Consider the following 143,675-nt stretch of genomic DNA (forward strand, 5'->3'; position numbering starts at 1 on the left):
CACCCTGCATGAAACCTCTGAGAAGTAGTGACATACACAGAAGAGAAAACGAACAGGAGGCCCCGGAGCTGAGAGACTTCCCCTGAGACAGCCTAAGCAGTGGAGATCTGGGTTAGCTCTGTAATTGTTTCAGGCCTGGACACCATCAAAACAGTTTGGATGGTCCTGTAGCAAGGCAATCAGAGTGTAGGGCGATTAGTAGTCTCAGGCAGGTTCTTGGAAAGCCACCCACTGATCCCAGTCCAACTCAGTTCTTTCTCCTGTGTCTTGGCGTCCTCTTCCTGCCACACACCCTGGACCTCCCCCCCCCCCCAGTGCCCACTGATCACAGAGGTGCTGGCTCTGCAGGGATTGTCACTTCCCTAAGGCACCTCCCACCTAGATTCCCTCCAGCTTTCTCCTTTTCCCCCTGAGCTCTGAATCTGCTATCTGATTCTCAGCACAGACTGAAGTAATTTCCCAAAACCAGAGAAATGAAACTGAAACTAAGTCTGAGCCGACTGAGAAATGCAACGGGGAGGGGGGAAGAGGGAGCCTGGGAGCTAGTAAGAGGGATGAGGCCAGCAAAACAAAGCGGAGCACAGGATGACATCATCACGACTGAATCTGCTCTTCCCATCACCATGCATTCTAGAGCCAGAGAAACATTGTACACCATGCTTGATCCCAGCTACAAGAGTCACCAGCATTGACGAGGTGCTAGCCACGGACCCTGCCCTCAGCCACAGAAACAGGTCAGACCCTGTGACAAGACTGCTCCTTAGAGAACGCACAGGGAGCACGGTGTTAGACCTGCCAGTTCCCAGCGCAGGCAGCTTGGGGAAAGGGCTGCAGTAAGCAAATCCCTGTGTTCTGAGGAGAGGCACTCACTTCCCTAAGATGGGGGATGTTCTCTGCAGTGCAGGGCTCTGCTTTGAAAGGTGCAATAGGGCCCAGGGTCTGCCCCTTCTTCTCCAAGAAAGCCAGCACCTGTCACCCTCACCAGTCTGGCAGGAGCAGTCTGCTCAGCCCTCAACTGCTGTCACAAGTTGCCCAGAAAGGCTGGCAGGGTTCCTGGGTGACTCCCGGGATGGTTTGTCTCTGTCCCTTTCTGGTGCTGCAGGGATTACCCCATGAAAAGGAAGGCTAGTCTAGGCTCTATTCGGCTAAGAGGAGGTCACACTGTTGGAGTGGAAGGTGCTGCACAGAGCCGGGCTGGTCCTGAGGGGAAGCACGCAGCCATGTGAGCTGGTGTCCATACAAATGGTCTTGGTGGGTTGCACCCAAAATATGCAATTTCCAGAACGTAGGACCCAGCCAAGCCATTCCCCTCCCACTCTGCGATGAGTTTCGTTTCTGATCTCAGTTTTTGAGGGGCGGGGGTGGGCAGCACGCTCAGGCGATTTCACTAAGTTTCAGTTCTCCCTGGGGAAGTAGGAGGAGCCAGCACTATTTAAAAGATTGGAGTCGGCAACTGAACTCTCTTGCTGAGCAGTGTCAGCGGAGTGGTAAGTACAGCACAGGATTCTGTGCAGAGCTAGCGGATACCTCTGGGTTCCTTGAAGATTCTGGAGGGCACTGTAGGACATTGCTCAGTGCCATTAAAATTAGAGGGTGAGTGGCAGCTCAGGTAGTTACTGGGCTAGACACAGCGGGTCCACCCCGCTACTGATTTCAGAGGCAGTCTGAAACAACCTCACAAATCCTATTATCTCTGCTAAAAGGCAGCTGGAGAGGGTGGGATCCTGGGGTCTCTGGAATCTCCGGAGTCTGGGGCTAAAGCATAGATGAAAGGTTTCAGATCCCCTGCAGCATGGGCCAGGAGCCCCTGGGAAAGCAGATGGTAGTCTCTTGTTAAGGGTGGGAGGAAACAGGTGACTCAGGGACAGGCTTTGAAGTACAGGTGGGACCGCTCTGGGGACCCTACTGGAAGGGTTGACAGGGCTGTACATTCCCAGGGTCTTTCCAGTGCTTAGACAGGAAGCCCTACATCTGCTCAAAGTGCAGGGTGTCCCACAACCTTCCATTTCAAAGGCTCAACAGCAGGGGGACATGGAGGGCAGGAACTGGGAGATAAAAAGACTCCTGAGTCTCTCTATGGCCACTTTAACACCCAGACAGGCCTGGGAAGGCTCCCACTCTTACCATCTCAGTTTTCCTGGACAGGCAGGGTGGTTAGGGGTTCTGAATCCTATTCCATGCTGCTCCTGTTTACAACCAGGCTGAGGATGCTTTCCCAAGAGGATAAAAACTCAGGGGAGCCCCACCATTGAGATCTCTGTCCATAATAAATGGTAAATAGCACATTAGGGCCATTGGCAAATACCCCTGCCTCCTATAGAGTTGAGGTGTGGCCAATCAACCCAAGGACAGCACAAACCGGCACAGGCCTGCCTGGGGAGGGATGCTTAGAGCCCACCACACCTGGTTACTTGTGTGTGTCTGATGTTGAACTTCAGATGAGGCAGGAGCCTGCATAAGATGTGGTAGGGCTGCCCTGATGGTCTCTGTGCAATGGGATCTGCAGTGTGACAGAGTTAGGAGACAGGAGGCAAGGGTATCCTGTAGCTCCCCTGCAAAGTAGGGCTGCTCTACTGCTGGGAGTAGCTTGTGCTTGACTAGAGCAAGATCTAGATGGCCAGATGCACTCACCTCAGGTTGGCAGTGCAGGGGGCTGCCCAGGACATTGAAGGAACAGAGGGGGGTGTGATGCTTGAGGTTGCTGTGCTCCTGAGATCAACCAAGTCTCAAAGGTGATTCAGAAGAATTGCATATGCTTGTGATTTGCAGACAACACATAGGACTTAGGTTCTAGAAAAGGACCAGATGCCTAAGTCTTGTTTTGAGTGGTCACTAGGAATCTTTGATCATGGGCACAAGGCCCATGATATCACTTGATTGTGCAGTGAAATTGACCAAAACAAGCATGAACCAATAGATGAGGCACAAACAGAGGGTAAAAGGGTATTTATCCTGGTGCCTGGGACCCCTTGTAATATATTAGGTCTTCCCAAAGCAGCAGGAGGAGAGCTGTATCTGAAGAATTTCCTAGATTAACAGTCTCTATGAGCGCCTTTAGAATTACTCTTCTTTCATGATTCCCTCCCAAGTCAGAAATAAACACCTGCCTTTCCAAAAGGAGAGGTGATGGGTGATGCTGTCAGGAAGCGCAGACCCCTGGGGCTGGTAAGAAAGGAATGGAGGTTGTAATATTGTTATCTCTGTTGTGAATCTTAGCCAAGGTCTGAAAAATTGTTTTCCAAACCTTTCTAACTTAAAATCCTCATTTTCCACAGTATTCCCAAGAAGAAGAAATCAAAGATGGTTCTTAGCACAGAAGAATCTGGAAACCCTGCTTCAGTCACCTTACCCAGTGACAAATTGCCCAATGGAGAGACTGACCTTGAAGAGAAAAACCAGGTATGACAGGTGTCTATCTGAAGGCTGATGCTTTATGTCACACCCCCTGGAGGTGGTGGCTTCCTTGACCTTCCTGGGGCACGATGCCAATGTGGGTCTGCTGTTCACTTTGCTTGGGCTGAGGTAAAACCAATGACCCTCTCTTGTCCTTCACAGGATGCCATCTTGGTCTGGGAAAAGGGGTATCGTTAGGAGTGGGCAGTGCTATGCTATACCCTGCCTACACCATGACTTAATCTCCAGCTACGATGTTAATGACTCACTGAGACACTACCTCCCTGGAGAAGCCACTTGGTATTTGTTTTCATTGAATTGGGATCCAGTTTTGCTGGAGTTTTGCTCCCTTAGCATGGTCCCAGCCTGACCAGTCAGCTTTCTGGCCTTGGGAGGGTCTTCCTCCCTTCAGCAGTGGGATTGACAGCAGGACTGTTGAGAGTAGTCACTGTAGCTGATGCTGGCACTCAAAACTGCATCCTCATTCCCCAGGCTATAACCCTCAGTGTAAGGGCAGAAGGAACTCACACCCAATGCATCAGTCAGCTTTTTGTTTCTGTGACCAAGTTTTCAAAAGAATCAATTTATAAAGAAGAAAGGTTATTTCGCTCATAGTTTCAGAAATCACATCCCATGCCCACTAGGTGCCATTGTTCTAGGCCTGCAAGGCATAGCACGAAGGAACAAAACTGATGTCTGACGAAGGCATAAATCATGAAGAATCCCACACCAGTTTGGAATTATGATTAATAGGGTGGTATTTATTTAAAGGGGAAAAAAACTTACAGATCACCGTCCCAGACAACAGCTCTCTGTGCAATCAAGAAGGAGTCTAGTTGCCGGAAGCGGAGCATGAAGCAAAGAGAGAGCTTTTTTAAAGAGAGAGACCACACCCAGTGGGCTGGTATCTCAGCAGCTATTGGCTGGAGTAGCGGAAGGTCCTCCCGCAACAGATGTCTAATGACTAGGGGGGAAAAAGAGGTAGAGGAAGGGCTCCAAGTTCATTTCAAGGTCATGCTGGCAGTAACCTATACCCTCCCAGTAGTCCCCAACTCTTCCAACCTCACCACATTCCAAGAACAGCTGGGACCTCACCTTCAGGAGGTCTTTGGAGCATGTTTCCGATCTAAATTCATATACACTCACACTTGTTTTGGGAGTAGCTGGGTTTTTCTGTCCAGGTGAGAGGCTATCTATGGTCTCTCAGCACAGCTTCTAGGCAGAGAGGGACTGAGTTTCTGATTTGGGTGCTTTCAGACCCACAGTAGTAGTACAGCCTCCTCTACACACTCAGGTATGATAAATAAGAGACCTAGAGCTGGAGCCATCTGCTTTAACAGGCACAGGTGTGCTCTGTTGGAGGAACAAGTGAGACTCTTGCACCTCCTCAGAGTACAGTTGATGTTAGCAACAAAGCCCCAGAGGATCTGCTGCTGGAGTGCCCGGAGCAAGGCCTCGGGTAGGGTGTTGTTGCTACAATCCTCTCCCTGGGGGAGAAAGTAATGAGTCCCTCTTTCTAAGATCCCAAGGACAAACCAAGGTGCAATTTCATCAGCAGTCACCAGGGAACCAATGAGTTTATCAGACTTCCTTGCTCAGCAATAGGAAAGGGGGTCACAGCAGGAATGCATAAAGCTTTCCTTAAAGCAACCATACTAGAAGATCTGCATCCAGCAGGGACAATGGCTCCCCCAGAGCTGTGTAGATGTCCCCTCCCCTCATTATTCCCCATCTATTTCCTTTAGAACTCCCATAGGCCTAAAGCCAGGTGCACTTAGAACAGAATTACACACAACTGGAAAAGTATCTGGATATTCATGGAAGATCCCATGACCCTCTCCACCTTCCTCCTGTGAGGGAAGATCAACAGTCTACAAAGCTGTAGGCAGGAGTTTCTCTTCCACAAGCTGCTCCCAAGTAACCAGAGGCTTAATAGTAATTATAAATGCCAGGCCAATAGCTCAGGCTTATTACTTGCTAACTTTTAAATTAACCCATATTTCTTATCTATGCTTTGCCATGTGACTTTATACCTTTTTTCAGTACAGCATGCCCACCTTGTTTCTCGCTGCATCTGCTCAAGACTCTTCTGACTTCATCTATCTTTTTTAAAATTTATTTATGCATAAGAGTGCTCTGTCTGCATGTTCCTCTTCTTGCCAGAGGAGGGCATTGTGAGCCACCATGTGGTTGCTGGGAGTTGAACTCAGGTCCTCTGGTAGAGCAGTCACTGCTCTCAATTGTTGAGCTGCTGGGAGATAGTTATCTTGTATACTATAAAGATTTGCCACTCATATTAGTTTAATAACTTGCTAATTGGTCAGTAGCCAGGCAGGAAGTATAGAAGGGTCAACAAGATTAATAATTCTGGGAAGAGGAAAGACAGAGAGTCAGCCACCAGCCAGACAAAAAGGAAGCAAAATGAGAATGCTGCACTGAGAAAAGGTACCAAGACATGTGGTTAAACATAGATAAAAATTATGGGTTAATTTAAGTTGTAAGAGCTAGTTAATAATAAACCTGAGCTAATAGGTCAAATAGTTTATAATTAATATAAGCCTCTGTGTTTCTTTGGGACTGAATGGCTGTGGGGCCGGGCAGGAGAGAAACTTCTGTCTATACTGGATCCAGCCTTCTGACTCCATCCTTCTTTATCCCAACATCCTGAATAATTTGGTTGTCCTGTCTATACTTTCTGCCTGGCTACTGGCCAGTTTGCTTTTTATTAAACCAATTTGAATGGTGAATCTTTTTTTATTTTTTGGTTTTTTAAGACATGGTTTCCCTGTAGTTTTTAGAGCCTGACCTGGAACTAGCTCTTGTAGACCAGGCTGGCCTCAAACTCACAGAGATCTGCCTGCCTCTGCCTCCCATATAAAGGCATGCACCAACACCGCCTGGCCTGAATGACAGATCATTAAAGTATATAAAAAGATTATTCCACAGCACAAAGCTGAAAGGAAATGACCATATGTCTGTGTAGAAAGCTTCAGCACAGGCAATGGCACAAGTATCAGCTTGGGGAGAGACAGGCAAATGATATTGAAAAGCAAGGCTGTGATTGCCAAGAGCTTGGGGCAGAGGCACTTGCTGGAGGGGGGAGTGATGGGAGAGAGGTGATGTGAGGATGAGGTGTCCTGGTCCAGAAATGGTTATTTCCTTCACAGGGTTGGAGGGTGGGAAACCTGTGCCTTAGCTTATTTCTTTCTATTTTATTAAATATTATAAATGGATCTTACAAGGGCACAAAAACAGAATGTTGTCAAGACTCAGACTCACTCCTGGGCACCATAGGCATAGTGAGGTCTCAGACCCAGCAGCTGTCCCGGGTGTGCTCAGTGGAGTCAGACCACATCTGGCTAGGGAGTCCATGTCAGTGTGGTCTGTGTTAGGCTGAAACCCTAATAATTCTTTGTCAAATATATACTTAGCAAACATTTGTTTCTTGGATAACACTTTTTTTCCCTTTTTTGAAGACCTAGTCTTTAGCTCTCATGACTTTATAATTTTTACCTAAATTATGCCTTTTGGGTCATTTCTAACAAGCCAGGACCTAACTCACATTTGGAGATTTTTGTAGTTATTGTTTTTAAGAATGTCTGTATTTTATGTCTTTTCTATTTAGGTCTATGATGGATCAAGAATTCATTTTTATGGTGTGAGATAGTGATTTAGGTCTTTTAACTTAAATGTAGACAGTAAAATATTCCAACATGGCATGGTGAAAAGCCAGTCCTTTCCCAGACATTGCCTTTGTATCTTATCAGTATCAGTACCATGTGGTGATCTTCAGAGCTGTATGTTCTGTTCCATTAATGTCCTGTCCCATTCTGTGAAGTACACACCCTATCAGTTCCAACCTTATCGCCATCTCGGGACAAGAGGCTTCCATTCTCGCACTTTGTAGTTCTGTTTTAGAGCCATTTCACCTGTTGGGGCAGAATTTAAGCCATTTATATTTAATATGGTGCTGTTAGATGAGAACACCTGTTGCTGTTCATTTTTATGTGTGAAGCCATTTGTTCTTACTCCCCCCTTTCCTTATAGTCTTCCATGTTTAAGATTAAACATCTATATTTTAGGAGTGCTTATCAATCTTCTGCTGACTTCTACTAACACGATGTGAATGTCTGTAGTTCTTGCCTTTAATAAACTCAGGACGTCTATCTATGAGGGACAGAATACTAACTTCCTGGGTGGTATAAGAACCTTTTCTCTGCTCTTTGCCCCCATCCAATCTGCTATGGTCTTCCTTATCCATTAATCAGAAACCTCACAATCCATTACCACTGTTTGTGCTTAAGTATCACTTAAGGATGCTGAAGTCATAAGAGATCTGTGCCAGGCTGATTCATATGAATTTAGGATTCCTCCCCTGTCCCTTTCCCTCAGCACACAGGATGCCTTTTACAATTTCTGCAGTGTGGATCTGCTGGGGATAAGTTTGTTCAGATTTCATATCTGGAAAGTCCATATTTTGACATAATTTTCCATGTTTCTATTTGTAACAATCATCTCCTGGTTTTTATGAGAACAGCACAAGAGACTTTCAGAGTAGGACACAGGCTATCTGACTCCTAAACTGTCATATTTCAACCAGGGTGAACTTAACTCTCCAAGTCTTAGTTTTCCCCCTAAATTATAGGATCTAGTGACAACAGAGCATTTGAGCAATCGCTTTACTCTAGGGATGGGAAAGATATTTGCAGAGTGCTCAATGATCTATCCAACACTTACCAGTAAGCCAGACTCTCATCTTCTTCCTAACAGACTTGTAATTTAATTAACACTTCTTAAAAACAACAAACAAACCTCCCTGGCTTCTTGCAGCTTTTAAGGGAAAGGCCACATGGCCAACCAAATATATACGAATTCCCAGCCATCTGATGTTCCTGCCAGTTCTCCATGGTGATATAGCCTCACTCTTCCCTCATTTCAAAAAGATATTTTTCTGGGTATAGAACTCTAAGTTCATGGTGTTTTTGTCATCAATATAAACACTTTTCAAAATGGAGCTGCAACCCAGTCGTCAAGATGTTTTGGCAAATTCCACCCCACTATCTTCACGCATCCGTTCTTTCTGATAAGAAACTGTCAAGCTTGTGTCTGTTCCTCTGTATGTAAGGTATAATTTTTTGATCACTTTTAAACCTTCTGTTTATAACTAGTTTTTAATCATTTGATTCAAACATACCTTGTTGTAGGCTTTTGGGTATCATGTACCTGAAATTTGTTGACCTTCTTTAATATTTGGATGATGGTTGTCATTTTTTCAAAGGTTTATTTATTGATTATGTATATAGTGTTCTATGCCTCCAGGCCAGAAGAGGGCACCAGATCTTATCACAGATGATTGTGAGCCACCATGTGGTTGCTGGGAGTTGAACTCAGGACCTCTGGAAGACCAGCCAAGCAGCCAGTGCTCTTAACCTCTGAGCCATCTCTCCAGCTCGTTATGGTTGTCATTAAGGAGGCAGGCCCTGGCACTCAGTAGGTAGTAAGGGGAGGTGGTCCAGAGTGACAACTGAAAGCTGCTCACACATCACAGTGAAAACCAAGACTGTGGTTGAAAGAGAGACTAAAGGTTAAAAGGGTGGAGTCTAAAGACTGAGGAAGATGAGTGGGAGAGCTTGGAGTTAGCTATGAGATATGTCAAACAGGTAGGAAAAGAAGTAGGGATCTGGTCCAGTGACACAGGCCAGCAGGCTCACAGGAAGCCCTCGAGGATGTGTGTGTGTGTGTGTGTGTGTGTGTGTGTGTGTGTGTGTAGGCCATGACTGACCTTCTGATATTCTGACTTCTGATGAGGCCAACTGTAACAGTAAATTGTACATAAGAATGTCTTCTAACAAGAAGATTGCCTGTGTGAGAGAGGCAGAGAAACCATTAGCTAGGGGCTTGTCAGTATCAAAGTTGGAGTCAGAATGGATAGAATGGGGCTTCATTACTCCTAACTGTGTTGGCAGAGCATAGCCAGTGCATGATCATATCCCCGGTTGGGCCAGAAGATAGAGTGTGTGACCTGCCCTTGGCTCAACCCATAACAATGTAGAGAACTAACATTCAGGATCCACAGAGATTACTTCTGCCTTGGTCCTGTTTTTGCCCTAATCCTATAAAAACAGTAAACAAGGGAAAATGGATGGTTTCACTTCCTCCGTGGAAACCCATGTCACTCCTCTTCTCTGGCGACAGTGAACCTGGGGTAACATTTCAGGTCCAGCTCTGATAAAGAGGAGTAAGTGGCACTTTAGGTTCTTAGGACATGCACAACAACACGGATCCTGTCATTTTCATCATCGATACACAAGAATCAACTTTTTATTTCCTCAAATGTATTTTGCCCGTTTCTTACTCTTAGGAACTCTAACAGCATATGCACCATTCTTGAACCCAGCAGCCTTGGCTAGAGCACTCCTGTGGAGCACAACCTCACTCTTGCTTCGCCCTCATCTAGGACTCTGTGAACAACCTCTGCACGCAGTATGAGGAGAAGGTGCGGCCCTGCATTGACCTCATCGACTCCCTGCGGGCCCTGGGCGTGGAGCAGGACCTGGCCCTGCCTGCCATAGCAGTCATTGGGGACCAGAGCTCAGGGAAAAGCTCTGTGCTGGAAGCACTGTCAGGAGTGGCCCTCCCCAGAGGCAGCGGTGAGAGCTCCGTGCTTATTGCCTTGCTAGACTGTGGGACCTGGGGCTCAAAAGATAGAAGCAGATCCCCTCCCAGTTTGGGCACACAGCAGAACGAAGGTCAAAGTGGTCTTCCTCCTTGGCTTGAGGGCAGCCTTTCTTCTGTACAGTCTAGCAGTTTCTTCCTCCTCTCATAAGGGTACCAGTTTTAGGGTTTGGGCTTTTCCCATGCAGCTTCCCAAGCACTTCATGAGCCTAAGTTACCTCCTTTTTGGCTCTGTATCCAACAATCACTGCAGGTGTTGGGGCTGGGCACGTGGGGGCAGGTGCCCAAACAGGGGTGGGGGTGGGAGCAGCTTTCAGTCCATTGCTCCATTGTACATTTTGTGAGTCACTTGAAACCTGCAGTTTGCAGAAGCCATGACTAAGTGGGTCAGGTTCCTAGACCCTTCCTTTGAGGTGACACATACCCTTTGGAGAAGAGATTGGTGTCTAGGTTAGTGTTGCTGCTTAAACTCCATGACCGAGGTGGTCATCAAGTGCTCAGGGAGAGGTCAGAGCAGACGTGGTCCAGGGACCCAGTTGAAAAGTCATGGAAAAGGCAGGAGTTGGAAAGAGACCATAACAGGGGGTAGGATGAAATAGCCTGAGGAGCACAGTGAACAAGATGTGGAAGAGGGGGCTAGTGAGAGATGTCTTGTTGTAGTTGGAGGCACGGGCTGCGTCCCCGGCACCCGGCCGCCCCCACGGCTAGCTTTACCCAAAATAATTACATGGAAACTGTATTCTTTTAAACACCGCTTGGCCCATTTCTTTCTAGCCTCTTCTAGGCTAGCTCTTGCACCTGGACTAGCCCATTTCTAATAATCTGCTGTAGCCCACGAGGTGCGCTTACCAGGGAGATTCTAGCCTACGTCTGTCTGGAGTGGGAGAATCATGGCGACTCCTTGACTCAGCTTCTTTCTCCCAGCTTTTTGTTCTGTTTACTCCACCCACCTAAGGGTGGGCCTATCAAATGGGCCTAGCAGTTTCTTTATTGCTTAATCAATGAAATCAACAGATTGATATATGACACTCCCACATCAATGTCTGGTACCCTAAAGGTTCCACCAAGGTCCCCACAGAGCTGAGGGTGCCATACTAGGAGGAGAGCACTGGGCTCACAGGGACCGCATCTCCTAGGTATCGTCACCAGGTGCCCACTGGTGCTGAAACTGAGGAAGTTGGAACCAGGAGAGGAGTGGAGAGGCAAGGTCATCTATGACGACATCGAAGTGGAGCTCTCCGATCCCTCCCAGGTGGAAGAGGCCATCAACAAAGGTTGGTGTCCCATTGTCCCGTATCCTCTGACTTCCTGTCAACCCTGCCTGGAGTCGGAGGAGAAGTGTAGAGTCATTCTGTCAGGACCCTGTTCCAGCACACACACAAAAAAAATGAGACCCCTTCCAACCTGCTGTCACCCAGGACCCCCGGACAGAAGAGACTCTGTATTCCTTCTCAGTGGCTTTGGCACAATACCTCCCAGGATGCCTTTCAGGGGGACATACTTTCTCTCCTGGATTCAGAGGGCTTTTGTCTATGGTGACCTTTGCCTATGATCCTGGGAGGAACATTATTATGGCAGGGACAGGTGTTGACAGAGAGAAGCAGAGTGCCACAGGAAAGAGCCAGAAATGAGACATATGGACCTGTCCCCCAGTGACCTACTTGCTCTAGCGGGGTTCCACCTTACAAAGTGTCTAGAAGCTTAAATTATGACCAGTTGGGGACCAATCCAACTTTTCAATACAGGAACCTGTGGTCATGCATAGCCAAGACATGCTTTCCCAGAATTCCCTGGAAGAAGATCCCCTCCATCTATCTAGTCTAGATTCCCTCAGTCTATTCTCCCTATCCCACCCCACAAAGCTTAACCAGGCTTCCTTTTCCCTCCTCTACAGGCCAGAACTTTATTGCTGGGGTAGGGCTGGGAATCAGTGATAAACTCATTAGCCTGGATGTCAGCTCCCCAAATGTCCCAGACCTGACCCTGATTGACCTGCCTGGGATCACCAGGGTGGCTGTAGGCAACCAGCCTGCAGACATCGGACGGCAGGTGAGACTCTAGACTCCACTCTGACCCACACTGGGCTGCAAGGGGCACTGGAGTGTGTCCAGGGCTATGTCTAGGAGGGACCTTGTGGAGGCGGGAGTGAGACTGAATGGCCAGGATTCACTAAAGAGGGGTGCAGTCCATGGAAGCCAGAGCCTGAAGCAAGTGGATGGCCACAACCATCTCACTCTCGGTCCGTCTTCATAACTAGGAGTCACCATCTCATTTCTTACAGATCAAGAGACTCATCAAGACGTACATCCAGAAACAGGAGACCATCAACCTGGTGGTGGTCCCCAGTAATGTGGACATCGCCACCACAGAGGCACTGAGCATGGCTCAGGAGGTGGACCCTGACGGGGACAGGACCATAGGTGAGGAGAGTGGAGATAACAGTGGTGTGTGGGTGCCAGTGGGGATACATCCCCTGAATCCAGATGGACCAAACTCAGCACAGCCAGGATCCCACTGAGGTGGGAGGAAGTGAGCCCTTCATCTTGTCTCCCTGGTAGGAAAGGCATGAGGAGTCAGAGGTGGGCAAGCGTGGGGAGGAAATCATATTTGCTGAGACTCACTGGTTGAGGATCCATGGTAAGGTCCACACAGAGTGAAAGGATGAATAGCTGTTGTCTCTCTGCGTGGTTGCCATGGAGAGGTGCTAGGAAGGAGTCCGCAGCTCTGAGGGTTTTCTCTGATTTCACAAGGCTAACTGCACTTGGCTCTGTGGATGGACTTCCACCTTGCATGGGTTCTGTCTGTCTCAGCCAAAGATGGGATCCTGGTGGCTAGTGAGAGCTACACTTCCTGCTATCTTGGGGCAGGGTGTGTCCTCTGATTCCAGGGTCTGTCTTGCAGGGATCTTGACCAAGCCCGATCTGGTTGACAGAGGTACTGAAGACAAAGTTGTTGATGTGGTACGGAACCTGGTGTACCACCTGAAGAAGGGCTACATGGTGGTCAAGTGCAGGGGTCAGCAGGACATCCAGGATCAGCTGAGCCTGACTGAGGCCCTTGAGAAGGAGCAAGCCTTTTTCAAGGAGCACCCTCACTTCAGGTGCCTTTGCCATACTGTCCCATGCAATGAAAATTACTGGCCAATAAAATTCCTGACATGAAGGGTATATGTGCAACATCCCGAGGATGATTGCACCTTCAAAACCACTGTAAAACTCTCCTGAAAGAAAGCACAATGCACAAAGTAGTCCTTAAAGAGTAGTAAGTAGTAAAAGAGAAGAGGGGGCTTGCCAAAATACCACAATCAAGAGGTGCAGGAACTAAAGTTACAAGTAGAAAAGAGCAGAGGAAAAGTTGGAGACCCAGAACCCCACTGTGCCTTTGACATGTCATAAAAGCAGCTCTGAGCCATGCTTGGTGCCCCTTTGCCATCTTGTCATAGACAATTGCTCAGAACCTGCAGAACACCAGGCCACGCTCTTGCTTGACACACTACTGCAAATCAAAGGTCAGATAACAATAGACATAAATGATAACATCTGAGCTCCCAAAGACACCTGCTGATGGTGGCTTAAATCGCACCAAGACCTTTAGAACTCCCTACTGCAGGAGCATTCTCCTGGGCTGTCCTAATCTTAGTGAGAACTTTTTAATTTGTTTCCATTTAGTATGATATTGTCTATAGGATTTTTGTATATATTGTCATGTATACTGTCATTAGGTTGAGGCAAGTTCCCTCCATCCCTATCTTCTTCACGGTTTTTGTGATGAAGAGATATTGGATTTTGTCAAAGGCTTCTTCTGTGTCTAATGAGATGATGGTATGATTTGTCTTTGTGTACACTGTGGTGATAGATGATAATATGAGTTGAATTACGTATGTTGAACCATCCTTGCATCTTTAGAATGAAACCAAACTTGGTAGTGATGGATGATATTGTTTGTATGCATATAAATTTGGGTGTGCCAGTATTTTATTGAAAACTTTTGCATATTTCTTCACCTGAGAGATTGGTCTATAATTTTTTTGTTTGTTTGTATTGTCTTTATCTGGATTTGGTATCAAGGTAATACTGGCTTCATAGAGAAGAGTTTGGAAGCTGTCCTTCATTTTCTCTTTCAAGAAAAATTTGGACAGTGCTGGTGTGAATTTCCTGAAAGTCTGGTAGAATTTTGCAGTGAATCTATCTGGTCCTGGGCTTGTTTCAGTTGAGCGAACTTTTATTACTGTTTCAATATCATTCCTGGTCATGGATCTGTCTAAACTGTTTATTTCATATTGGTTTAATTTCATCCTTGTCTTTTAGGCTTCTCAGTTTTATGAATTAGAGATTTTTAAAGTATGTCCTTGTGAGTGTCTGCCCTCCACTTGGATCTATCGCATCTATTGGATCTCTCTCTCTCTCTCTCTCTCTCTCTCTCTCTCTCTCTCTTTCTTAATTTGGCCAAGGATTTGTCAATCTTCTTTTTCTTTTAGAAGATCCAACTTCTCGTTTTTTGATTCTTTGTAGTTTTTTCAATTCAATTTTTTTTATTGTCCAATCAATGGGGGTATTGTTTGCTCTTGATTTTCTGAGGCTTTCAAGTGCATCATTAAGTTATTAATTTATGATATTTCGAAATTTTTGATGTACTTGTGCTATAGACATTTTTCTTAGGACTGCTTTCACTGTGTCCTGTAGATTTATATATGTTATGTTTTCATTTCCCTTCAATTCTTAAATTTTTTTCTTTTTTCCTTTTCTTTGTCCCCCCCCCCCGTGTGTGTGTGTGTGTGTGTGTGTGTGTGTGTGTGTGTGTTTGCTTTTTGAGACAGGAATTCTCTGTGTAACCCTGGCTGTTCTGAATCTCTGTAGACCAGGCTGACCTCAAATTCAGAGACCCAGCTTATCTCTGTCTCCCAAGTGCTGGGATTAAAGGCATGTGCTGCTGCCACCCAGCAAATTTTAGAAATTTTTTAATTTCCATATTTCTTCCTAATAACAATCAACATTCAGTAGGGTGTTGTTTAGTGCCCTGCTTCTATTTTTTGTTGCTGTTGATATACTGTTTAATTCTGTTATGGTCAGATAGAGTGCAGGATGTGATTTAAATTGTCCTGTGTTTGTTGAGATTTGACTTGTGTTCTAATAGCTGATATGTTTTGGAGAAAGCTTAAGGGACTTCTGAAAATAATGTGTATATGTGTGTTCTTTAGTGTTTGGGTAGAATGTTCTACAGATGTCTGTTAGATACACTTGATTTCTTTTTTTCTTTTCCTTTTTGTCTGTCAGACTGTTTCTTGTTTGGTTGAGATAAAGTCTCTTTACTAATCTCTGGCTGTCCTGGAACTCACTATGTAAAACAAGCTGTCCTCAAATTCACAGAGATCTGCCTTCTTCTGTGTGGGATTAAAGATGTGAATCACCAAGCCTAATTCCATTTGGTTTTTGGTATCACTTAACTGCCATGTTTCTCTGCTTAGATCTTGTCCAGATGTCCTATCTGTTGACATGAGTTGGGTACTGAAATCACCCACAATCGGTGTTATTAGTCAATCTGTGGTTTTAGATCTAATAGCATTTTAAAACGAAAGTTGTGGCCCTGTATTAAATGCCTGTATGTTTAAGACTGCAGTATCCTCTTGATAGATTGTTCCTGTGGTCAGTGTAAAGGATCCCTGTAGTGAATCATTCACCCTGATATCTGACTTTAGGTTTTTATTATTAAGACCAATTAGAATTCAAGCTATATATCCCTCCTTATCTCTTTTGACCAGTTTTATGTTGAAGTCTACTTTATCAGGAATTAGAATATCTAACCTACTTGTATTCTAGATTCATTTACTTTTCCACCCTTACCCTGAGGTCATGTCCATCATTGAGAGTAATCTGTATTTTCTGGAGGCAGCAAAAAGATGGATTCTATTTTCAGATCCAACCTGCTAGTCTGTCTTTATTGAGGAACTGAGACTTCATATTCAGAATTATTATTGACAGATATATGCTAATTCTTGTCACTTGTTTTTGTTTTGTTTGTTTTTACTTTGTATTTTGGGACAGGGCCTCACTAGGTAGGTCTGGTTGTCCTAGACTTTACTCTGTAGACTAGGCTGGCCTCAAACCCACATGAGATTCCTGCACCACTACTTAGGGTTTGTCATTTCTTTTGTGGTCTTCTTTGACCTCTTTTGATTCCCTGTGATTACTTGGCTATGTTTACTTTTCTCTTCAGAGCCCTGTATTTCTTCCAGGATCTTCTGTAAAGTGGAATTAGCAGTCACAAAATCCCTAAATCTGTTTTTATCATAGAATTTTTTTATTTCTCCATCAATTTTAATAGAGAGCTTTGCTGGGTATAACAGTCTGGGTCAACAGTTATGATCTTTCAGAACTTGGAATACATCTTTCCAGGCCCTTCTTGTTTTAAAAGTTTCTATTGTGTGCACGCCTTTAATTCCAGCACTCAGGAGGAAAGGTAGGTGGATCTCTGAGCTGGAAGTCAGCCTAATCTACACAGTGAGTTCCAGGACATCCAGGGCTATGTAGAGAGACCCTGGCTCAAAGCAAAACAAAATTTCCATTGTTTCTATTCTACCACAGTTTGTTTAAATAAACTGACTGGTGTAGAAACTGGAGCCCCAATAAGAGTTAGCAGTCACTCACAGGCAGGAAGAGTTCTAAATCCCTGATGACTTGTAACCTAAGGCATAACAGTGTGCTGTCTGAATACAGATTTTGGCCGCCTTGGAATAATGTAGCTTCATGCCTTTAAATGCTTTCTTGAACCAGAGTGTGTCTCCCCACTTCAATTGTTCATCACACATATGCAAATACATGTCAGTGACTTTGTAAAAAGACCTGGATCTATATGTATTCTTGTGTATTATGTATGTATGTGTGTCCCCCTATGTACAGCCTATATGGAAGGATGTGTTTACTTGTATGTATTATACATGTGTGTGTTTTTACTAACATATAATGTATGGAAGGTTGTGTTGTATAGTTGTATATGAAACACAAAAGATGTGTGCATGTGTGTTCAAATGTATCACACATGGAATGGGATGTTGTGCTATGATAACATAGCTGTGGTTGTGTACATATGCTTTATGGAGAACAGATTTTACTCTGATTATTAATGTGCTGAGGGGGATTACTGCAGCCCATTGTGGAACTATCCTAACTGGTTCCCCTGTATCACTATACATAACCATCTCTGGGTGCTTCATGAGTACCAATCACAAGGTTCATTGATAGTTCCCAAACTGGCCCTGGCCTCCCCACAGCAGACTGCAGACTTGTGTTTTGGCCAAGTTTAATGGGACCCTCTCTCCTATTCCCTCAGTGTTCTTCTGGAGGATGGAAAGGCCACAGTGCCCCGTCTGGCAGAGAGACTGACCACGGAGCTCATCGCACACATCTGTGTAAGCCAGGGAGGCTGTGTCTTCATCAAGCTAAGCTGGGACTGGGATGGTTCTGGGCACCCAAGCTGGTCAAGATCTCTTTGCACAGACATGCTGTGTTTGGGAGTCAGTCACTCCAGCATCTGAAGGCTTTGTGCTGGCTCCTGCTGCTGTCACCCTTAGGTCCTGGGTGGCACAGCTGTGAGACCCTCATTCTGGAATTGATCTCGAGAGTTTGAGTTCAAATGGCCTCTTCAGATAGAAGCCACGTTCACTTTCTCTGACCTGGTGGAGTCTGCATCTCAAACCCCTTAGTTCTCAACTGGGGTGTTGAGAATACTCAGCACATGTGGATTTAGTGTCCATACCTGCTTGAGGACTGCTGTGGAACGAACCCAGCAGTGATCTTCTTCCCCTGGGCTCTTCCTGAGATCAAGGTCTTCCTGCGGCCCCCAGGATGCAGGTGGAGATCAGGGCATCTGCAGGGCACCATGATCTTGAGTGACCTTCTCTGGTCCTCCTTGATGCAGACAGAGACAGGCCTGCTCTTGCTGACTTCTGTGCCTTGAGCTGCCTGGGGACAACAAAGCTATAGAAACCTTCCTTGGAAACAAGAATCCTTGGCAGCTTTTGACTTGTTGAATTAGGAGTCTTGTATTATTCTAACTTCCCCTGTTTCAGAAGTTTCTATAAGGGCTTTGTTGCATTTCCCTCAAGAGAGTTCATGTCCCTGATACAGAAGGAGGTGACCCTGGGTGGCTCTTTTAGGAAGCAACCATATGCAGTGGACAGGTTTGTGTACCAGATGGAGTTGTGGGCAAACCTGTGTGGGAAGGGATGCTTCTCAAGGGCTGCTCTGCACCAGGGAAACTGTATCCAGACTTCAGAACGTTACCCATGTGTCCCAGTGACTACACTGAGCAGGTTTGGGGCCTCCTTTGTGTAACATGGAGGGCCTGCTTGTTGGGGTTTCTGTCCTGCCCAGTTCCCTCAGCCGTTTAGCCCCAAAGAAATCACACAGAAAGTCTGCATTATTCATGAACTGATTGGCACATTAGCTCAGGCTTCTTATTAACTTTTTTTTAAGATTTATTTATTTATTTATTATGTATACAACATTCTGCCTCAATGTATGCCCGCATGCCAGAGGAGGACACCAGATCTCATTACAGATGGTTGTGAGCCACCATGTGGTTGCTGGGAATTGAACTCAGGACCTCTGGAGCCCATTATTCTAGTATATATAAGCCACATGGCTCAGTACCCTTTTCAGCAGGGCAGGTCCATCTTCCTTCTTCTATGTCTGGGCAGGACTGCAGGAAGAGCTTCCTTCTTCCCAGAACTCCTGTTCTTATTGCCCCACCTCTACTTCCTGTCTGGTTGTCCCGCCTATACTTCCTGCCTGGCCAATCAGCATTTATTTAAAACATGATTGACAGAATACAGAATTGTCCCGCACCACCTTTGCATCCCAGTCTATAGGTCTATCTCCCGTTTATCTCCTTCCATTTCAGAAATCTCTGCCTTTGTTAGAAAATCAAATAAAGAAGTGTTACCAGGCTGCAAGCGAGGAGCTGCAGAAGTACGGTGCAGACATACCAGAAGACGACGAAGGGAAAACTTTCTTCCTGATCGATGTGAGCATTACCCATAGTTCCAGGCGTGAGGACGGCATCACTGTCTACACAGCCACTGCTCTCTGGGGCTCTTCAGATCTCAAGCCTCCAAGGCTGATGGAGCTGCATCCTGTCCATTTAGTGTTAAAAAGGAGTCGGGGCAGAGACTATGGTTGAGTGCAGGGCGGGGCTTGCGGGGGCATTTTCATTTCATGCACACTGACAGAAGAATTCCCCCCAAGGCTCCCAAAGGAGGAGGGGGAATGAAGGTATTTCCTGCTGCCAAAGTCCCTTCTCCATACTGTTCTGCTGGGTCCATGTGGAGGAGGTGGCTCATCCACCTTCAGGGCACATATATTCTTTTACTACCTTGACTCCATGCTTGAAGGATTTCTGCTAATAATGATGTTTTCCTTCTTGACAGAAAATCAATGCTTTTAACCAGGACATCACTGCCATAGTACAAGGGGAGGAGAATGTGGGGGAGGGGGAATGTCGCCTGTTCAACAAGATCCGAGGGGAGTTCTTCTTGTGGAGTAAGGAGATCGAAAAACATTTCCAAAGCGGTAAGTATCTTGTTCGATCTGGGTTGCCATCCTTAACAATCTTATACTCCACTGTCATAGACAATAGGAAACCATCACTCACAGTTCTGGGTGCTAGGAAGTCCAAGGTCAAGGAACCAGAAGATGAAGGGACTGGTGAGGTCTCCATCTCTGCTCCCAAGGGCACCATCTAGCCTGGTCCTCATGTGTGGAGGATAAGAGCCAGTTTTCTCTGGCCTCTGTTCTAAGGACACACATCCCTCTGTAAGGATGGAGCTACCATGTCCTAGTAACTTCTTAAAGGCCCACCTCTCAGTTGCCAGTCCACTAGGAATGAAGTTCAACTTATGAACTTTGGTAATACATCAGATAGGGAACTAACAACAAACCAAAGTACAGGTACTAGCAAAGTCCAACTTGGTGAACCAATGAATTTTATTGGATTTACTTACAGGAATGTGGGTCTGGGGTTACTTACAGGCATAGAAACGAGTCAAAGACAACTGTAATCTCAAAGCCCACTCCAGCATGGGTGATGGCTCATGAACTCCGGAGCACACTGCACAGCCCCCAGCCAGTTTAACAGGTTGGAGAGGTAGTTCCGGGTAGTTCAATTGGTCTGAGCCTCTGCCAGGCAACTTGACTGGTCTCTGCTTCTTCCAGGCAGTTCAGTTTATCTGAGAGTGAGTCTCAGCAGTTCTTACCGTTTACATACTCTTGGAGTGGGGAATCTAGTGAATCTAGTCAGTTTCGGGGACTTTCTCAAGTCACTGAGTTGTTGACTGAGTTGTTGAGTTAAAGGAGCTTCCCAGGAGGATGTACTCACCTCCCTTAGGAACATCTCTTCTTTCACCTCCTTTCTAACATCCTATGCCTTCAGGAGCATCCCTCCAAAATGGAAAGTTTTTTTTCATTGTATTATTTTATTATTATTATTATTAATTAATTAATTTATTTATTTTTATAAAAGTTTATTACAATGTACAACAGCCTCCAGGATAACACTTCATTTTAACTATAGGTGGCAATGATGTTATAGTAGGGGATCCAGATGTTTAACAGGCTCTAGGATAACACTTCATTCTAGCTGTAGATGGCAAAGATGTTATGGCAGGGAATCCAGATGTTTAAATAGGAATGGAAGTGGGTCGCCATCATCTCAGATATGAGGAACAGCTTACTTTTTGCCAGATTTCTTAATTCCACCTGTGGCCAGGGGTCCCTTCCTCGTGGCCTTGGCTTTTAGCTCCTCGAGTTTCCTCTGCTCCTCTTTTTGTTTCTGCTTGAAAGCCTTATCTTCCTTGTCCATTTCCTTGGCCTGCTTTTTGGGCTGTTTCAGGGGCTTCTTTTTGCCACCTTCCCGGCCTGACATGGCGCCTCCAGACACCCCCTTCTCCAGACCCAAAATGGAAAGTTTTAATCTTGGAGGAAACTGTTTCCTGTCCAGGATCTTAAGCCTGGGAGTGTCTTGATACGTGTCATTATGGCCATGAGAAGGGAATACAAGCACATGCAGCACCAGAATGCTCCATAAATCTGTTCTTTGATCACTTATCTCTTCCGAGAAAGCTGCCATGGCTGAGGGGAATTCCAAGACTTCCTTGAAGGGGTTTGATGAAAACATAGGATTAGTTTGAACCCACCAGAGGTTCTGACAAACATCTTTACTTGGCTGAGTGACAAGTGTACAAAGTGGAGTGTTCTATCTCCCACAGGCTACATGTAGAATCTTTTAGTCCCTAGTGGAGGGCATGCCAGGTGGTCAGGTTGGGTGGCAATGTGCCTTTGTAGAGAGCCATGTGAGACACGTATTTAAAGGCTGTGACTCCCCCATGTCCCCACTGTGCTCCCCATGTCTGCCCTACTCACACCACTAAGTCCAGACAATTGAGACTGAACACTATAGACCCTGCTGTGTGTCCTCACTCCAGGGAAGAGTTACTGTCCCATTCCTGAACTTCAGAAGTACCTGCCACTATATCTGATAGAGGAAGGCCTGGAGATCAGAATATGAAGCAACTTTACAACTCCAAGGTACAAGAGCAGGATCCAATTAGAAAAGATGTTTTTCCAAAAAGAAGATATACAAATGACTAGTAAAACACCAGTGGCCATCAGAAATGCAAATGAAGACACAAGGCTAATTCCTGTCCCAGCCCCCAGGGTGATTAGAATTAGAAAGGCAGACACTGGCAGGTGCTGGAGAAGAGGCTGGGAAGAGGAAGCCCTGGTATACTGATGGGGAATGGGTTACAGCAGTGAGCCCTCATAGAGGCAAACACAGGATACCTACTTCCACTCCCAGGGAGAGTTGGAAAGATGTCTCTTTCCTCTACTATGAGGAAATAGTCAAACAAATATACAAGTCTCTTACCCTGAACCTGGCTTGACCCTGTGTTTTCACAAGTCCTTCACTCTGGGTATTTATGTAACCTTGTCAGTCCTTTAAGGACACAAGACACAGTGGATTAGAGACCACCCTCAGAGACTCCTTTCCACTTAGTAATTTCTTTTAAAACCCTCATCTGCACATAGTCCCATCCTGAGGTGCTGGGTGGTTGGGACCACAGCACAGGATTCTGAAGGAAACAATTCAGCTCTTAGCGTCATCAATGAATGGAGTATTTTAATTCACAGAAAGGCACAGAAGGAGCTGGAATACAAGGTGCAAGGCTGACAAGCCTTGATGACAGGATATGCCTGTGGCATGCGATTCCATTTCAGAAACACCTGGAATACATACTTGGTGTAGGTAGAAGGTAGAGCAGAGGCTGCAAGGTTGGATAAAGGGCAGAACGGAAGGCACCTCATTCTGGTGAGAGGAACAGTTCCTGGCGGTGACAGACACTTTCCAGAATCAAGGATTAAACTCTTGGAGCTCGGTTCACAATTCTGAATATATTTAAGGTCTTGTTTATGAGATAAGTTTTCTTTTAATTAAAAATATTCTTTGGAGAGCTAGAGTGATGGATCAGTGGTTAAGAGCACTGGCTGTTCTTCCAGTTGATCTAGGTTTGAAACCTAGTACCCACATGGTGACTCATAACCATTTGTAAATTCAATCCCAGGTGATCTCTCTGACTTCTGGAGGCACTGTATGCACATTGTGCAGAGACATATTTGCAGGCAAAATGCCTATACACATAAAGTGATAAAATAAAAAATAAAAAGATTAAAAACAGCTAGTTCGCCACAGGGGAAGCTGGGACTGTCTGCGTCTGCTGCCTGTTTCCAGTAGTGGGGAGAGGGACTAAGTGTTTTGTCTCATGAACAGGGAGATCGGGTCACACTGGGACCATCCAGGTTCCTACTTGCCCTGTAATCTCTTGCTGAGAGGCACCCCTCCTCCCACTCAGCTCTTAATGCTGTCTGGGGGTCATAGGGCTTGTGAGCTATGTGCTCTGTCTCTTCTTTGCTCAAATCCAGCTGGATTCATAAACCCACGCACCCAAGGTATCTTTGATGCCATGTCTTCCTCTGGTTTCCATCTGTTGGATTCTGCCATGGTCTCTGGCACTGAACTTGCCTTTTGCGTCAAGATTGTATTCTTCCTTATAACCCCAAATATCTTTCCATTTGCAGATATTTATTTGCTTCGTTATATCTCAGTCAACCCAATAAGATCAGAATGGGCTTGTTTAGGAAAATATTTGCAAGTCCTCTTAGAATCTAACAGTCACCTCCTACTGTAGGTTATGATGTTTTATATAATGAAGTCTGGAAATTTGAAAAGCAGTATCGAGGCCGAGAGCTGCCAGGCTTTGTGAACTACAAAACGTTTGAGAACATCATAAGAAGCCAAATCAGAGTCCTGGAAGAGCCGGCTGTGGACATGCTGCACAAGGTCACCGGTGAGCGCTACCCGGGGTCACTGTTCTAGGACAGGGGACAACCAGGGCTGTCCTCCAGAGCTGGTTCTAGGTGGGCGGGAGGGTTTTCTGTGGTCATCAAAAATTCAGTCCATTCTGATCCTGTCTGTGGGTACAGGGGTTTGCTGTCAGAGGGCAGAGTCACCTAACCTTTTGGGCCCTTAACTCAATCCTGTAAAGAGCACAGCCAGAGTCCTTCGCACAAAGGGATGACCATGCTTAGCCTGCAGCTATATTTATATTAAAGAGAGTTCTCTAGAAGCCTGGGTGTACCTCCCTCTTCATTGGTCAGGAAGGAAAGAAAGGAGGGAGGGAGCAGGAGAGCCCCTGCATCCTTCAACCCTGTCCTGGTTGGTTTTACATCTACACAGAGTGAATACATCTTAACCACTTACTATGTTAAACTGTTTTTTCTCTCTTCAATCAGAAATGGTACGAGTGGCCTTTTCGAAAGTTTCTGAAAAAAATTTTGATGAGTTTTTTAACCTCCACAGAACTACCAAGGTAAAACCAAGTGTGTGTTGTTTTTAAAGCATAATGAATATGACATTAGGGAACAGGTGTTTAGGGTTGAGACTGTGTCTCCTTTACTGTGCTTGTATGGAAAAGGCTTAAGCTCCTCCTTGCATGTTGTTGATGAGGCTACTGGTGCTATCTGGCTAAAGTAGGGGCAGGGAGAGGAGGGAGAAGAGAATGAGGAACAGAGCTGAAGGCGGAAATCCACAGATGAGGCTCTGTCAGGGAGCCTCAGGGCCCATGCAAAGGAAGCTCCTCCTGACACTGAGTGAAAGGTATCAGATGTGGGGTTCAGGGGTGATGTTGAGACGGATTGTGGGAAGTAAGACATTTATTAGAAGAGTTGTTCGTTGTGGACAGACAGACACACACACAGACAGTATACTTGTGGCTCTGAGGAAAGTCAGGCCCCAGGTCCAGAGACACTCTGACAGGTGTTTGAAGAGGATTCAAGCCCATAGAACAGACGAGATCCCTTTTTGTAAGTCTCTGAGGAAAGGGGAAGGTTTTACAACCCTACAGTCAGGCTCTCCGATACCCCAACAGGCAGAAGGGAAAGGGTGGGTAAATGTGGCCCTGGTAATCACCAGATACCCATCAGTAGCCTTTTGATGCCCTTTGATGTGTATGATGTGTCTTAGAAAACTTACTTCCCAAGATGAGAAATCCAGGCGTCTGGTAGCCTGTTGGCTTGGTAGGATAGCTGTGTGTGAGGGTGAAAGGGAAGGGCTGCTGGATTCTTAGGGACACAGCAGTCTTGGCTGGTTTCTAATAGTGATTCTAACAGCGAGGACCATAAGTGTGAAATTGTGTCTGTTTAGAGGGATGCAGCAACAAAGAGAAAAATGCCTCTACCTTCATAGGGTATGGTGAAGAAACTCAGCCCCTGCCCAGACACACAGGTCCTGTGCAGGGGGCCACTGGCATTGCCATTCTCCAGCCTGGGCCACAGCTGGGTTGTTCCATGGGCCTGTGTCCCCATTGTGGGAGGATGAGGCTTCCCTGGAAGGTATGGTAAAGGAGAGGTACAACTGGAGACACACCCAGCACTGAACTTTGCATAGATTGCCCCTGCAATGGTCAAGTCAGGAGCCACTCTAGGATAAGGCTGCCCTGAACTCCTAGGACATGGCACCCATAGGAGGTGACTGACCTAAACTGAGTCCTTCTTACATTTGCACACTTTCTGGTAGAAGTCACCTTCTTATTGTAGATGTTAAAGTGGCTAAAACAGCAAGGAGAGCGGCTGGGTCAGGGCTGAGAATCTATACAGATCCCTAGCCCTTCCTAAGTGTATTCCTTCTACCCTTACTGTGACCAAATAACTGGTAAGAACAACTTAGTAAGGATTTATTTAGGCTCATGGTTTGAGGGGATACAGTCCATTGTGGCCGAGAAGGCAGAGCAGTACGGATGTGAGACAGCTGGTCACGTTGCTCTGTTTGGAAAATGAGTGCTGGTGTTCAGAAGCTCTAACTGTATATAGAACAGCATTGCCCACTTTAGACTGGGTCTTCCACCACAGTTAAACATCTCTGGAAACACCTTTTCAGACATGCTCAGAGACAAGCCACTTGAGTGATTCTAAATCTAGTCAAGAGTCTAGAGAGATGATTCAGCGGTTAAGAATGCTTACTGCTCTCGTAGAGGACATGAGTTCAGTTCCCACATCAGGTGGCTCCAACTATTTGTAACCTCAGTTCCAGGGGATCCAGAACTTTCTTCCGGCTTCTGCATTATGGTAACACAAAGGAATGCAACAAATACATAAAATAAATAAACAAATCTTTAAAAATAAATCCACTCGAGTTGATGCTGAAGGTTGACCTTTAAGGGGCTACTCACACCTAGGCTTCCTCTGGTTTCCACCGTCAGTTTGGAGGACCCTACATAGATGAGATGACCAAGGGGTACAGGGACTACTCCCCGGTAATGGCTGTTCTTGTTTCTGCTGGGTGACCAGATACTTGTGGACCTGTTGGGTATCCTATGTTCTTACTCCATGGCAAGCCTTTCTTGATGATGTTGGCCTACATTTCTCTTTCCTTGCAGTCCAAACTCGAAGACATCAGATTAGATCAAGAAAAGGAAGCGGAGAAGATGATCCGACTTCACTTTCAGATGGAGCAGATCATCTACTGCCAGGACCAAGTCTACAGGGGAGCTTTGCAGAAGGTCAGAGAGAAGGAAACCGAGGAGGAGAAGAATAAGACAAAGTCAAGTGGCTCCATTTCCTCTCAAGCTTTGCAGAACTCATCAATGGCTGAGATCTTTCAGCATCTGAATGCCTACCGCCAGGTAAGCGTGTGAACACCTTGGAATGGGGTTTCAGGGTATTCATTCCCTTTGTTTCTTTGGGATTCCTGTTGTTGTTGTTCTTTTTGTTTGTTTTTCGAGACATGTTCTCTCTTGTATCCCTGACTATCTTGGAACTCACCCTGTAGACTAGGCTGGCCTCAAACTCACAAAGCTAGGACTAAAGTTGTATGCCACCACTGCTGGCTGTTCCCTTTGTTTCTGTGTGTCTCTCTGTGCAGGATACGAATCTGCAAAAGGGCTTCAGGACAATGTCATCCTTAAGTTCTGTGTGAGCCTTTGGGTTATATATAATTCATCCAGATGAACAGGTAGTTTAGAGCCACAGACATTTGCCTTTTATGGTCCATGTGTCGCTGACTGTGTGACTTAGAATATCAGCTTTATTCTTGGTTTTAGCATCCCAAGCACCTGTGGTAGAGCGGAGAGCCCTTAGCACAGTGTTGGGATGCCATGTACTCATCCAGTGGAAGCCAGGTTCTGGTATCTGTCTGGTGGGGCATACATCATGTAACCCAGGTATAGCTGGTCCTGCTCAGTCAAAGCCATGGGGACTTGGAAGCTACCACACAAGGGGAGGAATGGTGACTTTCTAATGTACAGACTTCTGCCACTGACTGCCAGAAGGCCAGACTTGTCTTCTGGCCAACCACAAGACGCCTAGGTCTTATGGCCATGCACCTGTAGATGTCAGGCTTGCTCTCTGTCTCTGGGACTCTGACAACTCCAGGGATCTTAACAAGTGGAATAGTAGAGTTTTTATCCTGCCTTCCTCAGTTGTTTCTCAGAGCATACTGACCTCAATGTCCATACATACCATAGCATGAATCAGGGCTTTTTGTCTGCAGACATCATCCTTTCCTATTAGCCAAGGCCCCATTCCCACCCAAGGCACCAACATCTGGATATCCGGGGTCTCTATGCCTTTTATGTCCCCCCACCTCTGAACCTCACTCCTTGCCACTGATGTTTGGAGACAGGCCACACCCGGGCTATCTGTGGTTAGAGAACACATAGCTTATGTCCTGCCTTCGGTTGTGCCCAAGCTGTGTCTAGGTGCTCATCACTTGTCAGGAATCTTCTTACTTGTGACACAGCTGCTTAACTATTCCCAGGGCGCTGTGGACATGGTGTACTTGTATCCTGGTTGGCCCATTAGATCAGGCTTCTTATTAACTGTTAGAACTTATATTAGCCCATAATTCTTGTCTATATTAGCCATGTGGCTTGGTACCTTTTTTGGCGAGGCAGTCACATCTTGCTTGCTCTGTGTCTGGCTTCCTCTCTTTCTGGTGTTGACTGCAGAATGAATCTTTTTCCTCTTTCCAGAATTCTCATTGCCCTGCCTCTACTTCCTGCCTGGCTACTGGCCAATCAGCATTTATTTAAAATACAAGTGACAGGGTACAGACCATTGTCCCACAGCAAGCAATGTTCTCAGTAGAGGGGCCAGCCATTTGGAATGGAGTTGGGTGTGTTCTGTGGATTATGCTCCAGTACATAGTACTCTTATCCATTGAAAGTCCATTTGATTGATGGTCAGGGAAACTGGTGGGATCCAGAGTCTAACAGGTACCTTGGACCTGCTCTGCTAAGACACTGAGAGGGCTGAGGCCTTTATCTGTCATGATCTCACTACTCAGAGATATATGGTGTCAGGTTCCTTTTGCCCCTTCCTCAAGCCTTCTGTGTCCCTCTCTTCCAGGAAGCTCACAACCGCATCTCCAGCCACATTCCTTTGATCATCCAGTATTTCATCCTGAAAATGTTTGCTGAGCAGCTGCAGAAAGGCATGCTCCAGCTCCTGCAGGACAAGGATTCCTGTAGCTGGCTCCTGAAGGAACGCAATGACACCAGCGAGAAGAGGAAGTTCCTGAAGGAGCGGCTATCAAGGCTGTCCCAGGCTCGCCGCCGGCTAGCCAAATTCCCTGGTTAAGCTGGCTCTGTCCTTCCCCGCATCTCCTGGACAGTACTTAGTGACAGAAGGGTTCCTGCCTTTCCTGGTAGCTATACCACCACCCTTTAGCCTCTGACCTGGTATTGGTGTTAGCAATCAGGAGCAAAGGGGAGCTTTCTGCTCACTCTAAGATGAGGAAGGAGAAGAGGCTCTCAAAACACAGGAAGTAGATGTGTAGACAATGCCACTTTTCTGTTATGACAATGACTTCACCCTCAGAACCTTTCCCACCTTAGCCTCTACTTTCTCAGCACCTGTTTCTGTCCACCCTACTAGTTTAATACACAAATGAGCCATGGTCTTGGGAACTGCCTACTGTATTCCTAATGAACCACTTTTGACTCTTCTCTGACTCACTTTGAATTGGGGGAAGGGTTGCACAGGACTGCCAGGGATAGAGGGCAAGTGGTAAAAATAAGGACCACTAAAGCCAACTTCCCTTGGGAATTGGGGACCAAGGAGGGTTTACTTCCTAGGAACCACAGCAAACGGAGACAAGCTTGGAAAGACAGACAGTTGAACACACGAATTCTTTGTGCACATGGGTACTGGCCCGCAGGGAATGCAAAGCAGTCGCAATGTGAGAAGAGGCTGTGAGAAGTTCTGCATGCCCAGCTCTGGTAGAGAAACCACCTAGGGTAGGACCAAGTCAGCTGAGGGGACAATACCCTCCCTATAGGAGAGCTGCAGAGTCCTTCCAGACTGGGAGGTGAGTGGATACAAGCCGCACCCTCAGGCCGACTCCCCTCGAACTCAGCTCCAGATCCACAGAGCACGACGTGCCTTGAAGGTTAGGAAGCCTTGGGTGCAGGTCACAGCACTGGCTGGGGACAGATGCCCAATAGAGGTTTTAACAACAGTTCCACTAAAGGAACACTAAAACATCAGGAATGCTGGGCCCAGAAAGAAGACACACCTGGCAGTCAGGGGAGGGGCAAGAAGCTGAGGGACATTCTCTAGGAAACATGAGTAAGGACATGGGGGAGCAGAGTCCTTTTTATAGACTTCCAGAAATACTGACTGTCTCTAGCACTGTCTGTTCCCCAGGGGAGGGGGTGCTTTCAGACCAGCTGTATAACCACCCTGTCCCCTCCCAAACAGAGCCCATCCTATATGTCTTCTGACCCTTGAACTCTATCAACAGTGACTTCGGAAGGTTCTAGAATATGCTTACAAGAGGAATGCTAGGAAGAAAATGACCACTGTCCATGTCCAATTGTAAGGACCGGGCCAGATGACACCAGTAGGTTCCTCAGGACTGACTGACTACTTGCCATTCCTATGGTCACTGGAAATCCCAGAGGTATGAAGTACTTGAGCCTCCTATCACAGAAGATTCTGGAGAAATATGGTAGACAGGGAGTTTAAACATCTCTGACTCAAGTGTGTATCCCTCCAGTTGACACAGAATTGACCTCTTGCTTCCGAAAGCAGCCCAGTGCCTGGCTGAGGAATTCTTCATGCCCGGATCCCTCTTCTGTATAACCCCAACCCCAACCTAGCTCCATCTTCCGGGGACATTAGGTTCTGATGGGTCAGAAACACTCAGAGGCATCCAAGTATCAGATGGACCTTGCCTGGCTGCACTGGGTGAAGGGGCAGACAAGAGTCTATGCTACAAAGAAGGGAGTTTATGGGGAGGTAGCCTGCTGGGCTAGGAGGATGTTCTTTTGGGGCCATAATGAACAAGGGTCTGGGGTCTATCCTTGTGATAAGAACCCAGAATGAGAACTCTAGGACACCTCTATGAGATTCCAGGACTGGGAGAGGCCAGGCTCAGGCCAAAGCTTGTCAGTGCCCCCAGGATGACAGCCATGCCCCAGCTATTGTCACAGGTTGTGTACTACCTGCGTGACAGGTATCAATGACGCTGGAACTTGCAGTTGATCTCTCCTGGACCCTCTAGGAAGGGTGAATGTTAAAGACTGGGGCCGTGGTGACCATTACAAAGTGAGGAGGTTTAGTGTAGCGAGGGGAGATAAAAACAGAATGCAGTCGAATGCTTCAATTTTTCAGAATACTAGGGATGGCACGCTGCAGGAGCTCAACCATGCTGTATGATGGGAGTCCACATGAACCTTGTTTCAAAGGCCTTGTGGACACAATGTTCTCAATAAGGGGAGCCTTCTGCTTTCTATAAATCCTCTGCAAGTGGAGCGGTACTTGCCACCATCCAACCAACACACACACACTCCCAACCAAGGGGGGAAGCTGGGGTGTGTGTGTCTGTGTGTGTCCCAGAAACAGGTGACAAGGAGCCTGAGAGGGACACAGCAGGGGTGCTGGCTTACCAAGTCCTTTATTCTCCTCCCAGGGAATCTACCTTTGTATTCAGGTCAGGCAGTGTTCCAGCTTTTACCTCAGGTACCGCCACTGCAGGCTGATGCTTTTGGGAGGAATTAGCAGCTCCCTAAGGGGATACCTAAGGCTTCTTTCCAGGCACAAAAATTAAAGCCCTTGTCAAACACTGCACCCAAGTGAACTGGGCCACATCACACCATATAGACACCCCTCTGTACTGTGATTGGACAGAGTTACACCAGGCAGGTATGTCTCTGGAATCACAGTCTTGGCCTGAATGGAAAATAGCTTTGAAATCAGGGACCCAGGGACATGAGCTCGGGGTAGGAATGTCACCCCCAAACTCAGCCAACCAGTGATCATTTCATCATTTCGAGGCTGGGTTTAGCTTCCTTGCCCAGCTGTGAGAAGCTGCCAATGTTTATTTTCACTCTAATGAAAGACTGGGTTTACATTCAGAAAATTAATAGTGTTTTACTACACCGGCACAAGTGCTTCCCTCTTCTCATTGTTTTTGCCGTAACCTTTCAGGTGAAGTCGGCGTCATTCACAAATGAAACCAAACTATGAAATTTTCCAACCCAAACAAATCAAACATCCCAGCTTCTTTACCCAGGGTAACACATTAAACCAGCATCCTTCCTTACTGTCCCCAATGTCTGACTTGTGAATTTCTCCTGTTAAAGATTAGTAGCAACCTCAAGGCAGAAATCTGCAGCTCCGAATGGGCATCCCCAGCAGAGGCCAGCAGCTGGCACTTTGCTTGCTGTTCAGCACACACTGGGCAAATCCTTCTCACAGCTATTTAGTTCCCTAAGTTGGACTTTTGTGTGTTTGCATTTTCATCGTAATTTTGCTGCCACACAGCCCTGAACACAGGGTTGCATATCTGTGATATATCTTCAGTCCAACAAGACATCTGATGGAAGCATGTTTGGGGAGGTTTGTGCAGGCTGAGCTATGAGGCTGATGTGAGTTCAATGGTGAGGAACCTACAGTTTATGTTAAGTATGGTGTTTAGGGCTAGAGATACAACTCGGTTGGTAGAGTGCTTGCCCAACATCCAGGAAGCTCTGGGTTCCATCCCCAGTACCATATGAAACGCTGTGTGGTGATGCATGCCTGTGATTTTAGCTCTCTGGAGGTAGAGGAAAGAAGAAGGTCTAAGTTATCCTCAGCTATGTCGAGTTTGAGGCTATCCTGCGATAAGACCCTGGTAGAGGTTAGACAAGAACGGGGAAGAGGAAAGAAATGGTGTCAAGGGAGAAACACATATGTGCTAAGAACTCCAAGCAAAGTAGCTTTTAGCTCTTATGTGGGAGACCACATACATCCATCATTCTCCTGCCATGGCCCCACTTCCGGGCAGAGGAGTGAACACTGTGCGAGGCAGCATCTCTGACACCATGAACCATCTGGGGTTTGGGGAAGAAGCCACAGGGTACAGATGCTGGACTCAGACTGAGTCAGGTTGCCTGAGGATGTGGGGAGCCTGGAGCTGTGTCTCCAGAGCTAAGGGTCTCCATACGACAGCTGACACAAATCAGATTTACCATGTGCCTGCTCTGCTCCTTTCTAGGACCAAGGGGCTGTGAGGGAGGGTTGAGAAGGAACTGAGGAGGAGAGGTGGCAATGGTGGCTCTTGGAGTCTGGCTTTGGGGGTGCTGTGCTGGTAAAGATCTTACAGGAGTCACTGGAAGACATTCCAAGAGTCCAAACACAGGATCCAACCAGGGCCGGGCTGATGTTCCGACAAGATCTCTCTCCAATCCAGCAGCAGCTCTGACATCCTTCCCAAACTATTGCAGCCTGGCCCTGCCCCTGGGGCACAACCACAGATCCAAAAAATAATGGAAAAAATTATAAACTTTATTTATATATTTCACAGTGGAAACTCAGAACAGACATAAAGCAGGAAACAATCAACCAAGAGCACAGAGAGGGAGAGCTGAGGAGGGGACATGTTCTCACACTTCAAGGTGCTTACACATTTAGTATGGCATTGCATCCAGAAAGTCCCTGGGTATTGCTCCAAGAGGAACCATCATGGAGTAGATGGCCCTCCCTTGGATAGGAGTCCCTTCACAGAAAAGATGGAGTCCCAGTTGTGACCCATCCACTGCCTTCTGGATAACTGGGCAGAGGAAAGGAGGCAGAGCCTCTCCAGAGGTAAGACACTAATACTTCATACTTGATAATTCTGGGATGGTCTTCCTGGTGAAAACCCAGGAACAGAAGAGAACACAGGACAATGACTTCCTTTTTTTCATCTTTGTCCCACACTAAGGACTTCCAGTTCCACCCCCATTCTACAGAACAACCTCACCATCTGGAAGAGGTCTGAGGCACAATCACACAGTTCAAATGGAGGTTAACTCTAGCCATCTATCTGGGCTAGTGTTCCAGGAGCAGCGAGGTAGTAAGAGGAGAGACATGACCCAGAAGCAAGGTGAGTGGAATCATGTGTCCCTGACTTTGATGGACCTCATCCTCCGGATGTCTAGGTGAACTATACGGGCTCCATCAGGTACTGATGAAACATCAGGCTGAGAAAACAGTGGTGGAGAGCCGAGAACCAGACTGAACTACACCATCCGGGGCTCACCCAAGGGGAACATGGTGACATTAGCTTCTTGCTCTGAAGGCTGTCGGCCTGGCAAAGGCTACGTCACCCTTGGAAGTGGCTGTCATGTCAACATGCAGGAGTGCAAGCCCTTTGCTCCAAGCTGTGTTCACTCTGGCTGCTAATGAAATCATTATAGTACGACCAGCCCAAACTGCACAGCAGAGCCAGGCCACAGGCTACAGGTAGTTCTCTTTTAAGGTGTCTGTCCCAGGGCCCAAGGCCCTGTCTGGCCTCCCTACTCTTTCTCGGGCCATCAGGCTACTCAGAGATCACAATCCTTGCTCATCCAAAAGAGGTCTGAGAATAAACCAAAAAGGAGGCCTAGCATGACGGTGCCACCCTCCTTGGCATCTGGCCCTTTGTGCCCAAGCCCGGCAGGATCCCTTCTGGTTAGGAGCCACAGAAGTGACCTGGGGTGGGGCACTAGAGCCCGCACAGGACCAGGGAGCATAGTCAGACAAGTCACTGTTTAATAAAGTGAAAGGCCCTTTGAATCATCTCAAAAGGTACATTGTACACAGGAATTAAAAATCAGCCCCTGGGTTTTCTTGCGGAAGGGTGTCGAAGACAAAAGAAGTCAGGGACAAACGCCACGTGGGTGGATTAGCTGTTCACCTGTGCAGACAGGAAGAAGAGATGAGGTTACTCGCCTAACACAGACAAAGCTGCCTTTATCCCCGTGGTGATGTGAGAAACCCAGAGTCTGAGCACAGGCCTCACAGACTTCTGCAGGTCGAGCTCAGGTCACAGGGGGCAGGAAGTGCATGGGTCTCTGCCCAGAAGCCTTGCTTGGCTCAGGACACACTCTACCAAGAGATGTCACATGTGGGGTCCGCCATTCTTACCTGTGCTGTCTCCTCCCACTCAGCACTGGCCTTCCTCAGTCATGCCGAGTGGCCTTCGGGCTTAAGAATACCTGCTGGTCAGCTCCCTACACTCTCCCCTCTCTCTAGCCTTCTCTTTGTGCCTCCCAACCACAGTCTGGCTTCTCTGTTTCCACTTCTGCCTCTGCCAGGAGAGGGTTTCTCGTGGAACGATGTGACACCCTGAGCCCAGGTTTCACTTGCATTGACATGGTCAGGCCGCATGACGATACCCCAGTCTTGGTCCCTCTTTATCAGGCAGATACTAGGAGATGTTCTCTTTCTCTAGAAACCCCTTCTATGAGTTTGTGTCTAAGGAGACCATCATTCTGATCCCTGGGATCGAAGGGCCTGGGGCTCTAACCGTGTGTGAATGAGCCAGGAGGACCGACTCACAGGAACCCCTTGGCTTCTTCCATGCTGTGCCAATTCCCCTGGTCCCACGTTGGGGACTTGAGATCTCTAGCCACCCATCTCCCTCCAAACATGAAGGCTGCCCTAAAGCTCCCCAAGAGACCCCTCTGAGGAAGAGTGCCATTCTGACTATGCCCTCACCCAGCTATGTGAGTGGATGAGGGCTGGATGGGTGTCTGGTTCTGCTGACCGTTCACTAGAATGGGAGCCAAGAAGGTCCTGTGAGTCCAGCTCTGCCATCAGCAATAGCAGGGAGGAAAGGGAGGTTGATATGCCCCCCACACACACACAATCACCACCACCACTACCCCCAGCCACTGCCAGAGGTAAGCAGGCACCATAGTCTGAGGGATCTAGAGGGAGTGGGAAACCAGAGGGATTGGAGGAGGGGAGCTCTGGAACAGAGGGGTGAAAGGTGATCCAGGAGCAAGCAGTTCAGGATATGAAAGTGTCTGCTTCCTGCCATGGTGCATGCTTCCCAGACCTGTGACTTGAGCTCAAGGAGATAGACACCCCAGGAATCAGGATGTTACCTTCATTTGCTGGTAGATCCAGTCTGTAAATACTGTCACATTCCCGTACACTCCAGGTCTTAACTCCTTGGCACAGCCAGAGCCCCAGCTCGTGTCCCCAATCAGCCACCAGATGCCATTCTTCAAAGTAACCAGCGGCCCTCCACTGTCTCCCTGGGGAACACAGCAAGTTACTGAGAAGAGAAAGGCACACGACAGCACCCTGGCCACCACACACCACGCAGAGAGGACAGAGTCTCTGGATATGAAAGGGGGCGTGGGTCTGTCTCCTCGGCATGAGGCAATGGTCATAGAGACATAATCCAAAGGACGAAGTTGGTCCAGGCCAGCTAGCTGTTACCAAGTGCATGGCAGAACAAACTTTAACTACACCAACACTTGTGCAAACAAAAGTATCTCTTGAGACCATAGTATGCTAAGCACTGGCTTCTGCCAGAGGCATAAACTCTGCTAGTGACCCTCTTTCCCCACAGCTCTCCCAACTGGCCCTGTGCCCCAGGGAGGTACCTCTTACCCCTTAAGGGCCCCATGTCTCACAGGGTTCAATGGGAACTACACACTCCAGGGTCGAAAAAAGAACTCAAAATTACCTGGCAAGAGTCCACAGTGCCATTCAGGAAGCCGGCACAGAACATGGCTGGTGTGATAAGGTTGTTGTATATGTATTTATTGTTACATATGGAGGACTCGATCAGGAATACCTTGGCAGCATTCAGCACATCTGAGGTCTTCCCTAACAACAGAGGTGTCAGCCAGCATGTCTTGTGGACATCTTCCTCAAGAAACCCACGTTCTATGTAGACAATCTCATCCCTCTCTTCCGTCCTCCCTCCCTCCCTCTAATGGTTAACATTGATTGACAGGATCTAGAATCACCCAGGAGACAAACCTCTGAGCCTGTCTATGAGGGAGTTTCTAGAGCAGCCACATCAAGTAGGGAAAATGCCCCAAAGATGGGTGGCACCATTGTATGGGCTGAATAAAAAGGAGAACGTGGGCTAAGCCTCAGCATTCATCTCTCCCTTTCTGCATCTTGACTACATATACGTGACCCAACACCTTGAGTTCCCTCACTATGGACTGCATCTCCAAACTGTGGACAATATACCCTTCTTCCCTTTGGTTACTTTCGTCGAGTATTTTGTCACAGGAATGAGAAAGTCCTCCCTCAGTCCAGCCCAATGCCAAGCCTTTCCCTATGTGCTAAGTAGGGTTAATCTGATGTCTTCTGTTAATCAAACAGGGAAAAAGTCACATAACTTGGGTAGATTGCCCAAAGCCATTAGCCACTGAATAACAGAACTGAAATTCAAATGAACAGGTCCAGATGTGGAAATCAGCATCCTATCCTGGGTGGCCCAAAGCCTCACCTTTCTCATAGGTGGCCCCCCACCCTGAAATCCAGCACTCCTGGGCTGGATCCAGCATCATGCCTGGGTTCGGTAGACACACTGGCTTCACTACATCTGTTTAAAGAAGAATAGTGGGTGAGTTATCCAGGTCTAAGGGCCTCTGTGAGAGTCTCCCCTGACTGTCCTATGTCGTGCCCCTACACGAAACCTTGTTCCCATCCTGGCAGGCCTGCTTTCTGACAGTTCCTATGGTCATTTGCTATTACATCTAGAATTAAGTGCTGACTCTGTTTCTAAAACACAGCACACAGGCTCTGAGTGACAGAGGAGGAAAGGACTGGCGACGGCCATTGCTCAGAAGCTGATGGCTTTGCCCCAAAGTCACACCATCTCTCTAGAATCTGCTATTTTGTGTGTGAGTTGGTCCCCCAGCTTGAATACACCTCAGAAGAGAAGTCTGTCATTACCTGTAGATTCTAGAAACTCCCATGCTCTTGCATAGACTAGAAAAGGGGTAATAAGTTAAGGAAGAGACTGGGGATGTAGCCCAGTTAGCAGAGTGCTTGCCTAGTGTACACAAAGCCCTGGGGTCCATTCCCAGCACCTCGTAAAACCAGGCATGGTGGCACATGCATGTAATCCCTGCACTCAGGCGGGGAAGCAAGAGGACCAGAAACTCAAAGCTGTACATGGCTATTTAGAAGGACCAGCTTAAGCTACATGAGAAACTGCCCCCCCCCACTGTATACATTGTTAAAATCTCAAAGAATGAATCTAAAAGTATATGTTTAAAAAATGAAGTAGACCCTAGCAATGGTGACACATGCCTTTAATCTCAGCATTTGGAAGGCAGAAGCAGATGGATCTCTGTGAGTTCGAGACCAGCTTTATCTACAAAGTGAGTTCCAGGACAGCCAGGGCTACATAGAGAAAGCCTGTCTCGAGAAACCAAAAATGAATGATTGATTGAATGAATAAATAAATAAGGAAATAGTTTACAGACTATTTTTAATGAACAAACTTATCAAAGTTCTTTTTAAAATACATTAGTTCCATTTCTGTGATTCTTAAGTTTTTACAAAATATTGGTGAGAAAACACTTTAAAAAAAAAAAACTAAGGGTCTACATTTCAATTTTAAAGTATCCTGTTTTCAGAACATATTTGTTTTAAAAAGAAAAAAAACCAGTTTTCTTGGGAGAGATGGCTCAGTAGTTAGGAGCACTGGCTGCTCTTTCAGAAGAGCCATGTTTGATTTCCAGCACTCACAGGGAGGCTCACAACTGTCCCAGGGAATGTGACACCCACCCTCTTCTGGCCTCTGTGGGCCCCAGGCACACAAGTGGTGCACAGACATACACGCAGGCCAGACACCCATCACATAAGAGTTTAAAAAATAATTTAAACATTTTTAAAAGCAGATCTTCACAAATTATCAGCCAGATAATGGCCTCAGCAAGAGAGGATGCTGTCCCATAGGGACAGTAAGCAGTGTTTGAAGCTGGCTCTGACCCAAACAACTAGAGGGTGTTGCTGCCCTCTAGTGGAATGAGCCTCACATACCATTAAAAGTCAGAGGCGTCTGCAGTTTCATAAGAGCGATGTCGTTATTCTTGGTCTTGGAGTCGTAATTTGGATGGGAAATCACTTTTGCTACCTGGTGTCTTTTTTCGTAGTACATGTTATTCTGATTCAAAATCCCCGCGAACGCTGTCCAGTACCTCGGTTTGTTGAGGGGTCTAGGAGACAGGGGAACAGCATACGGAACTCAGGACCACAGATATGAGGGGCTCCCTCTACATCTTTAAAACACATGAGCTGAGGTCTGGAGTGAGATGAGTACCCCAAGCCACCGAGTACAACGGTGTGGCAGGGTGCTCCCCACTTTCCTCCCACCTCCTACAGCTCCCTGCTGCTGAACAGGTCTCTGAGGATTCTGTTACTTCTCCCGTCCTCTGCACCCGACCGCAGTAGGGCCGACACCGTTCTGTAAGAGTTAAAATCACATTTCTGACAAGACTGTCTCACGAATCTCTATATGCCAGAGCATTTACTGACACACTGCGGGTGCTTACTACATGTCTACTGATGGACATACTTGGAGTCTGATACCAGTCACACTCTTCCTTGCATCTGGGATTTTCTTTGGGATTTTAGAAGAGCTTGAACTACCAGAGGGACCTCAGAGTCTGGGATTTAAGAGGAAGAGATGGCTGTTCCCTAACTGTGAGCATCCCTATCCTAGGCTGGGATGCAGCAGCAGACAGGAGAGACCACATGCGCGTTTGTCTAATGAGTGGATGAGACTGTACACCTGCAGGGCATATGTTCCCCACCCAGCAGCACTCACCCCATTATACACACATAGCAGCTGCCATACAGCTTGCTGTGGGTCCCCTGGTGGCAGAGCCACACTCCAAACCCAGGAGTCTTGGCCATGTGACTCCACCCTGCCATCATAGAATATAAACATACTCTTCCACACAGTGAGCGGCTGTCACAATCCAGTCAGGGGTGATGATGGAGCCTCCACAGACATGGGTGTCTTGGACTTGCAGGCTGACCTGCCAGGGCCAGTCTCCTGGTGAGGCATTCGATCCACCCACAATCCTGCTCTGGCGACTCACTGAGCGGACCCCACACTCTGAGGGTGACAAGCAGATGCTAGGTGTTAGTCAACAGGAGACACCAGGAGCAGCGTACAGCCAATCATATGTACTCAACTCAGCTGCCTTTCTTTGGCTTCCCCAGGCAACGGGGCTGATGGAAGGTTGCTGTCTCTGCCTCTCTTTCCCTGTTTTTAGGAGTCTTAATAAGCAAGTGGGGTGCAAAGGATCCAAGGGGCCACTCGTTTCCTGGTTGGAGCACAGGCTAATCCTTATAGGTACCCAGTCCCACCAGATCTCTGATAGGCATGATTGGGAAGGTCCTGGGTAACAGGCTCCTCGGGGAGATTGATACAGTCAGGGTCCTCCCAGGACTTCTGGGTAGATGAGGCCAGGAGTCAGTGAGGAGATGAGTGAGGGCTTCAGCCTGTGCTAAAAAGGGGAGATGAGAGGAGGTGAGGTCATGTGAGGGGCTGCATGAGGAGATAAGAAAAGGTTAATGGGGTGAATGAAGGCTGAGCACCTCTCAAGAAGTAAGAAACAGGTTATCTGCTGACCAGTTGACTGAGAGAGGAAATCTACTCCAGAGTTAGCAGCCCATGCTGGCCTGAAGCAGGGGTGGAGGGTGAGGGGGCAAGGGACAACCCTAGAACTTCACAGGTGTGGGGTAAGTTCTCAACAGAGAGAAATCAAGGTAATATGAGAAGTGGATATTGGAGACTACCTGATGTCCTGGAAGGGCCCCATGCCAGTGGCTGCTATGGGGTGCTAGCTGAGCAGACCTGGTATATCTCAGCACAGTGTGGGGCAGGGCTTCTGGACGTACCCTCTAAGTGCCACCTGAACCTCGTTGTGAGTTAGTGGGAGCACCTGTGAGGCTCCTGATGTACAACACCAACCGGGGACCTTATGGAGACTCAGAGCTTCTTTGCTGAAAGGTGAGCTTCAACAGGCCTAGGCTAACTATCCATAGTTACCCAGTGAGGGGTTCATGGGTAGTTGACACACACGGGGAGGGGGTGGGGGGCTAATTAGCTTCCATACGAGCTATCGAGGAAAGGTAGAGTCAGGCTTTCTCCTTAGGAACCACAGAAGCTGTGTGCCCCAGGGCAAGAATAATTGATACTGCTCTGGCTTTGCCCTAGGCCAGGTTACTGCTGCAAAGGCTCCAGGATCACAAACAGCTCATCCTTGCGCTTCATGGAGAAGGAGCCACCAGGGCTCCCCACTCATGGTAGCACCTAAAAACAAGGCCCGCCAGAGTCCAGTCATCACCTCTTCTCACAGACACCACAACGCAGCAAAATTCCAAAACAGAGATCAGAGTGTAAGCAAGAGGGCTCCAGGGACATCTAGAGACTTCCCTCACCATATCCTAAGACCCAGGAACATTTTCCCGAAGCCAAAGACTGGCTCCTACTCAGAAGCATAGAGAAGTGCCCTTGGGAAGTTACTTACGTATACATTGCAAGGAAACCACCATGCGGGATGAACAGGAATCACTGGAAAGAAAGGACTCTGGTTACCACACCCAGGAATGAGACACTGAGGTCTTCTAGTGTTGCCTCCTGTCCACCATTAATGACCCTACTTCTGTGACGAGACCTACATGGGGATAGTGGCAAAGAATGGATACAATCAGAGTACCATGATCAGATCCCAGCTATTCACTTTTGGACATGATGCTAACCCTCCCTCTGCCTTTTCCCAACAGGTAGAATAAGATTACAATTCAAAGACAGGCATGGTGGTGCACACCTTTAATCCCAGCATTTGGGAGGCAGAGGAAGACAGATCTCTGTGTTCAAGGGTCAGCCTGGTCGACAGAATGAGTTCTAGGACAGTCAAGGTTACACAGAAAAATCATGTCTCCAAAAACAGCAACAACTAACAACAGCAACAACAATTCAAGTTTGTCCCTGGTCTGCAATGTGCCAAAATCTTAAAACACAATATAAGTGGAAATTTTATACCTAACCATATGCAGAGGGTCACAGCCCCAAACCATAGACATGCTAAGGCCCAGCAAGAAGATGGCTCAGCAGTTGAGGGTACTTGCCTCCAAGTCTGCCACTCTGAGTTCAATCCCTGGAATCCACATGGAGAGGACCGATTCCTCTGACCTCCACATGTGTGTCATAGCAGTACCCCTACATAAATAGGCTAGATAAATTTAAATAAAGGAACACATGAAATGAATCAACTCTGTTCTTACATTTGAGTCCTAACCCCAAAATGTCCCACATAGGAGTATTTTAAAGATCTGAATGAACTCTGAAATTCTTCCTGCCCACATTTCAGTGCAAGAATGACCTATGAAACCGCTAGGACAGTGGCTTGGGGGTGAGGGCGCAGTTGCATCAGCTTTCACTTCTGCCCTTGTATAATTTAAAATCATCCTCTAGCCTGGGTATCACGACGAAACATTTAAAATTTCAGTGCCCAAGAGTCTGAGGCAGGAAGATCACCAATCCAAAGCTAGCCTTGGCTACATAGCATGACGCTGCTACCAACGAATGAGCAGGCACCAACTAATGTCATCAGAGAGTGGTCTGGAAACTTCCAACTTCCCTGGACGGCTTTACATGCAAACCACAGATGACAACAAAATCAACACTTTGCCAGTGACTAAAACAAAACAAATTTTAAAAAGCAGCGCTCAGTTGGAAGCCAAACTTCCCATGCTGTGTATGAGAAAGAAAGAATCAGTGCATTCTTCCTAGACACTGTCCCTGGCGCACCGAACAGCACACAGTCCTGATGTCCTGATGCCATCAACTGCCAGCTGTGGTTCTGAGGAGACATTGACTTCCCAAACATGATGTCCATTAGGGCCACTTCGACAGATAGAGTCTCTCATGTATAAGCCCGCTCCACTGTCACCCAAGCACACACTGAATGGGAACCTTTCCAAACCCCCAAATAAAGAGCTGCCATCACCTGTCCTGGCTAACATGTGCTCCCACCAGGGTACCAGGTGGAGAGCCTCAAGAAGGGAACATTGGAAAGAGGGCATTTCTGCATCCAATGACTTCATTGAAGCCTCGACTCTGAACACACACCACGGGCACTTTGTACACACACACAGTCAGGCCATATGCACCAATGAATGCCCCTGCAAATGCCTCTCTGCAGGTTCTAGGCTTGTGTGTGTAAGGAGCTGTAGAATGTTACTGCAATGCCCCATTTCTGTGTATAAAATAATCAAGTTTAATTACAGAATGCAGAACTCTTGGTATTTTCCTACCATTACTCCTGTGTATGTAAATTCGCATTTTTTAGGTTATATTGTGCTATACAAACAAACTTATTCATCTCATTAGTATGCAAATTTGTTTTAAGCTGTAGTAAGTAGAAAAATCATATATATTCATAACTAGTGCTTAAAGACAGATTTATTTATGATTTGTTATCAGTAAACATGTGATTTGTGTATCTATCTTATAGTCCTATGCTGTGGGACTTGTGTACCTTGTCTCTTGTATTTTAAATAAATGCTGATTAGCCAATAGCCAGGTGGGAAGTAGAGGTGGGGGTAGCAAGAATTCAGGGAAGAGGAAATAGTCAGTCTGCAGATGTCACTCAGAGGAAGCAAGGTGTGACAGCCTCGCTGAAAAAGGTACCAAACTACATGGCTAACACAGACAAGAATTATGGGCTAATATAAGTTATAAGAATTAATAGGAAGCCTGAGCTACTAGGCTAATCAGTTTATAATTAATGTAGACCTCTGTGTGATTTCTTTGGGACTAAAAGGCTGTGGGACCAGGTGGGACAGAAATCTCGGTCAAGAAATGGTGTGCCAACGTGGGCTGACCAAACCCACTTAAAAGCCTGAAAGAGCTTGGGAAGTTACTCTAGATAGAAAAGAATAAAGTACAGCTTCTTGATGATAGCAGCACTTTTTCAGGTGAGCTCTGCTTGCTAGAGGCAAGCGCTCTCATTTAAGAGAGGCTTCTGGATACAGCTTTTAGCTTCAAAACCTTGCAGCTCTTTTAAGAGGTCCTGCCATGAAACACTTAAATGGTGCTGATGAAAAGTTGACTGCATAGTTGGTGGTGGTGTCAGGGACCTTTAAATGCCATAGAGTTGTGGCAATAAACATGGCTCTGACCAGTACCTCTGCCATGAGGCTAGACTTTCAGAAAAAAACTAAGAAATAGTCTAGATCCAGCCATCAAAACCATTGTTTCATCCTAGCCATATCGATTAGCAAAAAAAGACTCATGTGGTCAGAAAAAGAGAAATACAGTAAAGATAGTTTCAGATTTAAAAAAAAGCCTCTAAACAGTTTACAGTGTCTTTAAAAATATATGCAAAAAAGAAAAAGGATAAAGTCCTTAAAACAAGAAAGAAAGAGAGTATTTGGGTATGGTGGCACACACTTTTAATCCCTTGGGAATCAGAGGCAGATGGATCTCTGTGAGTTCAAGGTGTGGTGGTACACACCTTTAATCCCAACACTTGGGAGGCAGAGGCAGATGGATCTCTGTGAGTTCAAGGTGTGGTGGTGCACACCTTTAATCCCAACACTTGGGAGGCAGAGGCAGATGGATCTCTGTGAGTTCAAGGTGTGGTGGTACACACCTTTAATCCCAACACTTGGGAGGTGGAGGCAGATGGATCTCTGTGAGTTCAAGGTGTGGTGGTACACACCTTTAATCCCAACACTTGGGAGGCAGAGGCAGGTGGATCTCTGTGAGTGAAAGGACAGCTTGGTCTACTGAGTGAATTCCAGGACAGCCAAAGGTACACAGAGAAACCTTGTCTCAAAAAGCCAAAAATTAAAAATAAAAGAAATAGAAGTTAAAATAAAGCCATGTAAAGATGAAAAATATACAGAGAGTCTGGATACTGTATGTTATTGTGTTATCTTTAAATTGTTTGATGGCTGAGGAAGGAACAAAAGCTGCCACAAGACATTTGACTATAAATGCTGCTGGATTAAGCCAAGATATATATTTTGAAAATACTTTTACTTTAAAATATAAGTCAAAAGGTATGTTACTGTGGAGAAGAGGTTTTGCCTTTGTTTCCACAGGAAATGAGGGACTGTGGGTTCATTCTGCATTAAGAAAAATCAGGTTTGACCAAGGAAGACCCCCATAAGAAATCTCTAATAGGAACAGATGGCCCAGATGTCTGAGTTCTGCATCCAGAACAGTTCAAAAACTGCTGCCTGAGATGATCAAGCCTTACAGGATACTCCAGTTAGGACTTGATCATAATTTTAAATTTTCTTTAGGTCCCCATAAGGTTATCAGCACCCCCAATCAGCAGGAAGTAGACTGGAAAGCTATACCCACATTCCCAAAAAATGGATTATAAATGTTTGCCTTTGTTTAGAATGTTGTTTACAAGTTGTTATGAAAAATGATCAGTAGAAAAGCTAGACAAAGAAGATTAGATTCAGAGTTCATGTTTTTTAAAAACATGGAGGGGCTGTGGGACTTGTGTACCCTGTCACTTGTATTTTAAATAAACACTGATTGGTCAGTAACCAGGCAGGAAGTATAGGTGGGGCAACGAAAATTTGGGGAAGAGGAAACAGTCAGTCTGTAGTCATCACCCAGACACAGAGGAAGCAAGATGTGACTGCCTCGCTGAAAAAGGTACCAAGCCAGGTGGCTAACACAGACAAGAATTATGGGGTGATATAAGTTATAAAGTTAATAAGAAGTCTGAGCTACTAGGCCAATCAGTTTATAATTAATGTAGACCTCTGTGTGATTTCTTTGGGACTAAAAGGCTATGGGACCTGGTGGAACAGAAATCTTGGTCAATGGTTCTATATACCTGGGTCACATAAAATTTTCTCAGGTGTAAAGGAGTCACAATTTAAGGAACCCAATACTAGACAATACCCTTCCTGCCAGCCACCTCTGGAAGTGTGAAGGCCCTCACCTAGGATGGTGAGCTGAGTTTACCCCTTCCCTGCTGTGGTCCCTTCTGCAACAGCAGCCTATACCTCCTCTCTCCTCCCTTCCGCACTTGCCAGCTAGGCAAAATCCTAGGCCGGAGTCCTTCCAGAAGACAAAGAGCCATTCAATTCACATAAAACCCCTGCCGCCTATGGTAAGCCCTGCTGTCTAGATAGTAGACCTTATCAGACACTGCTCTCCAGCCTGGTCAGCCCTTCTACATTCTCAGGGACAGCCAGCCTAAGGCAGGACATCCTGACTGGTAGTCGCCAGGAAGGCAAGCAACTCAGTAGAGGTAGAGTGAGTGATTAGTTCTCCAGCCCTGACATGTAGTTCCTGACAGCTGGCCCTAGAAGCACCTGAGCCACCTAGAGATGAGCAATGAGACCCTGGGAAGTCTCTGCACAACATCAAAAGCACCTGGAGAAGAGCAATGACCCTGTAAACATATACACAAATGACGGCAGTCTGCGTCCCCCTCCAAACTCCCAGCAGCTCAGCCATCAGCCCTATGATCTGTGGCTTGGGTACAACAAATGTTTATTGAACTAGAAACTTGCACCAGGGCCCAGAGCATCACCCCATGTCATCCTCTCACTGCCAGCCATGCGCTGAAGTCAAGGGCCAGAAAATCTCTTGCACTCCTAGTGCCCAAAGTACCATACAGTTTTACTTTCTGAGCTGATGCCAGAAATAAGTCCCAGAGTCTATGTTCTGGGTACTGAGAGAGCAGAGACTTGATTGAGGCAACTGTGATGTGAAATTGTCTTTGGATGGAGGAGTCTCTGTGACAGAATCCTGGCGGCCTCATAAGGAGAAGGAGAGAGGCCATACAGAGCTTACTTAGTGTTGCTGCCACGGTGAGATGTGACCCTGGGACCCTGCTAGAGTTGTGTCATGCTGTAAGCAACTTGAATCTCTAAAAGCATGAGTCAACAAAAACAAAAATAAAACCCTTTTCTCTACAAAGGGACAAAAAGCTAACTAGCATAAACCCTAGCACAGTAGACATACTTCCTCACCCAGTAAACAAATAAACAGCCAAAAAAGTCTGGCAGACAGTAGAGATCAAAACCAAAATGGCAAAATGGTATGTAAGTCCCAGATAGTTGCTAGAATGAAGCCAAGGTTGCTGTGCAGGTCCTGTCTCTAACTCTACCAGTGTGAAGCTTATCCACCACCACCACCCAGAATACAGTCTAGAGAAATCGACTGAGGAAGGCAGCATCTATGGGATCTCCTCATCCTTCTCAAATTCTGCAAATCAAAGGAGCCCTCCGTACCTGTAGTAGAGCTTTTTATAAAGGTCGATGTTGCCCGCGCTTATGTTCAGCTTCATAAAGCTTCTTGTCCCGACAATGTCTTGTATTCCTTCACTATGATAAAAATTGTCCCTGGAGATGACAGAAAATCTTACTGAAAATGATGTTTTAAGCATATGAGCTCACAGAGTATGCCCCACATCACAAAGCCAACCTGGGATCAATGCCTTTCTAAGGGGTTGATTTAAGTCTCTCCAGAGCAGGTTGTTACAGCAGATCTGGTCCCCTCAATATCCGCCTGACATGTGCTCATCGGCTCTTTTCTACCGTGAGGTGAAACAGTACAAGGCCTTCACCAGAAGCCGACACATGATCTTTGATTTCCTCCGGAATAGTGGGCTAAAATAAATCCCCATTCCTTACAAAGTACCCAGCCTCAAGTGTTTTGTTATAGCAGGAGAAGCTGGGCAATGCTGGAGCCCCTGGCCGGGAAGGGATGGTGGGAATTATTCCTTCTCAACCCTGGTTGCTGCACATAGAAATGAATTCTTTCTTCTTTGGTTATTTGAGACAGGGTTTCTCAGTGTAGCCCTTGCTGTCCTAGAACTCACTCTTATAGACCAGGCTGGCCTCAGTCTCAGAGATCTAACTGTCTCTCCCTCCTGAGTGCTGGGATTAAAGTTGTACAACCATTACCAGTTGGCAGAAAAGAATTCTTAAGTGTGGTTCTGCTCAGGTCTCTTCCACACCCAGAGCCTTCAGTGGCTCCTGCCTATAGTGAACAGAGCAAAGACTCAGCTCATCTGAAAAGTTCCAGGGACAGAAAATGACCATTGCCTTTGTCTAACGTCCCTCGTCCTGGTACCCCAGCACTGCATGGGCATTCCCAGTAGCCAGGAAAGATTGCAGGACAGGTGGCAGTGAGCCTAGGCTGAGGTTGCCCTTGGTTGTAGGATCAGCTTTTGGAGGGTAACGAGTGTCTACAGCATCCAGTGCCCGGCACATACAGAGTTGGAGAAATGGTCTGCCTGCTGCCAGTGCCGTCGTGATGGAAGGCACCATACTTACTTGTAGCCCATTTCTTTACAGGCTGCTCTCCCGTAGCTCTCATTCCAGTCATCCTGGCACACGGGATACCAGGCTTTCCTCTGAGATGAGTAAACCTGGAGGGTGAAGTTTGGTCCATAGAGGCGAACTGCTCAGGGAGAAAGAGAGCTCATAAGTTCTTGACTCTCAATCCACATCTTCCAGACGCTGTCCAGCCCCACACCGTCCAGCCCCACACCGTCCATGCACACGCTCCCAGCTTCTCCCTAAGGCCATGGTTGTGCACACAGGACCGTGAACCCCTGTTTCCCTGATAGAAATCATTTTAAAAGAATTCTGAATGGAAATGGCCCACAGCCCATTAGTGACCATCTTTGGATGTCATAACCAAGCAACATGGTGGAAAGTCATTCAGTTGTCAGTGGGAATGAAGCCCTGACAGAGGCCACAAGGAATGAAGCTCTGACAGAAGCCACACACAAAGGGGTCTTAGAGGCATGACACAAAGTGAAAGGAAGTCACAGCAGCCAACAGATCGGACAACTCCAAGCATATGAGGAGTCCAGACTAGAAAACCCAAGGCCTGGAGAGATGACTCGGCCACTAAGAGCACATACTACTCTTGTAGAGAACCCAAGTTCAGCACCCGTGTTGGTCAGCTCAGAACAGCCTGTAACTGTAGTTCCAGGAGATCTAACGTCCTTATTCCTGCCTTCTGTGACATTACACTTATGTGGTATACACACATTGCTACACACTAGGCAATAGGATATCACTCATTACCCAGGAGAAACCACAAAGCCATGAAAATCCCAACTACATAGTGCAGAAAGAATGAAGCCAATCTGAAAAGTATGCAACTTCCAGAACACACACTCCAGAACATTCTGGAAAAACTAAGCTATGGAGGTAGTCAAAGGCCTGAGGCTGAGAGGAGACACCGCAGGCAGAGGAATGTGCAGGGCACAGGATGCTTAGGGCAGGCCATCTGGATGTAGATACACAGTCACTGCTGAGTCTTTGTCAAACCCATAAGGTCACACCAGGGAAAAATAAAATTCAACACAAATTCGTGGCTCTGGCTCTCAGGGAAGAGGTCCAGTGATCGGTGTGTTAGTGCCCAGGTGATTGCTGGAGGCAGAGTGGCCTTTCTCTGCAGGTCTACGAGTGCATTCAAAATTAAAGTGCATTCAAAATTAAAGCTCAGACTATATGCTTCTACAGTTAGTGATGGAACTGCCCGCATGGTGGCTGTCTTCCTTCCCGTCTGTTCTCCAACACTGATAAGGAGCAAGAGGGAGGCAACGTCATAGAAACAGGTCCCAGGAAGATATTTTTAAGTGTTAGTATTTTGTTCCTAAGTCTTTCAGAGCTATAAATAATAAGTGAATGTATATGTTTGTGTTGTCCATCATGAAACATCGCCACTAACAATTGTGTGTGCTCACCTCCCTCCTTCTTACTAGGTCCTTTCTCTCGTCTGTGGTGAGAACACTTAGGATTAGCTGCCAGTGACCCTCAAGCACTTACCACAGGGCTGTTGACCGCAGTCATATCACAGTTCTTCAGGGTTTTTTTTCCTGACAGTTTTGAGAAAGACTCAAAGAAATCAAACAGGAATTGGTGGGTTCTGATACTTGGGCAAGTGCATGCTCGTATATGCCCTACTCTTGGGAATGCTCCATGCATATTCTTATACATGTGACATTTAAAAGCATGAAAGTAAGTCATTCCCATCTATACAGGGCACATATCATGCCAGGTCATTTGCCCCTTCCATATGAAAACTCTGCAAACTGTACAAACCCAAATCTTGAACACAGAAATGTCTTCCCAGCAGCTCAGATCCTAAGAAGGTATTCTACCTCTCCACTCACAACCTAAGCATTGCATCCTGGGTACAAGATGGGATTGACCACCAGGAAGTTACTGGTCATAGCAGCATGTCAACACAGGTGGGCTGCTCAGCCATGAGCCCTGTGGACAAGGGAGTTGTGCTCAGACTCCCATGAAAAATGAAATGACATCTTTGCAAAGAATTCTCAAAGCGGCCATCCAAGAAGGTATGGTAAACAGGTGGAAACACTGCAGTTTGTGTGTGTGTGTGTGTGTGTGTGTGTGTGTGGTGGGGATTGTTCATATATGCGTGATGAATACATAGCGCACACCAACCTTGTATCTTCAACATCCTGCTTGCTTGAACTGCCATCCTGACTGAGTCCTTTCTGACTTTGTCACCTCCCCATCACTCTGTGTGTTTCAGGGCCAGGAACACAATTCTGAGTGTAGGGATGCTAAGACATATCAGTGGGCTGAACAGAACCCTGCTTGGCTGTCCCCCAGCTGCTGCTATATGGTGGACGTAGCAAGCCCAGTGTTTCCTCACCAAACTCACCACACCGGTTCTCATCTTCCTCATTGGGGCAGTGTGAGATCCCGTCGCACCAGAGAGAAGAGCTGATGCAGGTACCCGAAGTCCCACACTCCATCTCAGATGTAGAGCACTTGCTATCCTCTGGAACTAAAGGAAGAAAGGGTGGGAGACTCATCGGGCTGAGCATCCAAGAAACTGTAGAGCCCATAAAAAGCTTGCCATCCACCCTCAAGCCCAGTGAATAGAAGAAACTGCCTCCTCATAAGAAAGGGATATATCATTGCCACCTACACACACATGGAGCTAGGACTGGGCACTCTTCTGCAGAGCCAATGGGAAGGGTGCTTGGGTAAGGGGAGCCCTCACGCTTCCTCCTCTTCGTCATCTCGTGGGCTTCAGTGGTCCACTAGGTGCACATGAGTCTGCATCACTCCAGGCCACTTAAAAAGGCTTCAGTTACAAGATGTGGCATAGGAAGGGGACTGGCAGCCAAGGATACCACAGTTGTGCAGTGGTATACAAGGGTCAGGCTATGGCTATGCCTCCTTAAACATGCCCCAGCAGGGTACAGCATGGTTGGTACTTGGATGGGAGAACTAGTTTAGGATTTCTAGGATTTCCCAAGCCACAGGGTAGTGAAAGCAAAGCACAGATTCATGGGTACATAGAGGAAAGGGCTGCCTTGTCCAGAAGGAAAAAACCTAATTGGGAGGCATCAGGTGACTCCTTCAGCCTGGGGAGCAGGGTTACAGTCATAACCATGCTCACAGTGGCAGCACCCAGCCCAAAACTTACAGAACCTCCAAAGCAAAACAACAGCTACAGCAGCACCCACAAGGACAGTGCCCAGGGCAAGGGCAACACACAGCGACTTCTTGGTTTCTGCAGAAGAAAGAGATGCTCAGGTCAGTGCTGTGAGAAGACGTCCTTCCACCATGCATCAAGTGTTGATGCTCCTCAGTATCCCACAGAGTTACCATGGAGTCATTCAACTTGAAAAATAACACAAGTCAAACTGGGCATAAATGCACGTCTGTCTATAATCCCAGTAGTTGGGGAGGTGAGCAGGAGAGGTGAGGGAATTTAATACCAGCCTAAAATACATGTGTTCCTATCCCAAAATACTAAAAAAGAGGAGGAGAAGCAGGAGGGGAAAGAGATTAGAAGTCCAAGTCCAAAATACACTTGCTACACATAACCAACAGTCCATCTTAACGTGGGCACATTTAAACTTGCTTAGAATCCTTACATTTCCTATAGCTGGGGAAATCACCCAGATAGATGTCTGTTCATATAATAAGGTGCTGGATTTTGCATGCACCCCATAGAATACCACACGGAAACTAAAAAGTGGAATGATTTTATGAGTACACTTCCACACCATCATGAAGTCAAAAGTCCTAGTTAAGCTACTGTACGTGGGGCCATTTAGATACATTAGGAAAGAATAAAAACTAATTCATTCATTTGTTTTTTCCTCTTTTTGCTGCTAAAGATAAAACTCAGGGTTTCAGTTATGCTACACAAGTGCTCTACCACTGAGATATTCCACACACATTTCTTTCTTTTTTTTTTTTGGTTTTTGTTTTGTTTTGTTTGCATTTTAGAGACAGGGTTTTACTGTAGCTTTGGAGCCTGTCCTGGAACTAGCTCTTGTAGACCAGGTTGACCTCAAACTCATAGATATCCACTTGCCTCTGCCTCCCAAGTGCTGGGATTAAAGGCATGTGCCACCACCGCCTGGCTTCTTGATGCTTCTGTAGTGCAAAACACATGCTTGGGGAAATGGAAACTGAACCTACAGTTTGAAATGAAGTCCAGCAAAGCCAAGCTCTTAAAATACCACAGGACACCACAGGAAGGGTCTGAAAATAGGCCAATGTGCACACACAAAACAACTCGAAGAAGAGAGTTGCCTCATTTTAGCAACTGCAAGTTTGAGTCACATAATGTTGTCCCCCCAGAGTATCCTGGGTCTGCCAGGGGGTGCTCTAGGCAGAACGCCTATCCTTTGTTGTGGAACTCCTTCAGTCACTCAGTCAATCGCCTTTAAGATACCAGCACACTGTGGGCATGCTCTCATGTACTATAAATGCAGATGAAAAGCATGCGTGGGCCTCTTGGCTGCTGGATTCAGTTCCAGTTCCCAGTGCATGGAGAGAACTGCAGATTGCTACTCTGTGAGTTTATCCCCAGATAAACAAACCTTTGTTATACTCCATTCCAGGCTATTGTGGAACTTATTCGTATGCCAACAAATTGGCGCCTGTGTGGTCTGAATCCACGCCACTGCCAGGCCCCTGCCCAGGCCCCCATGGCCCTCTTCCACCCCACACAGCTGGACTACCCCTCTGGCACACAGCTGTGCAAGTTTTGGCAGGGCTGGCCCACAGCAGCTTAGCAATTTCACACCAGCCTGGATTATGTATATTATTGTGTTTTCTGTGAATTTTTTTTTGACTATGAAGGAGCTAAGTACAGAGAGATATATTATTGTGCAGGCTGCTAAGCTAAACCAACATATATATCTTAAAGGTGCCTTGACTTCAAAATATGGGTCTAAAGATATGCTGCTTTGGAAAAGAGATTCTTCTTTTGTTTCCACAGAGGATGAGAAACTGTGGATTCATTCCAGCCTAATGTGGTTTGATGCACCAGGACCATCTGAAAGGTCTCTGTAAACAGTTTCCAAAAATTACTTCACCCAACAAAAAAAGCAAGAAGCAGTTTGGAGAGAACTATGCTTAAATTCCCTAAATTATTATTTATAAATGTTTGTTTACATTTAAAGGGGGATATGTTATAGAGATTTTCACTGGTATGGATCTTGCTCTATTGATACAAATTTTAGGTCAATTTTGTTATATGTATGTTTCTGCTCTTGATTAAGGTATTTTGTTTGTGAAGTTAATTAAAATGTAATGTATAATTAAGAAATATAGGTTAATAGATAATCATTTATAATAGTCAAGCTTGTAGTCATGTTAGTTAAGTTTTCTAGATATATAGAAATATATTTCAGTTAGGTATTCTTCAAATCTTTCAGAGACCTTCAGAATATAGCATTTAAAATGTTTTCAGAAGTTAGGACTTTTCGTGGCAATGAGACACATCTGCTCCTGGCAGCACCAATCTGCTTTGGGAGGGTAATGGGCACCAAAGAGGATCCTTATGGCATTGGTTAGCCATTTGGGCACGAGACTGTTCTTGCCTGAACTGCTTGATGCTGTGCTGTATGAACTGGACAGGCAGGACCCACAGAGAAATGACTGCTGAACTTGCCTAGGGGTGGAACGATCCTTTGGGGTTCCTGCTTCATGAAAGAGTCTGATAGACATTCTGTAGGACACAGAAAAATATGGCTGACAAACTGCCAATATAGGCAGAACTGTCTTTGAAATTTCCTGCTTCATGGAAGATTCTGCTGGATACTATGGGCCTGTAGGCTGAAGATGGATGCTCCAGTGTTACAGAGGAAATTTGGGTGACTGTCCTGACACTGAGATCTTTGTCAGTTCTGGAGTTTGGGAACTTACTTACAATGTACTTCCTGTTAACTTAGGTAGTATTGTATCCTTTTGGGGTCTTTGATGGAGTTGAAGAATGGATAGCTGTGGCTTTCCTTGGTTGTGATAAAGGGTAAAGCAGATATAAATGTTGTAACTGTAGTTCTTGCTTGATAACTGTTTTCTTATATGTAATTTTGCTATGTTGGGTTAGGGCCTTTTTTTTATTTAGACATCAAAGGTAGTTGATGTGGGATTCCTCTCTGTATGCTGTGGATACCATTTGTTAATAAAGAAGCTGTCTTGGGCCTGGTGGAGCAGAATAGAGGTAGGCAAGGAAAACTAAACTGAATGCTGGGAGAAAGAAGGTGAAGTGAGGGGGAAGCCATGTAGCCCCACCAGATGCCAGATGAAAACTTGCAGGTAAGGCACAGTCATGTGGCGATATACAGATTAATAGAAAGGGGTTAAATTAAGATGTAAGAGCTAGCCAATAAGAAGCAAGAGCTAATAGACCAAGTACTGATTTAATTAATACAGTTTCTATGTGGTTATTTTGGGGTTAAGCAGCCAGGAACAAACAACTGACTTCCTACAACAGAACATGTACTAATGTTTGGGGAGCGATTAATAATAACTATCTCAAAAGTGATAGAGTTTACCTTATAAAGAGAGCTAATTGGATTCTTCCCAGCATTATAAGTGACACACCAATAATTGGAACCCCTACATTCTCCACTGATGCAAATAAATCAGGAAAGGCAGGTTACAAATCAGAAGATTTAAATAAGGTGGAACAAAGCCCTTATAATTTTGTCCAAAGGACAGAGTTTTATGCTATTTTTATGGTACTTAGGGATTTTAAAGAACCTCTCAAAATAGTTACTGATTCATAATATGCAGAAAGAGTTGTTTTGCATATTAAAACTGCTGAGTTCATACCAGATGATACAGAAATGACTTAATTATTTATTCAGGTTCAAGATATAAGCAGGGCCCACATCCGAACCCATACGGGTCTGTTAGGTCCTCTAGTACAAGATAATGGAGAAGTTGATTGATTATTGATTGGAAATGTGCTGAAGGCCTCAAAATTTTATTAAAAAGCACCATTTCAATAGCAAAGGTTTAAAAGGGACTTTTTTTTTATTACATGACAAGCTAAGGAGATTATAAGTAGATGTCCCACTTGTTCTTTCTATAAACAAACACAACTACCTGCAGAGAGTAACCCAAAAGGTAATCAAAGAAATGAAATCTGGCAGATGCATGTGTTACAATTTGTAGAATTTGGAAAATTAAAATGTATACAACACACCATTGATTCAGGTTTTCAAAGGGCTACTGCTTTGAGTTTGGAAAAGACTGACTCAGTAATCACACATTTATTAGAAGTTATGGCCATCATGAGTATTCTTGCACAAATAAAGAAAGACATGCAATGGTTCAGAGTATGGCTCTAAGAAAATGAAACAGGTTTTTTTTGCTTATTATAATATAAAGCATATTACTGGTGTACCACACAATCTTACAGGTCAGGCAGTTACAGAAAGATCAAATCAAACTATAAAAAATATGTTAAACAAACAGAAAGGGATGAAACATACCCCCAGGAATAGATTGCATAATGCTTTATTAACCTTGAGTTTTTTTAACACTAATGAGAAAGGAACAACAGCACCAGAGAAACATTGGATAATAGAAAAAACACTTCTGAATTAAATCAGCTGGTGTATTTCAAAATTAATAAAGATTCAGCTTAAAAAAGAGAAACCTCTTGAGAAAGAGATGACAGCTCATCCACAGAGGTGACAATCATACAGGTAGTAAGGAATCCTCATAAGGGTTGGGTCAGGGTTCTGTTATTGTCTTTTCAGGAAAATACCCATCTTCAAAAAGCCAAGAGATACTGGATGCCTAAAGAAGAAAAGATAGCTATCCAGAAAGAATCACCAACCAAAGAGAAATCTGACTTATGACGCCAATTTCACTACCTAAACATACATATCCCCGTGCTTCTCAGAATATAGTCATGACTCACTTAAAAATCAACGCTGGCTTTGAAATTGGACAGTGGCTATTCTTCTCTAAATCCAAGCATGTTGTTAAAAGAAAATGTCAGAATTTCTGCCTCATATCAGTAGCCACCTGGTATGGGGCAGAAGGAAGATAAGATTTAGGGACTACTATTATCAAAACTCTGCTTTCAAAAATTTTTAATTCTCCCCATACCAGGTGAGACATATTTTTGTCTCTATGGCACCTTTGTTAAATATATGTCTATATGAATAATGTTTAAGTTCTCCACAATGAACAATGACTTTTCCTTCAGTAATCTTTGAAGTTTCCAGAAAGAAGATTGGGCCCCACAACAACAATGATGTCATCATGCTGATAGCACCATCTTAAGATCAGTTTTGGGTTACAAACTGCTCAAGAAGATTTCAACTTGGCTAGCAGAGATGGTGCACCTTCTTACAAAATGTTCTGGCCAGAACTTCAAATAAGAACTTCAGAAAACCCCTACCGACTTCTCAGAGACTATTTGCAATTATACCAGACAATCTTGAAAGTTAACCATCATTTTTAGTTTTTACAGGATCCCATAGAAATAACATCATTTTTATAACAACTGGAAGTAATTCTAAAAAACAATGTCCCTTTTCCCAACAAAGTTTGTCCTCAGGATTAGGGACATCTATTAGGGGTTGGTTATAAGTGGTGCAGGGTTGGCGATGGAAATGAAGTGAGCTCAAGGATCTCATTTGATAAAGAAAAAAAAGGAGGGATTGGATGGGATAGTATAATAGGTAGATTAGATTATTACATGAGAGCTAGAATTTATAGACAATTTACACTATTTACATTGGCATAGATTCCTGTATTGATACAAATTCAAATTATATTTCTTATATTAATATGCTCCTATTTCTGTTTACAATATTTGTGCACCTATGCAAAGTTATTTTGTCATATTGTATGTATGCATGCTTCTACCTCTGCTTAAGTTATTTTGTATATTGAAGCAATTTTAAGGTATATTTATCATATTGCACTACACATTTCTACCCCTGATCAAGATACTTATACATTGTTTAAAATTGGAGGTCATTGTACTCATTTGCTGCACAGTTGTTTAAATATTGTTTAATATTTTTAATATGAAGTCTTAGTCTTTAAGTTATATTGGTATTAAGAATTATAGGTCAATAGTCATCCATGTTTGTCATACTTATAGTTAGACTAATCAGGTTCTTTAGATACATAGAGATGTATTCCACATAGATAGGTAATCTTGAACCACTTTAGAGAACTGTAGAATATAGCATTTAATAACTTAGGGTTCTGTTGATGTGAGACACGATTGGTCCTGGCAGCACCGATCTATTCCAGAGAGAATGTTGGGTACTGAAGACACTCCACTTGGAGCTTGTTTTCCTTTGACAAAACTGGCCTTTGGGCAAAGAACTGGCCCCGCTTTGACCAGTGACAAAATGCACTGTGTCCAGACTGGATAAACAGGATAATAAGCAAAAAGACTGCCAAACCTTGCCAAGACAGGGTAAGAAAGTTTTGAAAATTTGATTTCCAGATCCTACATAGTAGAAGGAGAGAGTTTCATCCAACAGGCTTCTCTGACCTCTGCATACTCTGTGGAACCTCACCCACCAAAAATAAATAAATGTTCAAAACAAACAAGCAACAACAAAACCCCAAACAAGGAACTGGAGAGATGGCTTAGTAGCTTAATAGCACTTGTTGAAGACCTGAGTTCAGTTCCCAGGTAATACTCGGTGACTCACAACTATCTTTAGCTCCAGTTCCAAGGGATCCAGTGCCCTCTTCTGGCTTCTGCGGGCCCTGCATGCACATGGTGCACATACGTTGGTGTAGGCACTCATAAAATAAGAGTAAACATTCAGCTAAGAATAAAATAATTAGGAGAACTATTTTCTAATAGTTCACTGATTTCTCCAGCCATAGCAAACAGGGATAGCACTCTAGACAGAGTTTTGAACCAAAAATAACATCAAGTTTCAGAAGAAAGAACCAGATGTCAGGGAAGGGACCCTGACTTATCTGACAGTGAGGGACACATCACTCCCAACAACTCCCTTTCCAGGTGAAGTCCAAGTCTCAGGGGTCCCTAGAGGTTTCTTTGAAAGAAAGGAAGAGAAACGGGGCAAGGGAAATATCACTGAAACAGACACTCCCAGGCTAGAGAGTGCCTTCAAGCTTGTGAATCCCAGTTACAGGCGGTGTATTTCCAGAAGTCAGCAGAGCAGGTCACCTTGAGTTCTGGAGTCAAAAGACCCAAGCTGACCTGCTTAGGACCAGAAGGCTTGCTTTTATCTGGTTACTGCATCCTGTTAATGGCATAAAAGCTTTCAAAGAGTTCCCGGGGACTGGTCGTCATCCCTATCCACAGGGATTGTGCTCCTATGGTAAAGTGGGCAACCTGTACTCCCAGCAACCTCACAGTATAGGCTCAGGTCTGAAAGCTTCACCAGGCGGCGATTTTATCAAAACCCAGTGAGAGGTGACTATGCCTTCAGGCGCCAGGGTGGAGCCACCCAGAAACCCACAGGAGAAATTCTTGATGGCTCACCTGACAAATTACCAAGCACACTTTCCTCTTTGGGCAACTTATCTGCATGCCATTGTACCTGAGACAAAATAACTTGCTTAAAGCTGGCCCTGTGTCTCAGAGGTAAACACTTGCCTAGCATGTTCAGGAGCCTAGCTCAACTCAGCCAGGGAAAAAAACAAACACTAAATCAGTAACTTGGCTCGTGAGTAAGGGAGATTAAATCAGGTGTCCTTCAGTTCTGGTTGGGGCATGTGCAGAGTCACCCTCTGGCTGGTTTGCTCAGGACCGTGTCTGTAGCAACAAGCCCCCATTTCACCTCTGGGCAGGCATGTGTCACCAGCTGCGGTCAGCACAGCACAGATTTGCACAGTTCAGTCTTGGGCCACTGTTCATTTACATCCATCCCTACCAGCACAGCCTGTTGACTCAACCCTGTGGTATCACTGCATCACAGGACTGTTGACTTTGAATTCTTCAAAGGCTCTTGCAGACGCATACACTGCTGCTCAAATGGGAACGCTCCATGACAGTTGCTAGAGCAACTGATAAACCCGAAGTAGAATGTCCTTACACTCGGGACTTTTGATTTAATGCTTCCAACTTAATGTGCTGTTCCAGAGCTCAAGATCATTCTGGCAAAAAAATGTAGACTTTTTATGTCTTATATGTGAACAACATGTTTTTTTTTCTTTTTGGTGTATGTGTGTGTGTGCACATGCCCTCAGAGGCTGGAAGATGGCATTGGATCCCCTCCAGCTGGAGTTGTAGAACTTGGGTGCTTTGTGAGAACAGCTAGTGCTCTTTACTGATGAGCCATTACTCCAGCCCCAGTAATGTAATTTAAAAAACAATGTCAAGGGGAGTTTAAAAGATAATAAAATAAAGTTACTAAATTACTTTCCAGTCCATGGGACATGGGCATCAATCTGTACTTTTGGCAAGCCAATAGTAGGAATCAAGACACCAATCTGAAAGCCTGACCATCAGATTTCATCCAAGCACAGTCAGAGGTTTTACAATGCAGGTTTATAGTGGAAAATCACACCCTAGGGTGTATCCTGCCTATATATGGGCAACTGGCAGGAAACTAACATATTTTTCCCATGTCTGTCACTTCCTGATTACTCCCTTGGAATGTAGACGTATTCAGTGAGGTGCACTGGGACCCTTTTGCCTTCTGAGCTGGCCGCTGATAGCAGGGCAGTCTTTTTTGGGGGTGCAACCTTATATAGGCCTTTTGGCTTCTGACAACTAACAGGTTCCTCACCCTGGCTTTCTTCCAGCCACCATGATGTGTGAATGGCCATGCATTCTGCACCTCGGTCCAATTGACCCTGGCTGGGCTAGAACGAAAGGAGTTTGTAGAGACAGGGAAGAGGGCACGAGAATAGAGGTGGAGCAGAGCAAAGGACAGAGCCACACAGAGGGTCAAGTAGTGGAGGAGAAGTAGGCAGGGGACAGCAGGAGAGCCAGAAAGTTCTAAATAGGACAGACAGATCCCGGAGGCCTAAGGCCTATCACCTGATGGCTGATGAAGTGATGGGTGGCCCACAGAATTCTCTTCCCTATCAAACTTGAAGTAAACATGACATATACAGATTGGTGCTCATTTCATAAAACAGAAACTATCTGTTAAGAACTTGTGCAGAGCTGGAGAGATCCCATCAGTTAGGAACACCTACTGCTCTTCCAGAGGACCCAAGTTCAGTTCCCAACACTCATGTTGAATGGTTTACAACCACCCGCAGTACCCATGACTCCAGCTCCAGATTAACACCTTCTGGCCTCCATAGGCACCTGCACACATGTAGCATACACGCTCTCACACACATAAATGAAAACTAAATCTAAAAAAATAACTTATCCGTAGAGCCACTTCTATCTATCCTCTACACCACATAGACACTGAATTAAAACATGGGGGGGGGACACAGGGGTAAAGAATCTGGAGAGAGAATAACCTGAGAACAAAGGCCAAGGACAGGGTAAAGACATTCAGCTTTCATACTCAACCTTCAGCACTGTTCTGGGATTACAGGGGGGTTGAGGACCTGATACATCCATTCCTGTGCTCTTTCCAACGTGTCTCCCATTGGGAATGGGAGAGCAGTCATGCCACAGCTGCCTGGCTCCCATAGAAAGGATACAGGCAGACCCTGGAAGGAGAGAAACCCCTTGTGGGGGAGACCCTTTTGCTGGGGGCAAGCACTGGCAGACGTGAGAGTGGTAACATGTCTCTGGCTAGCCGCAGGAGCTATCTTAACCTTGAACCCTCTGTCTTCTGGGCACACCAATAACACGTAAGACTCCTAACCTCGAGTGCTTACTATTGATTCAAGACAACACACCCAAAAGCACAGAGGCAAGAATAATAAACCATGTACCAAAAGACCAGCTGAGCTAGGCAAGCACACGGTGGTGCTATAGCAAAGGCCCAGGGGAGAGTAAGGTCTCTCCCTGCCTAAGAAGTGGTGAGGCCAGTGCCACGGCCCTGACCAGCTACAGAGTAGAAGGCAGACAGCTCTGGCTGCCAGCGCAGAGTTAGTGACAACATATGGGGGAATAAGAGATCCCAAGAGAAGGCAGACCCAGAAACAACGCCGAAGAGTCTTACTTGAGTTTGAGGTGCACGGTGTCCCTGAGGACCTGCGCTGTGTATTCATGACAGGTGTTGAGACCTGTGTTGTAACCCTCGGGGCATACTGGGGCACGGGAGATGGGTAGTACTGGACTGGATACAGGTTGTGGCCGTTGGGAGCCACAGGTGGCCTCGGTGGGTAGAAATATTCAGACTGATACCCATGGTTCTCATAGTAAGGTCCAATTCCTGGAGGTGACCCCTAAAGGATGGAAAAAGAGATCCAGCAGTTACATCTCTCATGCACCGTAAAGTCTGGGAAGTTAGCAGCATGACAGGGAGAGAGCCAGCATATTCACCAACTATGGTATTGCAACTACTTGCTTAGAATGACTAGACTCTGTATCTGAATTAACGAGAATCCTTAACAGTATGTGTTTCTGATTCACTTGTTTCTATTATTTGTTCTTTGAAATAAAGAAACAGTGACTGATAATTGAGATTCCATAGGAAAAAAAATCAAAGACAAAAATGAATACAAGTTTAGAGTCAACAGTCACTAAGCTAGAATCCCATTGCTCTGGTTCCTCCTCCAGGTTACCCCCCCCCCCCCCCCGAGCACTGAGATGTGAAATCACAAGCCAGGCTGAATCAGAACAGATCATGTCTGAGAACTCACTTGCTGAAGAGACCACATTCAGCTCCTGTCTACAACCTTAGGTGTCGTAAGTGCACACTTTTCAGCTGAGCTGAGAATCCGCTAGAATGAACCCAAGATGCAGGCTCCTCCGGCTGTTCCTACCAGGGCCCCTTCTTCCATGCAGCTGGAGTTGGCAAACATTTACCCACCTACCCTCACCAGGGTGTTGTTAGCTCAGCGTAAGTAACCCTATCTAGTATGGGCATCTTGGTGCAGAGGGTTCAGGTGCCCTTTCAGGGGAATTTGGGGGCCCAACTGTGTGCTGTGTAGATGTGAAAAAAGCAGGCTCCTCTGTTGGGGTGTCAATCCTTTTACTTAGTCCGTTTCGCATGACCCTCCCCAGGCTGCACTCCCATGCCTGGCAGTCACTCAGAACTCGGTAGCTCGGCATTCTTATTTCCACAATTCTTTCAGTGGCTGGACCTCTTCTGGAGATCCCACTTCATCCATGTCTAATGGTTCTTACCTAAGACCTCTCCAGCCCCCTTTCTGCTCAGGCTCTCTCACGGACCTCAGGAATAACGAGGCACCATCCTCTGGAAGCAGATATCCTCAGTAGGGGTCACTAAGTGTTCAGATTTTTTTTAAAGCTAATTTATGCATTGTGTGTGTTGCACATGTGTGTAAACAGGGATCAGAGGACAACCTGTGAGGGTCAGTTGTCTCCTTCCACCCTGTGAGTTCCAAATATTGAATGCAGGTCACCTCTTACCTTATAGAGCTGTCTTTCTGGCCTAAAGGTTGAGAATTTTAAGCATGGCAACATGAATACTCCAAGGTTAATAATCTGCGATTAGTAACTCAGCCTTCTCTTTCGAGAGTCCAAAGATTGTGACTTGAAGCTAGAGAGGTGGGACAGTGAAAGCCATCTCTCATCTAAACAGAACACTCCAGATTCAGAAATCAGGTGAGTGTCTGGCCCAGATCCAAATGGCCTCAGAGTATGCTCCCCTCCTAGGAGGAAAGGCCAAGATGTGCCAAACACTTTGTCTGGATGGAGCTCTTAAAATTGTAAAGAGATCTAGTGGGCTGGAGAGATGGCTCAGTGGTTAAGAGCATTGCCTGCTCTTCCAAAGGTCCTGAGTCCAACTCCCAGCAACCACATGGTGGCTCACAACCATCTATAATGAGGTCTGGTGCCCTCTTCTGGCCTGCAGGCATACAAGAAAACAGAATAATGTATACACAATAAATAAATAAATAATTTTAAAAAGGGATCTTGTAAAAACAAACAAACAAACAACCTTAAGTATCAGAGACCCACTAAAATGGAACACTGGCATGTGTCCTAGGTTTCTAGAACCTTGAAAATTATTCTTATTAGCCAGTAATATCTATAAATGTGGGATTTCTAAGGTGGACTGGTCAGGCTTGAGGATGACAAAAACAATGGCTTTTATTGCTCTAGGGAACACGCCCAACTAGCTCAGTCGGTAGAGCTGAAGACTCTTATAGCTCTAGGGAATGGGCTCCCTCAAGAATGGACAACCCAACGCCTTATGCAGGTGTGGCTGTTCCCCAGTCATTGAGAGGCACACACCCGTAGGGCTGTCATACACCCTCCTCCCTAACCTGATGCTCTCTGCCCCATCCCTCCTCTCCTGTAGGCACACCTATTGCCTTGAAGAAGGAAGGGAACACACACAGAGTATACCAACCCTGTTTCTGCCCAGCATGGCTTTTCAGACACTCAGTGCCGTATCGGGCTCCATCCTTGCCCTCACTCTTTCCCACATAACTGTGGCATTTTGAACAAGAATGCCCCTATAGGGTCATATATTTGTATGCTTAGTCGCTAGGAGTGGAACTATTTGAAAAGAATACAAGAATTAGGAGGTGTGGCCTTGGTGTATCACTGGGGATGGGCTTTCGGGTTTCAAACGCCCATGTTGCCTGTAGATCAGGATACAGAACTCTCAGCTACTGCTGCAGAAACTACCTACATGCCACCGTACTCCCTACAAAGCTGATAGTGGACTAAACCTCTGAAACTGTAAGCAAGCTCCCAATTAAACACTTCCTCTTGTAAGAATTGCCTTAGTCACAGTGTCTCCTCACAGTGATGGAACAGTGACTAATTCAGAGACGTTGAACAAAGGGCCACCTGCTCACAGCTGTGGAAGAGGAACAAAGGAATATGGAAATGGCCAGCAATGTAAGAATCAACAACCACTTACTGATGTCAAAGCCATCCTGGCTCTGTCAGCAGCATGAGGAGGTGAGTCTGGCTTCTTCCAGGTGCCCTGGTGGAAAGCACACACGGTAATATTTCAGTACAGTTTCGCTTTGGAGGACCCTAGGTGAAGGTGACATTGCCCTAGAGCAAGCTGCAGCTCTCCCTGGCCTTGAGCCTTCACTCCACCTCCACCTTCACAGGTCTCCTCATCCCTGGGGTGTTTATGCCATGGGACACAGAGAAACTCATGAGTGGGACTGGGAGACAAGTTGAACTACTGCGACCAAGAGAGCCTGGCCTTGAAGAAGTGGGGACAGGCAGATGGCCCTGTCTACACAGGAGCACCCATGGCTGAACCTGGAATTCCAAGTCCTTCCACACTTACATGGTTCTCAGCAGGGAAACAATAATGGCTCCTCCCAGTTACATTCACCAAAAGGAAGATTCATGAGAGAAAAACACAAGACCATCCAAGAGAAACATCAAAATCCCCACCCTATAGAGGGCAACGGCAGGCCTAGAAGGCAAAGACCTGGGGCTGCCTTCTCCCTGTGCCCCTTCCTGGAGGCATCCTTGGCCAGGTAACTGAACGAGCCTGACTCTGCAAAGTGGGTACCATGGCTGACACATTGATAAGATGGAGTTCCCAGCAAATGTCCATGGAAGGGGGCCTTCAGAGAGCGGGACAGCAGAGGAATGGCTGGCAGGACCAGAAACACCCTTTCTAGAGGAACTCCATGGGTGTGTTCCTCAAGGCACCTGCCGTGGAACTGGTGGCCTGCAACTGAACACCAGAGACAGTTGCCTTGAACTCTTCTACATGAGCCTCACAGGGTTGCCTAAGCTTTAGTAAGTAATGTGCTTTCAAGACAACTTTAAGATACCATCTTACACCCGTCAGAATGGCTAAAATAAAAAACACCTTTGCTGGAGAGGTTGTGGAGAAAGGAGTACACTCATCCATTGCTGGTGGGAATGCAAACTTGTGCAACCACTTTGGAAAGCAGTGTGGTGGTTTCTCAGGAAATTCGGGATCAACCTACCCCTGGACCCAGCAATACCACTCTTGGGAATATACCCAAGAGATGCCCTATCATACAACAAAAGTATATGCTCAACTATGTTCATAGCAGCATTGTTTGTAATAGCCAGAACCTGGAAACAACCTAGGTGCCCTTCAATGGAAGAATTGATGAAGAAAGTATGGAATGTATACATATTAGAGTACTATTCAGCAGTAAAAAACAAGGACTTCTTGAATTTTGCATACAAATGGATGGAAATAGAAAACACTATCCTGAGTGAGGTAAGCCAGACCCAAAAAGAGGAACATGGGATGTACTCACTTATATTTGGTTTCTAGCCATAAATAAAGGACATTGAGCCTATAATTAGTGATCCTAGAGAAGCTAAATAAGAAGGAGAACCCAAAGAATAACATATAGGCATCCTCCTGAATATTAACCTTCATCAGGCAAGGAAAGGAGACCGAGACAGAAACCCACATTGGAGCACCGGACAGAAATCTCAAGGTCCAAATCAGGAGCAGGAGAGAGAGCATGAGCAAGGCACTCAGGACCGCGAGGGGTGCACCCACACACTGAGACAACGGGAATGTTCTATTGGGAACTCACCAAGGCCAGCTGGCCTGGGTCTGAAAAAGCCTGGGATAAAACCAGACTCGCTGAACATAGCGGACAATGAGGACTACTGAGAACTCAAGAACAATGGCAATGGGTTTTTGATCCTACTGCATGTACTGGCTTTGTGGGATCCTAGGCAGTTTGGATGCTCACCTTACTAGACCTGGATGGAGGAGGGTGGTCCTTGGACTTCCCACAGGGCAGGGAACCCTGATTGCTCTTTGGGCTGACGAGGGAGGGTGACTTGATTGGGGGAGGGGGAGGGAAATGGGAAGCGGTGGCGGGGAAGAGACAGAAATCTTTAATAAATAAATAAATTAACTAATTAAAAAAAAGTTCCTTATAGCAATGTGAAATAACACCCCAGCTAGTGTGCTATTTCAGAAGGGCGTGAACCTTTGGACATAGGCTAGGCATGGGCTTGCGGTCTACAGGCCAGCTCTATTCCCTGCCTCTGCTTCTGGCTAGAGCTCCTGCTTCCTGATCTACCAGAAGACAGCGAGCAGCTTCAAGCTCCCACTGATGCAGACAGGAGGTGGTCCTAGGCCATTTCCTGAACAATGATCCACAATAAGTCCTTCCTGTAAGCTGTTTTGTCAGCTACCCATCACAAGGAAGAAACGGTGAATGATATACAAATCCACCCCCCCCCAACCTGTTTACTATCCCAAGCCCTAACATGCCGACCTAATTACTTTGACCGACTCGATGATGTGTGGTTATGAAAAGAAGTCCCTGGGTCATTTCCTAGGCAGTCGTGTGTGAAAAGTCAATATTAAGCAGAGATGCCATCAGCAACAAGTCCATTTCTAAAGCAAGCCATCCTCTGAACCTTTGCACACTCCCTCAATAAAATCTAGTTTAATGAAACCTTGATAAATCTGTTTACTGAGAATCCCAATTTTCAATAGTCCTCTATCATCCTCAAAGGATACCTGGTGAGCCTGACTTGCCTTCAGCAGAAACCCTGTCAAAGTCAGGCTAACCAGATTTCTCTCACCCGTACTGTCTCTTACCAACTTCTCCTCCACAGACACTGCTCCATGCTGTAGGTTCCCATTCTCCCTTGCTGAGTTGAGAATCAAAGTCTCTTCCCCACCACAAAGTTCCCTGCCTGCTCACTCCACCTGCTGAGATGTTCCTGACTCCATTGGTGCTCACCTTGCCTTAATGGAGGTTGTTGAATTACTGTTTTTCATTGCTATCCTCCCTATGAGGGCTTTGCTTCACTCCTCCCGTCTGGACTTGAAATGATCCAAGACTACTCTAAGAAACCATCATGGTGGGGGGAAAGGGAGTTTACTCATCCACAGGATGATGGGCTGGGAGGAGTTCAGAAGCCAGGAGAAGAACCAGGCACTAAAAGTGCTTGCTAAGCAAGCATGAGAACCTGAGTTTGGACCCCAGAATCCTCATAAAAGTCTAGGCATGCAGGTGCCCACCTGTAATCAGTCCTAGTGCCAGGGAGGAAGAGTCAGGAGGATCCGTAGGACATAAAGACATTATTTCCTATCCCTGTGAGTTCCAGGCTCAGTAAAATACCCTATCTCAAACACTGAAATGGAAAGAGATGGAGGAAGACACCCAGCATCCACTCTGGATCTCCACGTATGTACTCATGTGTATGCACACCTATACACACTCAAGAACACACACACATGCATACATTACACTACACACCTACAAGCCTGACTGTTAAATACACAGAAAGTAGTAGGCAGCACTACATAGCTAGATGCCACAAAACTGGGGGCCAGACTTTAGGTGGGACTAGAATCCCAACCTAGATTCAGTCTCTCACTAGCCGTGACCTGGGAAAGTCTGACACCTCAATTCTCTTTCAAGATATAAAAGAGATTATACTGATCTCGGGAGCTTGAGTAAATTAGCAATAACACCATTGGCGCTGGTACACAGTGTCACCGTAGTCTTAGTTAAATAAAAACTAATTTTATCAACAACCTGCAATGAAGAAAGATGATAATGGCTTGGAACACTGAATCAGTCACAGTAAAAATCCACCGGGTCACTCATTTCTTCACTTGTAGATCAAGCAAATAGAAGAATCAGGTCATGTTGAGAGATTCTAGGTTTTTCTAATGTTAAAGTCAACAAGTTTCTGGGTTTGAGGAAGGAAAATGAGTAACATACCGGCTAGAGGGGTCACCATTTAAAATGTGTGGGAAACACCTACGCCTGTTAAAATGGTACAGTTGTCACCCACTGGTGTGCCTTTTCTCCACCCACTTTGTAAAACAGACTCCAAGCTTGGACATCTACCTAGTGCACCCTGGTTTCCTCCCACAGGCATGACTAGCCAGGCCACCCTCCCAGGGTCCTTCCAGAAGAGCCCAGCTGTACCAGCTCTCATTCCTCTGAGTTCCTGCTAGCTTGTTGGTCTGTCACACCAATTATGGGTTTGGTTGAAGTTTCAGGAAATGAAAATCCAATCCGCTGGCAGTTTTCCAAGCTTGGGAGCCCTCTGAAAGGAGCAATGAGTCGGTGCTTGAAATTCACGCAAGGAGGAAGCCAGGAGCCCAGCCATGGATTGTCAAGGGAAAACCACCAGAGACAGAAGAGAGCAGAGATAACTATTCTGTCCAGAGAGTCAGTGACCCACCAAACACAGAAGCCAGAAATATGAAGAAGGCCTAGTTCAGCTACTATGAACTTTGGAAGAGGAGAGGGTGGCCTGAACCTTGCGAAAACGATGAAAGGAGCCATGCTCACTCTAAGTGGGATCCACGACGGTGTGTTAAAAAGAGCAAGGGAATCACGTTCAATCCTGATCATCTTCTAAACAGGGATTTCTACAAACCCGTGTGTCTGACGCCTATGCAGCGACTTCTGAAAGGAGCAAGACATAACCTGACAAGAGATCTACCCTTCATTCAAAGGACCCTGATGCTTGCCTTTGACCCAGGAAAGCCAGCCATAAGGAAGACCTTTGGGAAACTGTCCTTTAAGGGGCAGGAAAACAAATGAGGACGAGGTTCCTAAGGGTCCCTGGATGGCAGCCTTGTCCACTCCATCTCATTGAAGCAGCACCATGGAACTAAAACAAAACCAAACAAAAAACCACTTTCCCAAACAAGAAATTTTCAGTCCTTTCCTCTTCAAGTGAGGACAAACTCATTGATGCTAATTTGCATTCAGGAATGTGGGATGGGGGCTGGAGAGATGGCTCAGAGGATAAGAGCATTGCCTGCTCTTCCAAAGGTCCTGAGTTCAATTCCCAGCAACCACATGGTGGCTCACAACCATTTGTAATGGGGTCTGGTGTCCTCTTCTGGCCTGCAGGCACACACAGAGACAGAATATTGTATACATAATAAATAAATAAATTAATTAATTAATTAATTAAAAAAAAGAATGTGGGATGGCCCATATAACTGAAGCCCACTGATGTCATCACCCACCACTGCATGCTGGTTCCTTCATGAGCTCCCCTCCCCCGAGTGCCAGGTACAGTTCCAGCTGCCAGAGGTGGAAGGGGACCCCCAGAATCTGTGCCTTTTTTTCCACCTCTGTTACCACACTGCTACCATCATCAGACACTGTGCAGTCAATAAACACACTGAAGAAAACCATGACACAAATAAAATCTTCATAGGGACACAGTGCACTGTTAGGCAAAAGCTAGGCAATCATAGAATAAGGTGGAGGTTAGAGACATTCCGCAGAAACACGTATTGAACATAGGGATACTGCCCTAGCAGGGGAGAAGCTGTCTACAGAGAGACACTTGTGCTATCAGACTACCGTAATAGGGGATCTGGAAGAATTAAGACTTCCTCAGGAGCCCTAAAGTAGAGAAGGAAAAGGCTGAAGCCTGGTGCCAACCAGAAGAACTTCCTGCCCAGAAGGAGATTTCACACAGTTCTGAGACGGTGCGGGAGAGACTGGAGCTGATCGAACTTCAGTGGATGAGATATGTAGGACCGGACCATACCTTGAGTAGGACTGCTTAGATGTGCACACATCTTACCCTCTATTTAAACATAGATCTCATGTAAGGACCTCCAAAGTGGAACTGGGGTCACAGGACCCCTTTATCTGTTCCTTCTCCCAATGTGACCAAATAATAAATCTACTTTCTCTGCTCTGCACCTATGACTTGTTTTCTTATCTGGTGTATTGGAGATGGGTGGCTGGGCCAGGTTTGTTGGGAGTGCCAGCTCTGGTAACCAGAGTGAGAGAAAGAGAGAAAGAAAAACAAAATGCCTCAAAAGCGGCAGGCCCACACCATCTGAGTCTGCTTTTCTATGAATGCTTCCTTGTCCCAAGAATATTACAAACTTTTCAGGGTGGGAATTAAGACACATATTTGCTCACACACACACATGCACACAGAAACATACACACACAGACACATGTATACAAACACATGCACACATAAACAGACACACATACACATATGCACAGATACACAAATGCACATGTGCATAGGCACACACAGAGAGACCACAGATACAAATAGACACACACACATACAAACAATTTTTGGTTTTTTTAAGTTTTTTGGTTTTGTTTTATGTTCCAGAGGCTACATGAGTAAGATAAAATTGAACAGCCAGGGATGGGAAGCCCACACCAGGACATTTCCAGCTTCACAAGCTGGGCACGGTGGGTGACCCCACAGACTGCAGGTACACAGAGCTGAGCATACGTCTAACACTGAGACAGAAAGGCGCCAGGTCACGGCAAGGGAACTCCTCAACACACATCCAGGTCCCTGACCTTGCCCAGGCCACTCTGTTTAATGAGGATATTGAGTAACAACTCTCTCATAAAGATGGAGTGAAAGTGTGCTCTCCAGCTCTGCGCTCAGTAGAACAGAAAACAGGCTTTGCCTTCCAGTGTTTATGGCGCTGCTATATGGTGAAGAGACCTGGTTCAGGCCATGCAAACTCAGAGGCTGCCCTCAGGATTAAGGAACTGAAGCAGCCGGAAGTCAGGCTTTTACTGCGCCCAGGTAAACCAAGTTTCCCACAATTTAAAAGTTCATCTGAGGTTGGGAGCTACTAGGAAAGTGTGAAGTCCTCAAAGCACAAAGCCTGGACTGGAAGGTCAGATTCCCAGGGCACTCTGGAATAAAAATGACTAAGAGTTAGCTACAAGGTCACTACCGATTCATTAGAATGTATTGTTGACAGTGGACTTGAACGCTTTTCAGAGTTCTGTTCAGAAGAACCTCCAAATCTGTGGTCCCTAGAAATCATCTCTGTCCTGGAGCTCAGATCATTCAGATCCAAAATGAGCTCAGAGCCACCTGCCTGATGACTCTTGGAAAGAGAGGGCCATAAATTAAAGGGAAATTGACTCTCTGTGTTGTACCTTGGGCAAACAAGCAATAACAAAGCCAGATTTGTTTCATCCGCCAATTCAGCTCGTTAGAGAATACGACTGTGTTACCATCTCACGCCTTGGGCACAGCATCGAGACCGAGGCTTCTGTCTACCCACTGCCGTTGTGTGAATTTCTACAACCACAAGCTTCTGCTGACCTTCACACAGTAGGTGCTTTGTTACCATTCCCTGCCCCTTGAGCCCAAGCCCCCATGCTTGATGGCTCACCTGTGCACACAAGCAAGACAGGCAGACTTCCTCTCTTCACCCACTGCCTACACTACTTAAGTCTCTCGGCCACCTGACCTCTTCAACGTCCATCCTGCACACAATATAGGTCACCGACAATATACATGCCCTCCAGTATCCCACATGAATTCTCCTCCCAAGATGTCCCTATGTGTTCCTGTTTCTTTCTCCTGATGATCACCTGCTGGGAAAACCAATCCTTGGGTACAGCTATACTCCTTTCCAGAATCCCAGATCTACTCCGGGGTCATCCGGGGCCACTGTGATCAGATGAGACTCTAAGGACCATGTTCCTCCCACCCATCCAAGAACCCACAGGCAGGTTTTAGATCGTAGTTGCTCTGGTATGAGGTACGCATGAACCACCCTACTTCATGACCAGGTCCACTACACTTGTGGCCTCACGTAAAGGCTCCCCAAGCTGGCCTTTGCAGGTCTCAGCTCTTGGGATCATGATGCTCCTGAACTCGTCCTGGGACAGCTTGGGGTGGAGAGCTAGAAAGTATTCTAGAAATTGTGGAGAAACCTGCACAAGCAAGGTTTAGCGATTTCAGCCTTAAGGACAGTTAGGGGAACAATTGGGTGAGCAACGGTGGATGGAAAAGCTTCCCCACATGCTCTGTGGGAGTTCTTTTGCCCACCCCCAGATGCCTCCTTTGCCTTGCTTCCCAGCAGGGCCAGTTTCAGGAACCCAAACTGACCAGCTAATTGACTGCCTAGTGGCCCTTCCTTGCCTCCTTACTGCTCAGGGTTGGGCTGACCGGGAGTTCTCAGACACAGAACTTTCTGCAGAGCTTACAAAAAACTCTTGGTTCCCACTTTCAGGGCTTGATGAGTACTCAGAACCAGAGCGATACCTCATGCTAAGGAACCTTCCCCTCACTCCTCATCTTCCTAAGCTCCTCAATGCTTAAATGCAAAGAGTGAAGTAGTCAACTAGATTCTTGATTTCTATTTCATGGTAGCTCCTGGGCTCACGGTGAGCTCATTGCTGGGAGCGACCCTCTCAGACTACAAAAAAGTTGGTACTGGAATACCATAGTTCATATACCCAGGCTTCATCACCTGCAGAATAACCACACATGTGTCTGTCACTCATGACCCTATATTCCAGGATTCAGTCTTCTGGCCCATTAAGTAATACCCAGGCCCTGGTCACGGTGGGGCTGCAGAAAGAGATGAGGCTTTGGGGTTAGGAAGCATGGCAGCCTGGCTCCAGACATCTGAGGTACCAAGATTTTCTAGACTTCATCTTAGTTTTCATCTCCACTTCTTTTGACTTGCCGCCACACTGTGACCTCAGGACTAAGGGGAGGAAAAAAGAATTGAAACTCTTTGCAGGTACATGGTCAACAAAGCCCCTTGTACACACCTTTGCCTGAGAGTACAATGCTTACAGGATTGACTACTGAGGTCGGCAGCCTTTGTTCTGCTTCCCTGATTCTGCCCTTTAGATTCCGTAGGGGCACCAGACGAGCTACCTAGCCTTTGCATCAGACTTCGGCTGAGGTGAGGCAAATGGGTTATAAAGAACTCGTTAGGTGTCCACACCACGGTGTGCAGCTATTGTACCAGTGTGATCAAACTTTTTTCTCCAGTGATAACAGTGCCACTGGCAAACAAATTCTCTACACTTGACTCCTAGATCTTTCAGCTGGAAAACCCACAAAGGTGTGTGTGTGTGTATGTGTGTGTGTGTGTGTGTGTATGTGTGTGTGTGTGTGTGTGTGTGTGTGTGTGTGTGGTGTGTTCCTGTGCACATGCACATTTAGGATCAAACCTGGAAATGAGCTGAGAACATAGACCAGACATGCCTGAAAAGACCAGACTGAGATGAGTCCCAGCTTTCTGTAAGCAGTCCCCAGCTCTTGAGAACACTCCTCAATTCTTGCCCTTGGTCTCCTGTCTTGATGACACTCCAATTTTTTTTTCCTCTTTCTTCCTTCATTCTCTCTTTAGACAGGGTCTTACTGGGTATCACTTGATGGCCTTGACCTCACAGAGTGCCAGATATGCCTGCCTCTACTTCTCAAGTTGTGGAATTAAAGATAAGTCTCACCACACCTGGCTTTTGAGTTTTCATTCTTACGTCATACGAAGGTCAGTGGAAGAAGTCCCCCAAGCACCTCTTCAGTAGAAGCACGGGAAAGGTGAGGAATAGGTCACCTTGCTTACCTGGAGGTCCTTCACCACCCACTACTGCAGTAGCTTAGCAGCCTAGGACATTTTATCCTGTGTCCCCAGTAAAACTGCCCAACCCCCAGCTTTCCTGCTAGGAAGGAAACTTGTTAACCTCACTTGCAGAACCTCTCCCCTCCTCCTGAGTCAGGTAAACAACCCGCACCTCACTTTGGATTTTCAGAGCACCTTGTTAGGTGCCCTTTGGAACTTTCCACAATGCCTGGCTCTTGCCGGATAGAAGCTGAAGGAGCCAGCACTGGATGGCTTGTCTTAGCTACAGGACTTAAGTATTTGCATGCAAGATCTTCAAACCCAACCCTTGTAGGGTCCCCTGCTTTCCAAGTCCACCTAGGGCTACCATGCTTGCTTTCTCCTAAACTAGCTGCCAGAGGCCTATGCGCTCGGGACAGAACTAAGGGATATCGGAAAGGGCCTGGGCTCTCAGCAAGCAAAAGCACAGCCATAAGGCACACACACCCTCTGAGGCATGGACACACAAACTTTCAGGCAGTGGGACAGTTCATTTTTTCAGCTGGGCTATCGGGTCCTCCCACACACACAGCGTCCACTGCCTAGCTGTTCCTTTGGGTCACTCTGCCATCATCCCAAGTCCCACCCGATAAAAGGTACACGTGCTCGGGTGGTCAGCCTTCTCCTGAATGGGAAGCTCGCCCCTGGCAGCCGGGCCGGCTTCTCCAGTGCCAGCCCGGCTTCTCCAGTGCCAGCCCTTTCCAGCACTCTAGTGAGTGCTCAGGGCCAAGGCGGCCTGGTCCGCAACATCGACCCGGCACCGGACCGCTGGAGTACTCCCTTCCCCCAGCTGGCGGGCGGTTCGCGTCTTGACAGGGTCCCAAGGGCCGCGCAGCGCCGCCTGTATCGGTCTTCTGCATCTCAACCAGTTTCCAGTTTCTCTCCACCTCGGTAGGGACCAAGGAGCGGAAGGAGTTCAGGTAACCAGCCGGACCGCAGAGATTTTCCCGAAACAAAGAGAACTGCGGACGAATCTCTGCATCTACCTCCTAGGAAGGGACTGGTGATAGGAGCCAGGAGCCTGCTCCACCGAAGGACCCCACCCTCAGAGACCCTCTTCTCCAATACATAAGCTAGGGGCCGGCAGGACCATAAACCAAGCCGCGAATCTACGGAGCCGACCTGGGGTCTCGGTCACGGGATCTGGGTCTCCAGGTCTCCTCCCAGTCCCCAGAACGTGCGCCCGGTCCGCTCAGTCCCAGACCGTCGCACCTGTCGCGCCCTGGCCTCGCCTAACTGTACCCCAGATGCCCCAGCCGGGCACCGTCGGGTGGACCCGAATCACCCCCATTTCACCTCCCAGGCAGGGACCCAGTGTGGAGACCACGAGCTTGTCCCGCCTGCTGCTCACCTGCTGCGCTTCCCGCCCCTCTCCGCCTGGGCCCAAGCTCTGGATTTCCTCGTCCGTCCCAAGTCCCCCGACCTCCCCCAGCTCTTGCTTAAATCTCAGGAGGCGGCGTCCTAGATTTAGGCAACACCCCTAAACGCAGGTGCCGGGTCACCTCGGCCAGGAGGTGGGGACGACCGGGAGCGCCTGTCCCGGGCAAGGAGGAGGAGTTTCCCCGAGGGAAGCCCAGGGCGCGCTCCTCCCCCACATGGCGGGACCAAAAGAGACCAAAGGCATTTCCCTGGCAGCGACCCGCCTCCGTAGCTGCATACCCTCGAGGGCCAGGCCCATGGGACCGTCAGGGTACCGGCGCGACACTGTCCTTAGACTACCGTGTGAATTAACGGGGAAGACCTTAAGGGAGCGCTAACCCGGCCCCCTGGAAGCCCGGGAGCTGCTGGTTCACAGTCCCAGCAGGCTCTCTTCTGCGGACACCAAGGAGGCCTCTGTGCCAGGACCCAGTTGGCAACATCACCTCTAAAGCGTAGGTGGCTCAGCTCCCAGGCTAAAGACCCTCCCTAGTGTGCCCAGACTTTCCTACGGAAGAAAATACCTTGGATTTTCCTCACCTACCCCACCCACCAAACCCCCAGCACCCAAAGTCCCCTGGGAAGCTTCCAGAGGCAATGGGACGTTGCTTGTACCGAGGGTGGGGCAGAAATGAGGCAAGGAATGCGCTCTCTGAAGTCTCTAAGACCCTGTCTTCCACCACTTCAGGTGACCAGCAGTCTCCTAAGCTGCTCTCCCTCTGAGACGAGCCAGAGCTGTTGATTTTGTAGAACTGAAGAAGACACTGGAGAAGCCCAGAATAACTGCCCCTTTTGTAGGGGGGCAGTTCACAACCACAAAAACCGTCCTCTTTGTAAAGGTGTCTTGTCTGTGCCGGAAAGAGAGCTGCTCTATGACACGTTTATCCACCCGATCTTTCTCTCCAGGCTTTTCCCCCTAGCACATTCCCGTTTACCCCCACAGACCCATAGCTTGCCTCCACAACCCACACAGGCAGCAAACCCTATTTCTCTGTAGAACCTGGTGGAGAATATAAGGTTAAGCCCTGGACAATCTCACAGTCTCAGACTGATTTTTACACTTTGAGACAAGGTCTCACTGTGTAGCCCTGGCTGTCCTGGAACTTGCTATATAAGCCAGGTGGGCCAGCCTCTGCCTCCCACGCGCTGAGATAAAAGGTGTGCAAAGTTAGAAGGGCGCTGGAGGTTGAGAACTTGTTTACAGGATTCCTCTCCATGTTCACATGAATTAAAATGATTTTTCTCCTGCTAATCTGTTGTGCCCATTTAAAGACTAGACCCCTTCTCAAAAAAAAAAAAAGGTGATATGAGCACTTTCCCACTTTGGTAACAGGCACTCATGAAGGATTGCTGTCCTAAAACTCTGGTTACACCTACACTGCACACAATTCATCACACCTTGCTTTCACTCAAAACACAGGCAGAATGTTAGAACCATGCCCACTGTGGTTGTCAGGCCCTGTGAGCCCTTCCTGCTTCCCTGGTACTTTGTCCCCTCCCCCTCCTCCGTTGTCCTTTCTGGAAAGGTGCTTAGCAGCGTGTTCCTAGGGGTGTATATGTCTGGAAGAGATCAGCCCTACACCTGGTGAACTTGAGGCAGGATAGATAGAGAGGAAAGAGAAGGGAAAGAAGCCCCTTCTTCCAAGGTGTGATGGATCGATCTCTCCAGCCTGTCAAGAATTCCAGCACCCTTGGCATCTGCCAGAGTACAGTCGATGTGCCTTTTACAGGAAGGCATTTCAAATAAGAATGTGAAAAGAGCAATAGATCATGCTTGGAGTCTGAACGTGTGCTGCCTTATTCCTTTCCCAGATGCAACCCTCACAAACATGACAATAGACTTTTGTTTTCTTGTTAAAAACATCTTGACTTCTGTGCAATCTTCTGACCTTATCTCATTTGACCCTTTGAGTGGAACTCCAGAAGTCACTAAAATTGTCTGTATGACTGTTGTAAAAATTCTTAAGCCTGTCACTCTCTGAGAAGCCACACCCATTCTCGAGTGCTTTATTGCGCCTTCCTTCTGTGTGCTCTTCTCTTGTGCCTCAGGTAGAGTCTCACATAACCCAGGCTGACCTGGAACTTTTTTGTTGTTGTTTTGTTTTTTCGAGACACGGTTTCTCTGTGCTGCCGGTTGTCTTGGAACTCTTTCTGTAGACCAGGTTGGCCTCAAACTCAGAGGTAAGTCTACTCCTGCCTCCCAAATTCTCGGATTAAATGAACGTGCTACCACACCTGGTTTGTGACCTTGAGTTTATGATCCTCCTGCCTCAACCTCCTTACTGCTGGGATTACAGGTCTGCATCTCCACCTTGCACTACATCTGCAGCCCGCAGCCCTAAGGAAGTCTCTTCACTCAAAACACAAAACAGAACAACTTTATGGCTCATCCTGAAAGTCTTTTCAGTAGCAAAGTCAAGACTGCTGGCTTCAACTGAGTGACTGAGTAGAAGTCCCTGAAAAGAACTCCTCTGGGAGGCTGGAAAATGGCTGAGCACTTGCTGCCAAGACTGAGACCTGGAGCTTGATTCCTAGAAGCCATGTGATGGGAGGGGAAAACTGAGTTCTTACAGTTGTCCTCTGACCTCCACATGCACACTAAAACACACAAATAAATAAAAATAATAAAATCAATCACTATAGGCGGCAGCATGGAGCTGCATCACACTGTTAATAACAAACTGAATGAAGCAGATAGCCCTCCTCAGTGCCATCAAGTCTGGAGGGGATTACCCCAGATGTGTCACTGCTGTCCACTCCAGAGAACTCATTCTCCTGAACATAGGTCAAGTCTTTGGTGACGACTCACTTCCATTTTGATAGTGTGTTGAGGGCTTCCAGCCTTGACTCCTAATCCCACCTATATGCAGCTAGTTGGTGTGGGACAATGGTCTGTATTCTGTCAATTATATTTTAAATAAACACTGATTAGCCAGTAGCCAGGCAGGAAGTATAGGTGGGATAACCAGGCAGGAAGTAGAGGCAGGATGATGAGAACAGGAGAATTCTGGGAAGAAGAAAGCTTATTCTGCAGTTCTGACCCAGCCACAGAAGAAGCAAGATGTGACTCTCCTGCTGAATAAGATACCAAGCAATGTGGCTAACTCAGACAGGAATAATGGGCTAATATAAGTTATAAGAGTTAATAAGAAGCCTGAGCTAATGGGCCAATCAGTTTATAACTAATGTAGACCTCTGTGTGATTTCTTTGGGAATTAACAATTGCAGGAACCGAGCAGGACAGAAAACCTTAGTCAACAGCTAGTATGTACACTTAGCTCTCACCCAACACCCATTTCCTCCTTGATATCACTAGCCATGGGTCTTCAGGGAAACAGAAGAAGGGGAGAATATTGAAGAGGCTTATTACCAAGAATTGGTTCATGATTTTGAAGGTGAGATGTCCTATGGTCTGCAAGCTAGAGTGATGGTAAGCTTGTGTTGTAGCTCAAAGACCTGGGACCAGAGAACAGATGGTGCAGAGCCCAGTCTGCAACTGAAGGTGAGAAATCAGGCACACTCAGAGGTGGAGAATAATCCCATCCAGCTGAAGCCTCCTCCACCACTGGTTCTTCTACTCAGAACATGGACAAACTAGATGACCATGGGATTAAATCTGCTCTTCTTCATTCAGTTTTAACACGAACCTCTCCCCTGCTTGGACATCTTGCAGCCTTGCCAACTCACTGGGTGGAGGTTAGGCATCACAAGTCTGCCAACACCAATGACACAACCAAGTTGGTCTCCCTCAACCATATCAACTCCCTGAATAAAGACCACGTGAGGTTATAACTATACAGAACCTGAAAAAAAAGCTGACCTGTACACAACTGAAAAGGTGCTGACTCTTTTCCCAGAGGACATAGAGTTTTCTATGATATCTCTGCTCCTATGACCCTCCCCACAGTTTACATACTGTGGTGTTAATGCAGTGCTTACAAATACAATGATATGAAGTCAGTTCATCGTGTATGTGTGCCACATGGGTGTATATGCAGGTAGAGGCTAGAGGAAAGAAAACCTTAAGGATTCTTCCTCAAACACCATCTAACTTTTATTATTTTTTTTTATTTTGAGATAGGGCCTCTTGCTGATCTGGAACTCTAGTAGGCTAGGGGGCCGGTCAGCAAGTCCCAGGGATCCTTCTGCTTCCCCCAGTATGGGGATTGCAAGTATATACCACCATGCCTGTTGTTTGTTTGTTTGTTTTACATAGCTCTGGGAACCAAACTTAACTCTTTATGCTTGAAAACAAGTTCTTAACCACATCAGCCATCTCCATAGTCTGAAAGTCAGTACGTCTTATCTTATGTATATACAGGATTAAATAAGGAATGAAATGGATAGATGATAGATAGATAGATAGATAGATAGATAGATAGATAGATAGATAGATAGATAGATATGATACATTGATAGACAGACAGACAGGCAGATAGATAGATAGATACACATACACATGGAGATAGATTTACACAAAAGAAGTATTCAAAACAAAATAAGGAATGCATATTCATAATAACTACAATGCCCCTTTCCATACAGGCTAAGTGAACTTAACTGGTATTTTTAACTATCTTCTTTCATTACCTATTCTGTGTTCCCTATGCCTTCTTCAAGCACCTGAGTTAGCTATGATGGGTTACCTGGTGGGGTAACAGGCTCCTTCATTCCAGAAGGGTCTGGGCTGTTGGGAGTGTTCCTGAATTGGGTTGCTAAAATTTCCATTTCCCTTAATTACAAGCATGATAAAATGAAGAGAAACCCTAAGGAATGGCCAGCATTCCAGAAAAGAGTCCTTCCCTTCATGGTGCCACAATAGTATCCACTCACCAGGATTGCAACTCTCTTCTTAGCTTGTCTCCCCAAGGTGGCCAGGTGACCCTCTTCACTTCTAGTTGAATGGAAATTCTGTCTCCCAGTAGGAGCATCTGCCCTGTGGAATAAAGTCCCCTGGGCTAGCATAGCATAAAGTGGAAGGATCAGGAAGCAGGGATATTTGGAGTGGCTCGCTGGATGTAACAGTGGCTGGTGGAATAAAGTCCCCTGGGCTAGCATAGCATCAAGTGGAAGGATCAGGAAGCAGGGATATTTTGAGTGGCTCCCTGGATATAACAGTGGCTGGTGCTATTCCTGATTCCACCCCCTTGATTCCTGGACCAGTGAGTCCTGCTTGTGAAAGAAGTAGCGCTGTGTACTAGATCCTGATTCAGAACACCCACAGCCTCCTGAAGAGTCCTGCCACAGCTCTACAGGACATTTCCCCCTGGCTGGAGCTGTAACTACATCTTCAAAAGGCCAGCCTACCGCTCTGCCCTGCCAGCTGCCTTGGGATGGCAGGAATGAGGCACAGTGAGTGAATTTCATGAGCCTGGGCCCATGACTTCACTTCTTTGACTCTGAAGTGAGTTCTTCGTAGCTGCAGCACTGTGTGGAATGCTATGAGGGTGGCCAAGACACCCTGTTAGTTCCAAGACAGCAATTCCAGCAGAAGTGCTGCATACATGGAAGGCAATCTATAGCTAAATTGTCTGTTCTGGTATAACAAAGCACTGGCCCTTTCAGGATGGAAGTGGTCCAGTTAACTTAAACTGGTGCCAGGGCACTGGCTGACCATCTTGGGGGATAATGTCATGACAGTGAATCAGTTCTGCCTTTGTCATTGAGTCCAGGCATAAATTTAATCTCTGCCACCATGGCTCTATTGCTCATGAATTTATCAAGTGGCTGGGGGAAGTAGCTGGTTGGTGTCTACAGGATAGACCATCTTAATCTTGGTTATGAAAATCTTCCTCTCCTGAGATCATTTTTAGTGAGCATTCCATGTATTATTGGGTTTTTTTTAGCACTTTATAGCATTTAGTCACAGACCTGTTACCAAAATTTCCTTGTCACTCATCTTTCAGTTATAAGCCTTACCATTAATCAAAATATCGATTGCAGGTCATGAATTAGTATGCAATCAGATCTGGCCATCTCTTCATCCTTCTCCTTTTCCTCGTGTGTCTCATGTATGGCAAGCAAACATGTGTATGCACGCTTACAGATGTATGGGTGCACATAAGTGTGCAGTGAATATTACATGTACACGCATGCATGTAGGGACTCAGTGGTTTTCTACTGCTGTGATAAAACACCTTGACCTCTGGGAGGCAAGGGTTCATTTCAGCTAACAGTTTATAGTTCATCATCCAGAGAAGTCAAGGCAGGAACTCAGTGCATGAACCTGGAGGCAGGGGCTGATGCAAAGCATGTGAAGGAATGCTATTGGCTTGTTCCCCACAGAATTCAGTCTGCTTTCTTACACAATCTAGGATCTCCATCCCACGATGGGCTGGGCCTTCCCACTTCAATCACTAATTAAGAAAAAGTCTCATAGACTTGCCTGCAGACCAGTCTTATGAAAGTGTTTCAATTGCGGCTCCCTCTTCGTGAATAACTCTAGCTTTTGTCAAGCTGACAAAATAACTAACCAGCACTGAACAGATACCCCTCTTACAAAGGATCCAATTTCCAGCACCCATGTCAGGGGGCTCACAATCATCTGTAAGTCCAGTTCCAGGGACTTTAACATTACCCTCATCTGGCCTCCATGGACACGGCACTCATGTGCACAAGCCTATACACAAACACCCATGTATATATATAAAATTAAAAACAAAAATCTTAATAAGTATATTTGGCCTAACATTGCTAAGATGGAAGTTTGCACTTTGGTTTTGATATTAAGCAGCTCCTAGAATCCCACAGTGCTCGTGGTTATGCAAGAGAGTTTAGACCTGGGAAATGGCAGAAGCCTTTCCTAGACATAATGGTTCCAGGAGAATATTTTGCATGTACTAAGGAAAATCTGCAGGTAACTTCTTGAATGGTAAGGATGGGTAAGGTCCCAAATATATACAATATTTTTCAGAAAAAATGAAGATTTGTACAAACCTTTACACTCTAGATGTTCCAAAAAGAGAAGGAGTTTTAATATTAAAATGTGCTATTCTGTGGTTAAAGTCAGACATAAGTCCGTTGCAAGACGTAAAAGGAAACTGAGCCTTCACTTCCAGCTCAGTGTGTTTACTGTAAAAATAATTACTTTTTATTGAACATGCACTCTGCCAGTTAGCACACTGAAGTTTACACTAGCTCATGGTGAGATAGGTGTATTGACTTCCTTATTCCCCATCAAGGACGTTGGGGGTTAGAGAAGGCACAGAACTTGACATGTACCAGATGGAGACAAGACCACAACTGAGGCCACAAGGTAGGAGCTGGGATCCTGGCTCCAGGACTCGAGAAAGGTTCCTTGTTGATATGCTTGGTCTGTTTCTAGGGACCGTAAGTCTTCCAGATCCCTTCTGATAGAGAGTCCAACAGGAAACAAGCATGGGGAAAGGATGTTTACGAGGGCATAGAAAGCAATGGTGACAACGGGAGAGAAAGCTCAGGCCACACTCCCTGTCCTCCAGATTCCTCCTTGATCTCAGCTCCTCATGGTTCAATCCTCTCACTAGGGAAGGGCTCTCTTAGGCTGGCTGTAGGGGTGACTAAGAACAACTTTTCCCAATACAGATTCAAGGTTGAGGAGAAATAAGTTCACTGCAATGAAGCTCTACTGGGCAAGGGGAGACAATATAATATATTAAGGCCATCATCCCTGCAAAATCCTAGTGAACATTTGGTCCCAACTCTGCTCTCAAGCCATTTCTTTGTCTAGTGCTCGGAGCGGGGAGGGTTCTCTGGTACTTTCTTCCGTGCATGATACCTTCTTCCTGCTGCCTGGCAAGGGTCTGGGACTGACCTTCAAGTGGGGGGGTGCAGGCTTTCCTGGTTAGGTGATGCTGATGTGGCAAGGAAGGCTTCTTGGATCCCTGACTGGCTCACTGAAGGCTGGATTACTAGAGCCAGAGTTCTGATCAGACAAGTTCCTTGTGCAGGGAGGATGTGGGGTAAGGGCTGGGGCCTGGCTGGTCCTTTCCAGCTGGTGTTGTGGTACTGAGGCTGAACCTGTTGCAGACACTCTTAGAGGGGCAGTACCTCCCTCAAAGACCTCCTACCCAGCCAGACAAAAGTAGACCCGTGGGCCACCCTTGGCTTTTCACCTGTCTGTGGCAGGTTCTTCTCATACTCTTTCTTCTATTCAGCTGCCTTCTTGAACTAACAGGCTTCTCTCTCTGTCACCCTATGTCCCTTGTGTCAGGTATTTAATTGAGAGTGAGAGAGCCCATTTCTCCCTTGTGTACAGGCTCTCTTTGTGTGCTGGTCAGTTTTTGGTCATGATCCAGAGCCAGAATAATGGTTCTTGCAATATATCTTCACAACCCCTGAGCCCAGAGACACTCCTCTTTATCTATAACCATGTAGGTTCTCAGCATGACTCCTTCCTTCTTTCTCTTCTATCCTCCCAACAAAACCACCATTACTTCCAGAAAACCCCACCCACTCAAGTCTACCTTTTCCAGGATCTCCAACCATTTCTGGGAGCTATAGCCAATGTTCCATTTATCAAAGCCAAGACTCCAACTAAAACATTTCCACAGGCAGACTAGGGTGACCACACAACCTCTGAGAATAGTGAAAACTTGGAACCAAAAGTGGAATTTCTAATACACTTACTGAAACCAGATTTTCCACAGCAGCACCTAGTAGTCAGGTAGGGTCAGGACATAGTACACCAAACGCTTATCATCATCTTTCATCATGCATCAAGGGGATCTGTCATAGGCTGGGAGTTCCTGTGCTGGGTAGAAGAGAAGAAGGGAGCCCATGAGGCTTCTTCCATAGTATAGGAAGCATCTGGGCAGAAGAGGCCCCATAGAGCAGTAGAGAGGTGGTGCCCGGCTTGGTGTCTCAGTGGGCAGGCTTGAGCAAATCCACACAAGGACCTCTATCCCCAACCCCTGCTTCCATGATGCAAAAAGTGAGGAGGATATTACCAGGAGGATGCTTGCGATAGGAGACCGTATGGCAAGCTCTACTTCAGGCTCAGCTGACTCTGGAGCAGCTGCAGTTTGCTGCAGCAGGAATTTCTCCACTTCCTCCAGTATTCCACCCTCATGCTTCCGCTGCACTGAACTGTCATGGCTAATGCCTGGGCAGACATGGAATGTATCGGTCGATAAGTCACACAGTTCACCTGAACTGAACACTTCCAGTTTGTTCTGCTTTTGGCCATGCATCCTGTTGAGCACAATTTAAATGTAAGTGTGAGCACATGTGGATACGTGTGTGAGAGAGAGGGAGAGAGAAGGTTGGGTATACATGTGAGTAAATATGTATACATATATGTAGATTTGCCTTGGTTTTTATTCAAAACAAGTTTTATGTATTTTAGCCAGATTAAAAAAAATCATTGTTGTTGCTGGGCAGTGGTGGTGCACACCTTTAATCCCAGCCCTCAGGAGGCAGAGGCAGGCGGATCTCTGTGAGTTTGATACCAGCCTGGTGTTTAGAGTGAGTTCCAGGACAGCCAGGGACTATACAGTGAGACCCTGTCTCAAAAAAAAAATGTTATTTGGACTAGAGAGATGGTACTGACTCCTCTTCCAGGTGGCCTGGGTTCAATTCCCAGCTCACAACTGTCTCTAAGTCCAGTCACAGGAAATCTGACACCCTGACATCTATGCAGGCAAAAGACCAATACATATAAAATAAAAAATAAATGATTTTTTAAATTGTTTTTATTGAGCTATACATTTTTCTCTGCTCACCTCCCTTCCTTCCCTTCCCCTTCTACCCTCTTCTGTGACCCTCATACTCCCAATTTACTTAGGAGATCTTGTCTTTTTCTCCTTCCTATGTAGATCCATATATATCTCTTTTGGGTCCTCTTTACTGTCTAAGTTCTCTGAAGTTATGGACTGACTGTAGATTGGTTTTTGTTTGTTTTATGTCTGAAAGCCACTTATGAGTGAATACATATTATACTTGTCTTTCTGAGTCTGGGTTATCTCATTCAATATGGTTTTTTCCTAGATCTATCCATTTGCCTGCAAATTTTATAATGTCATTATATATATATATATATATATATATATATATATTGCTGTATATATATATACTCCATTGGGTAAATATATCATGTTTTCTTCATTCATTCTTTGGTCGAGGGGCATCTAGGTTGTTTCCAGGTTCTGGCTATGACAATATAATGCTGCTATAAACATAGTTGAACACATGTCCTTGTGATATGATTGAGCATCCTTTGGGTATATACCCAACAGTGGTATTACTGGGTCTTGAAGTAGATAGATTCCTAATTTTCTGAGAAATCTCCATTCTGATTCTCGAAGTAACTGCACAAGTTTGCACTCTCACCAGCAATGGAGGAGCATTCCCCTTACCCCACATCCTCTCCAGCATAAGCTGTCATCAGTGTTTTTGATCTTGGCCAGTCTTACAGATGTAAGGTGGAATCTCAGAGTTGTTTGGAATTGAATGTCTCTGATGGATAAGGATGTTGAGCATCTCTGTGAAGTCAGTTTTCTTCTTCCACATCTGTGTGAGTTTTGGGATCAAACTCAGATTCATCTGGTGAGCCATCTGTCACCTCTTCTCCCTTTTGAATCAGGGTTTCATGTAGCCCAGGCTGGTCTCAGGCTTACTGTCTAGCTGGGGATAACTTTGAACTCCCGATCCTCTTGCCTTCACCTCTCAAGTGCTGGGATTGCATCTGGGTGCCATTGCATTTGGCTTATGTGATAGGGGGGATGAAACCAAGACTTCAGGCATTCTAGGCAAACAGTCTACCAATGATCCACGTGCCCATTCCCCCAGTTTATGTTCTTAAAACAACAAAGGTGATAGATGCTGGCATGGCTGTGGTCCAGAGGAGGCCTAAAGCTAAATATAGTATCAGAGTAGCCCAGGGTCTTGGTCAGCCATACCCACTGAATCTCCTTTAGTGAAGTTAAACTGCACCAGGTGAGCAGGGGACCATGTTGCTCAGGTGTGGATGGAGAGGTCAGGATAGCTCCTCTTTGTATAGAGATGGCCCAGCAAATGAAGGCCTGACAGGCACCCTCAAGGTAACCCCTTGTCTCCACATGACTCCGTTGGGAGCTGTTGGGACTCCACATCTTTTGACATTCTTTCTAACCCCCAGAGAAAGTGCTGGCCAGGAGTAAGTTTGCCAGTAGATGACCAGCTTGTTCTACTCGGAACCTGGGAAGAAGGGCAGCTGGCGTGGATAGTAGGTAATGGGAGTGGAGGTGGAGACGGGACAATGAGTCCTGACTTTTTCCAGGACCAGGGGCATCTGGGAGAGTATAAAGGAGGCTGTGAGGTGTGAGATTCCCTCCCCTTCCTGGACATCCTTCTGTCCTTCCACCCACTCAGGAATTCAAGCCGGTCTGCTCTGTTTATTCAGCTATCCAGCTTCTCGGCTCCCTACCTGCCCCTGGAGGCACTTTTTGTCCAGTGGTTACCAAGACCCTGGCGGCAGTGCTGGTTTTTCCAGTTGGACAGGGAACGCCCTGCAGAGCCAACAAACCCTGTGCCTGGGGGAGAGAGAATGGTCCCCAGACACATCCTGGCTGTCTCTGGACTGTCAGGCTGCATTCCTCAGTGGCAGTGTGTGTACACCCCAGGACACCGGGATTCCTTTCCAACAAAATGAGTGACTGCTGCAAACTGAGCCTTGGCAATGGCCTAGCCAGGCAGAGTAGGGGTTTGGTGGTGGTACCTGACCTTCTCAGGGCTCTGTTCCAAAAGGCACAGGGAACTGTGGTGGTGATAAGAACGGTTTTTTTGCAGAGGGAAGAAAGCCCTAAAGCAACTACAAAGCAAAGGACACAATCCCAACAGGACAGGGACAGGGAGGGGGAGGAGGAACACCTGGTTTCTTAAGCATTGTCTCCTTTAAGCTCTTTCCTTGTGTCAACAGAGGTCAGGCCCACTGACCATCCACCCCATCCTGGCTGGGCAGCTAGCATAACAAAATATATCAAAATTAATAAAACAACTATAATGATTTTCTCAACTTATGCTATTGGTAGCTTGCTAGCTGGTTTGTTTGTTTGGTACATATTGTTGCCCTGAATTTTCAATTCTTCCTGCCCCGTCTCTCAAGGACTAGGAGTAACTCTGGGCCAGTACCACCACACACTGCTTAAATTGCATTTATCTCAGAAATGCAAAAGTCTAATTTATCATTTTAAAATTACCTAACAATATAAACAATCCTTAGAAGTGTCATCTATCAATACTTCTAGCAAATGCTGTGCTGTGATTCTAGGCAATTGAATGATTAAAAAAAAAGATAAGAAAAGAGAGATTCAGAGAGGGAAGAAAAGAGAGGGAGAGGGGAGGGACAGAGGAAAGGAAGAAGGAAGAAGCAGAGAGAGGGAGGGAAAGGAGAATAGGAAGGAATATTAGAGAGAGAAAGAAAAATGGACAAGATTCTAGAAAACTGTCCTTACATGCAATTGATATGACTGTCCTCTGGTAAAAAAAAATCTGAAGGTAAAAATTACTAATTATATCAATATAATTTAGCATAGTTTTAGACACATCAGTGGCAGACTTATACACAAGTCATCTTAACCCAAAAAAGAACCTTTGCAATGGCAATGATCTGGTTGATTCTCCAAATCTAACAAAAAAAAAACATAAGAAAACTGTCAAATATAGATCTCACAATAACCAAGTAAAACCACACTGTGCCAATAAATCAGAAGACTGTTGAGGATACCATAAAGCCAATTCCGTTCTTCCCAACCTCGTCTACAAACAGAACATCACTCTGAGTAAAACTCCTGAGAGGTTTCTAAGAGTTACTCCAAACTGATCCCAAAATTCACACAAAGGACTGAAGCTCAGCACCATTAAAGAGGAGGAGCAAAGGAAGAGAACTCATTTCTGAGACACCAAAGTTTTCACAAAAAAAAGGTGAAACACATCTGTGCAGAGTGGTTTTCATAGAACAAGGACAAGGGGACAGAGTTGGAATTCAAAGGACCAACCCACATGTGGGTGGAATTTGCCTGTGCTGCGGGTGATACGTCAAGGTTGGAGAAAGGGGCCACTGTAAAGGGCACTAGCCCGGGATCAGAGAGGCCTCGCTGACCAGTGACAAAGGAAACTAGATTGCCTGTGCCCAGCTTCAGGTCATTTCTGCTCTGGAGTGGTAGGACGCTAAGTGAGAGGGATGGGAAGGCTCAGTCCAGAAAGAGAAGCCACCCTAGCTTAGCTCAGGGGCCTTTGCTCTTGCTGCAGCAGAGGGGCAAGCAATGTGACTGTTTCTGAGAAGCAGTGATACCAGGCCTGGCTTCATCCTGCCTAAGCCACAAGGCATTGCTCAGTCCTGTTGAAATCACAATGCTGGTGGCTCCTGGGAAGGACGCAGAGCATATAATGGAGAGAGGTAATTTCCCATCCTTTAAGTAAAATTAATCATTTTCAGGATGAGTGCAGACTGGCCTTCCACTTTTCTAACATGGTGACGGCACAGAAGCGATACATGTTCAGCAGAAAGCATTCTTGGAGTTTCCAGTTTGGTGCTTTACCTACCTAGTAGGACTTGCCTTCAAAGTTGCCCATCTTCACAGGCGCTATATCTTGGAGCTACAGCTTCATCCCTGACATTTAAATATTCCTATCACTCACTTTATCACGCAGAGAAAAAAAAATGTGGTGTCTTTTGAATAGTGACATAGTCAAGTGATGTCTTCCGTACCTGACAGAGCTCTCAGCTCGATTCTTCACCATTGGCAGAGCCAGTCTCTGTGTGCAGTCATCCACCTGGCTTCCTCTCCCTCTCAGCTTGTGTGTTTACCTCATGGTCCACACGAATTTTATCTGAATATAATATGCAGATGCTTCTCCCTCCAAATAAACGCATCATCTGGTGAAAAACAGAAGGCAGAAAGCTCACTGAGCCCCTGTGGCCTCTGTACATTCTTGCTCAGTGACCTGGAGCTTTTGCCATTTCCCAACACCACCACAGGTCCCTCCCCTTTTCTGTTTAATAAAAAAGCAAGGTTTTAGCTTTAACATAGTAAAATTACATATAACAAACAGTTATCAATAAAAATAGTTATTTCATTGTTTTTATTGGGCTATACATTTTTCTCTGATCCCCTCACTTTCTCTTCTCTCCCCCTCTACCCTCCTCTTGACCCCCATGCTCCCAATTTACTCAGATCTTGTCTTTTTCTTCTTCCTATGTAGATCTATATATGTCTCTGATGGAGGAAGGTCATTGGTTAAATAATAAAGAAACTGCTTGGCCCTCATAGGTTAGAACATAGGTGGGTGGAGTAAACAGAACAGAATGATGGGAGGAAGAGGAAGTGAGCTCAGATGCCATGCTCCCCTCTCCTGGGCAGACGCGATGAAGCTCTGACCCAGGATGGGCATTGGCTAGAATCTTCCCGGTAAGCACACCTTGGGGTGCTACACACATTATTAGAAATGGGCTAGTCCAGGTGTGAGAGTTAGCCGAGAAGAGGCTAGATATAATGGGCCAAGCAGTGTTTAAAAGAATACGGTTTGTGTGTTGTTATTTCGGGGCATAAGCTAACCAGGCAACCATGAGCTGGGGCGGCAGGAACACAGCCCGCAGCTCCTTCAACATGTCTCTCTTAGGGTCCTCTTTGTTGTCCAGGTTCTCTGGAGTTGTTAACTGTAGCTGGTTTTTCTTAGCTTTATGTTTAAAATTCATTTATGAGTGAGTACATATTATATTTGTCTTTCTGGGTATGGGTTACCTTACTCAATGTGTTTTTTTCTAGATCTGTTCATTTGCCTGAAAATTTCAAGATATCATTATTTTTTTACCACTGAGTAGTACTCCATTGGGTAAATGGATCACATTTTCTTCATTCATTCATTCATTCATTCATTCATTCTTTAGTTGAGGGGCATCTAGAATGTTTCTACTTTCTGGCTATTAAGAATAATGTTGCTATGAACATAGTTGAGCACATATCCTTGTGGTATGATTGAGCATTCTTTGGGTATATTTTTTGCTTGTCTTGAAGTAGACTGTTTTCTAATTATCTGAGAAACTGCTGTACTGATTTCCAAAGTTTGAACTCCCATCAGTAATGTAGACGTGTTCGCCTTACCCCACATACTTTCCAGTATGAGTTGTCATCAGTATTTTGATCTTGGCCATTCTGACAGGTATGAGATGGAATCTTAGAGTTGTTTTGATTTTCATTTCTCTGATGGCTAAGGATGTTGCGCATTTCCTTAAATGTCTTTCAGCCATTTGAGATTTGTCTGTTAAGAGTTCTCTGTTTAGGTCTGTACCCCATTTTTTATTAGATTATTTGTTCTTTTGATGTCAAGTTTCTTGAGTTTTTTGTATATTTTAGAAATCAGCCTGCTCTCTGATGTAAGATTGGTGAAGATCTTTTCCCAATCTATAGGTTGCCATTTTGTCTTGTTGACCATGTCCTTTGCTTTACAGAAGCTTCTCACTTTCAGGTGGTCCCATTTATTAATTGTTTCTCTCAATGTCTGTGCTAATGGGGTTATATTTAGGAAGTGGTCTCCTGTGGCAATGCATTCAAGTATACTTCCCAGTTTCTTTTCTATGACGCTCAGTGTGGTTGGTTTTATGTTGAGGTCTTTGATCCAGTTGGACCTGAGTTTTGTGCATGGTAATAGATATGGATCTATTTGCATTCTTCTGCATGTTGATATCCAGTCATGTCAGCACCATTTGTTAAATATCCTTTCTTTTTTACATCTTATATTTTTTTAGCTTGTTTATCAAATATCAGGTGTTCATAGGTGTGTGGATTGATATCCGGGTCTTCAATTTGATTCCATTGATCTTCCTGTCTCTTTTTATGCCAATACCAGGCTATTTTCGCTACTGTAGCTCTATAGTAGAGTCTGAAGTCAGGGATTGTGATGCCTCCAGAAGTTCCTTTATTGTACAGTATTGTTTTAACTATTCTGGGGGTTTTTTGTTGTTGTTGTTTTTTCTTATGAAGTTGAGTATTGTTCTTTCAAGGTCTGTAAAGAATTTTGCTGGGATTTTGATGAGCATTACATTGAATCTGTAGGTTGCTTTTGGTAAGATTTACATTTTTCATATGTAAATTCTACCTATGCAAGAGCATGAGAGATCCATTTTCTGGTTTCTTCTTCAGCTTCTTTCTTCAAAGATTTAAAATTCTTGTCATACAGGTCTTTCACTTGTTTGGTTAGAGTTACCCCAATATATTTTATGTTATTTGTGGCTATTATGGTGGGTGATGTTTCCTAATTTCTTTCTCATTCTATTTATCATCTGTATAAAGAAAGGATACCAATTTTTAAGTTAATTTTGTATCCTGCTACATTACTGAAGGTGTTTATGAGTTATAGAAGCTCCATAGTAGAATTTTGGGGTCTCTTATGTATACTATCATATCACCAGCAAATAGTGAGAGTTTAACCTCTTCTTTGTATCCCCTTGATCTCCTTTTATTGTCTTATTGTTCTAACTAGAACTTCAAGTACTATATTGAATAGATACAAAGAGTGTGAAAAGCCTTGTCTTGTTCCTGATTTCAGTGGCATCATTTTGAGTTTTCTCTCCATTTAGTTTGATGTTGGATTTTGGCTTGCTGTATATTGCCTTTATTATGTTTAGGCACGTACCTTGTATCCTTGTTCTCTACAAAACTTTTATCATGAAGGGGTATTGAATTTTGTTGAAAATTTTTTTAGCATCTAATGAGATGATCATGTGGGTTTTTTTTCTTTCAATTTGTTTATATGGTGGATTACATTGACAGATTTTTGGATGTTGAACCATCCTGAATCTCTGGGATGAAGGCTCCCTGGTCATGGTGGATGTTTTTCTGATGTATTCTTGGATTTGGTTTGCTAGTATTTTATTGAGTATTTTTACACTAATGCTCATGAGTGATATTTGTCTGTAATTATCTTTCTTAGTGTCTTTGTGTAGTTTGGGTATCAGGGTAACTATAGCCTCGTAAAAAGAGTTTGGCAATGTGTCTTCTGTTTCTATTTTGTGGAACAATTTGAGGAGTATTGAGCTGAAACCATCTGGTTCTGGACTTTTTTCAGTTGGGAGACTTTTGATGACTGTATCTATTTCCTTAGCAGTTATGGGTCTTATCTGATCTTGATTTAATTTTGGCAAAGGATTCTTATCCAGAAAAATTTCCATTTCCTTTAAGTTTTCCAATTTTATGGAGTACATGTTTTCAAAGTATGGCCTGGTGATTCTCTGTATTTCCTCTGTGACTGTTGTTACGTCCCCTTTTTCATTTATGATTTTATTAATTTGGATAGTTTTTCTCTGCCTTTTGGTTAGTGGTCTGGGAGGTCCATCTGTGTGTGTTGCTTTTCTTGGTTAATGAATAAAGAAACTGCCTTGGCCTATTGAGAAGGCAGAACTTAGGTAGGCTGGGAGATGGAACTGAATGTTTGGAGAAAGAAAGATGGAGTCAGGGAGACCCCATGGATCCACCACCAGAGATAGACGTGTTTTGCTGGTAAGCCACTGCCCTGTGGTGATATGCAGATTAATAGAAATGGGTTAAATTAATATGTAAGAGTAAACCAATAAGAAGTTAGAGCTAACAGGCTAAGCAGTGACTTAATTAATACAGTTCTTGTGTGATTATTTCAGGTGTAAGCTAGCTGGGCAGTGGGGAAGAACAAGCAGCCGGCTCCCTGAAACAGGTTAGTTTGGATAAAGGTTTGTCTATTTTGTTGATTTTCTCAAAGAACCAACTCTTTGTTTCATTGACTTCTTTGTATTGTTTTCTTTGTTTCTAGTTTGTTGACTTCAGCTCTCAATTTGGTCTTCCTGGGTGAGTTTGTTTCTTTTTGTTCCAGATCTTTCTGGTATTTTGTTAACTTGCTAGTGTGGAATTTTTCCAGTTTCTTTATGTAGGCATTTAGTGCTATAAACTTTCCTCTTCACACTGCTTTCAGTGTGTCCCATAAGTTTGGGTACACTGTGCAGTCATTTTTGTTGAATTTTAGGAAGTCTTCAATTTCTTTCTTTATTCCTTCCTTGACCCATTGGTGATTCAGGTGAGCACTGTTTAATTTCCATGTGTTTGTGGACTTTCTAAAATTAGTGTTGCTGTTATTTTTGTTATTTATGTATATGCACATTGTACTATCTGGTTTTGTGTGTACTTGACACAAGCTAGAGTCATCAGAGAGGAAGCAGCCTTAGATGAGGAAACGTATCCACATGATCCAGCTCTAAGACATTTTTTAAAATTACTGATTGATATGGGAGGGCCCAGTCCATTGTGGGTGGTGCCATCCCTGGGCTGGTAGTCAGGGGTTCTTTAAGAAAGCAGACTGAGCAAGCCATGTGAAGTAACCTAGTAAGCAGCACCTCTCCATGGCTTCTGCATCAGCTTCTGCCTCTAGGACCCTCCCCTGTTTCAGTTCCTGTTCTGATTTCCTTCAAAAATGAGCAGTAATAACAAAGTGCAAGCTAAATAAACTTTTTATTTCCCCAACTTACTTTTTGGTTATGGTGTTTCACTCCAGCAATATAAACCCTAATTAAGACATTAATTCATTAATTAAATTGGTACCAGGATCATGAGGTATTTCTGTGACAGACCTGACCATGTTTTTGGGAGGATTGTAGATCTTTGAGCTAGAAAAGTCATTGAGTGTTGAGATCTCAATGGGATGCTCTGTAGGAGCTTGGAAGACAATAATGTTGAGTGCAGAACAAGATGAAGGCTTGGACTGTTAAGTTTCTTAGGGAGGTTTAAAGACTCTATCAGGGCTATTTTTGAGTTGAGATTCTGTCTTTCTAATCAGCAGGCCCCACTTCCCATCCAGTCTCTGCTTCCTGAGTACAGACGCAATGTGACCTCATGCTCCTGCCATCATGAAGCTGCCCACTGCCATGCCTTTCCCGCCACAATGGACTGGATCCTGTCAAACTATGAGCCCCAAAGAAACCTTCCTTTTCTGAAGCTTCTTATGAGACATTTGGTCAAGGCAGCGAGAAAGTCACTAACATATCACAGAGTTTGATGGGCCCTGCACATCTCTGCTTGTCGGTGAGTGAGAACCACTGACCGAGTTGTGCTATATATGGTGCAGTTAATGTATCAAGTAATGATTTGTGCTTGTCTCCCAGGCTGGTACACCCTCATTCCTTCCACCCTCTTTGTTCTTCTGTGCTGCAGAATGTAACAGGTCACCACTGACTGACCTCTGGGTCTCTTGCTCTAAGTTTACTGTGGTCGGAATAGTTACAACTGAGGTGATCTCCAAATGCCATCCTACCTTCAGCAAGAAGAAAAAAAGTAGTGAGTCATTCCATAAACATTCTATAAAGCCATGTATCAACATTCTTTTATGATTGTACAGAATGATCTGGAAAATGACGCCCCTAACTTCTACTCATGAAGAGAGTCACTAAAATGATGTGTCATCAATAGGAACTTCCTCTGAGCCCAGATTTACATGATGAGAACAAGGGGTTACTTAACACTTGGTAGTCTGCATGTGCCCCCTGAAGAGCCATCTTTAAGCCACCATAGTCCTTTGAAATGTTATCATCTAAATTATGAGCTGGCGGGGTGGGAAGTGGCAATCACAAAGCTGCGCTCACCTAGACAGCTTCCTCTCCATGTTGTCCTCATGGGAGACAAGGTCGCATTCTGGGCCCGGGGGGGGGGGGGGGGTACAGAGGACTGGAAGCAGTCTGTATGAATAAAGTGAAGCAGGGTACGCATCCTCAAGCAACCAGCCAATTACTGTTGGGTTGTAGGGATACAGCACCTTTGTGTGCCAGAGACTAGAAACTGCTCTTCCTAGGAAGGCAGGGGTATGTATATGAGGCTGGACTTATCTGAATAAGGACTGCTTTCTCAACTGTAAAAGAAGAGAATTGAGAACAGAGTTGACCACAAAGCCTGTCTACCACAGTGGGCTAAGAGAGGCAGCTAGACACACATACAAAATGACATTCAGGGGCTGAGAGGAAACATGATGCCTTGAAAAAATAACAGGTGCAAAAAAAAATGAAAGAATTTTCCCAAGGAACTCTAAAGAACATAGTAAATAACAAAGGACTTACATAGATAATCTTCAGAGACACATAGGGAGGGATCATGATAAGGAGAAAAAGAGAATGGTATGTTCTGAAATAACTCAAGCAGATAAAAAGAAAATTCTTCCATACAAATGACTGATCGAGAGTCTACACACAAAACCCCATACTCTAAGTATGAAGATAACCCCATAAGTTGTTTAAACCTTAAAATGGACACAGTTAAAGAGAGAATCGGTGAAACAGAAAATTCTACCGAAAGGAAGTAACACCAATAGAACAGTAAGAGAAGTAGAAAATATGTAAGAGACAAATAGTATGGAAAATAAAGACACATCACTAGAGTCTTTATAGGAGTTATAGAATCAGAGAAGCTAGGGATCAGTGCAGAAGTAGACATATCACATCAGCTTTCCAACAGTGAAGGAGGGCAACACCTCTGGGAGGGTAGCATTGAGGAACCTGAAGGTAAATAGAAATAAATCCACAGATTTCTTACAATGAAATGCAGAACACTGAGGACCAAAAGTGAGAAAAGATCCCAGAAAGAAAAGACAGACTCTAACACACAGCAGTGATGAGTGGGTAGCTAACACCTACATAGGAAGCATGTGTGTGGAGAGAGAAAGCCTCTCCAAGGCAGAGGAAATGGGCTATGAACCTAGACACTTTCAACAATGAAACGATGAGAACTGAATGAAAAACAACCTAGCACTTGGGAAGCAGAGACAGAACTCTGTGAGTTCAAGCCTGGTCTACAAGTTTCAGAAAGAGAAAAAGGAAAAAGCTCACTATATAGCCTCGTTAGTGTTGGAACCTGTGATCCTCCTGCCTCAGCCTCCTGAGTACCAGAGTCACCAAACTCAGACACACTCTGATGAAAGAATTACAAAAAGCAGTACTTTTCAAATAGGAACCCAGGAAATCCACCAAAAAAACATAAAAATTTTCCAGAGCCCAGGCGCACTTAGACCAGGCACCTGTTCTTTCCTATCTCAGGAATTCCAGTGTTCAGCCAGGGCTGAAATCCTAATTACCCCAGCAGAGAGTCGTATCCAGGAGTGGTTACTAAGAGCAACTACAAAATAAACTTCATCAGCTCATGTTGTTTGTGGATTATTATCCCAAAGAGCTCAAGATCTGGTTCATTTCCTCTGCCAGTCAAAGAATTAAAAGGCAGGAAAACTCTCGAGTGTGACAGGTAGCAGCGGAGAAGTCCTCAAACACACCTAACAGGAGCAGACAGAACCACACAGTGAAGGACTCTTTTAGGGTTAGGGAAACATATACATAGAGCAGGTAAGTGGAGAGAAAAATGGGGTCGGAGCAGGATCTCCTTGAGGGCTGTAGTTTTGTTTGCTTGTTAGCCTGTGAAGGGTCTTCCTTACTAACCCAAGGTTCGTCAGTTTGAAGAAAGACAAACTGGCCCAGAACTGTTGTGTAACAGGCCCTGATCTGGCCTTGAACTTGTTGAGCCAGTCCACAGGGTAGAAGAAAAACCCCAAAGGCCTTTATTTTAAAACTTTTGGGTTTATGGCTCAGGTCAGGAGGGTGAAGAAGTCACCAGCCATCTTGGAAGTTCACTATCTTTACTACCAAGTCGTGACTCCTCTCCTTCTGTGCTGTTTATCAGGCAGTCTGTCTATCTGATGGGTGAGGAGTGTCCTCTGTGAAGAACCCACTGTTTAGACTACACTGCTCTAGAACAGCATGAATTTCACCACGCAAGTCAAGTTTTCTCACTCATTTTTTAAGTACTTTGCACATTTCCTGGCAGAAGGGCCAGTTGAACAGGCTGATTCTATTTATGCCAGTGGACCTGTAAACTTGACCTTGCTGAATACTGGAAACTCCTGAAGAGGGTTTTTTTTTTTGCATATATATATATATGTGTGTGTGTGTGTGTGTGTGTGTGTGTGTGTGTGTGTGTGTGTATGCATGCGTGCACGTAGACATTGTGGGTGTCTTCCTCCATTGCTTTCCATATTATATGTTGGAACATGGTGTCTTGCTAAACCTGGAGCAAGTGTGTTTTTCTGACATTTCAGATAATCTGCCTCCCGAGCTTGTACAGCGAGTTTTCTATCTGCAGCTTTCCATCCCAGGCTTACAGGTGGGTGCCACGCCCACCAAGCTTTTATGTGAGTGCTGGGGATTCAAACTGAAGTCCTTACATTGTGCAGTAGGTGCTGTACTTACTGATCCACCTCCCCACCTCCTGGGGAGGAGTTGCTGCTATTGTTTCATCTCAAGCTCCTCCTTTTCCCAGGAGTTTTCAAACCTCCTCAGAAGCAGCTAAGTCTGAGAACCTCTAGATGTGAAATTCTCTGACTTAGGCTACCAAAGGAAACAGGGAGAAGATGGATCCTGGGGGAGATTCTGGAAATTACAGTCCTCTGGGTCCTTTAGAAGGTGTGAGTATGGTTCATTTCCACTGTTCAGTAAGAGAAATTAAGATGCTCTGGAAAGACTGGGGCACGTGGAGGACGTGGTTTCAGAAAGATGTGTTTGTGTGTACTTCTTGGCATATTTATGCTGTTCACATCCAGACCTGACAAGGGGACAGCAGTGGCTAGGCAATCTTATTGTGGAGCCTTTCCTCGGTGGACTTTGAACAAATCAGCCCGTGGTATCACTTCCTTGAAGGTAGAGTGGGGAAATCTAACCCATCCCATGTGTGGGCTGGCTATAAAATGGTTCAATGGTCAGCAATGGTCCCTGAGCCTGGTGGTTATTGGAGATAAGGCGATTGTTCCAAACTTCCTTGGGTGCCCAGTGACCTTAGGTCATTTCATAAGCATTTACAAGGAACACACAAACACTGCGGTAGGAGCCCTGTGCCCTGACAGAAACAAACCCAGGATGAACTAGTCAAGGCTTGTTCAAAGCTGACATCATGAATAGTCAAAGTTGCAAATCTCAAGGTCAAATTATCAGCAGCCAGAGAGCTGACAGCAAAGGCACCATCTGCTCGTGGACACTGATGCTGGGTACCTGGGCCTGGTCTCTAAGACCCAGAAGAGTCAGTGGGTCTGAGGCAAGGCCCAGGAATCTACATCTAAAAACCAATCCAAGTGGGACTCAATCAGTAAAATGCTTGTCCTGCCATCTGACTTTAATCCCAGAACCAATTTGAAAATGTTGGGTGGACTGGTTGAAGTTTATAATCCCTGGTCTGGGGAGGTAAAGACAGAGGATCCTAAGGAAGGGGCCCAGGCTAATCAGTGAGCTCCAGACTACTGAGAGACCTTGTCTCAACAAAACAAGGAGGGTGGTACCTGAGAATGGTGCATGTGCACCTGAAAACACACACACACACTAGCACACTGAAACCCATCTCGGGTGGTGGAACCTTGTGAGGAACCTACAGGTGTGGGCTTCTACGAGCAGGACCCTCCTCTCTGAGTTGGGTATATCTCTGCCCTTTCTCAATTTCAGGGTCGTCCGTAGCCTGATATCCACCTCCATCTGAGAAATTGTGGAAATAGGTATAATTTTTCTTTTCCAGGGCAGTCTACAATCATGGACTCTGCATTGCCTAAGTCTCAGTGGCAGCAGGTGACAGCTGTCACCACAGAGGGCACACACAGTCCTGAGGAACAGAGCCTGAGCTATAAGCAGATGGGTTGTCTTTAGACACCATCTGGTTGCCTTCTGCCATTACAAAGGGGAAACTGTGATTTGCTGCCCTCTGGTCTCAGCACCGGGACAGAGCTAGACTGGACCTCGCAGCTCAGGAGCCCTGCTGCTCTGGTCTGAGCCATCCTGCGTTAGTCATGTTATCCGTGTTTGGTCAGATTCTTGGACCAAGTTCTAACACACTTGAATTTGAGGTAAAAAAAAAAAAAATAGCTACTTCTTGTCACAAGGGACTTGTATCAGCACAGACGTCTGTCTCTTATTGACTATAGGCAGAAAGACTCAAACAGTTGGAGAGTATCCTAAAATCAGTATCTGTGTCCCTGCCATGACATGGTTCAGCTTCTTCCTAGCTGTGAAGGCAGAACCCTGAGTCCTGCTCAGGAAAGCCTTCAGAAGAATGTGGGCTATGGACCACAAGAACTGCCTGCCTCTCTGGAAGGTTCTAGGCCCCAACATATCCTCTCTCTCTCTCTCTCTCTCTCTCTCTCTCTCTCTCTCTCTCTCTCTCTCGTTTCTCTGTCTCTCTTTTTGAGGCAGGGTTTCATGTAGTCTAGACAAATCTTGATCTCACTATGCATGTGCCCTAAACTATGCCCTAAACTTCTGGCCCGGCCTCCATCTTTTGAGTATTGAGATAACAGGTGGACAACCCCGGGCCTGGCTGCTCTCTCCTCCACTCCCCATGCAACTTTTCCAGGTTAGGACTTTGTAGATTTGATCTGCTCCCACCAAAATCAATAGGAAAGCTGAGGAGGGAGGGACCAAGGATAGTTTCAGCCATTGCCCACAAATAATTCAGGCACAAGGGTCTGGGACCTTATCTTACTCTCTGGAACACACAGCCTGAGAGCTCTGTTATGTCAATCACCTCAGCAGGGCTTATAGCCATTGTGAGCCATAGCTCGAGCCATCCAGCACAGGATATGAGAAGAATAAAAGAAGGGTCTCCAAACTAATGTTCCATAGACATTGTTCCAGATCCTTCTGCCTCTCCAGAACAGGTAGCTGGGGGGATCAGAGTCTACAGAGGTCCAGCGATAGCCCTCGTAAAGGAGCCCTGCTTTGCACAGGAGATCCAGTGCAGTCTAGCATGGCTATCTTCACACAGGCTGATCCTGTAACTGCCCTGGCAAGAGTAAAGATATTTCATGTCAAGACTCTGGTACCCAGCCCAGCAGTGGTGGCACATGCCTTTAATCCCAGCACTTGGGAGGCAGAGGCAGGCGGATGTCTGTGAGTTTGAGGCCAGCCTGATCTACAAGAGCTAGTTCCAGGACAGGCTCCAAAGCCACAGAGAAACCCTGTCTCGAAAAAAACAAAAAAACTCTGGTACCCATCCTTTCTGTTACTAGACTATTGAGTTGGGACCCCAAGGAACTAGAACTTCCCCAGTGTCAGGATAGAAGAAGGATAAAAGAAAAACTTGTCTGCCAGGAAGAAATCTCCCCCAGGACTGACAATGGACATCACCCCTGCAGGGGAGAAGAGACTAGAGACTAGAGTTGAGACAATGATGGTTCAGGGATGGGCAGGACTAACCTTGGTCAGGTCTGCTTAGTTCTTTGTAACTCTTGCCGTCTACTTAAACCTAAACCTCATGTCAGGACCCTGAAAGATAACCTTGGGAGTGTTTCTGGCCCTTTATTGTTCCTCTTTCCAAAGTAGGGAGGTTGGTAAATCCTTAGTTCCAAATTTTTCAAGGTCCCTGATGGGCAGTGGGGTCAACAGTTGGTGGAAGAGGGTGTAGTCTTAGAGGAAGGTAAACTTCCTGCCCTTTTACTGTTTAGAAATTTCCATGGTTCCAATTGGGCACTAGAAGACAAAATCCAAAGATGAGGAAGGAAAGTAGGAGGTGAGGAAGTGGGGGAGGAAAATGGGAGAAAGGAGAAAGATGGGGAGGGAAGAGGGGGAAGGTGGGGGAGAGGAGAAGGAAGAGAGTGGTTATGGAGAAGCTGCAGGTACCAGATGCTATCAAGTTTGGCAGAAATGTTAGGCAGAAAAAGTAGGAAAGAGGGCCTTTGGGAATTGGAGGGAGGGACATGCTTTTGAGGAGTCAGGGGGAACCAATGAGGTCACAGCAGAGAAGAACCTGGGGGAGGCACATCTCATAGGTAACTGCCATCTTCCACCAAGGCGGGGAAAGGAAAGAACTGGGCCTGAGGTTCTCCAGGGATGCCCCAGGCAGCAGCAGAGTTGGGTGAAGTTTGGAAGGGTTTCTACGCGGACATACTGAAGGTATGTACATCTCCATCTTCTCAGATATGAGGTCAGGAACGGTGGAAGTTTCTGGACAGTGCCAAGCCTTATCTCTCTGCTGTGAATGTCCTTCTGGCATCATGTTAACAATGCTCCCAGGAAAAAAACAAAACAAAAATCTAAGGTCTTTGCCTTCCTACCTGATGTGTACTTTGAGCTTCAGTAAAACCTTTAACATTTGCATGTTCGTAGACTGGCTATGACTGTTAAAACTTACCAGGCAGGGAGAAGCCATGAGGTTGGCTCTTCACCAAAGTGTGGCTCAGTCACTTGCCTTCCCCAGTGGCAGATTTCCCTCAGGAGCATTGTTTCCGGATCACAGAAAGACGGCAATCACTCCTGCCCTGCCCACAATGCCTTCTCTGTTCCACCATGTTTAGCAAACCTCCTGGTCTCTGGTGGTGGCTGGCAATAAGCCATTTGTTCCTGGAAGCTAGAGCACAGGGTCTCTCTTAAGGGCTCAACTGTTTCCTTGTCCCCAAATCTTTATTGATTTTTTTTTTTTTTACAGCTTTTCAAACAACGGGAGGGTATTTGGTGCAAGGCATACTTCCTGGCTTGTTCCTCTGCTGTTATCTGGCCTTCTCTCTTGTGTCCTCATCTTCGACAGCTGGAAGACAAGCCATCTGGATTTCCTGACCCCACCCCAAATTTCTGAGTCAATACAAAACCCTTTCTTCCATACTGGGGATTTCAACCTACCTGTCTATCTGTTCAACCCTCTGTCTTCTCCCTCCCACCTTCCCCACTCCTTTTCTTTCCTACTTCTGTCTGGAAGTGCTGGGGATGGATAGGGCCTGGAGCATGCTGGGCAAGCGCTCTCCCTTTTGGCTGCATGGTAGCTCTTGCTGCTTCTCTCCCCAGGGTGTTGTTCTGGATCTCTGGGAATAGTTTTCAAATGTCAGTATTGAGACCCATTGATTTCTATTTTATAAGGCTCTCTAAAAAATAAAAGATAGGTAGCCTTTCATAGCATCTCATCATCCCCCAAGTGCTAGCCAGCTGTCTCTTCCACTGTTCCCACCCACCCAAGGCTGTGTTTAAAATCAGCTTAGGGTCCATGCTTGTTATCTGGATCACTTCAAACCATACAGAAAGAGTGTTGTTCCTGGAAGGGAGCCATTTACTGTATTTGAACTTTAGAGATGTCATCAGCATTACAGCAGCATGAACTGGCTCATCCCATGAAGGACTGTGTGTGTTCTGGATGGAAGCTGTTTACTTTATCTGAACCTTAGAGACATTGTCAGCATACAGCACAATGAACTGGCCCATCCCATGAAGAACTAAGGAGGAAATACTCATTTTAGGAGTTTAGATCTAACAAATGCAGACCTGGTGGAAAGGAGAATTCAGGTGCCCAAGTTTGTCTCTGATTAAAGCCTCTGGGTTTGGTTAGATGATGTTGGGGACCAGCCTGGAGCTCTGCCTCTCCCTGACCCTTGCCAGCCCCTCTAGCCAACTCCATGACTATAGTGACCGACCACTCCTGTGGCTGGACACTGTTGACAGAGATTTCTGTCCCACCTGGTCCTTCAGTCATTCAGTCCCAAAGGAACACACAGAGTTCTACATTAATTATAAACTGGTTGGCCTAGTAGCTCAGGCTTTTCTTATTAACTAATTCTTACATCTTCTTATATTCTTGTGCATGTTAGCCACGTGGCTTGGTACCTTATTCGGTGAGGCAGTCACATCTTGCTTCCTCTGCATCTGGGTGAAACTTCCTTCTTTCCATAATTCTCGTTGCCATGCCTCTCCTTCCTGCCTGGCTTCTGGCCAATCAGCATTTTATTAAAAACAACACAAGTGGCAGGATAGAAGACCATTGTCCCATGGCAGGACACTCTTGATTCCTCTCCACCTGGTTATTGCTCTCAAGTCCTTTGCCTTTTTTCTAGGAGCCCCGCTTTTTCCAAGGTCCCCTAAAAGTTATGATTCCCCCAGGCCATGGCGTTCAGTAAACGGTATTCTTGCAGCTGCTATACAGCTCCAGCCCATGTCCACCTGAAGTCTGCTCTGGCCACCTGCCTCTACCCAGATGAGTCAGGCATGGGACATGTAGAAGAACTACTCAGCACCTTAAGTACCTGCAGTTTTACTGGTTATGTACAAAGAAGAGGGAAGGAGCCACTGGCTTCCTAAGTGTCAGAAGGGCTAGGTGGTGGTGCACACCTTTAATCCCCAGCACTCAGGAGCCAGAGGCAGGTGGATCTCTGTGAATTCAAAGTCAGCCTGGTCTACAAAGTGAGTTCCAGGACAGCTGGGCTATACAAAGAAACCCTGTCTTGAAAAACCAACCAAACAAACAAAAGTGTCAGAAGCTAGAAAAGGGCACTGAATGGAATCTTTGTCTAATTTACAGCCTTCCCTGGATCCACCCTTCCTGGGTTATAAGCCTAGAGAAGCAAGCTGTTATAAGAGGGTTATAAAGAGAAGTCACAGAAGGAAACAAGCTCTTCCCGCCTCTCACCCACAGCAGACATCATGGACAGGTTCCCAACCAGGCATAAAGGAGACCTGAAAGGGCTTCACAAATGCCTTCAGTCCACGCTGCTCCAAAGCACCCCATAGCTGTAGAAGTTGCCATTGCTGAGACTCCTTTCCTCAGTACAACAGCTAACAGACTATTAGATAGTGTCATGAGTCACTCCCACAGCTACCACAGTGTGGGTACTGTCTGGGCACCAAGATGTCACTGAGAGTATGATCTGACCTCCACTGTCATCTTCCCTGGATGCTTGGTGGCTCTGGTGAGGTTGTCCTCGCAGGAACAGTCTCTAATGGCCACTGCCATCAGGAGTCACCTTGATTCTGGGAACATGCTGGAACAGAGAAGCGGGCACTCTTTTAGGCCAGTGGCCTGACCTTTGTCCCACTGTCTTACAGTGTATTTGGGATATAAACATTTGGTTCCAAACAGTCTGGGGTTGTAAGCCAGCTGTAAGCCCCTGACAGCTGAAAAGTCGAGCATGAGGGGAGGAGCCAGGGCCAGAAGGTGACATCATCACTTCTGCAGCTTTTCTACAGAATACATGTCACCTGGAAACAGCAGGTCACCCAAATCCAAGGATGTCTTACCGTACACAATCCACTGTTTCCCAAAAGGCTCAATCAAGTATTGTTCCATGTTTGAGGAGGTAGAATAGCATTGCAACCAAGTGCAGCTTGCAAGCTGGGCCAAATAAAGCATGCTAAGGAATGGGGTGAATTTGGATACAATCTGCAGGTGACACCATGCTCCCTTTCAGTTTTTAACAGCACCCAGGAGCCATGGAAATGCTACCTTAGGGAAATCAGAGCCAAGAATGCTATTACAACCTCCTAGTCTGGAAGCATTTAAAATGCAAAGATAAAACATTGAGTGACCTGAGCAGATTACTCAGAGGTTAAGAGAACCAGCTGCCTTTGCAAAGGACCTGGGTTCATTTCTCACAACCACTGTAACTCCAGTTCCAGGGGATCCTGCACCCTCTCCTGGCCTTCATGGGCACTGGCACATGGTACACACAAACAAACACACATGCACTCAAACATTCATGAAAATAAAATAAAAACACATTTTTTTAAAAGATAAAGACAGTGAACACTAAACTGGGAAATTAAGAACAAATGTTGCCTAGAATGCAGCCTAGAGACACAGAAGGAAAACACACAAATCAACTGAGGGGCAACACGGAGGAAAGAAACCTGAAACAACCACCTAGTTGGAATCCCAGAGGTCACAAGGAAAGCTGATGACCGAGAACTTTCTGGAATGCTAAAAAGTCTTGAATCCTGAGTCCAGGAAATGGAATAACAGATGAGATTGGGTATTGAGGATGGTACAGTGTAGACAAAAGAAAGAATCCACATCTATATGCATCAGAAGACATTTCAGAGCATCAGAGAAGAAAGAGAAATGAACCACATTCGGATGAACAGAGTCAGGAGCTGGGCAAGGGTGCCCTTGCTACATCAGCCTGCAAAAAGGCCCTTCATTTCTGGGGAAAGGAAAAAGTAAAACCACACATCGCCCAGGCCTTGTGAGTCTGGGTGCAAGCATGTAGAAAATCCTGCAAAGATAAGCATAAAAATACAACCATATGCACAGGAGGCTGCAAGGTAGACTATAATGGGTCAGTCTTGATTTGTATGTGTGCAAAATTGTTGATTACAGAAATATCAAGGGAAAAGTCACTGTCATGAATTTATAAAAAATCTGTCTGAAACCTCTATACTGAAAACTGTATATCAACACTGAGGAAAGTATTTAAAATCTAAAGAGAAAAGCCAGGCTTGGTGCCACACTCCAAGGGTAATGAATCCATGGCCAGGATGGGCTACTTGGCGAGACTCTTCTAATAAAAACAAACACACAAATAAAAACACCTGAGTAGGAAGCTGTAGGGGATCTCTTTGAATGGCATGTGAGCTATTCTGAAATCTACCCAGAGATTAAAGATTAACCTCAGCAAAGCCAGACCTCCTGAGGATGGATGCATAGACCAAGGCACCCAAGAAGGGGGTCCACAAATGGCCCATCCCATACTTACCTGTTCAAACTTGGCTCTGGCAAGGATGGCAGAGCACTTCAATGGAGAAAGAACTGCAGCAAGAATAACAAAAATGGTCTTCCACCCCCTTCTGGATGGAACATTACCATGGATGATTGCAATAAAAGCAACAATTAAACCTCAAAATTCTTCTATTTAAAGGACAAAGTTTTTTTTTAAGACAGGACACAAAGAACACTAGACTTTACTGAAATTAAAAGTTACCAAGAAAATCAACAGGTGACATAAACCAGGATAAAATGTTTATATAATATATTATATATATATATGCTTATATCAAATGTAAACATTCATCTATGGTAAAGGACTTCAATCCCATATATTATTTTCTTTTATTTTTATTTTATGTGTATGTTTTGTCTGCATACATGTCTGTGCACCACTTGTGTGCTGTGTCAGATTCCCCTAGGACCAAGGTTACAGAGGGTTGCAAGCCAACATGTAGGTGCTGAGAATCAAACTGGGGTCCTGTGCTGTGCTGTGGGATGCCCTTCTTTATATGTGTTGCTTTTATTGGCTAATGAATAAAGCTCTTTTGGCCTATGGCAGGGCAGAATATAGCCATGCTGGAAGAGATATATATAGAGAGAAAAGGTGGAGTCAGGGAGACACCATGTAGCTGCCAAAGGGGGACATGCTGGTAGGCCATAGCCTTGTGGCAATACACATATTGATAGAAATGGGTTAATTTAAGATGTAAGAGCTATCTAGGAATATGCTAAAGACATTGGCCAAACAGCATTGGAATTAATATAGTTTCTATGTGATTATTTGGGTGTGGGCAGCCAGGAAACAAACAAGCAGTCTCTGTTTACAGTGCTGAGCAGCCAGAGCTATTAAATATGGAAGCACCTCTCCAGCCTCATATTCCCCAAAACATTAAAACTTGCTACAACTCAATAATAAAAGGTGAATTGTAAAATTTAAAGTGATAAATGGCTCAGTGAAATAAAAACTAAAAAGATCTGAAAATATGTCACACAAGAAGACATAATAGTATCCAGTAGACACTTGAGAAGGTTCTCAATGGTGGTGGTCATCATGAAAATTCAGAATAACACCAGATGGGTGTTTGCTGACTTTAAGGCCCAGCGCTCCAACATAAATAAAAACTCATGCTCACAGACAACATGCCTGTGAATTCTTACTCAAAGTAACTTGTTCCCAGCAGCTCAAACTGTGAGCCAACCCCAAGCTTTTAGCAAAAGAAGACTGAGCAAAGAAACTGTGGAATAGACTTACAATGGGGGTTAATCAAAAGCATAAAATGAGACGTGTGTGTCACCTTTCCAAGCTCACTTGCTGAAGCTCTAGCCCCATGTAAAGGAGGGGGTTTCAAAGCTTAAAGGTCATGTCAGTGGGGTAAGTGCATATGTGTGTGTTTGTGTGTGTGAGATGTAGTTACATGCGTTTGTGTGTGTGTGTGCATGTGTTATACTATGTGTACAGGTCAGAGGTCAGTGCCAGGTGTCTTCAATTACACTTTACCTTTTAAAAATATTTTTTATCCTGAATGAGGTAAGCCAGACCCAAAAAGAGGAACATGGGATGTACTCACTCATATTTGGTTTCTAGCCATAAAGGACATTGAGCCTAGAAAAGCTAAATAAGAAGGTGAACCCAAAGAAAAACATATAGGCATCCTCCTGAATATTAACCTTCATCAGGCGATGAAAGGAGACAGAGTCAGAGACCCACATTGGAGAACCGGACTGAAATCTCAAGGTCAAAATCAGAAGCAGAAGGAGAGAGAGCACGAACAAGGCACTCTCTCTCCTCTCTTCTCTCTCTCTCCTCTCTCCTCTCTCTCCTCTCTCCTCTTTCTCCCCCCCCATGTGTGTGTGTGTATGGGTCAATGTGTCTGTGAAGGTCAGAAGGAAACCTTTGAGAATCCATTCTCTTTCACCACATGGGCTTCAGGTATCACACTCAGGCAAGCATCTTCACCTGCTGAGCCATCTCACTTATACCGTATTTTCTGAGACAAGGTCCCTCACTGAATGTGCAGCTCTCTGGTTTGGCTAGATAGCAAGTAAGCCCTAGGACTTCTTCTGTCTTTACCTCCCCATTGCTGGAATTACAGGTATGTGCTGTTGCTTTAACATGGGTGCTTGGGATCTGTGCTCAGGCCTTTATATGTACTTGGCAAACACTCAGTAAAACTGTCCTGTTGGTGTTACTACTGGTGTGATGAAACACCACAACCAGAAGCAAGCTGGGCAGTAGAGGGTTCACCTGATTTACACTTCTATATCATAGTCCATCATTGAAGGAAGTCAGGGCAGAACTCAAGTATCTGGAGCTGATGCAGAGGCCACCAAGAATCGCTGCTTAATAACTTGCTTCTTATGGCTTGTTCAGCCTGCTTTCTTGTATAACCCAAGACCAGCCCAGGTGTGAATTGGGCCCTCGCTCATCAATCACTAGGCAATGCTCTACGTCTTGCCTAAAGCCTGATCTTACAGAGGCATTTTCTCAATTGCCAATCCCTCCTTTCAGGAGACTCTAGATTGTGTCAAGTTAACACAAAATTAGCTAACACACTACTGAGTCATCTTGCCAATTCAGGATCAATTGTCCCATCCCCCTTTTTTTGAGACAGGATCTCACTATGTAGTCCTGGCTTCTCTGAAACTATGTAAATCAGGCCAGCCTCAAACTCACAATGGTCTGACTGTCTCTGCTTCCTGACACACAGATGCATCAGGGAGCCCAGGACTGAAGAACTTCAGAGAAGAGCCTGGCCCAAGCTAGTACCTGCAGAATCTTCAGCTGCATGTACAGCAACTGCTGGAGCCCCCAAGAAATGGAGAGATGTGAGACTATGATAACTAACTGGTACAAACCATGTTAAGATACCTGTGCCTAGTGCTGCCGACATGGCTCAAATGGTAAAGGTGCCTACTACCAAGTCTGCCAAACTGAGTGCAAGCCAGTATGGTGGGAGGAGAAAACCCACTCCTCTGAGGTGTCTCACCAAGTGAAACCTAATGACCTAAGTTCAAACCTCAGGACTCACATATCGGAAGGAAAGAACTGGCTCCACAGCTGTTCTCAGATCTCCACACGAGCTTTTGTGGCCATATGCCCACACATGACTACACATAAATTAATAAATGCCATTTAAAACAAAAACCATACCAGGCACGGTAAGAGCTCTTACTGAGCCATCTTGTCAACCCTGATGATTCTTCTCTAGAGCCTTGCATGCCTCTATCACCTGCTTTTTCTGCTTCTTCTAAGCTGTGTTCTCATGTCTGCTTCCATTCCCAGTATTCTCTGATGAAAGGCAGAGCACTTGCATTGAAGAAGTGGCCTCATGAACTGTTTGAGGCCAAGGGGGGATTTCTTTATCCAGAGATGATCCTTCTATTTCAGCCAGGTGCTCTGAGGTGTGGCCAACCTGTGGTCACCAATGCTATGCCATTGGTAGGTACTTTTAGGGTCACTGGTGACTGGGAACTAGGCTGCAGTTGTGTTTGCCTTGCTTCATGCTTGTTTCCTCTCTATTCATAGGGTGTGACCCACTGAGCTTACCCCTCACTTTGGGACGTTATGGGGCTGTGATCTTGGCAGACCTGAAACCTACTCTTGGTCTCCTACCTCTCAGTGTGGCCAAAAGTAATCCCCAGCTTCTCACCCCCAATCAGCAGACCCTGGGGATGAAGACAGAACCCAGCTAGCGTGCTTGTCTGGATTTCTGCTTCTTCTTGATCCACATGATTCTACTAGGGCTCCAATTCCATTCTACAGGCTTACAAGACATCTTATCCGGGTTTACTTTGTTCTCATTGGCACTGTTGATCCAAAAAGCCAGAAGTGGGGATCTTTAGAGCCTCAGTGAATAAAGGGGTGCTCTCGGGTGCTCATTTCTCATTAATATGATCCCCCGAGTCTCTGCCAAATAGTAATCCTCCTTCAAACATCTCTATCTCAGTTTACAGCCCATCTCCATTGCTTTTAATAAACTCAAGGACCAAAGTGATCATTATGCCCCGTGTTTGCATAACTCACCAGCCATTCTAGACGATGGCCCATAACAGGCATACATTCAAATAATAGGAAGTGGGGCCACTTAGTCCCAACAATAAAGACACACAACAGGTGAGCTGGACCTGGATCTGCAGCTGAGGCTGCTCAGGTGAGACTCTGAGCTCTAAGCCAGGGTTTAGAAGGTAAGCATATGCTCACACCGCCACCTTGATGTGGGCCCCGTGGGGCTTTCCTGTCAGTGTGGAGTGGATAGTGTTTGCCAGAGCTGAGGGAGGGTAAAGAAAGAGCTGGAAGTATTTGTGAGGAGAAAAAGATGAGGCATGGATGTGAGGAACACAACTCCTCCCTCAAATGGGCCACGAGGTAGTTTATTCTGGGTCAAATCTAAGCAACTGTGGCCAGGCAGTGGGGATTCAGGTTACCCCAATCTCCATAGTCTGACGTGGAATTGGTTTCCAATCTTTTACATAGTTACAGGACAGTCATAATCAAACACTTTTCAGACACACTGGTGAGAACCTCAGGCAGGTGGGTTACAGCAGAGAAGCGGAGCATTGGCTGTAGGCTTCACTTACTGAGCCTTGGGGTTGGTGAAAATAGTGGCTGCCAAGCTAGAACATTCAAGTGGGTGTCAGATCAGACACAGAGACTGACTAGGAAAGGCTACTGAGGGAGTTGAAAAATAACCCAATATAACTTGTCTCCGGATTTGCAACATTGTGACTTTCTACAACCACAAGCTCTAACCAGTCCATCTGGTTTGTAGAACCTCACCCACAAAAGCAGGTGTTTTTTTTTTTCTTTTTTCTGTGAAATTCAGTTCACGACAGACCCATCCCAAGCTTCTCCAGTCAAGTCTCCACCCACACAAATGCACGTGGACTCCACTTATGCCACTTTTATGTCCCCAGGCATGGGAAGAGTAAAGTCACGATGTGCAAAGTTCTGAGATCTGAGATCCACTGTGCTGTCAGGATGCATTCAACCATGCAGGACACTCACACTCCAGGGCAGTGGTTCTCAATCTTCCTGACGCTGTGAAGACAGTTCCTCATGCTGTAATGACCCCCACCACCACAAAATTGTTTTTATTGCTACTTCATAACTGTAATTTTGTTGATGTCAGAATCTGTGTTTTCAGATGGTCTTAGGCGACCATCTGAAAAGGTCGTGCGACCTCAAAGGGATTGCAACCCATAGATTGAGAGCCACTGCTTTGGGGGGCAGTTTTGTGACATGGGACAATGACATCAATTCTCTGCCAGTGTAGCCACAGTGAGAGACTAGGGTCCACAAACCAGGGCAGTAAAGGGAGGACTATCAGGAGAACTGAGAGGTTTTGATGGGCTGAAGGGATTAGATTCAAGAGCAGCAACAAAGCAGAACCTGGTCAGTTCCAAGCAGCTTAGAGGCCTTGCTGCAGCTCCCCCTTCACACCCAGCTTTCCTGCTGGGATCTCCCACTGGGGCCTTCATAAAAGTCACTGGATCTAGGTGTTGAATGACAGCACTTAGGACAAGTATGCACTTCCAAACTGGAGTCTTTACGCCCCTCATAGCAGTCTAAACTCAGAAATCACCAGATATACGGTGAAAATATAAAAGAGGGAAAAGCTGGTTAGGAGCTGGGGATGCTGCCCAGAGGGCAGAATGATTGCCCAGTGGGTACAACACCTTGACCTGGTGACTGCCAGGAACAGGAGTCTGACCTGGGGCTGGAGTGGGCAGAGGCTTGGGGAAAGGTAGGGCTTCCGCATCAGCAAGAGTGGGGGACAGAAAGGAGTGAGGGGCGGCCCTGATTTTGGGTGTGAGCAGTAGACACCCAGCACTTCTTCCTGTGTTCACAGGGCAGTAGAATCTACTGTGGCAGTGCCTGTGAGTGAGAAGAGGGTTTGAGCATTTCCACAAGCACGGTGCTCCCACTGGCTGGCAGGGTTGCCACATGCCAGCCGCACAGACCAACCTTGCTTACTGGGACAGGGAGGATGTGAGAGCACAGCAGGCTCAAGGGGGTAGGCAAAGGCTACCTCCACTCCCAAACAAAGAGCCAGGCAAGCCACTTGTAATCACTTGTGATTCAGTTCCTAGAACTACGGGCAAATGTCTTTCCCCGTGAACAATGTCTATAATACACATGCGCTTCCAGCTCTTGCTCTGGAAGGTTCAGAACTTGCAAAGTCAGTTCACTTCTTTATATGGAATCACTACTTTAGATAAACAAACAAATAAGTAGCATTGGGATGTGTAAAATGAGACCCACAGAACATAAAGCAAGTCCTCTGGTCCTCTCTGGTGGGTCTGCCATGTAGTTAGGATTTCGAAACGCTGAGGTGGAGGCCAGATGCCCTGGCTTTGCACTTCCCAGCTTATCCAGGAGCCAAGCAGGGGTGCAGGAGCCAGCTAGGGAAGGAGGCAGGTAAGGGCCAAGGACTGACTGCTCCAGCAGTAGCCTGTTCCCAAGCAAAGGGAGCAGGGTGCTGTATACACTGTCTTTTCTGTAGTGGTTGGGACCCGGAACTTCCTGTGGGTTCAGGCTCCTGGCTTCCTTCCAGGGCCCAGGGAGACTGCAGGCTCTGCTCACAAAGTCACCCTGCTGCTCAGGGCAGGGAGTAGGTCAGAAACAGGACTGGGGCACTTGAATTCCCAAGCAGGTTCTGTGTGAAGGCAGGACACCCTCTTCACAGGTGGTCAAAGGCCAGAACTATGGATCTCCTTAGCTGGCCATGGTACCCAAATCATAACCCAGCATTTGGGAGGTAGAGGTAGGAAGATCAGGGATTGGAGGCTGGCCTCTGCTATCTAGACTGTTTTTTTCATCTGTAGAGAACTCCAAGCTCAAAAACCCCTGCATCTTACTGATCTCCTCACCACATGTAGCCACTAACAGTGACATGGTTCTTTAGTCTGTCTAGACAGTTCTACCAAGTAACATGCCAGGGGTCAGAGGAACCATGCCATACTCTGCTGTCCCCTGGGAAAGCCAGAAACATGGGAACAGATATGAAGATACTGGGAAATCCATAGTGAGTCACAATGATTGACAGGAGCTAATGGCACAGTGGTCCTGGAAGCAAAATGAACACAGCTTCCTCAACACCCTGTGAATAGCCAGGTCCAGAGTTCTGCAGAAAAGCAGCCACTTAGAGGTTCTTCCAGGTCAGCCTAGATAGAAGGTGAACAGCACATTATGGGTTATGACTCTCTACCATTCAAGAGAACTTGGTTCGCCCTGTGCAGATGGGCTCCAGCTGAGAACCTCCAGAGTGCATCAGGGGAAAGGGGCCATGAAGAACCATGGAGTCATAAAGGCAAACTCAGCACAGTCCCAGGCTCCAGCAGATGAGCCACATTAGGGATGCTTGAAATCACACGGATGCCGGAGTGTGTAGGGAATGCTGAAACCTGAGGGACTGGAAGCCTGTGAGAAGCCACAGAGACAAGAGGCCAATGCTTGCTTACAAGGGAGAAGAGAGATCTCTCCTCTCCCTCTGTCTCTTCGTCGCTTCTCTTTTCCTCTTCTTTTTCTCCATCCTCCTCTTCCTCTTCCTGTTAAAATGGTGGCCCACACTGGAGGATCAATCCAAGAGGTCAAACAACAAGACGGAAGTAAGGGCAGTTTTCCTAGCTGACTCACACCAGCCAGCGCCCTGTGTGTACTTTCTGGATAGGGAGACTAACATGGTGCCTGTCTATGGCTTGCTCAGCAGCTAGCACTTTGGGAACAGGTCCACCTTCCCATGTGGATGGTCATGGGATTGAGAATCACATATCTGCCTTGGGCTACAGGGTCTGAGGCTCACAGATTTCTGCAAAATGAGAAGGGAGGAAGAGAGTCTGAGTCTGTGTCCAGAGCAATGCCAGTCGTCTCTGAGCTTCCTGAGGGATCCACAGAGGGCCTCACACAGCCACCTGGGCCATCTGCCTGGAATAATGGAACAATTCTTCACCTACCCAATGTTTCCAGACAGCCTTGACTCCTCCTGAGCTTTGGCACTTTACCACAACTTTGGATCTTGGTCCCTTTCACCACAAGGAAGAAGGCCAGGCCTTGGTTTGGAAATCCAGACCAAGAGTTTCAGCATGAGCTGTCCCTAAAAATGGGTCACCTAAGTGGGTTCCCGGAATAATGGTGGTGAGTAACTGAGGTCAGGCAGGCTCTTCCATGGGAAGAGATATCAAGTAGGAGGAGCCGCTGAGAGGGGGCTAGCAAGGAGTAACAGGCCACTTGCCACTGACCTTTGGTTAAAAAAAAAAAGTCAGGTTAGCAAGATATATGCAAAAAGATGCCAACTGTACAAGGGACCAAGGATAGAACCTGGTCACTTAAAGCCAAGGGCTATTTGTTCCTGCCTGCCAAGTAGCTCCCAATGCCCTGGGCTTGGTGAACTTGGCTACACTGTTATCTCCAGAGGTAGGTATCAGGCCTGGCTTAAAAAAAAAAACAAAAATCTCATCTAGGAGTAGCCACAGGATACTTCTGACAAATTTTGGGAGAAATTTCTGCTTTCCTGAGACTCACAGTGTTCTCTTTCTCCCGTTCTGTCTTTCCCTTTGAGGCACAGAAGTAACGTCTGGATCTGCAGCAGCTATGTTGTGATCGTGAAGCAATATTCTGAGAAATGAAGATGAATGAATACAAGCTGTGTATTGAGAAAAAGACCAAGGATTCCTAGTGGAATCGGCTCCTCCCACAGCGCTGGACTGTCCACCATGAGCCTTGTCATTTTGTGAGTCAAGTGTGTTGTGTTGTTATGACATCCAGGCTAGTCAGGGTTCCTGTAACTTACAGGTGAATGGTCCTAGCTCATGGGGAACCTGGGCTTGGCTGTATTTATGAGGTAGCCTTGGAGTTCTGTGGTATACTAAAGAGTGTGACTGGAAGGGATGGGCCACGGACATCACAGAGCTGGGTAGCACAGGTGGAGGTGGGTGACGACTCTGCTTCTGCCTCTCCTGAGTGGGTTTCTCTGTTATCAATGGGAATCCTGCTGTTCTGGGACTACCCAGCCCCACCTTAGCTGAAAGCACCTGCCAGGCAGGGCTGGGGAGGGGAGGAGAGGAGACTGTCCAAGTGACTGCCACTTCAGCGCGGATGGTCACTTGTGTTCCCTTCTTTTGTGCTTTGTTTTCCTTCCCATCTTAGTCACTTCCTGTAGCTGTGACAAAGTACCCAACAGAGGAAACTTAAGGCAGAAGGAGTTTATTCTGTCTCACAGTTTAAGTTGACGAAGGCAGAGTTTGAAGCTGTTGGTCACTTTGCATCCATAGTCAGGAAGCAGAGAGACGAATGCTGGCAGTTAGCTTGCTTCTCCTTTCCACTCAGTCTGAGAGACCAGCCCATGGCTCAGGGCTGCCCACATTTAGAGTGATCTCCCCGCCTCAGTTAGCCTAACCTAGACACTCCCTCACAGACATACCCAGAAGTTTATGTCCTACGTGGTTCTAGATTCTGTCCTGTTGAGTCAATATTAACCATCCCATTTTCTGTTTCACCGGAAGCACAAGGGTACACCCAGCATTAGCTTGAACCAGGTCACTTTGAACCCACTGAGTTCATACCAGTCCTGTCGTTCTTGCTGTGAGGCAAACTACCCAGGACCCTTGCATAGTCCACAGACCCAGAGTGCGCAGCTCCGCAGTTGCTGCAGCTGGGGTGCAGCTGAAGCCAGGCAGGCTGCTGCACTACCTATGGAAACTCCCCAGCCCCGGGGGGCCTGGAAGAAGTCTACTGAAATCACACACCCACAGTCCCCCAGAGCCCCTAGGCAGAGAGGAAATCAGCAAAGAAGCCCCGGCACTTCTCCCAACTGCTGGCAGAATTATCAAATGACACCCTCTAGCGAATCCTCTCTCTGCGTGGTGCTGTGAACTGAAGCAGCCAGTCCTCAGCAGACTGACTTCATGGGCTACAGGAGGCTTTTGTTTCATTTTGGTTTTTTGTGGTGCTAAGACTAGACCCTATGGTTTGCTGCATGCTAGTCAGGTGTTTCAGCACTGGGTTATGTTCTCAGAAAGAGCCCAGGAATAGCTGTCCTGCATTGCTACTGCAGAGCCATCTCCAGGACACAATGACAAATGAAGGACAGGCAGGGGGTTGGGGTGTGAAAAAGCCCAGTGGTCTATGTTTGATTCCCCCAAACCAACATAAAGTAGGGCAGGGAGAATCAGCTCCACAAAGTTGTTCTCTGATGCCCCCACATCTCTCTCTCTCTCTCTCTCTCTCTCTCTCTCTCTCTCTCTCTCTCTCACTCACTCACACACACACACACACACACACACACACACACACACACACACATAAATAATTAAAAGTAAAAGCCATGGTAAGGTAACCACAATAAAGCCATCAGCCCTGGAAGAAAAGAAAACATGTGGTGTGGTGGGGTCTGGGCAGACTCAGTTCTCTGTGTAGGAATCTCAGGAGGTGACTGCAAACAATTCTCAGGTCGTGGACTCCGCAGGGCAAAGTGACCACAGCTGGTAGGTTCTTCCCAGCTGGAGCTGCCCTTGTCTGGTGAGCAAGAAGCGGTTATGAAATTCTCAGGAATTTTGCAAGCTAGTTGTTAAAATTGTGTGGATGCATACGTCCTACCTCAGCCCCACTACCTCCCGTGTCCTGGGAGCCGTGCTGGCACCATTGTGGGTGGCAATGGCCCTCACTTAGCCACCCAGGTTTGATTCCTTCCTACTTTCTCTCTCTGATTTGTCCTTTCTTTTTTGTTGCTCAGATTTTTTTTTTTGGTAGACCAGGCTGGCCTTGAACTCACAGAGATCCACCTGCCTCTGCCTCCCAAGTGTTGGGATTAAAGGCGTGCGCCACCACTACCCACCTCCTTTTTAAAGACAAGGTCTCATGTAGACTAGGTTGACCTGAAACTGGCTCTGTAGTCCAGGGCAACTGTGAGCTTCTGACTCTCCTGTCTCTACCTCCTGGGTTCTGGGAATGAAGGCGTGCACCACTATGCCTGGTTTATGCAGGGTGCTGGGTTTCCTGCAGTCCAGGCAAGCACTCTACCAGCTTGGCTGCATCCCCAACTCTTTGTTCTGATTTTTCAGTTGGAAAGTGACATGCCAGTAAATCCACTTTCTATAAACACGAGAGTGTTGCCCACTTCCTAAGACACCTGCATAGCAACCATAGCAACCTGGGGGAGGGCGGACATCTTTGCCACTCTGACAACCTACAGGGTTTGGGTGCAGCCTCTACAACACCCCCTTTAATTTTCTAGTCTGACCTCTGCAAGAACCAGATGAAACCTAAAGGATGCTTACAGACTTCTGCCAAGTCAACCAAGGGGTGTCCCCAACTCTACTCCAGGAGCCAACATACTAGTTCAAGAACACAGCAAGGTGTCAGATAGACAGCTCTGACCCAGAGCCTTCCCGATCAGATTAGCACCTCTGCCACCAGAGCATAGCAAAGGAGATGAAGCTGGGCTCAGCATGTGAGGTTGGGAGCTGCTGTCCTTGAAACACAGGTTGAAGAAGGTGTCCGGTGAGCCTGAGAGCTCTTAGGCTGAACTCGAGCAAAGGGCTGAGTGCATATGGGTTCACAGGTGGGGCCAATGGCTTGGTCAGGTGTCCAGGGCTTAGAAGGAGAAGGATGAGGACATTCAGAGCTTGCCAGTTAGAAGAACCAAGCTGTCTTCTGGGCAGCGTAATTCATAAGAGCCGAGGCTATATCTGGCCAGTCTCTAGGGAACCTCTTGTTGTACATAAAACAGTAAATTTGAGGAATGTCTAACACAACACAAGTGGCAAACCCAGCATGTGAGAAACTTCATGAGACAAAGGTTACTTTTCTGCACTTTTCTAAATAAGTGGCGTCCAAGGAGAGATGTGCTAAATTTAAAGGAACTTGTAGGTGGTACATGCCTGTACTCCCAGCACTTGGGAGGTAGGGAAGGAGAGTAGAAATTCAAGGTCTTCCTTTACTACATAGCAAGGTGGAAGTCAACCTGGCCTGTAGGAGACACTGGCTCAAAAAAGAGTAATAACAAGTCACTATTTTTCTTAAGACAGGACCTCATGCAACCTAGCCTGGCTTTGAACTTGCTATGTAGCTGAGCCTACTCCCAAACACAGCTCCTCCTGCCTCCACCTCCCTATGTGCAGGGAGTATAGGTGTGAATCACAATACTCAGTTTTATGTAGTGGTAGGCAAACATTCTACCAGCTGGGCTACACCCCCAGGCGCCAAGCAAAACAATAATAAGGGTGAGTCTCCCACACGCTTTCCCTGGACACTGCAGGAACTCTTATTTGTCTTCATCGTTTAGATCCTACCAGAAGCATGGATTAGGCAGCAGCTACTGAGCCCTGGTCAGTCTCACTGCGACTGTTTCAAGTGCACGAATGTTTCCATCTGTGTCTCTTCAGCAGCGTCGGCTGTTGTCTGTCCACGGAGAGTGGAGACCTGTGCTTCTCCTGGGCCAGTCCACCCTCCTCAGAAAAGGCTTGTTTCTTGCCATATCCACACACAAGCTTTGCCTTGTTCTTTTTTTAAAAAAAAATATTTATTTTAAATAATGTGGGTGTGTAGCCAGGCTGTGGTGGCACAGGCCTTTAATCCCAGCACTCTGGAGCCAGAGGCAGGTGGATTTCTGTGAGTTCAATGTCAACCTGGTCTACAGAGAGAGTTCCAGGACAGCCAAGGACACACAGAAAAACCCTATCTCTAAAAACTAAAATAAATAAATAAAATTGTGTGTGCACACACTCACCAGATGAGGCCAGAGATCCCCGATTCCCTGGAGCAGTTATGAGTTGCTTGCTTCATGTGGGTACGGGGAATCTAATTATGTTCCTCTGGAAGAGCAATATACACTCTTAACCACTGGGTCATCTCTCCAGCCCTGCCTTGTTCTTTTTTGCTGTTGTTGTTTGTTATTTATTTGTTTTTTTGTTTTTAGAGACTGAGTTTCTCTGTGTAGCCCTGGCTGTCCTGGAACTCACTCTGTAGACCAGGCTGACCTCAAACTCACAGAGATCCGCCTGCATCTGTCTCCTGAGTGCTGGGATTAAAGGTGTGAGCTACCATTGCCTGGCTGCCTTGTTCTGCCAAAATAATATCATTCAACCTTTGAAACATTACCTTTATTTTTTGTGTATGCCCATGCAGAATCTGAGGATCAAACTCAGGCTATCGGGCATGCACATCAATGGCCTCACTTGCCGAACCATCTTCCCAGGCTCCCATTGACCTATCAACAATATCCATTTTGTTTCTTTTCATTGTTTCTTTTTGTTACTGTAGTTACAGCCTATATAACATGCTTGTTGTGCAGCTTGTGTTTCTGTTGGGCTGTTTCCTAGGAGAAAGTGCCTACTTTTTCAAACAAGAGAAAACAAAGACGCCAACACGTTTTAAGTGCCCACTGTGGCTTGGTCAGTAAACAGCAGGACTGGCATTCAAACAAGATTTGTGTAACCAAAGACTGACTGTGTTTCCCCTGTCCTTCCTGTGCTGGGTCTCTTGGTGCAAGATGCTGGCCTCAGCACCGCAGAAGGAGCATCCAAACTTGAATGCAAACACTCGAAAGCTTTTATTACTGAGACTGGGAGCATCAAGTTGAGCAGTCTGAGCAATCACCTATGTAATGAGGTGAAGGCTGAATGATGAGCCAGTAGATGGGGCAGAATTCCTCTCAGGGGACAGTACTAGGTAACACACACTGAGCCACACCCAGGGTTGTCTTTGTCAAGCACATTGAATTGAGGACTAGGAAGAAGAATGAACAAAGAAGTCACTTGAGAGGGTGGTCCCAAGAGAATCTCCCCTGTCCTGTCTCCTTTCCAGGGGCCACTACACTAACCTCAAATAGAGGCTTCTTTCTGGAATCTCTCCTGACCCATTTTGTCCATCTCAGGTGAAGGAGTCATTGCCTAGCAACGAAAGGAGGGCTGTGACGTGCTTGGACCATTTCTATCCTGCCAGGTGATACCTAATGCTGGTTGATAATTAGCACAAAGACAGGAGAAGGCAGCCACCTTAAAGGAAAACAAAGCCACTGGGGACAGAAAGGACTGGTTGATACTGGATTTTTCTATCCTCAAGAAAGGCCTTTCCTGAACTGCAGGATTTCTTGATCAAATGGACAATAGGTGTTAAGAACCTGCTTTGAAATCTAAGTCTTTCTAGATTGTAAACTGTCTTGCCTGCACACAGCCCCCAGGCCAACACTTAGTGAGCCACCGCTGGTGCTGGTAGGTGTGCAGTGTGCGCTCCGTGCCCTTTTCTATAGAACTGGTTAATAATTTACGCTGTGACTAAGAGTTGCTGTTGACACTGAGGCAGAAAAACTTTTCAAAGAACAGGTTCCCACCACCAGGTAAAGACTCTCAGATAAGCTTAACTGGCTCTGGGAGTGTCTTGAAAGTTGAAGGTATGTCTTTGAGAAAGTCAGTAAGCCCTCTCTCCTGGCTTCAACCAGTCTAAAGGAGAAAAGCAAAACCAAAACATCAGCCCTATCACAAAGAAATGACAAAGCACCTTTAATTCTAGAGGAGAAAGAAAGAGTGACAGAGGAGAAGACAATGATACACACACACACAGACACACAGACACACACACGCACACACACATGGGGGGCAGGGGGGCACCTGGAATACACACTCGGGTCCTCAAGCTCACATACCAAGTTCTCTTTCCTACTTAGCCAGCTTTGACCTTTGGAAATGAAGATGTAAAGGCCGGATTAGCTGTGACTTCATGCCGAGTTTGATTCAGCAATGAATGACTCAGAGAAATGAAAAGATTATAGCGATGATGGGGAGCATGGGAGGGTTGAGGCTGTGCACTCACAGACAGCCTGTGTCCCCTGCACCATTCCTCTGGTGCACCCCGGGGCTCTGCCAGAGGGGAAGGAGGGACATCAAAGCCTGGACCTCCTTCTCCTGATGTTTTCCCAGTTGTCTGTGTCTGCTGCAGAAGGCACTGTGCTCAGGAGCCTTATTTGGGTTATATATTCTGAGCCTCAAGACAGTCATCTACCAATCCCAGGTCCCTGATATTACTTGCAGTATTTCGTTATTTAAAATCATTTGCTAGGGGGCTGGAGAGATGGCTCAGTGGTTAAGAGCATTGCCTGCTCTTCCAAAGGTCCTGAGTTCAATTCCCAGCAACCACATGGTGGCTCACAACCATCTGTAATGAGGTCTGGTGCCCTCTTCTGGCCTGCAGACACACACACAGACAAAATATTGTATACACAATAAATAAATAAATATTTGGAAAAAAAATCATTTGCTAGGATTGAAGCAATGTCTTAGCAGTTAAGAGCACTGCCTGCTCTTCCAGAGGACCCAACTATAGTTTCCAGAACTCATGTGCTGGCTCACAACTACCTGTAACTTCAGTGCAGGGATTCTTCTGGCCTCTGTTGGGGTCTCTCTCTCTCGCGCGCTCATGTACTGAAACATACATGCACACAATTAAAAATAAATCTTTAATTTTCATTTTCCAAGAAAGAGTTTCTCTGTGTGTTGTAAGAGGAGCCGCGGGCTACGTTCCTGGCACCTGCCCGCCCGCACGGCTGGCTTTATACCTGAAATAATTACACAGAAACTGTATTCTTTTAAACACTGCCTGGGCCATTAGTTTTAGCCTCTTATTGGCTAGCTCTTACATATTGATCCAACCCATTTCTAATATTCTGTGTAGCACCATGAGGTGGCTTACCAGGAAAGATCTTAACCTGCATCTGTCTGGAGTGGGAGAATCATGGCGACTCACTGACTCGGCTTTCTTTCTCCCAGCATTCTGTTCTGTCTACTCCTCCTACCTAATTTTCTGTCCTATCAGGCCAAGCAGTTTTCTTTATTAGTTAACCAATGAAAGCAACAGATAAGATTACAAGACCCACCTCCACATTTACCCTTTTTCTGTTTAAACAAAAAAGAAAGGTTTTCACTTTAACATAGTAAAATTACACATAACAAAACAGTTGTAAAGCAAGAATTACAGTTACAATATTTATATCTACTTTATCTTTTATCATAACTAAGGAAAACTATAACTATCCATTCTTCAACTCCATCAAAGACTCCAGAAGGATATAATATTACCTAAGCAAACAAGAAGTAAGTAACTTCTAAAATTTTAGAAATGACAGAGACATCTCGCTGCCTGGACAGTCACCCAAAGTTTCTCTGTACCATTGGGGCATCCATCTTTGGCCTACAGGCCCATAGTATCCAGCAGACATTTCCATGAAGCAGGAAATTTTAAAGACAGTTCAGTCACTATCTGCTGTATCCTGCAGAATGTCTCCCAGACTCTTTCATGAATCAGGAACCCCAAAAGAACATCTCACCTATAGGCAAATTCAGCGGTCTTCTTTCTGCGGGTTCTCTGTGTCCAGTTTATGCAACAGTCCAGGCAAGAGCAGTTTCTTGTCCAAATGGCTATCAAACTCCATAAGGAGCCTCTTCAATGCCCATCTTCCTCTTGAAGTAGATTGGTACTGCCAGGAGCAGACGTGTCTCATTGTCATGAAAAGTCCTAAGTTATTAAAACATCTTAAATGTCATGTTTTGTAGTCTTTGAAAGATATGAAGAATGCCTATCTAATTGAAATATATCTCTATATATCTAGAAAATCTAACTAACATGACTACAAGCTTGACTATTATTTATGATTATCCATTAACAACCTACATTTCTAATTATACAGTACATTTTTAAATGAACTAAAATCACAAAACCTTAATCAAGATCAGAAATACATATACATATAACAAAATTGACCTTAAATTACACACCAATGCAAATTATTCATATCTATATCATATCCCCCTTTAAATGTAAAAGAACATTTATAAGCAATATTTGGGAACATGGGCGCAGTTTTTTCTCTCCAAACAGCTTCCTGATGAATGGGGGCGCTATTATTCAGGTCTTTTATGGGATAACCTGTCTGCCAGGTTCATCTCAGTCGGCAGTTGAGTGAAGTAATTTTTTGAGGGTGTTTACAGCAACCTCTCAGGAGGGCGTGGTCTATCATACCATACATATTGGGATAGACTCAGTCCACAGGATGACCTCTGTGAAAACAAAAGAAGACCCTTTCCAAAGCATCATATCCTTAGATCCAAATTTTGAAGTCATACCCTCATGATATCCATTCTGGTTCCACTTGGCAGCCCATATAATGAAATGTCTCTCTGTACTTAGCTTCTTCATAGTCAAAAATTTTAAAGAAAACACAATGTACATAATCCAGACTCTCTGTGAATTTTCCATTTTTACATGGCTTATTTTTCTTTATTTCTTTTAATCTATAACTATGTACTCTGTCTCTTTAAAGACTTTACCCCCCCCCTTTTTTAAGGGCATTAACTTCATTCTCTCTCTCTATTTTTTTCTCTCTCAAGCCTACGTACACACTCATCCAACATTGTGACCCATAGAGGTCTTCTATGTCTGAAATCTGTTTTATTGTGAATCCGTAATTTTTTTATTATCCAGGAGCATTTCTTAAAATGTTAAGCACTTCTTAAAAACTGAAGTTGCACCATGTACAGGTAATACGGTACCGCCTGTGTCCTGCCCAGTCGAAACCTTAACTGAGCTGTTATTATGGTAATTACGGTAGTTCCTGGCTGAGACCAGCACAGTTCAGTATGGAGGAGCTGAGCCGCTCCTGCCTCAGAGCCATTTGGTGCCCCTGAGCCACACACAGTTCCAGGAACACAGCAGTCCACATTGCCATCAAGCAAGCCATAGCAGTTTACTCCAAATGCTCCATTCAAAATCTCTGTCTCCCACAGGAGCCAGACAGAGATCGCGATGGGACACAGCCCAGAAAGCCGGCATTTTAAAACAGCCAGTTTTTTCCTGCTGTTGAGTCAGGACAATTTCTTTGCAGCACGCAACCCATAAACTGCAAAAAGCTGTCTTAAATTCTCTCTCTCTCCTTTTTAAGCCTTCTCAGGTTTTACGTGGAGTTCATTATCATGTTGGGTGCCACTCTGTTGTAAGAAGAGCGGCAGGCTACGTTCCTGGCACCCGGCCACCCGCACAGCTAGCTTTATACCTGAAATAATTACACGGAAACTGTATTCTTTTAAATCTGTGTAGCCCTGGCTGTCCTGGAACTCACTCTGTAGACCAGACTGGCCTCAAACTCAGAGATCCACCTGTGTCTGCCTCCCCAGTGCTGGGATTAAAGGCTTGTACCATCACACCCAGTTTATAAATGAATATTAAAAAAAATAAAATCATTTTCTCTTAGATAGCGAGGAGTAACTTGAAGCAAAGAAAATCACCTGGGCATAGGGGTGTTCACCTAGTCTGGAGGCCCAGCACTTGAGAGGCAGAGGCAGGAGGAGGGGCCGCAAGTTTGATACAAGCCTAATTCACACAGCAAGGGCAACAACACAATCAACAAAAGCAATCAGAAGTAAGCACAGAGTTTGGTAGGGTAAAATCTCAGTGCCCTTCCCCCAGCCCTCTGGAAAAGGTTTGACCCTGAGCCAGCATTGGAGATTATAGCCACCCACACTCTTGTGGACTCCTGTTCCGATTGCTTCTAAGATAGTCTACACCCTGGCAGGCATGTCCAACCATTTGACATTGACAGATGCTGTCTATAAAGGTCACCCTTAAGAATCATACAATGGAGTTACTAAAAAAAAATGACAAAACATTCTTATAATATATTAAGTAAATTTGCAATGTTTTGTTGAGTGGCGTCTATAGCTTGGTATGCTTGTGGCCTAAATGCCACAGGTTGAATAAGCCTTGAGTGTCAGAAAGGTCCAGTCACCAAAACCAACACTACCATGAGTCCTAAGGCTCAACTGCCTACCTCAGTTTCCCCTCTGGATAAAATCCAGGCACCTCCACATTGTCCTAGTCAAGGAACATTGAATAGTTTATGATTTCCAGCTGTGACCACCATACACTGTGACTCCCATGTACAAAACTTATGTAAACCCTTCACAGACCCTGCCAGCCCAGGGCACCAGTGCACTCTGGCCTCGGTGCTCATCCACTAAGTCCTGTGGTGCACTGAAGGAACACCCTACACATGTGCCTATGGACTCATTTGGAGAACGGACATTTATAGATATAGTTAAGGGAAGAGAGGCCAGGTTGGAAAATGTATGAGTTAACACAGTATGACTGATACCCCTTCAAAAGAAAACGTTAGGACTGGAATACATCAGGAGAAGGTCACATAGAGTCGGAAGCCAGCACCAGAATGTACATCAGTACCAAAGCTTTCAAGAAGCACCTGGAGACAGGAAGAAGCTGGGATGGGTGTTGGCTGCATGCTGTTGCTGCTGCCGCTGGAGCCTCCTATTCTGGCAACCATGCATGGTAGAAACAGGCTTAACTCACAGCCTGAAGGTTGAATACTCAAGATCCAGGGAAGGGATGTTGATGAAGACCTTTGTGTTACATCATAACATGGAAGAGAGCAAGTGAGTGGCATGCAAAGAAAGAAAGTCAGCTGGACTCATCCTGTTCGTTAGGGATCCACTCCTATAACTAACCCACTCCTGTGATTACCAACCTTCTCGCATGATAACCATCTGTTTCCCATGATAACTAACCCATTCTGATGACAACTAATCCATTTCATCAATAATCAACCTTAATCCATAACAACTAATCCACTCCCATTATAGCCAACCCATTCCCAAGATTACCAACCCACTCCCAGGGATGGCATTAGTCCATGATGTTTCTTTAAAGCCTCACCTTTAGTACTGTGTGATGCTCATTTAAGTTTTACCCTGAGTTGGGGAGGGACATTCATGAAAACAGCCCTGGTAACAGGATTTCATGGCCTCGAGAGCTGAGAGCAGACACTTGTGTTGTCTTAAATCCTGCTGGGGTTAAGGTCTGGACTATGCTCCACAGACTTGAGCTCAGATTTGGCCTTCATCTTGGAGCAGTCAGGAGGTGGTGGAACCTTCAGGAGGTAGGGTCTAGAGGGATGGAATTGTGGGACTCCATCTTCTCATTTTGTATGTTCTGGCCATGAGATGAGCAGTTTCTTGACGTATGCTTCCATGATGCCCTGCCTCACCCCAGGCCCAAGCACATGAGGGCTTGGTGCTGGCAGCTAGGTCATAAGTTTGGTATTTCACCTTCTCCAGCAGGTATGAGACCAGGCAAGCATCTGAGGCATCTGAGGAGTAGCTAACCTGAATATTTGGCAAACAATCAGAAAATAAGCATAAGGAGTGTTTCCCAGTTTGCACCTCAGCTCTGCCTTAGACATTCACTGGACTTCTTGTGAAAGTCCCAAGACCCGAGCAGAGTGTAAACCACCATGGAAAGCAGACTGACAATCGCACTCAGCATCTGTGCCTCCTCAAGGTTTAAAATGTCACAAAGACTTGTATCTCATCCTTGAAGACCATGGAATTTGGAGGAGTGTTTCATATTTGCTTTAAAATAGAAAAAAACACTGTGATCCATGTAAGAGGGCTTGTCTTGGGGTTACTATTGCTCTGATGAAACACTGTGACCAAAGAAACTCGAGGAGAAAAAGATTTATTCAGTTTACACCTCCCATATCACAGTTCATCATCAAAGGAATTCAGGATAGGAACACAAACAGGGCAGAAGCCTGGAGGCTGGAACAGATGCAGAGGCCTTGTAGGGGCGCTGTTTTCTGGCTTGCTCCTCATGGCTTGCTCAGCCTGCTTTCATATAGAACCCAGGACCACCAGCCCAAGAATGGCATCAACCATAATGAGCTGGGCTTTCACCCATCAATCACTAATTAAGAAAATACCCTACAGCGTTGCCTACAACCTGATCTTATGGAGGCAATTTTCCAATTGAAGCTCCTTCCCGTGTATGTCAGGTTGGCATAAAAGTAGCCAGTACAGGGCTAGTTGGAGCACTGTGCACTGTGAGGCTTTCCCTCAGCTTGTCTAGACTCTAGCCTGGCTCTCCCAAAGTGCCCCCCAACTCTCTGTCGTGTGTGTGTGTGTGTGTGTGTGTGTGTGTGTGTGTGTGTGTGTGTGTGTGTGTGTGTGTGTGTTGAAGAAGCAAGCTCAAATCTGCCGCAAATGTTCCACGTTTCCCGCTATAACTTAAGAGTCAGGGGGATGACTCTTTGGGTTCAAGTCTCAGCTCTGTCATAGCTGGCTGTGTGGCCTTGAGATGCTCACTTTATGCCTGAGTGCCCTTTCCTCCCAAAAAAGCAGGAATAAAGATAATGTGCAGGCATGGGGTTGTGCCAGGCAGGAACCAAGTTAAACAGCTAGGCTGTGTATTTCCATTTATTTCCCCTCAGCAATCTATCCCTCCGTCCTCAGAAATCCATGGTGTTATTATTATATTTTCTCTGCTTTTCTTCTGTCCTTATTTCTCCCCCTCTTCTTCACACTAAAATGTCCCTCCCCATGCTTGGGACTTGATACATGAAGTATTCAAGTCATGTGGTCATGACCATCGGGCCTCAAGCACAGGCCTGCATCTGTCTTGTGTCCAGAGAACATTGAACCCTGCGTGGTGTGGGGCACATGGCAGTGGGAGAGGAGAAGACCACACAAGAGCACCACTGGCAAGAGATAAAGTACTCTGCCAGGCTGTGGCATCACGAAGGGGTCACTAACCCTTTCTACATGGCTGTTGCATAATGCCACAGAGGTATACTCCCAAAATAGCTCAGAACCCACAAGATAAAATATTGTGCAACAGCCCAAGCCAGCACGTTGTGGTAGTGGTTTGTGGATGGGAGTATTTGCCTTTCCATAGAGCAGCCGACCAGGGTCCCAGCCCCTGGCACGGAGCTTTCAGACCCTACTTGGGGAATGGAGTGTCGGAGAAGGTGAAAACCTGGCCAAGAATCCACAGCAGAGGACCTGCTAAAAGGAGCATCTGTCTCTAAAAGGAGGAACTAGGGGTGGGATGAGCTTCCTTCCCTTATACTTTGAGGAATGTTGATGTAAATGTACATATACTTGTGTCAAAGTCTGGAACCCACAAAGCCCTCACACAAGGCATGGGTAACACAGCAGTGACTTCAGTAGTTCACATTTCCAAGTTAAATGAGTCTTCAAGATGCACCAGTTAGAAAGAGTGGCTCAGTGGTTAAGAGCACTGACTGCTCTTCCAGAACAAAGCCTGGGTTCAAGTCCTAGCACCCACATGGCAGCTCACAACTGTCTATAACTCCAGTTCCAGGGGATTCAACACTCTTACATAGATGCTCATGCAGAAAAAACACCACTGCACATAAAATAAGTCACAAAAATATGCACCTAGCACAGCTAGATTTGACAGCTATCAAAATAGCCATATTTTGCCAATAAGAAGTATATGGACAATATTACAGAGCACCATCTGTTGGGACTCTACTCCCTTTCTTGGAAGGTAAGAAAAATTCAATATCCTTATTTGTCAAGAGTATAACTTTCATCCCCACCTTTGTTACTAGAAATATTTGCTTCATGAAGAAAAGACAATTTTGTTAGTCAGAAACCTATAATAATAACCTATAAATCTTATTTCTTCTGTAATGTGGCTGTCCATTTACTCTTCTGAACTGTATACTGTAGCTTCTACCAAAATCATAGGACAGATGAAAATATTAGCTACAAGACTCTTAATAATTTGGGTGTTTAAAAAATTTTCTCTAACATTAGAATTTAGATAACTCCGTGTGTGGTATTATAATTACAATGCAATTATAATTATAGAATTGAACTGGCCAACAAAAGCTAGAGTTTAAATAAATTACTTTTAGTATTAAAAAAAAATCAAGGTATTTCTAAGGGTATAAGTTGCTGTTGTCTACAAAGCAAGTTCCAAGACAGACAGAGCTGTTACACAGAAAACAACTTGTCTTGGAAAAACAAACAAGCAACAACAAAAACAATCAAAAAATTATTTTGGGCTATCTCTAGTCCCTTCCATGGTCACTTATCACCAGCCTCTGTGTCTGATCTTTGAACCACCAGTTAAATTTTTGGGATATATTAAGGATGTCATCAGATAATATCTGAGACCCATAACAGAGATTTCCTTCCTTTCTGTAACCCATTTCCTGATGTCCCCACCAATGCATTTGCTGAATATGCTGATTTATGATTATCTTTTGTTCTGTGACAATGAAGGTCCACTTAACCATGTCATTCAGGGCCTGACCCCGTGGTTACTGGCTTTGGTCACTCACATTTGGCTCTTGTTTGGAGCTAGTGCTGTTTTGTTTGAACAGACCCCATTCAGAAGACTATGGGATGGGTTGTTTGCTTGTTGATAGTGTTGTTTGCTGCATAGTCCTGAGTATCTTCAAACTTGTAATCCTCCTGCCTCTGCCTCTTAACCCAAGCTACAGTGGGCAGGACTCCTGGGGTGACAGAATTAGAGGGAGAGAAATTCATTTCCTTTAAGGTCTCAGTAGTGAGGCTGAAGCAGGCACCCCTACATTCACCATTCCAGCTCCAGCCTGGGCCTTGCCATGTCTATTCCAATCTCCCTCCAGGCTGTAGGTTTAAATATGGCCTCTCCTCACACCTCCCATGCAGAATCTGGCAAGGTGGTTCAGGACTTCCACCTTCCCTAAGCTACCCAACCAGACAGCCTAGGCCATCTTTCCCCTTACTCTCTTCTTACCGTGATCCTGATGTCTTAAAGGAAAGTTTTAGGATCTTTTGATGGCAATGCAATGACATATCAGTTTTATACTAAAAAATATTGGCAATGACAGTCATCCATTGAACCCATCAGGGATCATTGTGCCACTATCCAGACCCTGATTGGAATGCCCACTTTGAAGTTCACCCTGAGCCTTGGGGACTAAGGTGCTCCCCAGGGGTGCAAGGCAAACTCTATTTGGTTTAGAGAGGCTGCATAAATGTTTGGGCAGGTGACAAATAGCTTCAAATACCTGAAAGGGATCCCAAAGGTATTGCTTACTGAAGTTGCAAATGAGCAGAGCCAAGCCAAGAACAACACAAAGTTATGTGTTTGTTCTTGAGAACCAGAGCATTGCCACTTAACCCTCCACAACCCTTGAGGGGGTTGCCATGTGACCCCTTCTTAGAGACAGGGCTGGTGGCCTGCTGTGGGGTCCATGAGAGTCAAAGCTGGACTGGTGATCCCCTGCAGAGACTTACCACACCTCTCCCTGTGCACCTAGCTCAGGCCCTCCCCAGTGTGGAATGGTGGCCCCAGGCAAGACAGCAGCTGGCTCCTCGGTAAGCCTGCAGCTGGATCCCACAAGAGTAGGAGTCAAGAGACTTGGGGTTTCTTGCTGTCTGCAGTTAAGGACAACAGAGACTCTGTTGTTTCACAGCTCACCCCCTCACCATCTCAGGGATGGCTTGCCTTTTTCTCCAAGGAAACTTTCTTGATTTGGCAAATGGCTACACAGGTGCAGAGAGGTAAGTGCTGCTCCTGTCCCACCATGCAGGCTTGTGTCCTAACCCCTGTGCCTGTGGAGGTGACCTCATCTGGAAATAGGATGGGGTCCGTACTAGATGAGGTCAGACTGAAGTGAGGTCAGACAGAAAGTGCGCAGAGAGGCTGTGTGCAGAGGAGACAAAGACTAGTGTGGTATTTCTCCAAGCCAGGGACACTGAAAGCTGCATAGCAGTGAGAGAGGAACAAGAACCAAATCCACCATGGTCTCAGATTTCCCACATCCACAACTGCAAGAAAACCCAGCTCTGTATTAGAAGCTACCTGTTTACAGCCTTATTTGGCTAGCATTGGCATTGCAGGCCCCTCTAGAAGCAGAGGAAAGAGGCAAAGTGAATTTGAAGTTACCTTGGGTGGTATATTTAGGCGGGGCTGGCATCAAGGAGTTGGAGGCTGGAAGTAAAGGCCATGCAGCCTCCTGGAAGGGACTTGCAGGCTTTTCACTCACTCCATCAGTCCCTGTCCTAGGTCTCACTCCTGAGCAGTCTTCCATGTCTACTGAAGACGTCCTGTGAGGGTCCAGGCAGGATCCCACATTGCATAGCAGGAGCTGAGCCCAGCCCCCCTGGATGCTTCTGGCCCTCTTCTTACCGCAGGTGACCATGAAACTTTTGGAACAGGCCTGGCCCCTACCTAGCTATGATTTCATTCCCAGGCCACCTCCATGGTCAGACAGATGAGAGCTTTGTTAAGTTTCAAAGGCTGCCTCCTTTAGACCCACAGTCCAGTGAAGCCAGGCCTTCCTTGCCACCATTTCAGGATGCTACCTACCTGCCCATATGCCCTGACAATGGCTATAGAGAACGTTCATATTCACATAGGAGTCCAACTCCATCCACCCACTTTGGTTCCAGACAAATCCCCAGTGGGTGTCCACTCTAACCATACTGAGGGTTCATCTCTCTTTATCTACTTCCTGTTGGTATCTGGAATACCTGTCCAGCCAGGATGTAGCTGGCCGGCAAACCCTCATGTACTCTCCCCTTCTGACCCATATTTTATCCTCTGTCACTGTGGCCTCTTCCAGAAAGTCTCCTGAAGCCTGAGGTATGTGGGAGGTACCCTTCCGCAAGCATTTTCCTGAAGTGCTCATGAGTTGTCCTTGTGTATGTCATTGCCATTGGCCTCAGGTTCCCTGCAGGCAAGGACGGCAGCTGTGCATATCCAAACTCATGGAGGATACTGGGGTGACCCTAGGCACCAAGAAAGCCAGTAAACAGAGAGGCCAGGAAAGGCATGACGTAGCAGGGTGAAGACTTTCTCCCAATCTAGCCGCTCATTTCTTCCCCTGATGCTATCAATGCTGTATGTGGGTGATGGTACGAGGTGACATGATCGCGTGCTCAGACACTGGAGTAGGCTGAGGCAGTCAGCTCTCATCTGCACACTGGAGATGTCTCCGTCTGCAGGAGGAGATCCTCGAGGGCAGCAACTGGAGGGGACTTTGGTTTTCTATTGCAAAGTGCTGCTGAGCAGCATCTTGTAGTGCGTGCTGGCCTGTGGTCTTGGCTACTCAGGAGCTGGAGGCAAGAGGAATGAGAGTTTAGATTCTGGGAACCACAGCATCAATTCAAGGCTGGACCTGACAACTTGGAGAGATGCTATCTTAAAAACAAAAAGTAAAAGGAGAGCCAGGGGTGTGAATCAGTGGTAGAGCAGTTGTCTCCCATGCCAATGGCAGAGCAGAAATAAGAAGCTGACACCTTCTGGCCAGCAGGGAACATGCACCTGCCTCCTCTCCTAGGGGTGTGGCTTGAGTAATGACAAATTGACAGCTCTTGTTAATCATAGCACCAAGACCAAAAAGCATTAAGGAATCTCTGGTGGTGTTTTGAAGGTAGAAGTTTGTGGCCATTTCTTTGGAGACCATTGTAGGTGAAGGAGGGGCTGCAAGATGCAAGGTGATTTAAATCCCATGTTTCCTAAAGGGGTTGATGCTCTACGTGGAAATGAACAGAGCTGAACTCCTGTGGTAGGTCTGGGGTGTTCCCAGAGGGGGGTAACCAGCTTGAAAAGTGGAGTTATTGCTGGCAAAAAAAAAAAAGACGGGCCATGTCAGGAGCCTCAAGAAAACGGTGGGGCTCATGCTTAGAGGAGGGAGCCACGGTAAAACACACAATGACGGTATGCTGTCCCCAGCCCTTCTTGAAAAGGATTCTAAGAATAGTCCTATTGGTCAGAATGGGCTTGTAGGGAAGAAATGGCTCACACGTCTTGTGTTGGAATGAATTTCAGCTGGGACTTGTAGAAATATCTCTGAAGTCCAACAATAGACTCTGGATAAACTCCCTAGCTGCATTTGCTTTTATTTCTTAAGATTTATTATCAGTTGCATACATGTCCAGTGTATACATGGTGTATACAGGTGCCTGAGGAGGCCATAGGGGTTGGATCCCCTTGAGCTAGAGTTACAGGCAGTTGTGAACCAACTGGCATGGGTGCTGGGAACTAAACTCAGGTCCTCTGGTCTTCTAACCACTATTCCATCTCTCTGGCCCCTACACTGGCTTTTAATCACTTGTTTCCATGGTCCTGGGATTCAACCCACAGCTTCTTGCATGCTAGGCAACACTCCCCCACCCAGCTACCACCCCAACCCTTGTCGTTTTGGTTACTCTTAAAAATCACCAGCTTTGGATGTCGTATAGCTAGTGGTCTGCCATTAGTCTCCCACAGATCTGCTGTGGGCGACACCTCTGTCCTACTGACCAAGACAATAAAATGGCTGGGTTACCTGGGTTACTTCTCAGGAGTTGAAGGCCACTTTTCTTGAAACCGCCAACCCTTTCCTTGGGCCTGGCAGGTGTCTGATAGTGACCTCTTCGACATCAAGAGCAGATGTTGTTAAATATATTCCTTCCACTCAGATCACAGTGCCACTGCCATGTTCTGAGTGGGAATCTTATGAAGGACCCTGAGGACAGCTGATTTGCACTCAGAACCCCAGAGACGTCACTTCCCTATCTTTGGGCACCCACTTCTTTCCTCTATTAATCTTTGGGGAGGTGGTGTTAAAGTGCAGCTCCTGCTTGCATGCTCAACAGCCTTCTGAATAAACACTGAGCTGCAAAAGCTGTTGTTTGAGTAATTCAAACTCCGCACACAGGTGAAGTAGGGCAGGCACAGCAGGAGCATTTCAGAGATATATCTGACTTCTAAGTTTATCTACATTGGTTATTTTTAATGACTCTCATCATTGCAAGTGTGCCTCGAAAAGTAATGGCTCCCTTCCCTTCCCAGCCTGCCTTTCTGCAGGGTGTGAAGTAGACTGAGGCTCCACCAGCTACAAGAGGAAGCAGCTCCCATTTCCTGAACAGACTGTTCCAAAGCAAGAAACACACCAGTTCCACACAGTTTCAAAAATGTAGCCGCTAATTCTTACTCATCCTTAGGTACAAGTCTCTCAAGTGAGATCTCTTATTTCTCCATCACCTATGGCTGTTTCTCCCAAGCAGTAGCGCTGGTTACTGGAACACAATTCTGAGCCATCTGGTGATGATACCAGATGGCTTCTTCTTCTTAGGGACGGCCACATTTGTCCCATGTGAGTTAAGCTTTAGTCCTTGGTTTTTATTACATCGTATTATATAGCACCTTAATTTTTAAATGGCCTCCAGTTTTTGTTAGAAATGAGGGAAGTGCAATAAAACACTTTCCGCTACAGGAGCACAGATACAGTCAAAGACGGCACAGTCTCGCAGTAAGCTGCTGGCTATGGGAGTGTAGGTACTGGATGGTAGACTGAATTCTGTGTCCAAGGGATATTATAGGCTTGCGGGCCTTGATCCTAGGGAGGAAGGTCAGCAACACGTGGAGACAAAAGCCCTCCCAGGTAGCTTCTCACTCCTTCAGATTTGGCAGCAAACATAAGCTCTGGAGACAACCAGATGCAGCCTAGCAACTGGCCTTCGTCACATCCTTGTTATGGGTTAGAAAGATGTAGCAGAGAGAAACCCTGCAAATTCAAGTGATAAGAGAAATTATTTGTCATATATCACAGAATTTGTTTTGTTGAGAAGCCATATATATATCTATTTGTCACACCTCCTCCAACAAGGACACATCATCTCCTAATTCTTTATAAATAGTCCACCAACTGAAAACCAAGCATTCAAATCCACGAGCCTATGGGTCTATTCTTGATCAAACCACCACAATGGTGACCATAGCCTTTGACCATGAAGTAGATTAAATTCTCCTTAAAGTTGCTCATGTACTGTATTGCACCAATTGGAAAAGTTACTAATAAAAATAATGAAAGTGTCCATTTGATATCAGAAAAAAAAAGATGTAGCAGCAATGCCACACCCCAATTGGAAAGACAGGGTCACTGTTCTCATTGCTGGGTGGAATCTGGCTGAACTTGAGCAGGAATAGCCACCTTGGTTCAGATCCACAGCTTCCAGTGGAGGGAGCCCTACCCTCATCTTAGCTAGGTAGCCACATCTTCAGCACCAGAAAGAGTTGTTCGGAAGACAGCCATATATGGCCACAAGTGTAGCGGGATAGGCAATGGACTTCTCTTGCTCATTTGTAAACATATACATAGAATCCCTGGCCATCCAGGAAGGTGACATCATCATTTCTCATTGTGGGCTTTGCAACAATACAGGGCATTTTCTTTTGCTTTAGCAAAAGCAGTCCTAAAGTACAATTTTGAGTTGTGCTGCTCAGATCTGCTTTCCAGAACTTCCCAAATAGTGACAAAAGTTCAGCCAAACATGTCTTGAAGGTATTCTCTAGAGATGGGTTGAGGAGGGCAGGTGGGAAGTATAAACCTCATTGCTCAGAAGTAGTGCCAATAGACACTGACCGCCAAAGCTAACAGTATCCACAGCCCTGCACACAGGTTCAGAATGCATCTTGCAGCCTTCAGACTCCTCACCTGCACTCTGTAGAACACCTCCCTGCCAAGACCCACAGGAATGTGTGGCCACCTCCAGCAACTTTAGCCCCGGGGGCTAGACAGAGCTTTGATGCAGCTGCCAGGATGGGATCCTGGAGCCAGTGTGGGAAGATTGTTGCCTGGCCTGGAAACAAGCCCAGGCAATCCAGCAGGGCTTCATGCTGCCTCACATCCTGGGATGAGAGGCAGGGGGCCCTGTGAGACATGGGTTCCAGAAAAGGAAGAGGCAGGCCTCTTCTGCTGCACACATGCCTGCCTTTGGCATGGACATGCTGGAAGACTTTATGGGTGTCCATGCGCTGCAGAATGGAGGCTTCCTTGGCTTTCCTTTCACTTGGCATGAATCAACCAGTGGATTTTATTTATTCATTCATTTAATCGATCGATCAACAACACATCTTGTATCCATCCTTCATGACTCAGGACTAGGTTCTCATGAGATGGATGGATTATTAGGTTCTGTATTGATAGCACTTGAAACCCATGCTCACGTGACAAGATAAACCATGGGTAGGAAGAGATGCATGGAGCTTGTCCAAAGGCATAGCCATCCCACACAGCATGTGATAAGTGTGGGTGGAGCCTCCTGGCCTCTATAATCGGGCATGTGGTCTCTTGATTCAATATACTGGGAGAGCTAAAATGTGCCATCAAAATGTAGCATGCAGGGCTGGTGATGTAGCTTAGTTGATAGTGTCCTTCCTAGCATATGCAAAGTCCTGGGTTCAACCCACAGCACAACATAAGTTGGGTGTGGTAGTTCATACCTGCAGTTTCAGGACTCAGGAGGTAGAGGCAAGATCAGGAGTTCAAGGTTATCCTCAGCTACACGGAGACCTCAAGAACAACCTGAGCTACAAGAGAGTTTGTCTCATGAAAACAAAAACAAAACAAGGAAACCCAAAACCTTGACTTCACAAAGATTGTCAGCAATCTTACTGACCAAGTGGACTGTAGAAAGATAAGCAAGTAAAACTCTGTAGTGGGCACAGACAGATGCAGTCACTGCCTCCTGGACCCAGTATGATTTCGGGAGACATGCATAGAATTGGCAGCATTGGGAACTGAACTTGAGTTCAGAAGGAACCACGAAGGACTCCATCTGTCCTTGCCGGGTGGAACTGCTGAGCCCTCAAACAGAAAGAACAGCAACAGAGACTGCTCTTCCAGTAGATACCATGTAAAGAGCCACTGGGTAGGAAGGTCTGGCTCACTCCACCTAGGGCCTTCAGAGACAAGGCAGGGCCTTCAGCAAGCATTATAAGGAGCCATTCACACACCAAGTAACTGCTACCAACCCAAAGGAACAAAATGTGTAAACTTTAAAAAATATATCTCTGGGGCTGGAGAAAAGGCTCAGTAGTTAAGAATACCGTAGTTCCCAGTACCTACATCATGTGGCTCATACCTTCAGCTCAGGTTCCAAGAACTCAATCCAGTGCTCGCTTCTGGTCTCTGTGGGCTCCTGAACACATGGCTCGCATCCATGCTACATGCAGACAATCACACATACACCTTAAAATGAATACAGAAATCTTTAAAACACATCTGTGAGGAGCATGCATGTGTTTTAACATGCCTGTGGCAGTAGGAGGATAAACTTGGGTGTTGGGCCTCACCTTCTTCCTTGTTTTTGCTTCTGTGTACACTAGGCTGGCCTCCAGCATCCAGAGAGTCTCCTGTTCCTACCTCTCATCTCTTTTTAGGAGCAAAGGGATTATAGGCACACCCTGGCATGGTGGCTTTCTGTGGACTCTGAGGATCTGATCTTGGGTCTTCATGCTTGTGCAGAAAGAATCTCCTCTATCCCATCCTCCTGAGATGCGCACATGAGATCTTATTTACCCTTAACAAGGCTGAGGGAATGTCCTTATGCTGGGCACTGCATTAGGTTAGTACTCAGTGATGTAATTTGTTGGAGACAAACTAAAATACTTCGCTATTTTTCAGTGATTTTCTTCTTCTTTTTTTAAAATTGTTTTTATTGAGCTATACATTTTTCTCCCTCTCTTCCTTCCCCTTCCCTTCTGCTCTCTCCTGTGACCCCCACACTCCTAATTTACTCCAATCTTGTCTTTTTCTCCTTCCTATGTAGATCCATGTATGTCTCTCTTAGGGTCCTCTTTGTTGTCTAGGTTGTCTGGGCTTGTGGACTATAGGTTGTTTGTTTGTTTTTTCTTTGCTTTATGTCTAGAAGCCACTTATGAGCAAGTACATATATTTGTCTTTCTGGGTCTGGGTTACCTCACTCAATATGTTTTTTTTTTAGATCCATTTGCCTGCAAATTCCAAAATGTCATTATTTTTTCTGCTGTGTAGTACTCCATTATGTAAATGTACCACATTTTCTTTATTCATTGTTTGCTTGAAGGGTAACTAGGTTGTTTCTAGGTTCTGGCTATTACAAATAATACTGCTATGAACATAGTTGAGCACATGTCCTTGTGGTATGATTGAACATCCTTTGGGTATATACCCAACTGCGATATTGCTGGGTCTTGAGGTGGATTGTTTCCTAATTTTCTAAGAAATCGCAACTCCAAATGGGCTGAAGCCCTCAACATAAAACCAACCACACTGAACCTCACAGAAGAGAAAGTGGGAAATACACTTGAACGCATTGACACAGGAGACAACTTCCTAAATATAACCCCAGTAGCACAGACACTGAGAGAAACAATTAATAAATGGGACCTCCTGAAACTGAGAGGCTTCTGTATAGCAAAGGGCATGGTCAGCCTACAGATTGGGTAAAGATCTTCACCAACCCCACATCAGACAGAGGACTGATCTCGAAAATATACAAAGCACTCATGAAGCTTGACATCTAAAGAACTAATAATCCAAAAAAAGAAAAAGAAAAAGAGGTACAGACCTAAACAGAGAACTCTCAACAGGAACCTAATATGACTGAGACACTTAAGGAAATGCTCAACATCCTTAGCCATCAGAGAAATGCAAATCAAAACAACTCTGAGATTTCATTTTACACCTCTCAGAATGGCCAAGATCAAAAACACTGATAACAGCTTATGCTGGAGAGGATGTGGAGTAAGGGGAACACTTGTCCATTGCTGGTGGGAGTGCAAACTTGCACAGCTGCTTTGGAAATCCATATGGCGATTCCAGTAACTTTTAACCTAAAATAGAATGAAACTTCAGAAACAAAAGCAGAGGACAGCAGCTGGGCTGTCGTGGTGCTCACCTTTAATCCCAGCACTAGGGAGATAGACACGGACTCTGTGAGTTCGAGGCCAGTGTGGTCTACAGAGTGAGTTCCAAGATAGCCAAGGCTACACAGAGAAATCCTGTCTAAGAAACAAAACAGAACAAAAACAAAAACCCAACCAGAGGACAGCAAGATAGCTCGGCAGGTAAAGGCAGTTGCGACCAAGCCTAACAACCTGAATTCAATCTCATGACTCAGATGGTGGAATGGGACTCCACAGATTTTCCTCTGGCCTCCACATTTCCCATGGAACACATGTATCCCCAATGCAATAAACAAACAAATAAATGAAGGACAAATTAATAAATGTTTTTGGCTTTTAAATTTGTTTTTTTGTTTGTTTGTTTCTTTGCTTGTTTTTGTTGTTGTTTTTTTATTTTTTGAGACAGAATTTCTCTGTTTAACAGCCCTGGTTGTCCTGGAACTCACTCTATAGACCAGGCTGGTCTTGAACCACAGACATCCACCTGCATCTGCCTCGAGTGCTGGGATTAAAAGCATGCACCACCATCACCCAAATAAATAAAAAATATAATAACAATTTTTTTGCAAGTAAAATGGCAGCAGAAACTATAGACAACACCAAGTCCATAACAGTTACTTCTAATACACTCTAGTGAGAACAAGGAAACATCAGCCCCCTTAGCTGGAGGCCAGTTTTGCACATGTGTGTCCAGTAAAGAGAACAAAACAGGTCAGTGACCAGGTGAGAAGCAGCTGTTGCCATTGTCATGGGCACAGAAGAGCCTGGACCAGCTCACAGGAACTCAGCTTGCCTGTGGCAATGACCAAAGGGTCCTAAAAGGCTTGAATCAGCTTAGGCACTAGGACACATCCCTCAGGAGCCCATAGTTCTTCCCTCTGCAATGGATACGACCTTCTGGGTCACTGAATCAGATATTTCTTCCTCACTGTGACCAAATATTTGACAAGAGATGACTTTAGGAAGGAGAGGCTAATTCTGACTCACAGTTTGAGGGTGTAATCAGTCATAGCAACAGGACAGTGAAACATCTAGGAAGAACAGGAAGCAGAACAGGCAGGAAACAGGGCCAGGCTATACATAAATGGGCCTCAGAGTCTTTCCTTGAGTGTCTTCCTTTCTCCAACTAAGCCCCATAGCCTCCCCAAAGGGAATTATCAAACATGCACATGTGGGAACACTTCACACTCAAGCTATAACAACCTAGAGATGTTAAGTGTTGAAACACTATTCTGTGTCGATGTAGATAAAAACAACCAATGCAAAATGACCACATTACCATCCGGCTTCGGGGCTGCTACTTCTGTCAAGAGGGCAGCAATCAGGTTTCCGGGGTGGAGACATCACTCACCCTTTCCTGGGCCATGTTCTATGCTTGAATGTCCCAGGCAGACGCAAAACTGTCTATAGCAGCTACATACAGGGACATCTGAGAAGGCAGAATAGGAAGAGGAAGAAGAAGAAGAAGAGAAAGAGAGCTCCAGGCAGAGAACTCAGGTGATACCAGGGAGGATGGGTGGAAGCTACTGAGGACAAAGGGCCATACATCACATACCACACCCTTCACACACCATAGATACTGTATGCACACACACTACACAGTTCACAATTCCCACATGCTATGGAGCTATATTCTACCCACTGCACACAACACACACACACTCTGTCTACTTCACACCACCCACTTCACATACCTCATACCACATATACCAAACATACCTCATACCACATACACACTACACAGACCTCACAATTCACACATGTGGTGGAGCTGTATGCCACATACTACACATGCCCACAGTCTGTACACTTCACACCACACAGGCCTCACACCTGACACACCACACCACACGCCTCATCCTTCACATACTCCATACCTCACACCATGTACCTCACATGCCACGCACACGCTTCACACCTTCTGTAACTCATACCTCATACACCTCACACACGACACACCTCCCCCGCACTACCATATCTCATACCGCACACACCTCATCCCTCAGACATCATACATACCACACAGATCACACACACACACTACACACCTCACTCACACCACACACACACTACACATCTCACACTTCACACATTATATGGCACCACACACACTGCACGCACCACACACAATATATATGCTATATACCATGTATAAGTACATAAACATATATACCTTGCCTAACTCAAAAATCAAGCACATTTATCACACATACATACTGCACACTTCATACTTCACAGCCACACCTACTACATACCACATACTACACGTTTCACAAGCCCATACCCTGTGGTTCATTCCTCTATACACAGATACCTGGGACTGGCCAAGGCCGAGGTTCCCTCCTAGGGAAGACTTCCCAGTGTGGTGGCCCAGCTGTGACATCTAGTTTTGCACACTGAAATTCTTCAACTGCCTTGATTCTTGTGACACATGGACCTGTGGATCCAAGACGGGCAGTGAGCCTGTCATGTGAGGTTACCATGGTTTCTTGCCCGCCTTCCCCCCAACATACACACAGACACTTGGTCACCACCTGCAGTTTTGGGCCCTAAGGAAGCCTGAATTCTGTGCTGTGTGACATTACTGCTACAAACTGTGTGACTTAAGTCAACAAAGATTTATTTTCCCACAGCTCTTAGAACCGGACTCCAAAATCAAGTTGTCAACAGGGCCTTGCCCCCTCTGAAGGGTCCTTCCTCATCTTCCCAGCAGGTGTCATTTGCTCTAGTTACAGCCTGACTGCTCTGGTGGGGCTCTGTGTGTGTGTGCGCGCAAATGCGCGTGTGTGTGAGTGTGTGCGCACATGTGTGTTATGTGTGTATGTGCGTGTGTGTGTCATGTTTTACTATGTAATGAAGCAGACATTAGATTTGGACATGTCATCCTAATGCATCATGATCTCACTTTAATCATATCTGTAAAGACTTCGTTTTCAATTAAGTTATAGGTAGCCCTGAATTTGGGGAGACACTACTGAGCTGATGTGCATACCAGGGAATAAAGACAGGAGACATACATGTTCCAGAAACACTTATCTCATTATCAATGTGTGCTGAGTCCCCATTGTGTAAGAGGCTCTGTGGGGGCCTCTTGTCCATCCTGGCTTGGCAGGATCAGTGGTGCCTCCAAGGCCAAAGTGTTCAGTGTGTGAATTTGCTCTGCCTGGACTCTGAGTCTGTCTGATGCATGATGCTCCCTTTCCTTAGCCCATCCCTAGTGTCTCAGCTGACTCAGAACTAGGGAAACTCCCTCTGACATCCATATGCAGTTCAGCCCAGGGTGTCTCTCTGTGGGGCTGAGTCAGCAGACACACACACATTCATTCCCATCAGTGGGTCATGCACAAAGACACAAACATTTGACAACAACTTTAAAAGCAAAGAAAGAGAGACCCCACACTGCCCTCACATCGCCCAGTAATTCTGACAAAGCCCGCATGCCAGAGCATCACCTGAAACATGACTGGTTCACATTATTGTTCCTGACCATGGTAAAATGAGAAAACAATGTTCCCATAACAAGGCACATGTGCTGGCTGGTTTCCGCCAACTTGGCACAAGCTAGAGTCACCAAGGAAGAGGGCACCTCAATTGAGGAATTACCTCCATCATATTGACCCTTGGACATATCCAGTGGGACACTTTTAAAACTGCTAATTAAAGTAGGAGGCCCAGACCACGTGGGCAGGGCCATGCCTAGGCAAGCGAGCTTGGGTTATATAAGAAAGGAAGCTGAGCAAGCCAAAGGCAGCCAGCAAGCAGCATTCCTCCATGATCCCATCCTACAGGCTCCTGCTCTGACTTTCCTCAATGGAGTGTGCTCTGGAAGTACATGCCACAGATACTCCTTCCCCCAGCAAGTCGGTATGGTCAGTGATGCACAGGGTCATGGAATTCAGATAGGACAGCGTATCTATCGATAACAACACGCGTCTTGCAGACATAACTGTACAATCCTAACGCTATCGATTTTCAGAACACCATACTTGATCTTCATTTATTCTGTGAAAAGCTGGACAATGCTGAAGCACAGCCTGACACACGGTGCATGATCCATGAATGGAATCTTCACCTCCACAGGCCTTCCAGTCCCTCCCCTCCTGGATCACTCAGGAAAGGAAAGTTTACCGAGGGGCTAACTTTCTTCTTCTCTCTCTCAAGATCTGATATCTCACGAATCTCTCCTTTCTGTCCTGGTGGCCTCATGTTCTCTAAGATTATGTCTGCATTGCTTCTTCTGCTCATCTTCCAGGTGAAATGAAAAATGAGGTTTTCCTCAGCTGACCTTTTCAACACCACCATAGGGTTCCCCAGACAGAAGACTTACATATTACCTGAAGAATTCACAGTGGACAATGTCTGTGTTCTCTGCCAGGGAAAGCAGCAAGCTTTTTTTTTTTTTTTGGAGGCTGGAGAGATGGTTCAGCCATTAAGAGTGCTGACTGCTTTGGCAAATGATCTGGTTTAATTCCCGGTACCCACATGACAGTTCACAACTCTCTAGTGCCAGGGTATCCGATGTCTTCTTCTGACCTCTGTAGGCACTGTGCTTACACAATAAGTAGATATGCATGCAGATAGAACATGAAGACACACAAAAATGTTTAAAAAGTTTTTTTTAAAAAAAACTCCAAGACCCTCTAGCTTATGTATTAGCCCTGATGTGTCTCAATCTTCAGCTGCTGGTGACCCTCAGACGAGAGACTACTGCTGTGTTTCTCCTCTAGCTGATCCTAATGTCAGCCAGTCCTTCCAACCTTTCACACTAAGGACTAGCAAGTCCTGGCCCCACTGCCTATTCTTATAAAAAAAAGTTTTGTTACCCATAGTATTCCTGCACAACCACGGTAATATGAGTCACCAGACAGAGACCCCAGAGAGGGAGGAAAAGAGGCAGGAGTTAGCTTTTGGACAATCCCAGTCAGATAAATACAACATGCTCATGGCAACTCATTAATAACCACTCAAACCTGCAAATGATCAAGGAGTGTGCTAGCAACTGAACAGAGAGGCATCATATACATTCACACCATAGAGAGGATGCAGGCCTGGTGCACAGACTCCAGGCAGGTATAGAATGCAAGGGGAGGTCTGGGTCCTGCAGGATGCTGGCTGCCTCCACCTCCACCTTTGTTCATATTTTTCAAATAGATGATTTCTTTCCTTCCCATTAGTGCTGCCTCCAAAGCATCCCCCTCAGTGGAGGCTGAGTTTTCTTCCCACAGCCCACTGACTCTTTAGGATATGTGGAAGGAGCCCTCCAGGGAGTGTCTCTGAGGACACAGAAGGCTCCTTTGTGGTTGTTCTGAGCCTGCCTTGTTTTGTGTATTCTCTTCCAAGCCTGTCCCAGTTCACACTATAGAAGGGCTTCCACCTTTAGAGATTTTAAAGATTGTCATGAACAATGTGTTGCATGTCCATGACACCAAATCATTAGAAAGTGGAGAGAGGAAGCTTTGACTTCAAGGTCATCCTGGGCTACGCAGTGAGTTTGAAACCAACCTGAGTTACATGAGACCCTCGTTTTTAAAAAAAAAAAACTAAAAGAAGAAAGGTTTGTTTGGGCCCACTGTTGTGTGATTTAGAAGACACCATGGCTAAAAAGTGCCTGGTCTTTGGAGGTGGAAGGTTGAAGTATGACTGGTTCCAATCACAGCTCACACTTCTTACATTTTACTTATCTGGAAAACCAACACTATGGGGTTAACACCACGTTCTGCCGCCAGCTCAAGTTATATCCTGACAACCCCTGGGCCAAAGTGCAGCAGCCTCTGGATGCCTGGTGCCCGGGCAGACGAAACATGAGAAACATCCCCTAGTCAGTGCCCAGCCATAGGGTGCTGTGTTTGATCAAGGTGCCCTTTGGGCTCTATCTTCTTAGTAACCTCCCTTTTAACTTATTTTGTGTTTTTATACCCTGGAGTCCTCAGTAAATGAGATCTTGCTCTAAAGATACCTTTGATACTGTCCTGGTGTGAAGTGAAGACTTCTCTTTGGTGACACTTACCTCTTTTACATTGTCAGTCACCTTGCTTAATCCAAACTTTAAACACTCCTTTGCCCCTTTCTTTGCTAAACTGCACATTCTTCACATCTTTCTTTCCCATTTTTGATCAGACTTTTCATCGTAAACTTTGCCATAGGTAGCTAGCAGTAACCATGCCATAGCCTGGAGACTGTGATGTCTTGAAATGTCTTTCACCAAATAAATTAGCCCGTTGTTTTTAAATTCAGCCTCTTTCTGTTTTCAAGGCACAGACAAAGCATAACCAAGTTCTTTGCCAGCACGTCACGTAGTTGGCTTGCAACCCAATTGGCAGCACAGTCTGTGAACGTCAATACTGATTGATAACCTGACAGGAGCAAGCATCACCAAGGAGATAAGCCTCCGGGCATGTCTGTGGGGGAGTTTCTAGAACAGTGTGATTGGAATGGGAAGAACCATCTTAACTGTGGGTGACTCCAACCTATGGGCTGTAGTCCTGGGCTGAATAAGAAGGAGAAAGTGAGCTGAGCATCAGTATTGACCTTCTCTGCTTCCCCACCGCAGATGCAATATGAGCAGCTGCCTCATACTCCTGCGACTGTGCCTTCCCTGCCTCAGTGGTCTGTGTCCTCAAACTGTGAGCCAGAATACAACTTTCCTTAGCCTGCTTCTCATTGGATGCTCAGTCACAGAAAAGTCACTACTCAAATCAGCGTTCACCTCTGAAACTTCACAAGCCTGACATCC

At 45.8% G+C, this 143,675-nt stretch overlaps 3 protein-coding genes and 1 long non-coding RNA gene across 8 annotated transcripts; 2 read left to right on the forward strand and 2 right to left on the reverse strand.

Annotated features, from left to right (window-relative positions):
* The first annotated feature begins 581 nt into the window (after positions 1 to 581).
* Mx1 (MX dynamin like GTPase 1) lies at positions 582 to 28,617 on the forward strand. 3 transcript variants are annotated; one of them, XM_075961400.1, is made up of 15 exons: positions 613 to 734; positions 1,417 to 1,487; positions 3,276 to 3,399; positions 9,851 to 10,043; positions 11,205 to 11,342; positions 11,963 to 12,117; positions 12,350 to 12,488; positions 12,970 to 13,168; positions 17,395 to 17,473; positions 18,967 to 19,089; positions 19,493 to 19,634; positions 23,306 to 23,464; positions 23,910 to 23,986; positions 26,051 to 26,296; positions 28,020 to 28,617. In XM_075961400.1, exons 3-15 carry the CDS (start codon positions 3,301 to 3,303, stop codon positions 28,248 to 28,250), a joined length of 1,980 nt encoding a protein of 659 aa, XP_075817515.1. In that variant the 5' UTR covers positions 613 to 734; positions 1,417 to 1,487; positions 3,276 to 3,300; the 3' UTR covers positions 28,251 to 28,617. The 3 variants fall into 3 exon arrangements, with proteins under 3 accessions (XP_075817505.1, XP_075817515.1, XP_075817525.1); XM_075961390.1 differs by lacking the exon at positions 1,417 to 1,487 and having other exon boundaries at positions 582 to 734; XM_075961410.1 differs by lacking the exons at positions 613 to 734; positions 1,417 to 1,487 and adding an exon at positions 1,506 to 1,593.
* Positions 20,668 to 21,010, reverse strand: LOC142843662 (translation machinery-associated protein 7-like). Its single transcript, XM_075961424.1, has one exon. The coding sequence runs from the start codon at positions 20,983 to 20,985 to the stop codon at positions 20,791 to 20,793; it is 195 nt and encodes a 64-aa protein (XP_075817539.1). The 5' UTR covers positions 20,986 to 21,010; the 3' UTR covers positions 20,668 to 20,790.
* A 3,803-nt stretch (positions 28,618 to 32,420) lies between the features above and the next one.
* Positions 32,421 to 74,029, reverse strand: Tmprss2 (transmembrane serine protease 2). 2 transcript variants are annotated; one of them, XM_075961440.1, is made up of 14 exons: positions 73,923 to 74,029; positions 63,122 to 63,187; positions 60,281 to 60,506; positions 50,365 to 50,451; positions 49,591 to 49,716; positions 47,217 to 47,343; positions 46,170 to 46,280; positions 40,424 to 40,467; positions 38,835 to 39,003; positions 37,923 to 38,098; positions 36,379 to 36,474; positions 35,599 to 35,741; positions 35,009 to 35,161; positions 32,421 to 33,813 (listed from the first exon to the last, which is right to left on the reverse strand). In XM_075961440.1, exons 2-14 carry the CDS (start codon positions 63,134 to 63,136, stop codon positions 33,802 to 33,804), a joined length of 1,485 nt encoding a protein of 494 aa, XP_075817555.1. In that variant the 5' UTR covers positions 63,137 to 63,187; positions 73,923 to 74,029; the 3' UTR covers positions 32,421 to 33,801. The 2 variants fall into 2 exon arrangements, with proteins under 2 accessions (XP_075817555.1, XP_075817566.1); XM_075961451.1 differs by having other exon boundaries at positions 49,582 to 49,716; positions 73,923 to 74,011.
* Positions 74,030 to 81,181: 7,152 nt separating this feature from the next.
* On the forward strand, positions 81,182 to 93,266 carry LOC142838891 (uncharacterized). Of its 2 annotated transcripts, XR_012908649.1 has the most exons (4): positions 81,182 to 81,242; positions 91,578 to 91,630; positions 92,747 to 92,988; positions 93,118 to 93,266. It is a non-coding gene; the product is annotated as an uncharacterized LOC142838891 (long non-coding RNA). The 2 variants fall into 2 exon arrangements; XR_012908650.1 differs by lacking the exon at positions 81,182 to 81,242 and having other exon boundaries at positions 91,576 to 91,630; positions 92,744 to 92,988.
* Positions 93,267 to 143,675: the final 50,409 nt, after the last annotated feature.

Source organism: Microtus pennsylvanicus, chromosome 1, assembly GCF_037038515.1.
Source record: "Microtus pennsylvanicus isolate mMicPen1 chromosome 1, mMicPen1.hap1, whole genome shotgun sequence".
Lineage (NCBI taxonomy): Eukaryota > Metazoa > Chordata > Mammalia > Rodentia > Cricetidae > Microtus > Microtus pennsylvanicus.

What these genes read in the sequence shown, in the direction of transcription:
- Mx1 (XM_075961390.1), top strand. Translation starts at nt 586, where the DNA reads ATGACATCATCACGACTGAATCTGCTCTTCCCATCACCATGCATTCTA. An exon ending in GCCCTCAGCCACAGAAACAG is followed by an intron (nt 735 to 3,275) that starts GTCAGACCCTGT and finishes CATTTTCCACAG; the next exon opens with TATTCCCAAGAAGAAGAAAT. An exon ending in AAGGAGCACCCTCACTTCAG is followed by an intron (nt 13,169 to 17,394) that starts GTGCCTTTGCCA and finishes CTATTCCCTCAG; the next exon opens with TGTTCTTCTGGAGGATGGAA.
- LOC142843662 (XM_075961424.1), bottom strand. Translation starts at nt 20,985, where the DNA reads ATGTCAGGCCGGGAAGGTGGCAAAAAGAAGCCCCTGAAACAGCCCAAA.
- Tmprss2 (XM_075961451.1), bottom strand. An exon ending in ACCGTGCACCTCAAACTCAA is followed by an intron (nt 50,452 to 60,280) that starts GTAAGACTCTTC and finishes TTTCTTCTGCAG; the next exon opens with AAACCAAGAAGTCGCTGTGT. An exon ending in GCCGCTCACTGTGTGGAAGA is followed by an intron (nt 38,099 to 38,834) that starts GTATGTTTATAT and finishes CCTGTCTCCTAG; the next exon opens with ACCCCTCAACAAACCGAGGT.